The sequence below is a fragment of the Parasteatoda tepidariorum genome, chromosome 5 (assembly GCF_982258835.1).
Source record: "Parasteatoda tepidariorum strain Cologne lab strain chromosome 5, Ptep-v5.0, whole genome shotgun sequence".
Lineage (NCBI taxonomy): Eukaryota > Metazoa > Arthropoda > Arachnida > Araneae > Theridiidae > Parasteatoda > Parasteatoda tepidariorum.
Genome location: NC_141759.1, coordinates 107,804,951 through 107,949,129, shown reverse-complemented (window position 1 = coordinate 107,949,129; position 144,179 = coordinate 107,804,951). Strand labels below are relative to the sequence as shown.

Sequence of the window (144,179 nt, the reverse complement as noted above, 5' to 3'; positions counted from 1 at the left end):
TAACTTTTCCTCATTTTTTAAAAAATATTTTGTTCTAATGTGAAACTTATGCCTTATTTGTTCCTTCCTTACTCACTTTTTTTTTCCTTCTAACTAATATCCACTTTGTTTTGCCTGCAATGCTTTTGTCTGGGCGGTGTACGATGGTGTCCCACCTTGGTAGAGGTACTGTAGCCCAATGATACTTTCAAAGTATCAGGCAGTACAAAACTCTCTTCTGTGTGCTATTATTTAAGATCTAATTTTTCCTTATTTTTTTTTTAAATATTTTTTTCTAATGTGAAACTTATGCCTTATTTGTTCCTTCCTCACTCACCTTTTTATTATTTTTAATTTCAATGTTTTTTTTCTTCTTTCAAGTCCTTTGCTTTCATTGACAAAAAAATGGTATATATTACAGGTTTATATACTTAAAAAAAGAAACTGTTAACTCAAAAATCAGGGAAATGACGCGATTGGGTTGAGTAATTATTCTTCATTTAAATTCATTGTTTTATTCTCATCTTATAGGATAACGATATTATGTAGAGCAGAGCTGAAACACTTAATCCGTAACATATTGATTCTTTTTTATTTGAAATAAACCATATAAAATATCATTTATTCAACAACCATAATTTATATAAACAAAGGTAATTTTTATTCCAATACAAATAATTAACCTCAAATTAAAGTCGAAAAAATATTTTTAATACAAAAGTTTCATAAAAAAATTCTATAAAATTTTATTATCAGTAATAAAAACTACTTTAATTAGAAAAAAAACAACAACATATTTTTAAAATTGGGACAATTTGTTTCCATAACATTTTGAGAAGGGAATAGCGTTGAGCAAAATTTATCCAGTTGTTTTTAATCAAAATCAAATAGGATAATCAAAGTAATTGTGGTAATTAACTTTTTGGAAACTTTTTTTATGCATTATTTTTAAAAATGTTTAAGTTATGTATTTGTGAAAATTTTAATGCTAAAACTTTGAATACTGCTGAGGGAGGAAAAGAATTTATCTGACCATCAAAATTATAATTTGTCAATTAAATAACTTTATTTTCCATTTTAAAATGGCAATGCCGATTTAAAACCAGATAAATTAAACAGGAACAAGAACACATTTCACTTGAGATTGCAATAATTTTATTTAACTTTCACTTTCTACTATTTTCTTCACTTTTTTTTAATAGTTTTGAGATTTATATTTTTTTAATCATGAAGATCTTTATTCTTACCATTGTTTTAGAAGAGGTAGGATTACCAGCTCGCGCATAGAAAGCGGGATCAGATCTTTTTAAACCTACCAAACAAACATTACTCCTAGTTGAAGAACTTCTCCGTTTCTCTCCTCATCTGGGGATGACAAAGAAAGCTCTGACTGCAAATCTTGGTTGAGTTTGCCAAACAGTTAGCGAAAACATCGGTCATCGGCAAATGTGATATGAGCAGATTAAAAATCCATTGATTGCGTTAATTGGGAACAACTAAAATAGATATAGCCCCCATCGTTTAACTACTTCAGAGATTTTAAAGAATTTCCAGAAGATAGATCAGGAAAATATATTTTTTGAGAGAAAAATTGTTTGATGATTAATTAATTTAATTTTTTGAAACAAACCATAAAATGAGGGCATTTTTAAAAAATTGCTTGATCTCTATTTTGTTTTAGAGTGATGTTATGGAATTTACCGGGGCTAAACGTACTAAACATATATCATGCAAAAACAAACATTTATTATTTTAGTTTTTTAGTAAAAGAGAAGTTATTTTTTTATTTTTCCCTTTATTAAATTTTTTCAAAACAAATTCGCAAAGTTACATACTATTTTAGTAGTTCAAAAATTAATCAAACGTAAAATAAAAGTTTATTATAGATTCATTTGGAGAGCTATTGAATTCAATTAATTGAATGTTAAACTTTGAAAGAACTGCATTAAAACTGTTTTTTCATTAAAACCTTTCAAATAAAAATTATGCTTTATTAGTCTTTTGATGCAATATTCTAGAAAACTCTGCCTTTGTCAAATAATTAATTCTAGAAAAGAATCTGTTCATTATGATTTCCAATCTGTAATCTATTATCTCTACTTTTAATAAACTATATTGTCCACAAAATTTTTTTTTATATATAAAAAAGGCAAGTATAAAAAGTTTAGAAAAATATTATAAACTTTATTTAGGAACAGTTTTAAGAACATTAAAAAGAAATCTTACAATAAGAAATCTCAATATCTTTAAATTTGACCAAATATGTTGGATTGCTTTATATTAACAGGAAAAAAAAGTCAATAAGCCCGGGCAAAGTCAATTAAATCAATTTTCATCATAAGAACTCTCTTGCTTCTGGTTCATTAACTCTTTGCCAAATATCACTGACTCCAAAGAGTTGCATAGTTTTACTAACATCAACTTCAATGGAGTCAGTTATTTAGCCATATCTTTTTTGATGACTCAAAGGATGATACTTCACACACTTATTATAAGGAAAAAGTGCTCTAAGACCCAAAACATTTAAAGTAATTTAAAATAATTAAATTTGTGTTTTAACTAAGTCAAAGAGCAAGCTGTAAGATATATTTACGAACTTAAAAATAAATAACCATCAGAGCTAACTAATAATAAAAATCCTTGCTAAAAAATCATTATATGTAGAAATACAATTGTAAGAAGAAATATTTAAAGAGCAAGAAAAGTTTGCAACATTACAAGTTGCAACATTACAAGTTTGCAAGGAGAGAATAATTTAATAATTGGATTCATATTGTAAAGAAACTTTATATTACAAGAAACTTTATTTCTAAGCACTAAATTGGTTTATGTAAAGTTTTCGATGTTACCTTTTCTAATGGAAACGAATATTTAGCATATAATAAATCATTTAGGAATGATAATTCTTTGGAAAAGAGTACTTTCATGCTTTGCTTAGAACATTAAAAATAATCTGGAAAAAAACTTCATTTTTAGCAACTCACATATTATGAAATTGAATTTCAAGATAAACTGTATTATAAAAAAAAATTTTGAACGGAAATTTAAATATAGTTACTTAAATGAATGATTAATAAGAAAAGCAAAGCTGTAAAATTATAACTTATCCAAAAGAAAATAGTTCATGATAATAATCCAACAGCAAGAAAACATTAAAGTCAGAAATCTAACATTTGCAAGTTTTTACAATGTTGTTTTTCTTCTTCAAATCAACAGAAAATAAAAAGTATACCCTTCAAAGTTTTCAATATCAGAACATTCTGGCTTCCTTTTTATTAACTAATGACTAAATATCACCAATTCCAAGGAGTTTCACAGTTCACTAATATCAATTCAACGGAGTTAGTTATTTAGCCATATACATATATGGCTAAATAACTAAATACTTCATACACTTATCCCAAGGAATGATACCACATGAAACATTTAAACTAATCGGAAATAAAAATGTGATTATGCGCATTGACTAAGCCCAAGGGAAAGCTGAAAGATGGAAAAATATATACATATGCGTTAGTATATACACATTTATGAACTTAAAAGTTATATATTTTTATAAACTGAAAAAGTCATAGCTGTGTGAGCAAAAAATAATAAATAAAATGAAATAACAAAAAAAGTACTACTCAGTACTTTTAGGTATAGTATAGTAAAAGTACTAAATGAAGAAATGTTTCTACCCAAAAATTAGAGAAGATATTCCAGGAAAAGAAAACTAAGAATAAAATCAAGAAAATATTAAAACCAAGTCTGTAGGCTAAATTTGAAAAAAGAGATCAAGAACGCTAGATTAAGTTCTTAGTAAAATATCTCATGGATTATAGCATAAATAAAAACAAAGAATAGATACTTAGAGTGAACCACACATGTACCAGTAAATTAAGATAGCTGCAAATCCAAATGCATTATGACAATCTTGTATTACAAACTGAAATACATTAGTTTCAAAATAGCAACTCAACAACTACAGGCTCAAAAGAAAACTTTCAGTAGCAAGGAAAACAGCAGGTTAATCATATTATGATTCCTTGAATTTTTAAGATCATTTTAATTAAATTAAGATTAAGGAATAACTGAATTATGGAAATGTCATCATTAATGAAAGTCAGAAAAATATAAGTACAATTTGCAAATTCTAGCACAAGGCAATATAATTTAAGAAAAAAAAATGTAATAATTCCTTGCAGATGCCAGAATTTTTTTTACAAGAAGCTAGGAAAACTGTAGGTTCAAAGACTATATTGCAATTTCATTTTTATCTCAAGGCCACAAGCTATAAATTGAAATCAACTAACACCTTAACCATAGAATTTATAATAGGTAGAAAAATATGAAATATAAAAGTTCCAGGCAAATGCTAGAAAGAAATTATGAAAGCAAAGAGAACTTCCGATCAACAGATCATACTACAATTTCTTCATCTGTAGATAATACCGGCTGTAAATTAAAATCAATAAATAATTGAAGCAAAAATTTAAGAAAAGCAAAAAATATTAAATATAAAAATTCCAGGCAAATGCCAGGAAAATAATCAAAAAACCACATAGAATTTATTCTTCACCTTCAAAGACCACAAGCTATAAAATTAAAATCAATAAGTACTTCAAACATGAAATTTATGAATGGCAATAATATATACATGTATATATATATATATTAAAGTTCCAGGCAAATTTATAAAAAATTATTCTATATTTACAATATTTTCCCTATGTTAGAAGCACAATGAACATGAAAAGAATAAAATTTATATGTGTGAATAAAATTATGAGTGAATAATTAAGTGTGAGAAAATGTTTAGTTTCGAATAATAAATTAAGAAAAAGATTTAGATAATAAAATAACATAAAAAGATTAAAGCTTTTTATGTTGCAGCCCACTTTCCTGAAACATTTGTATAACCATCTAAAAATGTATAAAAAATTATTCTCTATTTACAATACTTTCCCTATGTTAAAAGCACAATTAACATGAAAAGAATACAATTTATAATCTTAATATACAAGCAATATATAATTTTTTTTTTTATTTCCAATGGCCAAGGTTACAAAAGACCACTCACCACAATGGAGGAACAACAAAATAAACAAACACAAAACAAACGTGGCAAGTAAAGTCCATGACCACAATAAGTCTCTTGCGCGCCAGTAACAGTCACACAAAGGGATATCCCCTAGTGCCGGGCAAAGACGAACGTGGTTTGCATCCATCTCTGCTTGAAGGTCATAAAGCGTACAGAAAGGCTCTTGAACAACATGAATTTGATGGAGATGTTAGAGGAGGTAGTCGCGTCCGGTAGTCAGTCGAAACTCACCAACTGCCCTACGTTTTGGCTACGTAGGAAGATTTCTGAGATTATTCCATCAGATCTTACCAGAATTTTTCTCTGTGTATTGGTTTAAAGTGAGAGCCATCATCTTTTTCTTGGTTAGGCGCTTGGCATTAGTGAGAGGGACAGCTTTCTTTGATGTCTGTACTAGCCAAAGTTATAGATCATTTAGCCACAAAGTGTTACCAGGGTGCACCACTAGGAGGTAGATCTACGCTGCACCCCTATATATAAAAATAAGAATTATATATAAAAATATATAAAATAAGAATTATAAAAAACACACTATTGTAAAAATGACAAAAAAATTAACACACAATTATCTGCAGATAAATCTTTGTACGCTTACTTTTCAATTAAATGAATTTTTTTAAAAAAGATTTTAATAGTTTATATTTATTCTCTGTCAGTTCAAAGTCATTTGTTTATTTTTCATGATAATAGTCTTTTACTAATAAATACCTTTCTTAATCCATACAACTTTCAATTTTTTCACTTAAAATTATAAATTTCCCCCTGGACTTAAAAATGCAAACATTCAAAGACTTGAAATATAAAAATAGAAAGAAAAAAAATCAATCTAAAATTAGAGACTGTAAAAAGAAAAGATTAGATATTATAAAAAAGAGAGAACAGGCTGCATAACTAGTAAGCTGTAGCAACACTACAGTAGTATGTAAAACCAAGGCCAAATATTAAATAATACATTCCCAAAACATTTACAATAAGTTAAAAAGCTTAAGAGCTGAGAATAGATTTTGTGGAAAAATACTTGATAAAGTAAATAAAAAACTAATAAACCCCAGTAAATTTTATTAAAATCTTTTAGATTTAAAACTAATAATAATATAAAACTGCAATAAATCTTAAAAAAATATTTTTATCCTTCGAAATTTTTTTATTGTAAAATATGCCTTTACAATTTAGGAAATTTTCTGCAAAATTCAGGACGTATGAGCATTTTCAGGGAAATGACATAAATATTATTAAAATATCTAAAGCAGAATAGTTATATAAATGTAAAAAGCAAACTGGTATTGTAAATAGGAAATTATAATTAGAGAAGATGAAAAATAAGGTTAAATAAACAACAATAATAATAATAATAAGACCCAGTTTAAAATCAGGAAAATACTGTAGAATGGATTAAATTGAAATTAAACAAACCTTTACATGACAAAAATTTACATTAAATACAATTATATTTACATCAACCAACACTGAGCTGGGTGGTCACTTCAATCCAGTTTTAAATTTCCCTGAATTTTTTCAGGTTTTTTCATGTAAACATATTAAAATTTCCAGGTCGTCATGTTTTTTTCTCATAAAGTGTAGGATAGGTACAAGAAAAGTATCCATATTATGAAATATTTTATTTAAAATGTTATATTTTTAATATATCACCGAGAAAAAATAATCTTAATAAATTAATTCGTAAGTAAGATATTGTTTCCTATAATTTGTAACTTAGTAAGATATTGTTTTTCATTTTTTAATGCTTGGATAAATTTCTAAAAAATTAAGACAGATGTGGAGAAAATATCTTTAACTAGTAGAATACATTGTTTTTATTGAATAAAAAATGTTTTAATATAATACATTAAGTAGGTACCAAATGTGAAATAAAGAGTGACCAAAAAAAAAAAAAAACCTTGAATAAGTATTGTTTAATATATTTTCATTAAGTAAGAGAAAAGGATTCTAAGCAATTATAACTCAAAAATTTTTTATTTTTACAGTGGCTTCCAAAAGTGTTCGCACACTTATGACTTTTATTGAAATATGGCTCTTTTCACTAATTAAAATGAATATTTCAGAATGGGTATTTAATAAAGAGATGTATAATCCATATATGGCAGTACTTTTACTTTCGTTACTTGTACCGCCGGTACAAGTAAAAAGTACGTACTTTTACTTGTACTTCGTTACTTTTTAAATTTAGTACTTTTACTTGTACTTTCGTTACTTTTTCAGGGAAAAAGTACAAGTATTTGTAACGGAAATATCGAATGAAATCGTTACTTTTTTCTAAAACTCGGTAAGCTTTCTAAAAAAAAAAAAAAAAAAAAAAAAAAAAAAAAAAATTACATTAAAAAAAATGCTTATGTTTTTTTAATTTATAAAATTAATGTGCAATATATATGCATTCACAGCTAATTTCCTGTTTAAATATCCTCTGTTTCAACTTATACTGCACATTCAATTATTTTTTACTAGCTCAAAGATCACAAAGTTATCTGAAACCCCGTGTTTGCTTTGTTTATGACTGTGCTTTTTAAAACGCGTTTCTAAAGAGTAAAACAATTTTAAATCAATGGTAATTTAAATAAATAAAAATAAGAAACTAAAAATTAAAATCAATAGATAAAATTTCTTTTTCGTGCAAATCCATAAAAAGTTTGAAAAAATTATATTTGATTTTAAAATTATATTATACGATTATATTATAAAATTATATAATAATATTCTTCCGAATTTAAAAATAAATTAATATCCATAACTTTCAAAATTAAAAATAATTAAATAAATAACAACAATTTCGCAAAAACATTAAAGAACATAAGAATATTATTCAATAAAATTTTAGGTTACTTTGAATTTTCGATTTCCTAGAAATGTACTTTTAAATCGTAACTTATTTTGTTTAGTACTTGTACTTTTACTTGTACTTTTTACTCGTTACTTTTTAAAATAAGAACTTTTTACTTTTTACTCGTTACTTTTTTTAAAAATACTTGTACTTTTACTCGTTACTTTTTAAAAGTAACGTTGCCATATATGGTATAATCTATAAGATTCGATCATTTAAGAAATATTCACATTTTTAAAATTTGTTTGCAAAAATTAAACTATTAAAAAAAAGCTGTTTTAAAAAAATATCTATAATTTTATTATTTTAAAACAAATAAATTTAAAAAAAAAATCTTTTTAATCATTGAATCAATCCCATTTTGATCCCTTAGTTTCTCTCCTTAATATTAACCTATATTTTTTAAACTCGTCCAGATATCATATTATAATATACTATACTACAATACCAAAAGAAATAGTTATAAGCAAACTGGGGGACCCACACTATCTGATAATATGGTTCCGTTTAAAAAAAAAGACCAGGAAAACATAAAAAGCTACATTGAAACGCAAAGAATTTTTTTTTTTACTTAATACTGGTATTTTAATAACATAATATAATCTAATGAAATATTACGAATGCTGAATAAGAAATTAAGAAATTGTTACTCATATATTGTACATATAAATGGTCCCATATCTTCTTCTAATATTAACCAATAATTTTCAAATTCGCGGTCAGACATTATAAGATAATATTTTACCACGCTGTAGTGTATCTACTACTACAAAAATATCGAGACATGTTCGATTCTATGTTGGGTACCTTCTGATAGATGAAAGTTGATATTGTCTGTAACTTCTCACTCGTCATTGGTGACGTGATGTGAACACGCCTACCTTGACAGAAACTCCTACTTTGATTTGAACACGCCAACATTGATGGATGGTCCCCATTGAACAGTTGACTTGTGACTACGACATTATCCACCTCCTCGCACTGTTGCTACGTACAACGCATTCACTCGACTGCTAAACGCAACACAGCAGTGACCACGACCATGAACGTAATACAGCTCTCACAATCAGCATTCCAAAATACGGTGATCTTAATACAGCTCTCCCGGCTTCTCACAAAACAGCAATGAATCAACTAGTGGTAACTGTTCATCTTGTCCATCACAGCTATAATTCTGGTTCACTAGTATATAAGACATGTTAACTCGATTCTAAGGAAAATTTATCTTGTCAATATTTAAAAATAATATTTAGTAAAAAAAAAAAGGGTTTTTGCAATTTTGTAACATAAATAAAATATTTATTTACTTAAAATTATTTTTTTCCCTTTAATAAGTGAGGTAACATAATGAAACTGTTAAAAGTAAGAAATTGTTACTCATATACTGAATATATGCATATGGTTCCATATCTCCTCTTAATATTAATTTACAAGTTTCTAACTCGATCAGATTTTATATTACAATTAGGACTGGACTATAAGTCGATATATCGCGACACATCGATTTAACGCCTGTATCGGCAGGCCGATACAGCGACTTTAGTTCCAGGCGATGCATCAGAAATCTGATTTAAGCCGTCGAGTAAAGAAGACGAACGATATAGCGATATACGATATAGCAATATACGATATAGCGATATACGATATAGCGATATACGATATAGCGATATACGATATAGCAATATACGATATAGAGATATACGATATAGCGATATACGATATAGCGATATACGATATAGCGATACAAGACACGCAAGGATCTCTTACGTTCCGATACCAACTCGCGCTGGGGAAGACGATGTTCGTATCATTATATTGAAACGGCCTTGATTGATGAGCGGTACCATCAGAATCAGTTTTGAGAGCATATATCGTGATCTCGCATGTTCGTTTCCGCACCTCTTAGTTTTTTTTTCTTCTTTGTCGCTACTTGATATCGTTTCTTGTAGATTATTTTCAGTGGGACTGACTTTGTGATCGTCGTTACCTTGTTCTGAACGTAATCTATTATTGAAGAGAATATATAAAGAAGTGCTTTTTAAATAATTAGGTAAATTGTTTTTTTGAAACAAAACTTTCTTTTTTATTTTTAAATGTGAAAATTAATTTTGATATTATATGTTTAAGTATTATTTTACATTATTGAATTTATTACAAACGGAAATCTAATTTAAAGTGCCCATAAAGAATTAAATTAATAAGTAATTAAATTTGTTACGCTATTTTTTACTTTATTTTAATTTATTAAAAACTTTTTGGATAAAATAATAATTTAATGGGTTTTTATTACTGATTTTAAATTTATAAATCTTTAGTTGCTTTCATTTTTATGAATGAAATTATAACAAAACTTATTTTTCCTCTTTTGGATTTGGTCATAAGTCAATCAACTTTGTTTATTCAAAACAATTAGTAATGTTTGCGACTTCTTTTTTTAAAATCATTTAGCCCTTCGTTTTATTAAAGAGTATAATCGTGTTTCTTTAATTTTATTTCAATATTGTCAGTTGAATATATTATCGAATATCATAATTCTTTTGTTTTTATTTTTAAGAAATTAAACCTTACTTTTTTTTTCGTTCAGAATTCGGTAATTATTCAATTTAACTTTATTATTTATGTGAAATAATAACGATAAAAAATAGTGTTGTTCTAAAAGTGTTTTTTTTTGTTTAATTTATTTAGCACTTTGTTTTAAGCATACAAATAATTTTTAACGAACTTATTTTTTAAATTTTCTTTCTATATTGTTAGGTAAATATATTGATAAATTTCAATTTTATTTATTTTTTTATTATTTATTTTTAAACTAAGAAATCTTTCGTTATTTGCGCGATCATTTTTAGAGAATATAACATTAATATCTTTCGTAAGCAAAACATATACATCAAATTCATAAATTGATTTAAATCAATCTGAGTATGAAGTTTTGATAGAAATCCGACTTTCTCCGCCTTATAAGTAAATGAATTTCAAAAATACATCGCAATACATCGCTATATCGCGATGCAAAACTGACGATGCATCACGGTATAAAATTTCTTATATCGCCCAGTCATAATTACAATATACCAGAGTTGGCCGTTGATTACAGTAATCGATTACAACTGTAATTGATTACAGATAATTACAGCTATGTAATCAATTACTTGTAATCACGATTACAAGTAATCAATTACTTGTAATCGTGATTACAACTTTCAAAAAATTTTGATTACAGCTGTAATCATGATTACAATTTTGATTACAGTAATCAATTACTTGTAATCACGATTACAAGTAATCAATTTCTTGTAATCGTGATTACAACTTTCAAAAATTTTTGATTACAGCTGTAATCATGATTACAATTCTGATTACAGTAATCAATTACTTGTAATCATGATTCCAAGTAATTGCGATTACAAGTAATCACAACAAAAACGATTACGAGTAATTATGATTACAAGTAATCAAAATATATGATTACATGTAATCATGATTACATGTAATTTGATTACATGTAATTGTGATTACTTGTAATCAAACTATACGATTACAAGTTATTACGATTGTATACTATAGTCAAATTTATTACGTAAGTATTCATGTGTTTACATATTTTTATGTACATAGAATGTACGCACGCATGAACGTACAATTTGCGATTCCTATACATACAATGTATGCACAAACGTTGTTTGTACGTACAATATTCATAATTATATTGTAATATACTTAATGCAATGTGCATATGCTTAGTACATATAATTATGCATTTATGATACATGTACGCATGTATGTTAATTTGTACAAAAGGGCAATGTTTTGTATCTTTGTATACAAGGACAATGTATGTATGAACGTATATGAAAATAATGTTTATGCGTTTGCATGCTTTTATGTACTTAAGTACATATATTGCATAAATTTACGATAATAGCACGTATATACAATGTACGTATGTATATAAAATTGTACGTATATTTACGTACAATATGTAAGAATGTTATTTAAAGGTGCAATATATGCATATAGTTGCGTAAATAAAATGCGTACATGCATACATGCATATTTATATGTACATCTATATATGTGCACGCAAAGTATGTACTTATGTATAACTTACGTATGTACTTGTATAACTACATACTTTGTTAATACTTATGCGCATGTAATGCATGGATGCACAAAAAAATAGTTATATGCACAATGTGCGCATGTACATACAACGTATACATGTACATAATTGCAAGTAATGTACAAATACATGCGTACATTTAAATATATGTAATTATAATATGCACATACATTGTGCATACATTAAAAAAATTTATATGAGTAAAGTTATTAAAATTTGTTTTAAAATTTATTCTAAGGCATATGAAACTCGACCTCATATTTTTTAGAAAGCAAACGATAATTTTATTTTGAATTTCTAAATATTAATTCCACACATTAAAATTACCGTTTTTCTTACCATTAAAAAAATTTCTATGAATCATGCATTATGTTATAAGAAAAATAAATCTGTATTGTCAAACATTTCATGAAAATACCTGAAAAAAATTTTTTATTCAGAGAATTTCAAAATGATATAGAACAATTAAAGCTGAAAACTAAATTTAAATATCGTTTGATTTTGTCATTTAACTTGCTTGAGTCATTAAAAGTTAACTTACATGCATTTTATTTATTGCATTGTACACATATTTAGACATAAATGTAATGTACATATGTATACGTGTAATGTATCTACGCATGTACAATGTATGTACATACATTCATGTATTGTACGTGCATATATAGTACATATGGATATGCATACATGGAACATACGTGTATTGTACATGAGTGAATACATTCATTGGACATATATACATTGCACCATATGCATAGATAGGATAGCATGCATGTACACATGTAAAATTTGTACGAAAGAATTATGCCCAATATATTTATGCACATATGTACTGTATATGTACACACATATGTACATTATATGAACATTATATGTTCATTTCATCATATGTACATTATATGAATATACATCAGTACGCTATATGTATATACATCTGTACAATATATGCATCTCAAATGTGTGTATGTACGTACGTTATGCATGTCGAATGTATGTATGAATATATATAAAATATAAATACGCCCAATGTACGTACAATCATACACAAATGTATTATGCATATTTGGATACATACATTGAGCATGAACATATTATGTATATGTACATAAATACACTGGACATGCATATCATGTACATGTATACATACATATATTGTACATCCTACAGACATACCTATATTGTACATGCATACATATATTATACTGTTCATAAATAAATTGCACATGCATGCATGGGATATACATTGTACAGACAATGTATGTATGTTCGTACAAACACAAGTACTTGTATATGCATGCGTACATGAACATAGATATACATTTTACATACACAAATATTTGCATAAAATGCATATATTCATTGTGTATAAATGTACATGTCTACATTGTTTACACATACATACGTAATTATTATCTATATACATACGTACATGTATTTTATACCTACAATATAAGTGTATGTACATGTGCGTGAAACTAAAATGTCTGAACATAAGCTCTAGATAAAATCATGTGCACATACATTTTAGTTACATTCATTTGTACGTATACAAATACGAACGAAATGCAGTGCATGCTAATACGTGCAAAATGTATCATTATAAAATACATTCTACTATCTACTGTAAAATATGATCATTTATAAGAATACAATAGTCTTGTAATCGTGTAATTAGATTACATGTAATCATAATTACATGTAATCAAATTACATGTAATCATGATTACATGTAATCATATATTTTGATTACTTGTAATCATAATTACTCGTAATCGTTTTTGTTGTGATTACTTGTAATCGCAATTACTTGGAATCATGATTACAAGTAATTGATTACTGTAATCAAAATTGTAATCATGATTACAGCTGTAATCAAAATTTTTTGAAAGTTGTAATCATGATTACAAGTAATTGATTACTGTAATTAACTATGTAATCATGATTACAGCTGTAATCAAACTTTGTAATCATGATTACAAGTAATTGATTACTGTAATCAATATTGTAATCATGATTACAGCTGTAATCAAAATTTTTGAAAATTGTAATCATGATTACAAGTAATTGATTACTGTAATCAAAAAATGTAATCGATTACTTTTTTGGCCAACTCTGCAATATACTATACTATCATATCATAGGAAATAAGTATAGAAAAATCAAGAGGCCTACAATGTGGCATAATATGTAGGTATGCCTGCATATATTTCATCGCGTGTAAGTATGTATGTACAACTTTTAACGATAATACCGTTAAAAGTTGGAAATTGTTGCTCACTTTACTGTATATATAAATGGCCTCTTATCTCTCTTTAATATTAAGTTATATTTCTCAAAATTGGACAGATAATATATTATACTATACTACCAATAATTATAGACAAACAAGGCAGCCCAGAATTTGTCACAATGTGGAACTATATAGTTCTATTGACAAACCATGGGAAATTACATAAAAAGTTTGTTATAGGTCGAATACTTAGTGTGTCCAAATGGTTAAATTGATAGGAAGCAACAAATTGTTAGTCTTGAGGCTTCAGGGTTCGAACCCCAAACTTAGTCAATATTTAAAAGAAATTTTTTAATATTTATTTTGTAATAATGTTGCGTAAATTAAATATTCCTTTACTTAAACTTATTACTTTTTACTTTTATAAGTACGTAATGAAAGAAAGTGTTAAAGTAATAAACTGACGCTCATGTACTGTATATAAACGGTCCTATATCTCTCCTAAATATTAACCTAACATTTTCAAACTAGGTCAAATATTGTATTATAGCATACTATACTGTCTTTTCAAAGGAAATAATTATACTGCTCACAAATTTATTTAAGAGTCGAACAAAACTTATATGAAAATCCAAGTCGAACAATGTAGTTCAAACAACAACTATTTTATTATTAACAGTGCGGATTTCCTTACTTTCAATTTTCTCGTATTCTTCTAACTTCGCAAATTGTTTGCAAGTAGTAACAAAAGCATGATCGCTTTTTGTTCAAATCTTTCAAGTTACTTGCATCATTGTTCTCTTCAGCTATAGCCAGTCAAAATTTCAATGTAGGCTTATATCGAATTGTTGTATTAATAGTACGGTTTTTCTAACGGAAGTCGTATAAATTATTCTAAATTACAGACGTCAAGTTTTCCCCTCCGAGATCTTATTGAATGAATTAAATACAAAAATTGAAGTTCAGTTATGCAAAGAATACACTTAAGTTACAAAAGTTGAAAACTAACTTTAATTCTCCATATCCTATAGTGCAAAACTTTTTTGGATTGTCAGATGCATTCCTCGAGGAAATAATCATATTATTGAGGCCTATCGATACGCAACAGTCTCTAAACTTTAATCCTGTTCTGCAATGAATCTGGTAAGTCTGGATAAATTTGATTTCGGCACCACTTAAATTCAAGGAAAATGTTTTTCTTTTTATTAAATAGAAACTTAAAATATTCCCATAGTATCCGTAGAGAATAACATATCATAGAATGGCAACTAATTATTGTAATTATTAAGCTAAGTAAGAATAAGCAGTAGGAATTTTTACAATGTATGTCTTGGTCACACAAAATTTACACACAGACACCTTTTACTTAACGAACCAGTGCCTATTTGCACCAGTTGTAGAGAACCACTAACCTTAAAGCACATCTTGAACCAGTGTTCCAATTTTAAAATGAAGAGACAATGATATTCTAACAGTGAATATTCTGAGTTATTGGAGACAATTCACTTAAAAACCTAATTCACTAAAAAACCTCCAAAATTTTTAAACAGATTTTTACTTTTGATCAGATGTTAAACGAGGTATAACCTTCTTTGGCTTTTAGCGCAGAAAATAAATATCTAACAAAATACTAACTATCTAACTAAATAAATAAGTATCTAACTTGTTGAATATCTTAAATACACTGCATTCTTCCAAAACTCTTAAACAGATTTTTACTTTTGATCAGATGTTAAACGAGGTATAACCTTCTTTGGCTTTTGCGCAAAAAATAACTAACTAACAATATATGTCTCTCCATTCAATAATTTTCTCTCTTTCAAATTATTATATTTGAATTATCAAATTTAAAAAAAAAAAAAGAAAATGGCCTTTTTTGATGGAAAATTACAATGACTTGATGTCAGAGAGTTTTATTTCAGAAATTAATTTTTTAAGAGCATTCATCTTCACTCAGTGAGTAACGAAAAAAATTATGATTTAAAAAATTTCCTTTGTTTATTTAAAACAGTAGCCTGCTACTTTTTTTTTTCTTGCTTGATGGTGATATTCAAGTCATATCGGGTCTAAAAATTTTTCACCTTTCAAATAACTGGTAAACGGATGAGACATTAGTTTTCTAAAGTGATTAACTCTTTGCTTGAATTACTTGTTTGTGAGCTATACAATTTGTAATTACAAAATAATAATGATTATAAATAAAAAAAAGTAAACAGTTCTTATTGGTAGAAAATTATATTTGTGAGTATGTGTAATTGGTCTCGTAAATTTTGAAAATTTTTCAATCATATATACTTTTGCATCATGAATACTTTTTAATATTCATTAGGCTTTTGTAGGAAATACATTTAAATATGAATGAATCCATTAAAGTATTAGCAATTGATCCTATTCACGTCTCAGTTTTGGTTTGCCCTTATGGAACGCAGAATCCGAAAAACGTATGGAGGACGAATCCGCAGAAAATAATATATCAAATAATGCGCATAATATTTCGTGCTTTTATTAGATTCTGGAAAATCTAAAGACAAGAAATCGAATAAAACCTCCACAAAAAAATCTAAAAGCCTTAAACACCTTCATCAGCTACAGAACCTGACACGTCTTCCAGCAACTAAAAATAATGTGCAAAAAGATTCAGTGTCTTTATTAAATTTAAATGTTGAACAATCTTCAAATGAAGAACAAAATGAAAACTGTGAATCTTTTATACCTTCATAAATATTTGCCGTTTATGATGCTTTTAGATTAAGCATAACAAAATTTAAATCCCTTTGAGATGAATGTGACTCTAGTATTTGTCTCTTAATATTATTTTTTTTTTAAATTCTCAATTGTAAGAGAGCTGCAGCACTAAACATTTTATATCATAATACGAAGTCTGACAGCGTGACAGTTCACATTGTGAACGGGTGACAATTTTAATTCAATGAAAGAAATAATGTTAAGTAATGTTTTCAAGACAATGAATTTTATAGATTTAAACTCATACAGTTATAAAATCATGTACTGCTTAGATTGGCGATGAGTCTACCTAAAATATTCATGATCTTTCTGAAAGTAGTATAAGATGGTTTGCTTTAAAGTTTATTTGAAAAAAAAGATGGTTTCTTGATGTTTCTATACATTTTAAACCTGATCTTCATACTCGCTTATCATGTGGTTATTCTAGGTTCTCCAATTATAATCTGCTATAGTTATTTTTTCCCGGTATTTACTTCAGGAAATTCATATTTTTGATGGTGGGTTTTAGTTGCCAAAAAATATCCAGCATGTTATTGCTCAACTACATATATGCTTAGAGAACTAGTTGTTTTGTTATGTTTAGAGAATTAGTTAATAAAAATAATCCAGTATTTTAATGAATACATATAATTAGTCTATGATAGAAACTGTTGATCGCGAATATATTGGGTTAAAATCCCCTTCCCGATTTGCTAACCGTAGTATGTTTTCGTGGTTTTCCTCTCCATGTAACGAAAATGCTGCTTAGTTCGATCAAAAAGTTTTTCACGAAGGCTAGTTTCGCCCGATACTTCATATCGTGTCTTCGCAGTTGGGTTCAAAATTATAAGGCTACGGAGTCTATTGTCGTAAACTCAGAATTGGGTCAACGGTTTAAAATAGATAGTCAAAAATATCCATAGTCGTTGATAAGAAAATGTTTTAATTAAAAAAAAGTACGTTTTTGAATATTGTAAGCTAATTGTTAGTATAAGTCAAAATTATGAAATGTTGCTACTGGCCATTTTTTACAATGGTTACTTCTTTTCAACACACGGACATTTTTTAAAAATTTTAAACAATTTAAAAAAGATATTAATAATGAAATGTGAAGTCCATTAGACTGCTTTTTAGACCCACTGGGAACAAGAAAGCGGGGAAGGCCGCGGTTGAAATAGGCTGACTCAGTGGAGTCTGATTTTCTCGAAATTAATGAAAAGAATTGAAGATCAAAGATAAATCGGAAACCGTCATGGAGAAATCTCCTGAGGAAGACATTGGCTCACATTGAACTGTCTGGCCAACTATAATGATTATGATGTCCATTAGCCTACATCACTGTAGTGCATTTTTATACAATCGTCCTTTTTTGGTAGGTAGGTAGTTCATTTACGTCGCACTAGAGCTGCACAATGGATTATCGGCAACAGTGTGGGAAACATACCTGAGGATGATCCGAAGACATGCCGTGCCAATTTTGATCCTATACCGAGAGGATGACTCCCCTGCTTTGGTAGGCCGACGACCTGCGTACGAAGTCGAGCACTTTACGGTAGATCTTCAGTCCCTACGCAGGCTGTCACCCACCCGCTAACTGACCATAACTTGAGTGCGGTGTTCTATTGGAAACCCTGTCATAGCGATCAGTCCACTACGGGACTAGTCTTCTTTGAGAAGGCTTTTTAAAGACAACAGTTGTTTTTTAGAATCTTTTACCGGTTCTTATAAATTAATGATAGTGATATTGATTTGACTTTAAAGACGAATTTAGTTTTATAAAAACCACTTAATTGTTTAGTGTGCTGAACTCGAACAAATCGCTTAAAAAGTTACAACTGTAATTTACCTAGCTATCCTGACTGGGATTTTGTCCACATTGATTATGCTTAGTGCTTAAAAAAGCATAAACACGAAATTATTCTTTCAGTTGTTGAAAAAGCCGTTTTTTTTTTTTTTGTCCATTTTCTTAAACACGTTTTCTTAACTGGATCCTAAATGAAAAGCTCACAGACCTAATGCTTTTAGTCAAAAATCGCATTTTTGACATGAAAAAACCGAAACCATAATTTCAAATTAAGATTGATAATGACTTTTTTTTTTCGCTTCAATAAAACTATCTGAGTCATAAAGCACAATTTTTTTTTAAAACAAGCAAAATATTAGTTCTGAGAATTATTTTAAATATATTTTAACATTTTTACTACGTATAAGAGGCTCACATTTTGTAATAATTGATTATTTTTTTTATTTAGCATTAAAATAGTATTTAAAATTAAATTAAGTTGGAAAAAAACTTACTTTATAACGGTTGTAATTTGGTAAACAGATTCACCTAAATGCAGTTAATAACGTAAGTTTCCAAAACTCTTTCAAAAAAAGAAAAGAGATAAAAAAGTCTGGATGAAAGTTTGGAGTTTTTAAGGTTCCCCTTCTGAAAAAATTGTCACCACAACACTGTTCAAAATCAGTTAAAAGAATGAATTTTTTTAAAAAAATTTTTTAAAAATGTGTCCTTAATCGAGTATCTCAAAAGTTTTGTAAAAATTATTTTTTCTCCTCCTGACTTCGCTAGTATAAATGTACGCTCGTAATTTGTGATTTGGCGTTGTTGTGTTTTGAGATTTGGCGTTTTTCATACTTAATCTGGTAACCCTTGAATTGTTTTCATAATTTACAAAATAGTATTCGGTCAGTTCTATTACGAATTTGTCCAAAGCGATTTATTGAGATATTTAAAAGCGATTTTCTATCAAAGAAAATTAGTCAATTATTAATTTAATTAGTAATTTATTATTGGTGAGTACGTTTGATCTTTAATTTAAGCGTTTTTTCAAAAACGTTTTTAGTATTTATTGTTTGTAAGAAATTTATTCAATAAGGCTTAGTATCGCAATGTTTTTGTTGTTGTTGATGTATTAAGAAATATACAGTCGGGCCTCTATTTAACGAAATCGCTAAATCCCGATAATAAGTTCGCTATATGGAAAATTCGGTAGAAAGAAGATCACCCTTTGAAATACTTAAATAACACAAAACAGGTTTTAAATTCATAAACACTATAGGTATAATTAAAATCGCAATAGATGCACCTTTATTTTGTAGACTATTATCTGCTATTTACTTTATAAATCTTAACCATAAAAGAAATTCGAATGAAAAGCAAGAATAGAGTAAAACATTATCCAGTACATACATTTTCAACTAAAAAAAAAAAAAAGCTAAGTTTAGGTATGAAATTATAGCTGCATTTATATTTCATAAACACTAGACATAATTAAAATAGCAATGAATACGCCTTTATATTGTAAAGTAGTATCTGCTATTTATTTCATAAAAACAAATAGCAAAACATTACTTTATATTGTATCTAAACAGTGTTACACAATCATGCTACATACATTTTCAACTAAAAAAAGCTGCATAAAATTATAGTTGCATTTATTATAAAAGTAACATGCATTACCACATGCATACTAAAGTTTAATTGCTACTGATGAAATTCGTTTATTTAGTCTGAGTTTATTGTTTGAAATGCGAATAAAAAGGGAAAGTGATTTCTTTCAAAGTTAAGTGGCTTTGAAATTCAATTCCAGGTCATTTCTTTCATAAAATGCGTTAACAAGTTTTAAATGTTCTGAAATATTTTGGGAAATGGATCTCGAAGACAAGTTCTTTAAATAGAAAATTCACTTCGCTATTTGGAAGTTATATTACGAAGAAATTTCCAAAATTCGCAAAATAGAGAAGTTCGTTAAATAGAAGTTCGACTGTATTTTCCTTCAGATGCTATAAAATTAAGCTTATTCTGCCTGGAAAAAATTTAAGAATGCACTTTTAAATTTTTTAAATTCAATTTTAATTTGTTTGATAAGTGTTAAAATGCAAAAATAAAAATAAATCAATTTTACTCGGATAGCTAAGTTATTGAGCGACGTATTAAATTTATCCAGCATTTTCCTACATAATAGCAATATATTCTATCTAACCATTGGTTTATTCTTTATATTTTGACGAATATAGTTGTGAAATTAATTCTGTAGTCAAAAGAAATTTGACATTGAAGTTAAAGCTTAAGTTTTAGCCATCCAAGCAGTTGCGAAAATTATGATTTGACTTCTTGTAGCTGTCTGGAAACGATTGAAAAAGTTATGATAAACATTATAAAGCAAGAATAAGCTAATCTATAGTTTTTCTTTTCTTTTTGGGGGAATTATTCAATCGTGGAAACTTTGGATTTGCCAAACAAAACTTGCGTTGTTTAAGAAAGTTATTACTGCTTCTAATAATTGAAATATTCCGGATAGAACGTTATGATACATTTTAATTTATACATTGTTAAAAAATAATAATAGTTAAGTTTAAAATTACTATTATCATTCAATAAATGAGTTTTGGTATAAAAATATCCCTTACTGATTCAAATCCCTTACTGATTCAAATCCCTTACTGATTCAAATCTCTTACTGATTCAAATCTCTTACTGATTCAAATCTCTTACTGATTCAAATCACTTACTGATTCAAATCACTTACTGATTCAAATCACATTTTGATTCTAACAGTTAAATTATAACGAATAATTTAGAATAACAAGTAGAACAAACAAAACTTATAGAATTTCTTAAATTTCAGTTAGTTTTGTTTCACAGTGATGCTATGTCATATACAGTTAAAAATTTCTTGTAAAACCAGACAGATCCTTACGGATTCATTATTAAGGACTTAAGATTTTTCAATTAAAGAATTCGCGGAATTCAGATAAAAAATAATTAAAAATAAATAAAATATTTCTTTTGTAATTTCTTAAAATGTACCATAGTTATATCTTTATAACAATTAGCAACATAAACAATATACGGAAGATATAATAAGTATATTTAGTTACTTCAAAGAATTTATTAATGAGAAACAATTATGTATTTTTTTCGATCGATATTAGTTAAAAGAAAAATAGTGATAGATAAGTAAATTTTTTTCTAGTTTTTTGAAAATCCGAATTTTTTTTTGTAGTATTTGATTCGAATCACGTAATTTGAAACGTGAAGTCCTTTATGTCATGTTATTCGAATCAGTGATCCAAGTTGCTAGATTCAAAATGAGATTTGAATCAGTTCTTGTGATCCAAATCACGTGATTCAAATCGGTGTTTGAATCCCATGATTTTAATCGCAGATCAGAATTACTTGATTCAAATGGTGATCCGAATCGTATAAATCGAATCAGTGATGGGAATCACTTCATAAGAATCAGTCATTCGAATGATTCGTTTTAATCGGTTATTTAATTCACTTGATTCAAATATTGATCGAAATCATATGATTTGAATAGTGATTCAAATTACTGATCGAAGCATGCGATTTGGATCAATGATTCGAATCCAGTGATTATCTTGAAAATGTAAATTGTTTTTAGTAATATTCTAAGTAGCTAAGTAGTAATTATTTTGAAAAATGCTTGAAAAACTTTTAAAATTTCCACGATTATCAAATCCCATTTCTTTCATTAGCTGTCAAAAACGATTCAGTACAAAATTATGAAAAATTCTTTGGTTTTCTGTGCATGTGCACTCTGAAAAGATTGCTTTAAATCAGGGATGGCATGGGCGGATCGTAAATTTGTGGGGTCATGGCTGAAACTACTTAGGGGCCCTAATAGCCATTTTGTCAAAAAACTGTTTTCTATAGTGATGTAGATAAGTATATAGAAAAAAATAGGACAATAAAATAATTTTATTTATTTTTATTTGTGTATATAAACAGAAACTGTACAACATTGTTGCAAAAGAAATTGACAGGTCATGTGTAGTTATGTTATATAAATTATAAAGCAAACCTTCCTGCATTTTTGTGCTGCAAATTCCTTTATTTGCTCATCACCAGTGCCGTCTTTATGCATGGGCACACCCGGGTAGTGCCCGGGTGCCCCAGGTACTCAGGGGATCCTTGAGAATCTAACTTTTCATAAATTGCATTAAAGAAATATTAGAATAAGCAGCATTACCTTATATATTTTTTTTAAATAAATATATTCTATTGCATAAAGTGTGCATATTTTTTTCTACAAATAGTAATTGATTATTATGCAAACACGAATAATTTGAATAGTTTAACACCAAAAAAACTTAAAAAGGGAACTGAAATCTATTTTTCTACGTTCCAATGAAAATTTTAGGTAAATTTATTTAGGTCATTGAAAGATGTTTTAATAACTGCTTAGTTTGACAAGATAATTCATGCCTTTTGAATTTTTTATGCCCTTACGTTTATTTCATTTAATTATTATAATTAACTTCCATGGTTTTGAGAATTATTTTATTATTTGAGTTATTTTATTATTATATATTGAATTATTTTATTATTTTATTAATGCTTATCATCTCAAATGTTTGTTTTTTTAAATTATGCATAGTTTAAAAATGCTTTATTTGAGTTTTTGGGGCTATAAAAATGTGTTTAAATATGTTTAAATAAAAGGCGATAGGAACAAGTGGTCACCGTGTGAAAAAAAATACAAGAACAAACATATATGTGTGGAATAAAGGGGGTGAAGAGAGGGTTTTAAATAAAAGGAGATACGCTAAACTTAAAAAAATATATTTACAAAAATAAGCTACAATTTCTGCTGGCGTCCTACTCGAGCCAGGCATTCCAACTGATTTCATCTACATGGTGCACAAGTAAGAATAATGTAAATGTAGTGTCCTTGCTATCACGTGATAGAGATGGTTGCTTCGTGGATTTGTATTCCACATATATATAATGCATGTGTAGGAAAAAGTCAAATTTAAATTTGGTGTATGCTTATAATGCTTACTTTTTATTAAAAGTACTTTGTATAATACCTCCCCCCCCATCGTACAAAACCGTACAAAATAGCAAATCCACTCCCCCCACCCCTTCGGGATGTACGTACTTTTTGAACGGCCCCATACAATCATTGATACTCAAGGTAGAAATAAAAGAGAATAATAAACTGTAAATACTCATAATTCAATTCTTCTTTTTTAGTATTTTGATAACAATTTTATTCAAGGAAAGTGAATACTTTGTACTCTTTAGTGAAAATATTAATTAATAATTAAAATATATTTATGTGCAATAACTTTAATGGTATAATTATTTCAAATTCGTGACAATTTCTTTTCTTTTTTTCTTTTTTTTTTTAGTTTTAAATAAATAAAGAAACAGTGTTAACCAAAAAACCTTCATTTTTTAACCCGTAGTTTAAAGTTTTCAATTTACAAATAAAAACATTTTCATAATATAATTTTAAATTTAAATAAAATAATTTTTATAGAAACCATCGTCATTAGTAATTTCACCTTCTTTCTTGATTGTTTTGATTTAAAATTTTTAATTATGATTTCCTTTGTTACCATAATTATATCAATAAATCTTTTTTTTTCCAGTTTTTAATTGTACAGTACCATACAATCCAAAATGCTAATTGTTTAGTGCTAACTATTAATTAAGTTACGAAATAGGACACAAAAACGTACTTTCTCTGAATAAACAAATTTTTCCCCCCATAGTTTGTTCAGGAGAGCCATTATAAGTTTGGACCCCTTAATGTTAATTTCACTTTTGCGTTTTTAGTCATATTTTTTAAACTAATTATGCAATTTAAAAAAATTTGCACCCACTCATAAAACTCATTTACCCAAAGATAATTTTATGAAAAAAATAATATTTAATGATCATTTATTATTTTTTTAACAATCACGTATTATTTTTAATTATTTAATTAAAATGAGGATGAAAAAATATTGAATTATAATAAGGTATGAAACTTTTTATACTATGTTAATCTACAAATTTTTCACTTTAAACATCTAAAGTTTCAACTATTTTTATTTAGTAGAAGCTGAGAAAATTAATTATTTTTAAAAAGATGATTTGGCGACAAAGAAGAAATATTTAAATGGGGCGATTAATATTAAAATGTGATTAAAAGGAGTCTCGAATTGGCTTAATTCCTTTAGTGTTTGGTAACCCTTTAAAATGACGTCAAATCCCGCTCAAAACAAACTATTTCAAATTTGAAAGCTATAAAGTAAGTGTTCTTAATGATCCAATTCATTCTATTTAATATTTTATTCTATATACTGTTTAGTTATTTCAATACTTTAGTTAAAAATGAAAGTCAATTAAAAATTGTCATTTTGTATATAATGATTAGAGGAATGTGTATTTAAAATATCCCTGTACTAAATTTACACTATGATGTGTTGTTTACCTGCTGATGCAGGTTTATACCGGAATTTACATATCGTGATATATATTCAGAAAAATATTATGTTTTAACAATATATCATTCTAATCTATAATATTTTTCTAATTTAACTCAATTACATTATTTTGATATTCCATAATAATCGTTGTGCTTAGTTCGTTGTGCTTAGTTATATATATATATATATATATATATATAAGAAGACAAATACACAATAATTAGGAAAAATTCTATTCATAATTCGGAAAATATATAATGTAAAAATTGAAATATTTTAAGCCATGAAATCTTTCATGGTATATGTATATATTGAATTAGAATAAAATTGTAGTTTCAATGGGAAAATGTTATAAAAGTTGAGATTATTTATGAGAGAAACATAATCTATATCCTTTCATTTTGGTATTTTATTTTGAACTAAAAGTCTTGACGAGAAATACTTATGAAACATTAATGCTTATCTAATTCTTAATTTAATCAATATATTTTAATTGACATTTTTTGAAATTTTTCTACTTTTATATAAATAATTGCATGTAAACAATCAAAATATTAAATAAATTATGGATTAAGGGCTGGATATAACTATGGCTGGATAAAAATAATTAACAATATTTCTCGGACCCTTACAGAACACCTTTTAGGTACTACTGGCCTAAGGATCACTTCGCCCAAATGCAGTGGAGTAGCAAAATGTTAGTCAGACGTTATATCTTTAACTCAGAATATTAATGAAACATATTTTTCATACTTTTTATAATTTTGTCTTAATTTTGGTCAAAGTAAGAGAAAAATATATTTAGCGTCAAACACCGGTGTCCATTTCTGTGTTGAAGGTAAAATCTTTCAAACACTGCTCACTTCCAAACTATAACTTTTCAAATTATCCAAACAATAATTTTGCAGTTATTTAAATCTATGAGAAACAATTATTCATAATTGAAATTTCTTTAATTTACAAAATCAGTTATTGATTAAATTTTTTGAATATGAATGAAACAAAACTACTTTTTTGGATATTATACTTTTATTCAAATATAATTCTGATAATCAAACATACTTTTTTAGTAACTATTAGACTATTCGGTTTATTACTTTACTGGGACTCAATCTTAGTGATTTGAGAGTCTTAAAAATGCCAATTAATTCAGGTATATTATATTTTACATTACGAAGCCAATATTTTCTTTCAGTGAACGTACTTTTTATTTACGTATTCAGACTTTTGACCTTTACTATTCTTCTATAATTCAATAAACGGGGAAAGAGTTGGACACAATCTGGAAGGCAGGAAGTGTGATTGGCAGTTTGGGTTTCTTAATGCTGAGTTCACTTTTTTACGTCTTTGGCAAGATAATTTATCCGGAAAAAATTCTTTGTTCTAAACATTTTTTGAACAATTGATTCAGTTATTTTATTCAGTTATGGTAAAAAAATCTTGAACTGTAAATCACATTAAAATTTATACCTTTTTAAACTATGTCAGTAAAAATGATGAAGTTCCAAATTTGAGCATAATGAATCGCATAGATTTCGAAATAAAAATTATGAATGAAGTTTTTTTAAAATTTTTTATCTAAGAACAATTCGATTGATTTCATTCAAATTTGGCAATTTGTGTCTAAATTTTGATTATGCAGGTTTTTTGATTTCACAATTAAAAATACGAACAGCGCAAATTAACTTGCTTGCTTTGCATGCTTGAACTATTAAGATTATGCTCCAGTATTTAAAACTCCGATCATTGAATCAAAAGTTATTCAAAGTGAGATTTTCGTATTCTCGAAATAAGCATGAAATGTGTGAATTTTTGTGTATTACTTACGCTGTAAATAGTTAAATTATTGAAAACAAAAGCAGTACAACTACAAATAAGCAAAAGAAAAGTTTATATACATTATTTAAATTTATTTATTTAAATATTTTTTGAGAATTGCAATTGGCAAACATCTCAATTTTTTAAAAAATATGCATAGTTTAAAATTGCTTTTTTTGATGTAGGAGTTTTTGGAGTGATTTTTAACGTTTATTAAAGTTGTTGTATGTCTTAAAAAATGCTTTATTTAATGTATGTGAAGTTTTATTTTAAAAGACACGTTAGAGGGCCGATAACATTTCCATCACCGAAGTCAAGCATCACTGGCTGTGGTCAGTGTGCGGGTGGGTGACCACTTGGATCAGTCTGCGTAGGGACCAAGGGTGTGCGGTATTGGTCCTCGTTAAACTGTGCTACCGTGAAGTGCTCGACTTCGCGGGCAGGTCGTCGGGCTACCGAAGAGGGGGTGCCATCCCCTCCGCAGAGGATCAAAATTGCGATGGCATGTCTTCGGATCATCCTCCGGGATGTTTCCCTGACCGTCTCCAATAACCCATTGCGCAGTTCTAGTGCGACGTAAATTAACAGCAACAGCTATTAAGACGGTTAAAGTAATTTTAAAAAAATGAAACTTGGATACCTTATACATGCATAAGGTTACCTTATACCTACTTGGAGTTTTGAGGTAAACACCCAAATAACTAAATGATCACTCTTCTGTCATTCTAAGAATTAAGGTTCTGTATATACCTATTTACATGCTGTTGGTATGGTATTCTTAACTGTATGTAAAGCTTTTAATACATTTACAATTTTATTCCTTTCTGCAAACAATCTATCACATTCATACCATTTCAATTAATTCGGGTGTTTTATATTGTATTCATACATTTTATCTGATTTCATTTATACCTTTTATCTGATTCTATTCACCTACTTATGCCATTTTAACACTTATAATTAATTGTACGACAACTAAAGTGTTCTGTGCGAAATATTTTACTGCATTGTTCGACGTAACATGTCCTGTTTTGGATTTTGTGCCATTAAACCCTACATTCAATCAATCAAGAAGAAAGGATAAGTAGAAATATAGGGTCAAACTTTAGGTGCTCTAGTCTCTAAAAGTATATAAAAAAAGTTTTTAGTCTATAGATGTATAACGAAAAAATACGGTAACTAAAATATGAGGGACTAAAAAATGAGAAGAAAAAAACGTTAAAAAAAAGGATGATGGATAGAAAAAATAATCGGTATATAAGAAAAATTTGCGAATTTGAAACATTTGCTTGAAAAAATACAGAAGGAAATTCGATGTTGGGGGGCATTAACGCTAAAGCATGATAATTTAGACACTAAATGCCGAATTGTTTTGGCGAGATGTTAAATGAAATATCTTTTTATTGACGTGGTTAGAAAATTTTGTCGCCTGAACCAGGAAATTTTTTTTTAATCTAGATGATTAATGGAGATGAAAAATGTAATTAATAAAATGGATGTTGAAAGTACAAAAAAATTTCACAGGAAATTCTGGATTTAGAAATAATGCAAAACCTGAAATTTAAAAATTAACGATCATAAACGTGAATAACAACAAAATTATTTCTAGTGAGAGATGAAATTAGAAGAAAAATTAGAATTGCGGTTAAAATATTGCAAAATAAAATTTTTTTGTCGAAAATGGTAAACTTATATGCTAAACGAAGTACCAGATTACGTTAGTAAGAATTTTTATTTCTATATAGTTCTATGATGGTATAAGAGTTTAGTTATTTATTTGTGTATAGATTTAAGAAAAATTTGATTGTGCGTTATGTTATTTTGTATATAGTTATAATTTGCACATATATTATTTTCATGAGATTAGCATGTTACTATGTGTGACGTTATTAATGTCGGCTGGCACTCACTCAAATCATAGTATATATATGATTCTTAACTTTTAAATTACGTAAACGAAGAACTTTTCAAAGGTCGAATTTTTTTCTTTTCTTTCTTATTTTTTTATTTTTTGCTTTTGTGTGACATGTAGAGAGATTGAAGATTTCGTAGGCTATTAGCAAATTTAAGAGATTTTTTTAAGCGAAACATCTTTATTGAAGTGATACTTCTTATGCGACTTCCAACAAGGTTGCGTTAAACGTTTAACACTACATTTTTATTGACCGGGAAATTACGTGGTAGGATCCAGTTTTCCCTCATTCATTTCCATATTGTTTTGGTTCTCACTAGCATAAAAATAACAAAAGTCATAAATGTATTGTTTTTCTATAAATATTTTAGTTTGATTTGATACACAGATAGTTTAATAGGGTAGTATTTTTTATTTTCAAACTTAGTTGATAACAATTGTAAAAAACGAGTGAAAACAATCCTACGTACAATGCGACGGATTTAAGGTTATGCCAAGGTACGTCTCTTGTGAATATCAATTGATTGTTAGGTTTTCTCTTTTCTAATATATCACCAAATGCAGCCATGAGGGATATTAAATTATTTACTGCAAAATCTTTATTGCCACTATCTACTGCAGGTTCACAAGCTCTGGCAGACGTTACTGGTGAAGAAATTGATTATTGTGAGCGGCCTGTGATCCTTGCAGGAGATTTTAATGCGAATTTTTCGTTACCTGAAGCTGAAAAATTCCTTAAAGACAAATTTGGATTGGAAATTATAAATAGTAGGAAGGATTCAACAACCAAAGGGGGAACTACCATTGATGCAGTTTTTGCAAGAAATATTGAAAAAATAGAACTCAAACATTTCGTACCTTACTTTAGTTATCATAATCCCATTGTAAATGTTTTAGATTTGGATATTTCTCCACTCGAAAATGATACTTAAAAGATGCGATCCATTGTGAATTGTAAGCATTGTTAATAAAGTTTGTCTTAAAGAAGCAATATGATTTCACTAAAAATCAATTTCTACCCCTTCCTGTTTTCATTTCCACATTACGTTTCACTTCTTCCGCGCGGAGGGACTCCACGCACTATTTTTTCCCCCCTCTATATATATTTTTTGAAGAAAAAAATTAATCTTCTTCAACCTGCTTTTATTTACGACAACGCGATTTTTTGATGCCGTCAATTACTAAACAGCTGAGGTATTTAAAGAAAAAGCAAATTTTTCTACTTTCCCAAAAGGCAGGGCCGGACTTCTTGAGGCCCTAAGCACTGAAAATATTTTGGTGCCCTCCCCCCTCTAACAATATCTAGTACTAAGTCACGTGTTAATTCAAAATATAAAATCAAATTTTTTTTTGTAAAAAAAAATATTTATTCAAATTAAATCAAATTTTTTTTTTCAAAAAATATTATAATCAATTGAAAACTTTTCAATTAATATTAAACAAATAACTTATGTTTGTGGGTATGTGCAAAAAAGCAAACACTTTGAATAACTTATGATCGAAAGTTTGAACTTTTATTTACTAAGACTCAAAATACTTTAAATTAGAAAAACAGACACGTACTTTTTCTAAAAAAAAAAGCATACCTTTTTTTTCCAATTGATTCGAATTCTTGACTCTCGAAATAAATGATCATATCTCGAGAATTTTTCAAACGAACTGAAAAATTTTAGCACACAATAATAAAATTCATTTACCTAAAAATAGTTCCTTGTCAAAAATAATTTGTAAGAAGTATTAATCATTTTATATTATTTTATTTGTTAAGAAAATAGTCGAAAGAACTTTAAATTGAAAATTTAACAAATGTCATTTTAAATGACAAAATCCAAAATTTAATCTGTACTAAATCAATCCTGCATCTTTCAATTTAAAAAAAAGTTATATATTTAACATTTAATTTCTCAGGAACAGATTTTGTTCAAATTTTGTATTTTACTATTTAAACTAATATTCTTTAAAATTATGCAATAATTTGTATATTTTTGAATTTAAAATTGTTCCGACTATTAATAATAAATAATTTAAAAAAAATATTTTTGACAGGGAATTATTTTTAGGTTAATGAATTTTATTATTAAGTGCAAAAATTTTTCAATTCGTTTCAAAAGTTCTCGAGACATGGTGAAATGCATGAAAACTGCAATTAAATAAAGGAGCCCAAACTTTCAACTTAAAAAAAACTTTTGGGATCTTAATTTCCATATTGTGAATACCATCCATATTTTGAGAGACAAATATCCAAATTCAACAACATATACATATATGTAGGTAGAGGAAGCACGTTTGCCCGATTTCATAACTTAAAAAAATATCTTCTGCACCAACTAATTTGCATATTTTAAGTTTGGCCCTCAAACCAATTAGATTGAGATCTAGTAAGTTAAAATCCGATCATTAAATCAAGAGTTATTCAGGTTTTTTACTTTTTTTTATTTTACGCACTGTATATAATAACACACAACTTTTAGAAATAATAATGCTTTTCACTATTCCTTTTTCCTTATTAAACCTAATATATTAATAATGATAGGAAGAAAAATGAATGGAAAAAATAGTGATGAGTAATTTTATTTTATAAATGCAACAATTATCTTAAATGATCCCATAAAATCTGGATTAAAAATCAGAAATGAACTTATTTCATAATAACAACTCACTCTAGATTGCATCTGTGGAAAACAGAACTAATTATCTAATAGAATTATTACTATTTTGTTTAATATTTTGGACATTCTCGTAGTCAGTTGACCTGTCAAAGTCAAAGGTACGGAAGAGCTGAAGAGCAATAAATAACTATCAATTAAATCTTAATTTGACTAGTAAAAAAATGACCTTTTAGAAAAAATGATAGAAATCACTTAAAACTACTGCATTAAACCTGTACTTAAAACTCTCATAAGTGATAGCAGTAACTTTGGTCTGAAAAAGCTGTCACAGTAAATAAAAACTCTGTCCTCAATAAGTAAATAAATTCATAAACAAAATGCTTTAAATAGCTATAAATTCAATGATCAGATTTTCATTTACAAATTCGGAACATTCGTGTCTTTATATTACAAAACAAAAACATAAGTATAGCAACAATGAATATAATATAAAAACTAAACTTAAATAATAATCAGTAGAAAATAACAAACAATCATTCTTAATTTGTTCACTTTTTTTTGTGTTACGATATTTTTTATTCCTGTATGCATACGCGAACATAATACAACATTAGTTTTATAGAAAATGATTTTAGGTTTGGAAAAATATAATCCTTAGAAACATAAACAGAAGTATTGTATGTAATTTTATTAAACCAACATTTATCTTAAACCTACTAAAATCTATTTTGTCTACTAAAATTTTATGTACTAAATATTTTACATATTCTTTACAACATTTAAAGACAAATTCGTAAAATGAATCGAAGTAAAATTTGTGCATTGTTACCTAAAATTTTTATTTTAAATCGAATAACTATTTTAATTATAACGTCATAGAATGAAATTTATTTCGATAAGATCAATCATTTAAAAAATTTAATTACTTCTTAAAACTTATAATACGGCATCACCCCCTCTTAAAAAATACGTCACATTGTATTTTTAACAAAAACTTGAAATTTGTTTTTATTACTTTTGAGTATTATTGTGTAATAGAATGCTTAAAATGTAAAAAAAAATTATATAATTTTTAATAATTATAATTTTATTTTTACATTTAGGTTTAATTAATTTTTTATTATTAAAGTATAATAATTCTTTAGGAAAATTAAACTCTTCACTTATATTGATTTAGCCACAATCAATATTGATCGATAAATAATAATTATTGATAAAATTATTTGAAGGGTTTAGCTACTACCTGAAGCAACATCAGCTTTACACTATTACAGCATGCTCTTCAAAAGCAATAATTTAGAATAATGTTTTAGTAGAATAAACTTTTTCTGTGCATTCATGTAGGATTCAGTGCACTTACGTTCTGTGCATTCACGTATACACGGAGGTGTGTAAATACGAGAAATTAGTTACTGATAGTAGCATAAATAATGTTATTGGTTAAAAATTATGTTACTTGCACTAAACAAAATTCAATGATTGAAAATTTGATTTTATTGCTACTTATTTCTTACATTTGTTTTCAAAATTAAATTAGTTTTAATGGGTATTCTTCTTAACGTATTTTTCAGCGTCAACGAACATCCGGTTCACATTGAGAATTCACACATCTTTTGTGCTCAACTTTTATAACATTTGTATTTATACAAGACTCTAAGGACTAAGGAACCTATAATCCTTTCCTTATTCAAAAACTAGCTGCTTGCATTCATATTACGTAGTATATATTTTAAATCTTAAAATCTAATTTCGATATTCGATATATATAGATAAAAAAAATCATAAGTGATGCGAAGTGTGTGGTCATATTTTTCGCAAATTTAACCTCTCCTCCACAAAGAAATTTCGAAAAATGATACTTAAACACAGCTCCTTCTTCTTAATTTGGTGAATAAAAAAAATTATTTGACGCAAATTTTTGCAACACAACCTTTACGTAATTTGATGACGAATTCCAGTTGCCATGAGAATATAATTAAAAATATAGTATAAGAAAATATTTTATGTAGTATAAACAAAAACATGCACAAAAACTGCAAACATGCACAACACAGATTTTTTTTTTCGCATCAGAAATCTTATTTTTTACATCATCAAACCATTGCATCAAAATTTTGTAAATCAAATTTTTTTTCCATAAAAATATCAAATTGCCGGAGTATTAACTTGCTACAACTGCGAAAAATATTCTGTAAACATGAATCGTAGCAGTATGTTATGGAATCATTGTAATGGATAAATAAATAGAGCTTTTATCGCATAGAAATTCACTACTTAATTTTAATGTAAGACCGAAAATTTTTGATACAAAACATCTTTCGTTTTTTTTTTTCTTTTATTATGTGAAATTTCGTACTTAGAAATGGTTGTTATCTACTCTTAAAAAGGAAGCTCAAAATAATAAATTTATTATCAATGTTTCAAAAAAAAATATATGTACTGCGAACATTTAGTTAGGCTTTGTGGTGCCCCTCAATCTTCTGGTGTCCTAAGCACGTGCTTAGTGTGCTTAATGGTTAATCCGGCCTTGCCAAAAGGTCTAATTTGAAGAATTTCTTTTTTTTCCATGTTGCTAAAAAGCTTCGCTGACGGATTTTCTTAATGAACCTTTTTCTTTTAAATACATATATAACTTTCGTTTTCACTCGATAACTCATTCGAATTTTAAAATCTTTGTGTTCAATTTATTCTTGAAATTTTTTATTTTAATTTTGCTAATAAGGAAGATTTATGGTTTTATCGTTTTTGTTCAATTCTCTACGCTTAATTTTATCGCTAAACGAAACTGAGTTCTTAAGATTAGCTTTTATTCCGTTTGAATTACGAATCTTACTTTCACAATTTACGATTCGCGATGCACGATTAATATTTACGTGATTAATGACAGGCTTTTCGAATCTTAATTTTTGTAATTCATTTTGACACGATTTATTTATCGTGCTTCGTAATTTAATTTCAATATGCTAGTCACAGTTGCGATCCAAAGTCGTCGAATTAATAGCATTACACCTGCACATTATTACATTGCGTTTTAACACATTCGTAATCAAAAATCGTCCTTATGGGATTTACGAAGTAAACATCGCGATTTAAATTAAAGTGATTTACGATTAATATTTAAGTGATTTATGTTTCATTACTTCTCTTGTTTCACGAACCTTATTATTTTTTATTTTTGCTATTCATTTTGTCTCCATTTGGAAATTATTAACCGAAATTTAATCTCGTTTAGCTAGTCGCACATCCTAACCCGAGTCATCGTATCAAACGCATTTCATATATAAATAATATGCAGTTTAGGCACGCGATTTATAAATCCCACATCGCTATTCTATTCACATTCACGCGGTGGTTTAAAAACCAAATATAACGATTTCCTGTATTAGTGAGTTAAAAATAAAGCATGATTCAAGTGTTTTAAATTGCACTTCTCAATTTATATTCATGCCCTTTAGATGCTAAACATCGTGAATCACCTTCACCCAAGTTAGTAAGCCATGAAAAATCATTCGCATTCATGCAATTTTAAAAATCAAACATCGCGTTTCCCGTTAATTGAAAGCTATTTATTAATTTTTTTCATCGAAATTCATATTCACGCATTCTCATTTTATTTTCAGTACGTATTTATATATGACTTTGGCAACTCCTATTCACTGGTAACTTTCGTATTTAGTTTATTCATAATTTAAAACAGTCTTGTATCAATTAGTTTTTCATGGTCACACAAATAATAAACAAGATATTTGCAAAAAATGACAAATTTGTATAATTTTTCTGCAGCTATCTTCATTTTTCTTTTCAATTGCTCACTGATAGTTCAAATCTCAAGAATAGAAATCGGCATTAATAAGGACCCGAATGTCAATCACTTCAGAAATGCAAATAAATAATTGATCAACAGGAAATGTTGACCAGATATTATCTGTAATCACCATTTCATAATGGGAAAAATTTATTTTAACACTTATTAAATGCTAAAAGTTTCGTGTATACTAAAATAATTTTTGATAATTTTAGATTATTAAGATGAAGCGAAATTCACCAACCAGTGATGATGCACCAGGACCTTCGAGTTCTGGAGCTGCCGGCCCTTCTGGATCTTCTTCCCAGGAGGGTCCTCAAAAAAAAAAACAGTAAGTACAGTATAAGCTTTTTATTTTTTATTTAATAACTGTCGTTGAACAGACGATAAAAATTTTGTGTATTCGGCTACTAATGTTAAATTATGTAGCTTTAATATTTTGAACACAAGCTTGAAGACAAGGGAACTCTTGTTCCTAGTATTGGTAGAAATTTGCTTTCGTGAAGGCCTTTCTGCGGGAACTAACCCGTATTTGAGTTACATGGAGAGCTTCAAATTCATAAACACTAGACATAAATAAAATAGCAATGAATACATATTGTAAAGTAGTATCTTACTTCATAAAAAGCAAAACATTACTTTGTATCTAAACAGTGTTACACAATCATGCTACATACATTTTCAACTAAAAAAAGCTGCATAAAATTATAGTTGCATTTATTATAAAAGTAACATGCATTACCACATGCATACTAAAGTTTAATTGCTATTGATAAAATTCGTTAATTTAGTCTGAGTTTATTGTTTGAAATGTGAACAAAAAGTGATTTTACTGCTTTCTTTCAAAGTTAAGTGGCTTTGAAATTCAATTCAAGGTCATTTCCCCCATAACATGCGTTAACAAGTTTTAAATGTTCTGAAATATTTTGGGAAATGGATCTCGAAGACAAGTTTTTTAAATAGAAAATTCACTTCGCTATTTGGAAGTTATTTTACGAAGAAATTTTCAAAATTTTCTTAGTTCCTCGAAAAAATTCGCAAAATAGAGAAATTCGCAAAATGGAAGTTCGTTATATAGAAGTCCGTCTGTAATTATTTTTAAAATCATTTAAATTCTTCAAATCGGTTATTCATTATTTTAGTTTATTGCACAAAAGTGAATACTTTTTAAGTATTTATTTTTTAAATATTGACGAATTAATTTTTGTCATGAAATTTGGTTTAAATAAAAATCTCTTTGGAACAAGTGTTCTTTTTCAATGCGGAAATACTAAATTATTAAGTCTCGTGTCTATATGAAGATTAAGAGGAACAAACGTTCCATTTTTTTTAAAGAAGAAATTATCTGATTGCCCCCATTTGTTTTATTTTATAACCGTCGGTGGACAGCCCACCCAATTTTGAGTTTAGGGTCACGAACTTGTAATTTTGTACCTAATCCAGAAGAAGAGGGAACTCCTGGATCAAGTATTGGGACTTCCTCGACATGAAGAGAAAGGCAGCAAGGGGATTCTAAAACATGATCTGTCTACCATTTCTTACTTTCGCACTGTGGTCAGTGCGAAGCGGGTGCGGTTTTCGTATCAAACAAGCATCGCTAGGATTCGAACCTGGTTCAACTTATTGTGAGGTAAACGCTCTATCCCCGAAGCAACCTCGAATCGATTACCGCTTTTGTTGCATTTTTGAGGAATTACTAAGTTTTAATAAATCCATGTGGTTCCTCCTGACGGTTATTGCTCAGTGAAGAAGAGCAAAAAATTAGTTTTAATCGACTTCCATGAATCTGAAATTTCCTTTTGAGAATTTCAATTGGATATTTGAGAAGGATCTTCCCTGCCGCAATAGTTGAAAAGAAACTAGTTTTTAAAAGAAACTTCTATAGTTATGAAAATATGTTTGTCCATTCAATATATTTAATTTAATTATTTTATCAAATAGTAACAGATTTTCTGAGTAGTGAATGTGTTTGGATCCTCCTATTTAAGAATCTGAACATTATTGAAAAATGGTTCTTTATAAGAAGAAACTGAATCCCAAAGTTGAAACAGCGGACTAAAGATTACCTGAAAAGTTAGCTCTCGCAAAAAATCACTTATTATTACATATCATTTCTAAACTAGATTAATTTTGATTAAGTATAGAATTTCTTTGCGATCGTTTTCCTTTCTTTCCTAAATAATTTCAGTTAATGCTTGTACAACGGAAAATTTGTAAGAGACAAATGTTTTAAAAATAACTCAAATAATTATTTAACTGTTAATTTAATTTTTTTCAGTGTATTTATAAAAACTTAAATTTCTTTTCCGCTGGCATTATTTTAAAAAATGTAGTTTGTATAGTAAAGTATATATGTTTGGTCAAATATTTTTTTATGAAAAAATTTAATAAAAATTATCTAATATTGTATTTTTTGTTACGCATTATTCGAATTAGTTTTCACTCATATTTATTAAACTCTAAAATTTATAAGTTTATGCTCTGAAAGATAATGCAAAAATTAAAGAATGGAAACTACATTACTTTATACTAAACCCCGAGTTTGGTAGTGTTTTTTTTTTCCTTAAAGATTATTTTTAGGCATTCAATGTCAACATCTTTTCAACACGTTTGTTTTGTTGAATTGAAAATGTTAGCTTCGTTTTTGCTGCTTTTATTGTAGAATAGAATTTTAACTGATCATTTCTAATAGACTTTATTCCCTTATTATCACTTTTTTTTCTGTTCGGTAAGACATGTAATGGTAATTTTCAAAATTTAATCTATATTTTAAGAGCTAAAGATAATCATTTTCTGTTTCTCTTTTGTATTTTTTTAATTCTTTACTTTTCTTCTTATCAGCGCATTTATTATAACGAAATAATTTTTAAAGAGTTTCTAATGAACGATATTTTTTTTTATTTGCCCATTTTTTCTAAAAAATATGACATTTTATTAAAACTGTATAGGGGTGTTCTGTTTATACCACCCTTAATGGGTATTTTTAGAATCTTTATCAAAAATGTGAAAAAAAAGGATATATTTATAGGTGGTCGCAAATTAATGTTTAAGTGAAGAAAAACTCGATCGATATATGTATAAATTAGAGTTGTGAAAAATGTATGTAATAAAAATCAAAGTTTGATGGTGAAACTCTATAATAATCGTGTATCTACATTTCTGTTTTCGCAATATTTTGTTTTTTTTCCTCTCACTCAAGTACTTATTTGTGATTTCCAATGTGTATAATTTTGGTTTTCTTTTTTTATACGTATTCTAAAGATCGCCGCAGAAAAAAAAATGCTCCATTTTATTTTGAAACCCAAGCTTAGGAACCAAAAGAAGAATTACTTATTTAAACACGAAGCATAACTATTACTGGACATATTAGCCCCAGACTTTGGGGTCGTACTGTAACTTTTTAAGCGATTCAAAACTCTAAACTAAAAATATTTAGTTTTAAAACTCAAAATTCAAATGACGTAAATTTACAACCACTATTATAAATGTATGTCATCTATGCCAACCTTGTATAAACAACTATTGATTTTTAGTCTTTTCTTTTTCCTTAAAAAGAAGATGAAAAAAACTCTAATTTAATACAACATACCAAGTAATTTATGCTAATGAACGATATCATATTAAAAAAAATCTTTGTCTTTAATTCTTAGAAAAGACAATATTTATAAAAGAAGTTGAAAATACAGAATGAAATGCTGTGTCCATTTTCGTAGTTTGAAATGCGTGTCTAAACATTTCCAGCTGTGTTCATTAACATGCGTTTTGAGCTGTGTCAAGTTTTAAAAAGTCTTTTCACGATATCTTAGCAGCGAAAAACAAAATAGATTATTTGTAAACTCCTTCATCTAAATATGGTATATTGCTTGATTTAAATATGTATAACTGAATAATTGAGTATGACTAGCTAAATCATTAGCTGAATTCTGGGAATTATTTATTTTGAATTCTACAACCAAATGTTTTGTAATTGACTTTAAATCAAAGAAATAGATATAGGCTTGATAAAATTTTGTTATAATGATCCAAATTTTACTGAAGTGCCAGATATGGTAATAAGTCTTCACTAATTTACAAAATAAAACAGACGTTCTCTAAATACCGTTTTTCTCATTGATTTTGAACATAAAAATAAGAGCGCTTTCTGAAAAATAGGGTACAAATGATTTAATCAGAAGAGCTGTCAAAAATTTGGGTCCCACTTTTTAAAACATCATTTTAATAATTTAAGCAAACCAAAGAATTTTTTCAGAATTATAAAACTTTTTTCCTAAATATAATAAGTACCATGCCAAAATTCATTTTAATAACCATTTTTAATTTAAAAAAGGTTGAAAAAATATAGAATTGTAAGGTCTGCAAATTTCTACGTTATTTGTATCTAGGAAAATTTATATAAGAAAATACAGCGTTGGAATCAATTCATAGTTTTTGATTGATGCAATTTTAAAGTAATGTTATTAAATTTTAGTTTTTCAAGAGCTATGGGACCCATTTCAGGCAAATTTTGTATTGTGTCATTCGAAATTGCACCCTCCTTTAAAATGAAGTCAAAATTTGCATATCTCACATTAAATATAATTCTTATTAAATATGTACGAGTGTATATGACGAGTGTATGCAGGCCAACGTTGTGTGTGATCGAGACTGAGCAGCAACAGCGCGAGGAGGTGGATAATGTCACGGTCACAAGTAGCAAGTCAACAGTTCAATGTGCACCATCCATCGAAGTAGGCCTGTTTTAATCGTAGTGGGCGTTTCCGCCAAGGTAGGTGTGTCCATATTACGTCCGGGTCACCAATGTGGTAGGGTAACTATCGACAATGTCAACATTTATCTATGAAAAGGTGCTCCAACATAGAATCTAGTTAATCTGCCTTATATACTAGTGATTTGGAATTGTATTTTTGCAGTGATAGACACACTGAAATAAAGTTACACAAAATCCTTGTTATTAAATGATAGAAATTATAATGTTTGACTCTAAGAATTCTCTTCTAGGCGGACACAAGGGGTGGAGACACCAGAAGATGTGAGTATATAATTTTCATTAAACAGTACTTTTAAATAGTTAAATTAAATAAGTAAAAATGAATATCCAGAAATTAATTAAGATGTAAGAAAACTTTTTAAAATTAAACGAAAAGTCTTTATTTAATTGTTCTATCAAACTTAGGATTTTGTTTAAGCAGGGCTTGCAATAACCAAGTATGTTCAACAAATCCAAACTTAAAATTTATAATAATAATTAATTTAAAACAAAAATTGGCTTTAAATCCACTTGGATAATATGACGAAGGGCTTGTTTATTTTTTGATATGTTTGAATACTGTTGAATCTAAATGTGATTGATGTGTAATCATAATATTGGAATACATTTTAGGTCCGTAAGCAGCGGCGGGAGAAAGAGATGGCCGAAAAGAGACGGAGGACGACGGTGGAATTCGCAAAGGAGGAACGAAGGCGTGCCCGCGAGTTCCAGAGACAAAAAGAGGAACAGGACAGGCGAAAGAGAAACCAACAACGAAATCGAATGATAGACGAAGCCAGTCTAATAGCCACATCCCTGGCCAATGAGACAATGGTGATGCTGGCATCTAGATTCATCGACAGAGTGTCTCAAGGTCTATCATTCGAAGAAGCCCGGAGCAGATTAGATGCAGATATAGAAGAGAGCAGCTCCGGGCTCAGAAGATCCATCCAGGACAGCTTGAACAACAGCTTTCCTATCGAAGCTGAAGTAATACCACCTACTTCTCCAACGATGGATCTGTCACCTGTCTTGCAGCCTTCACCACCGGCGATCCTCCAGCCTTCCCCACCCACACCATCACCTATTTCTCCTCCGTTGGCATCTGTAAGTTCTCCACCACCATCATCTCCGCCACCACCCCCACTAGCATCATCTCCATTAGCATCACCTCCACAAGTATCACCTCCACAAGCATCACCTCCACATGTATCACCTCCACATGTATCACCTCCACATGTATCACCTCCACATGTCTCACCTCCACATGTCTCACCTCCACATGTCTCACCTCCACATGTCTCACCTCCACATGTATCACCTCCACATGTATCACCTCCACAAGCATCACCTCCATCATCATCACCCCAACCAGCATCGCCAACAGTGCAAGTACCTCCAGTGCAAGCCCCCCAAGTGCCAACACCACCACTTGTTCCTCAGCAGCCTCAGGCTCGGAGGCGAAGAGGAAACCCTGGGAGGCGAAGCACGAGGCTTGCACTTTTGATCGAATCCAGCAAGAACTTTTTAAAGACCGACCCTCCATTCACCCTTCCCCAAAGACCGAGGTACTCCAAAAAGTACCCGGCTTAAATTTTAACCAAGATCCTTCTGTCGGCAACAACCCTAAGAGACATAAGTAAGTTATTATTTTGGAATCTAGAACATTATTCATCCTTAAGTGTCAGCGTTCAATTATTTGCCGTTAAAACTTATTATACTTTCCCTTTAACTGGAAATCCAACGAAGTATAGTTACGTAGACTTAAATATTTGAAAAGAACTGAATAAAATATTATGATAATAATATTTATTTTTCTGAATTCTGTGAAACTTATTCGTTCATAGTTTTTGTTTTTTAACATATTAGAATACTTGCATCTATCTATAGGTACTTGTTTTCTATTAAATTTAGGTGATTGAGATTGATTTATTAAATAAAATTTATTTAGCACATTACTTAAAATTGCGAAGCGTGAAAGGTTATTTCTATTTTATTTTCTTTGGTTATTTCTATTTTATTATTATTTTATTTTCTTTGCGTGTTAGGTTTTATTTTGTAACAAAAAAGTATTTTTTCACTGTAAATTGTAGCCTAGCAAGTGTGTCAACTCCTTAGCTAGCTTTCTCATCAGATCACCGAAGTCAAGCATCACTGGCTGTTGTCAGTGTGCGGGTGTGACCACTTTGATCAGTCTGCGTAGGGACCGAGGGTGTGCGGTATGGATTCTCGTTTAACTGTTCTGCCGTAAAGTGCTCGACTTTGCGTGCAGGTCGTCGGGCTACCGAAGCGGGGGTGCCGTCCCCTCTGCAGAGGATCAAAATTGTGATGGCATGATCTTCGGATCATCCTCCAGGGATGTTTCCCAGACCGTGGCCAATAGCCCATTGTGCAGCTCTAGTGCGACGTTTTATATTTTAAGAAAAAATATTTTTTTTTGTAAATGTTATTTATATTACGGGCCTGTGTTCTTTTCAGTCTCTTAAAATTTTGCAATCGAATATTGTAAGTAAAAGGGGGGACATATGGCTTGCGCCTAATTTTGGCCAATTACCTTCGCACATTGAAATTTTCTGCTGCAAGCGCTCTTTCGTGATTGGCTAGAGATCTTCTTTCTCTAGTTTCGAATATAGTTTTAATTCTTTTCACTGTCACTGTGGCAAAAGCATTGTTTTTGTTTAAAGCATTGTTTTTGTTTACTATTAAATGCTCTTGGATATGGTGGGTAAATGAATTTGGATTTTACTTTTCATTTGCTATAGTTTATTTTTATGATCTATCTTTTCATTTGTTTTTAAAATATCTTTCATTTTAATAAAACCTTATTTTTTTACTTTTTTCTAAGAAGTAAATTAAAAAAAAAAATTATATTGTGTTTTCAACTGTTTATTAAACTGAAAGTATAGTAAATAATTTAAATAATGGTTTAGGATAAATATTTCTCTAAATCCTAACCTTTGATACAGTGGCTAGAAAAATTCTCATTTTAATTTTCACTTAATATTAATTTCTTTTTATGATTCATTATTTAGTTTACTTTAATGGTCTTCAAACATTTTCATTCTTTTTAATTATTATTACCCCTTATCTAATTTAGGATAAAAGCTTTTAGTTTTAGAAAAAATATACTTAAAAGTAACACATCACCGTTTTAGTTTTCAACCTTTAAATAAAATAAAGATAAAGTAATTAATTCTAATTAAATTAATTTAAGGAGAGGTCCAAGTTAAATAAAATTATAATATCTTTTATTAAATATATTCATTGCTGCATTTTAGTTTTCTACCTCATATGAAATGAAAAATTCCATGTTTAGTTCGCATTAAAAAGTGGTTCAAAATAAATAAAAATTATTTTTCTTCATCAATTTTGTTATAATATTAAGTCATAACTAGGGAGTTTAGCTCCCTGTTCGCTGCCGCTCTGCAACTCCGATGATTGCTTTGTAATAATTGTTTCTATGCAGAATTTTTTTTTCTACTAAAGTTAAAATTATTCACTTAACATCTTTGTACTAAGGTAAAGATTTGCCTCGACCCGCCCTATTAAAGGGAGGAGTAATATCAACCTACAAAAGGTTATTCGTAGATTATTTTTTTCATTTTTGTTATTTTTTTCTTTGTTAGTGATGATCTCTTCTGTTTGGAGAAAAGTCCTGGAAAAAACTTTAGTTATTGGATCTTCATATGTTGCTCTGGAATGTGCTGAATTTATAGCAAGAATTGGGTTGGATGTCACGGTTCGTTCTAACTAGCTTCGAGGTTTCGATCAAGACATGGCTGAAAGAATTGGTAACTACATGCAGGAAGAAGGCATAAAATTTCTCAGACCTTGTGTTCCTACAAAGGTATATATACATTTAGATTTCAAAATGGCTTTTAAGCTTCTACCCGCCCTATTAAAGGGAGGAGTAATATCAACCTACAAAAGGTTATTCGTATATTATTTTTTTAATTTTTGTTATTTTTTTCTTTGTTAGTGATGATCTCTTCTGTTTGGAGAAAAGTCCTGGAAAACTTTAGTTATTGGATCTTCATATGTTGCTCTGGAATGTGCTGAATTTATAGCAGGAATTGGGTTGGATGTCACGGTTCGTTCTATCTTGCTTCGAGGTTTTGATCAAGACATGGCTGAAAGAATTGGCAACTACATGCAGGGGGAAGGCATAAAATTTCTCAGACCTTGTGCTCCTACAAAGGTATATATACATTTAGATTTCAAAATGGCTTTTAAGCTTCTACCCGCCCTATTAAAGGGAGGAGTAATATCAACCTACAAAAGGTTATTCGTATATTATTTTTTTAATTTTTGTTATTTTTTTCTTTGTTAGTGATGATCTCTTCTGTTTGGAGAAAAGTCCTGGAAAACTTTAGTTATTGGATCTTCATATGTTGCTCTGGAATGTGCTGAATTTATAGCAGGAATTGGGTTGGATGTCACGGTTCGTTCTATCTTGCTTCGAGGTTTTGATCAAGACATGGCTGAAAGAATTGGCAACTACATGCAGGGGGAAGGCATAAAATTTCTCAGACCTTGTGCTCCTACAAAGGTATATATACATTTAGATTTCAAAATGGCTTTTAAGCTTCTACCCGCCCTATTAAAGGGAGGAGTAATATCAACCTACAAAAGGTTATTCGTATATTATTTTTTTAATTTTTGTTATTTTTTTCTTTGTTAGTGATGATCTCTTCTGTTTGGAGAAAAGTCCTGGAAAACTTTAGTTATTGGATCTTCATATGTTGCTCTGGAATGTGCTGAATTTATAGCAGGAATTGGGTTGGATGTCACGGTTCGTTCTATCTTGCTTCGAGGTTTTGATCAAGACATGGCTGAAAGAATTGGCAACTACATGCAGGGGGAAGGCATAAAATTTCTCAGACCTTGTGCTCCTACAAAGGTATATATACATTTAGATTTCAAAATGGCTTTTAAGCTTCTACCCGCCCTATTAAAGGGAGGAGTAATATCAACCTACAAAAGGTTATTCGTATATTATTTTTTTCATTTTTGTTATTTTTTTCTTTGTTAGTGATGATCTCTTCTGTTTGGAGAAAAGTACTGTAAAAACTTTAGTTATTGGATCTTCATATGTTGCTCTGGAATGTGCTGAATTTATAGCAAGAATTGGGTTGGATGTCACGGTTCATTCTATCTTGCTTCGAGGTTTCGATCAAGACATGGCTGAAAGATTTGGCAACTACATGCAGGGGGAAGGCATAAAATTTCTCAGACCTTGTGTTCCTACAAAGGTACATATACATTATACATTTAGATTTCAAAATGGCTTTTAAGCTTCTACCTGCCCTATTAAAGGGAGGAGTAATATCAACCTACAAAAGGTTATTCCTATATTATTTTTTTCATTTTTTTTATTTTTTTCTTTGTTAGTGATGATCTCTTCTGTTTGGAGAAAATTCCTGGAAAAACTTTAGTTATTGGAGCTTCATATGTTACTCTGGAATGTGCTGAATTTATAGCAAGAATTGGGTTGGATGTCACGGTTCGTTCTATCTTGCTTCGAGGTTTCGATCAAGACATGGCTAAAAGAATTGGCAACTACATGCAGGGGGAAGGCATAAAATTTCTCAGACCTTGTGTTCCCACAAAGGTATATATACATTTAGATTTTAAAATGGCTTTTAAGCTTCAACATTATTTAAAATTGTTAAGTTTATTGTTAGTTGTTAGTATAATTGTTGAACAAAATTCCAAGTTCGAAGCTTGGCCTGCCAAATTCATAACTTTAGGAAATATAGAGCAAATAAAAACCCAATTTTATTGAGGCTCACCTAGAATTGTCAATGTTTCTCAATCCAATTTTCCAATGTTGCTTAGTAGGTTTACTATGCAACATGAAATAAATGTTTTCATTAACAATGTACATACATGGCGAAGTATTATAAGTAATTTTGAATGGTGGTCAATAAATGGCACTAAAGAGTCCAATCATCTTTAACAATTATGTGACAACAAAAGGGGCTGAAAAACAACTATTTATAACATGTTAATACAGGGGCCGATTGGTTATGTATCTACCACGAACAATTCACTCATGCCTTGGCAGCCCCAGATTTCACTCTAAGTAATTTTTTCCTGTGAGGGTTAGTAAAGAATCTCCAAGTAATAAAATCATAATTGATTTTTAAGCCAGTATCAGCGGCAATTTCCAGCATCGATACAGACATGGTACCTAAAGTTCGGTAAGGAGGATATTTCAGCCTTGATTTATATTGTATAACAAAATTTTTGCACATTGAACATTTATGAGGAATAAATTCATAACTTGATTATACTTTTGAAATAAATAAATTTTTTTTGTACACTTTGTATTGTTTTCCTATGAAATAGTTTTTTTTTTTTATTTGATCTACATTTTATGGAAATATTATTCTTTTGTGTATTATAAATTGTTTTTAAATTCTTTTTTATTAGTTCAATGTACTTGCTCTTAAAAATAAGGACCATTTGTATGTGTACAAAATATGTTGTTTCTTACAATGTTTGTAATTGTTTTATTTTATAGATTGAGAAAAATGAATCTACTGAACACATGTTAAGAGTAATTAGAATAATGGAATCAGGTGAAGAAATTGCTGATGAATATGATATAGTAAGTAATCGTGCTTGATGTCTTGATACAATTATGCTTCATTTTGTTATGCTATTTTGTAAAATTTTTTACCAACAAATTTTTCAGGTATTATTTGCTATTGGTGGTGATTTCTGTACTACTGGCAATGGATTAGAAACTGTTGGTGTAAAAGTTATACCCAAGTATGTAATTTTTATTTATTTATTTTCTTTTTCATGACTGCATTTTTTTTAAGTCATAACAATTTTTTTTAAAGTTCTTACATCATGTAAAATATTGCTTTTTATTGAAGACTATACTATTTTCGCAAATGTTTTGCAATCTGAAAAATTTGTAAGCATTATAAAATTTTTAGAATTTAAACTCAAAATTTATAGAGTTCATTAAACTGCCAAATATTAACATGATTATTCTAACTGAAGCTTTTTAATAACAAAAAATTTTAAAACTTTGAAAATTTTAGAATTTAAATTGATTAAAATTTAAATAATTTATTTATATCAGTATGTAAATTTTTCAATTAATTATTTTTTAAGCAATGGATATAAATTGCTGATTTTTTTTTTTTAAATAAGCTAATTTAAATCATGATTTCAATTATGAATTAAATTAGAATGTTAAATTAAGCAATGCATTACATAAAATACTAAAAATGAATTTTAGTTCTAATGCTGTAATAATCAATAAAAAATAAAATACTTTTTTCATTTATTTCAATATAATGGGGCTTAACATTTTACAGTATGCTTATTAATGTAATGCTGCATTAACTAAAATAGTATATAATGAAAATGCTCAAAGGGACTATAAAGTACTAGTATAAAAGTATTCGGTATAGCACTTCATTCCTATTTATTATTTTGGTTGTGGCAGTCATAATGTATCTTTATCTCGATAAAAAAATGGAAAAAAAAAATTCTTTCACTCTTTGTCTTAACCCATTCAATAACTACATTATTTAGATTATTTTTAAAACTATCCGAACATAAGTTTGGTGACACTCTATTTTTTTAAAAGAAGTTTTAGACATCTTCTGTTTATACTGAGATTATTTCAATTAAATAAATAATGAAAAATTAAATTTTTGAAAATGTTTTTAAAAAAATCAAACTTTGTTTCTTAAAAAATTAAAACTTATTTAGTTTAAATCAGCCAACCTTGCCAGATTATAATGATTTGTATGAATTTTTTCAGAAATTGTTTACATTTATAACTTTCTATTTTAGAAATGGTAAAATTCGTGTTGTGAATGAACAAACTAATATTCCATACACATATGCAGTTGGTGATATTTCGGTGGGAAAGCGAGAATTAACTCCTGTTGCAATAGAGGCAGGGTTGCTACTTACTCGTCGATTGTATGGAAATAGTTCTACCCAGGTATATTATTTTTCTCAATTGTCATTATTTTATCAAGATTTTGTGAGGTAATATATGTGTGATATGTTTAACTAAACATTATTTTATTAAATTGTGACTATCTAATTTGTATATTTATTAAACAGATTGGTACTGGTAGTAAATAGAGTGCATGTCCTGTATTAAACTGAACAAGTGTCCCCTGCAATTTCCATCAATACCAAATGAGTGCTCCTTCCCATTACCCTCTCTTATAAGAATATATTTTCTTATCATATATAGCAAATATTTTTTATTTTATTATTCCCAGTTAGTAAAGTATGCAAACCAGAAAGATGATGGGCTTAATAAGAGTATAGACATTATTTTTCATAATGATTCTGTTTTTCTTTCGATAATTTAAAGATTGAGGAAATTTTTGTATTTTTGCTTGTTTCGTAAGAAATTTCTCTCATTTTTATTCCATTCTTTTTTTATTTTGTTTGTCTACTGTTTATTGATTACATATGTTGCTATAGTGCTGACATTTTTCATAAAAGCAAACATATAACAAATGCAGGCATTATAAGTTATCTAATGTATATTCCAGAAATTTATTTCTTATAATTATATTTCTAAAATCTATTTAATTAAATTATTTGGTTTTATACAATGTTTCTATAAATATGATTATTAATAACTTTAACAAATGTCATGGCAAACATGTTGATTTTGTAACTTTACAGATTGTAATCTCTATACAGTTTAATCGCTCCTTACTAAAATACTTTCTTTAAAATTTCAGGATTACTTTATAAGTATTTTATGGTATTTGATTTTTGTTGAGAATGATTAAATCCATGATTAAAAAAGTACCAATTTATAAAGGAGAAGTTGAATATTACAGTTAATTTTTTATTCATAAATAAGTTAATATGCTTCTTATACTGTTCTTGCAACGCACAAATGAAATGTTAATTATAAAGAGGAACAATTGCCTGATTTTCAAAAAAAAAAAAAAAAAGAAAGAAAAGAAATCACTTATTTGGCAACCTTGATAAAGCTTTAGTTTTATTTCTGGTCTGTTGTATTATTGTGTACATAGCATAGCTAGTTAATTTTTATCTCTAACATATTGTTTTAGCAAGCAAATGCTTGTTTGAATAAGCCTTTTGCTGTCTCAAACAATTATTAACAGTCAACAAAAAATACTTGCTAGCCAAATGGCAAGAGAATGGACCAGATACAGCAACTCGCAACTTATGCTGATTGAAAGAGTATCCAGTTTCTGCTGTAGTAATCGCACTCCATATATTCGAAATTATATTTGATTATTTTTGGACTAGGAATTTGAGATATAAGTTTTATCTATTTATTTTTTAAACAAAAAAGTGTTACATTTCTAAGTAACAGAAATATAAAAATTTAGTATTTTTCAGACTGTTTAGCATTTTTAAAAGGTGTATAAAGGTGCTTATTTTCGTTTTTAGAAGCCTTAAATGTGCTTTTTTGTTGTTTGTATTGGATGCTTATTTTTTTCTTTTTAAAATAGGATTATTTTTTGCCCTGTCAATTGTCTCTATGAATTGGACAAGAAGCTTAATTTCTGTAATGTTCTGTTCACAAGTTTTCGCATTACATTTCAGTGTAATGTTGCATTTGTCTGTGCCATATGAAAAGTCAATCCTTTTACATATTAGATGAATTATGAGAGGCTTGAGCAGTGAACAATCACGGAGCTTCACCACCTCAAAATTTTCATCCTCCTTTTATCAGTTTTGTTTCAAAAAAGAGAACTAATTAAGGTCTTTTAATTGTGAGAGTTTTTAACATTTTCACTTTCCAGACAAAATTCAGGGACCATGCACTAGTTTACATTTGTAAAATGAATTTATTAAAGGTTTTCTCAGTTTGTTTAATTCTGAACACATCTTTATCAATTCGGTATGATCAATAATAATAATTAAATATTTTTGTTGAGTGTTTATTTTTAAATAATTTTCACTTATTTCATTTATAATAATTTTCACAATTTTAAATTAAAATAATTTTTTGTTAAAGCGAATAAAGTAATTATTAATTAAAAAATAGAAGTCGCAACGGAATATTGAATTTATTTAAAATTGTGCATAAAATGTTTCATGATGGCTAATATAATCAAAAATAGAGCTGTTTGAAACTTTTTGTTATTTATCTCTTATTGATACGCATACATTATTTTTGATATTTTTTTTCAGTACTTAAAAATATTTTTGAGTTCTTAAAAGGTATTTTTTTTTATGAAAAATTTTGCTGTATACCCTGTTTTAATAATGAAAAGGGGATAGATTCAAAACAGTACACATCCTCCTGCTGGAAAATTATGAAAAGAAAAACGTAAATTTAGGCACTATGAAATATTAAATCAAGAATGGATGAGGGATCTGTGATTTTGCTAGTGATAGCTTTTGATTCTTATCAAGGCTCTCTCTCTTTTTTAAATTTTTTTTTAAAGTTTTAGAATAAAAGATGTGTAGGTGGTAGTGATTTAATAATGACTATTTTATAAAATCATAACATTGCAGCAAACCTTTTATCCTTAAATTTCAATGTATAAATTTTTATGTAAATCTATAAAGGAGTTGTAGAAAGATGTGAAAGAATAAATTTGCTCTAATATATTTAAACTGAGAAAAATTTCATGGGTTGTATTTGTTAACAAGATGGTTAAATGTAATATTAATTAAATTTATAATTATAAAAAATACTTTATGATTATTTTTGCATGACAATCGTGCCTGACTTATAACTATATTAAAATATTTTCTTTACAGATGGTTCTATGGTTTTTCAATTTATTTTGGATCTAGTTTCTTGAAATTATATAGAAATAGTTATAGCTGAGTTAGGCCAAATATTTACTCCTTTAGAGTGTGGATGTATTGGATTTTCTGAAGAAAGAGCAATAGACACTTATGGAGAGGAAAATATTGAGGTATATGCTTTACCATTAGCTATTTTATTAACCAGCATTTGCAGGGATGATTTTTTTTTTATGTTTTATTCTCTACAACTTTATTTATTTATTGGCAGGATTGCTCCTTTTCTGTCCACAAGATAGTTTTCTATTGTAGTTCCAACTTCACGATTACCAAATATTTATTTATTTTACACAGGTCTACCATTCTAACCTCTCGAGTGGACTGTAGAGAAGGAAGTGTTTGTTATGCAAAACTATGCCTTAAAACTGATAATGTAAGTCTTTATTTCATTTTTTTAAAATTTTATTATTATTATAGTTGCTAACTCCACTAACATTGCCTTTTTATATCAATTTTCTATGAAAAGTACTTTCTAGGCTTTTACAATTTATTTTAATGCCACTAAAATAAATTTTTACAAAATTTATTTTAGTGGTAGCTAAGTTTAAGCTTTAATATATTATTTTTTATTCACTTAAACTTATTTTACACAACACTACTTATAAATAATTTAAAAGTTCATCTGCTATGCCACTTTGTTGCAGCTCTTTCATGGTGAGGCTTTTAAAATGTTCGTGAAATTACTAAAAATTCTGAAAGCTTTGGATTTAAATGTCTACTACTCCATTAAATAATTTGAAAATTAAGAATAAGAAAAGTTAAGATAATTTATTCAAGAGTATTCCAAAATGTACTACACAATGAAAACTTTTAAAGCATACTATACAGCTATTAATTTAAAGGCTATACCAGAAATTTACTATCTTGTAATAAAAAAATAGGATGTTTACTTATACACCAAACTATCAAGTTCTCACAGGCACAAACATTTCAAGTTTTTTTTGTGAATGTCCGTGTTATTTTGTGAATATTCATAAACGATTATCAATAGTGCCAAAATCATAGCAGTTGGCAGTCTTCTTCTCTGAGATAATTTAAATGAGTATTATGCACTATAATGAAAGATCTTTATGGTGCAAACCTTGGACCTTGTATTATATATACCATTTCTTTTTAAATTAATAACCTTTTTAAACTTACCTAGTTAATATAGCCCAATATCTATAGAACAGATGAATATTAATGTTTTAATACAAATTAATGCATACACATAAATAAAAAATTAGTGACACACTCTCTGCCTCTAAACGGGAAATGATTAAAAGTTCCTAAGGATGAGGAAAAAATAATCTTTAACGTAACAATAAGCAACTAGCTTTTAGCTCATTCACATATCTGGCAGATTTGTTACCATATGTTAGCATTCGTGATATCGCACCATTTTTTAAAGTCATTTTTGATAAACTTTTTCTTAATTTAATTTTTTATTTGAAGGTGTTGACTGTTATTTCCCCCCTTCTTTTATTATGTCGTTGGGAATTAAAGAAATATGCCTCATAAACTTTCAAATCGGGGGATTACACTACTTTTTTCCGCCCTCCATTTCCCCTTAACAAAATTTAGTATGTATTGCATCAGAAACTGTCTTGAGTTTTTTAAAAATGTTGTTTTGACTTTTATTTTGAATCGTTGTGTTGACTTTTATTTTAAATAACAAAAAATTCAGACAGATAGTTAATAAGATACTTTTAAACTTTTTATAATTAGTTTGAAACCTTTCTATAATTTTAGACCATTTTTGTTTTAAAATTAATTCAAGAATATTTACATTTTGTTTTGTGGGTTTCTAACCTATTTATTATTCAAGAATATGTTTAACAAGTATCAAAATTGAGTTTAATGTATTCTACAACTTGAAATTGTGAATGTAAGAATGCAGTAAACATGGCGTGGAACTTCTACTTACTGGGTACAATGTTGCATATAAGGCAATAATACTGCGTGTTGTCATATTTACAGTTAAATTTATTGCATTATTTTTATAATTATACCTGGTGGGAAGTAAACCTGAAACACTTCCAGACCCTAAAGCGTTAAATTTCTAGTAGTTAGTGTAATACAATTTTGTATTTTATGCTTAATATTTGCTTTGTTAAAAGAGTGGAAACTCTGTTAAACGAAAAAAGTACATAAAAATTAGTTATATTCAACGTCTATACAGCTGTGCACATATCAAGCCATGACAATTTTCAGAATATATAAGCCTTTAAAAATTTTATAAATACAATAATAATGGAAATAAGATTACAGAACAACTGAAGTCAATGTCATTGCATAAATCATAAGGTCAAAGAACCCTTATAAATTCAAAATAAATAAAACCACTAAAGATATAGCGCAATGATTAGAACTTAGCTTGTTACTTATTAGCACAATGATTACAAAAACACTGCTTGCATTTTTCTGATTCTTTTAAGATTCTTCTCACATGCATATTAACAGAGATGCAAAAAATTCTTTGAGCGTAATATGTACCCCAAACACAGTGTTTTTAGTTTAAAATTTCCCCTACAGTTTTATTTAAAATAATGTTTTACAAAACATTTCCTATTTACTCTGATAACTATCGTTTAATGGGCTGTCTGATTTTTGAGAATTTGTTTTTCAGTCAAAATTGTGTTTTAATTTGGTAGAATAAAATTCTCTCAAATACAAACTTTGCCACTATGCCTCATGTCTGTTGTAAAATATTGAAATTTTAAATTTTTTTTCTTTACTCTGCATAATTTTTCCATGCCCCAGTGCGAAGTCGCGACCCAAACTTTGAGAAACCCTGGTTTAAATGATTTATTATAAATACCTTTTACTAAAATAATTCACATTCAAATAAAATATCTTTTATGTATATTTTCTTATATTTTAGAATTCGGGAAGAACAAATTTCTTCTAATTATCATGAAAAAAATAGTTATAGAGCTTCGAGTAATTGATAAAAATTTTGTGTTAAAACTGAAATTTTCTCTGGAGTGACTAAAATACTTCTAAATACTAGTTTATCTAAATGACTAAGTTACGAAAATGCTAATTTATCAAAACTTCAAGTTACAGCCTTTCGAATAATTAAAGTTTCACTGTATATATATAAATTGTGGGTAGTTTTAAATTCATTGTTTGGGATTTTTAAAAATGAAAGTATTTTTTTCCATAAAGGCAAATCATCATGGTGCGTAGCGTTTTTAAAAAGTACTTAAAGGTGCTTTTTTCATTGGTTGTTTTCAAAAAGTGCTTAATTTTCCATTTTCGAAAATGAGATTTTTTTTCATTCTCATGTCGATTTTCGCCACGTATTATGCTGTGGCGTAACTACCACTCTAAATATTGAATACCAATTCACTAGTATATAAGACACTTGATTCTATCTTGAGATACCTTTTAATAAATGAAGGTTGATGTAGTCGATAAATAAATCCCCTCAATGCAAAAGCGTGCATTTCACATTATTCTATTCAACGTTTTCGCAATCTATTTCGATGTGCAGTTGGTCCATAGCGTATGAAAGCGCCATCATTTTACATGTTTGATTAAATATTTGCGAGTTCGCATGTGCGTCTACTGAGCTGCGTTCGGTGAGATTATTGCCTTTTCATGTGCAACTCTGTTGCATTTTGCAAGACATTCTCAATTTCAGATTTTCACCCTCTGATATCGAACCGAAAACTCTCTTGCTCATTTTATAATGCTAATAATAATCAAGAAAAGAGTTCTTTGTCAGAAACTAGTTATTTTCTCATGATCATCTAAAGTCTTTAAAAATTATTTTACATTTTGTTAATGTATATAGTGCTTAAAAATATTTTTTGAGTGCTTAAAAAGTACTTAAAAGGTGTTTATTTTTTGTTGAAAGATTTGGCTATGCACTCTGTATAACCAATTGTATATCTTAGAATCCTTGTTGGTATTAGAAATTACTTCCATTAGAGAATCAGCATTCATAAATTTCCCATAATTTTTATATTTTGGATTTCCAGCCCTGTAAATAATAAATCCTAAATAATCCTTTTGTAATTTGTTTACATTTTGATGCTTTGAAATTTTTTTCTCCAGCTTTTGAAACTTTATGGTTTATTCTAAGTTCACATGAACACTATTTTTCTATACAAAATTTTAAATAATTCCTGTAAAGAGTTACTTATGAAGGATTTCTCCCGAAGTACTATGTTCTCTAAAATTTAATTGTATCTGATTGCAAACACGTAAAACTACTGCCAACTGTACAATAACCAAATGTAAACTTATTCTTTCCGTAATTGTAATTTTTTACTGGAGTTTTAACAACTCCTTTCTTAAAATTTTTTTAGTTAGTAAATATAGCTAATTTCATTTGTATTTTAACAGAAACTGTTTATGATGGATTCAAATGTAATACCTATTACATAAAGTTAGCATTAAGTGCTGATGATCAATGCTTAGCTTGTGGTTCCAGCAGCAATAAAGCTTATGTTTGGAAAGTAAGTTTTATTTCATTTTAACTTATCTGCGACATTTCTTTAAGTTTAAGCAAAACGTCAAGACAGGTGGAAAAAAATAACTTAGTTCTGGGTGTTCAAAGGGAAAACCTAGAGTTTTCAGGGAAATTCACAATCAGCTATGAATGTCCATGGAGTTTTTGCAATTAATAATGATCACTCATTTTAACACAAATCTTTTTCAATCCATTATATGGCATTACGAAAACTTAATTCATTGATGCTATTATTTTTTTTTCCTTATCAGCAATGTAATTTTATGAAATAGTTCTTATTAATAAGCATTATTTCCACTTTTTTTATTCATTTATTTATTTAAATTTATGATATGCTTCTTAAAACATTAGATTGATAACTACGAACTCTACTGGTTTTTCCAGTAGACTACTGGATTTTGTCAGTTTCTCCTGGTCAACTGGTTTCATAAAAATCCTGATTTTTGTATATTTTAGAAAATTCCCTAAAATTGGGTAAATTTTCTTAAAAAATCCCACCTGAAATAAAAATTTTATGCAGATAATTGCTTGCTTGAATATTTAAATAAGTGTTACTAATCCATAATGAAGCAAGCCTCATTTATAAATATTAGTTTAAAAAATTTTTTTGTTCTAAAATATTATGTTTATTTTCATTCCGAGTTTGCTTTTAAAATTAATTAAATAATCTTTTAACTATCTTTGATGAATTAAATGCCTATTTACTATTCAAAATTATGAGTTAACATTATACATATCATTTCAAGTTCATTTAATTTTAATCATAACTGGAAAATATGGCAGTTTTTCTATTTTGATCCCTAAAATTCCCTATGCGTAAAATATTTAGTACACTTTGCGACAATTATCATGAAATTTATATTATTTCGTAAAATCTACTGGATTTTTTCCTATCCATGTTGGCAGCTATGTAAATTATTTAAACACGTTTTGAAATTAGTTTTTTTTTTTTGACTTAATGATAATGTATTTAATCAACAAAAAATATAGTCTTTATTTATTTATTTTATTTTTATATAATGAAACTCTTTAGTTACATAATATTGAATAAATTTATGTAGAATGTATTAAAATTTTTGCTTTTAAAAATATGCTGCATTTATTTTTAATTTTTTATGCATATAAAAGTTAACTCCAATAAAATTAACTCTGCAAAATATATAAACAATAATTTGATAAAATTAATTTTTATTCCAAGACTAAAAATGCTTCACTTTCAGAGGTGTTAGATTTTATTATTAGAGGTAATTTGTTTTTAATACATGCAGTTGGATTTCAATCATGGGCTTAAAAATTGAAATTTCATCTAAACGTTCAGAATGTGATGTTAAGCAATTTGGAAAATTTAGTTTTCATTTATTTTTATTCCTATTACGTATTACTGATTAACCGCGTTATGTTAGTGTATGTATGTGAATAATATGTTCTTAAACATTATTACCCTTATTTTATTGTCTTGAGATGCTTATGTGCAAACATGTGAATACATGACCTAGCTCTTTCTTAATAATTGTGTTGCACTCTATTAACACTTGATATTTCTTTAAATATACTTTAAATGTTATGTTGTGAAATAAAATATGTAATTATTTTAATACTATGGGGAGATTTAAATGGAGTTATAAGTTCAGAAAAACAAATCTTATTGGTTGCTTCTTCCAGGACTGTAAGTAACTGGATGAAATGGAAAAAAAAAACTAATAGAATTGTTCTGCAATAAGTATCATAGATATATTTCAAGCTTAAATTTAATATTCCAGGAATTAACTGTAGTAGAACAGAATTAATTAAATAGTAATATAATTTATTTAATACAATATAATATAGTATCAGAAAACTAACAATTTTTTCATAAATACTTAAATAAGAAACAATTTATTTATTTCTGTTTTATATAGAGATTTAAAATCAACATATATTAAAGAGTAGTTTTTGAGTATTCATACTTAACAGTATTTGATTATTAAAAATTGTTATTTGTAGTTTTAATTTTTTAAGAAATTGGTTAGGTTTAATTTTAATAAGTTTAATTCAATTTAAATTTTCACTTATTTAAAAGAAGATCTATTAAAGAGAATGAAAATTACTAGTATTATTTAAGTTAAATTGCAATTAAAAACTGATTAGGAATTTCTTTAAAAAAGTTTTTTTTCCTTCCATTTATTCTATTTGAGTTAGAAGATACCTGTTTCTTATGGCACAGTTTTTTTCCACTATGGAAGAAACTTGTCCCCCCCCCTTGGTTTAAGGCCTAATGTTTGTAGCCGTAGTTGAACCAAGGTATTGATTTAAATTTTTCTCTATTTGTCTTTATCAATAGTAGAGCTATAAGTTAGAAATTATCACTGATGTTATTATTAAAATATACACAAAAACTGAATCGTAAAATTCAAAACAATGAGTAATGCTTGATCCATCAGAAATATCCATTTCGTTTTTTGCACATCCCTATTTAATAAATGAATTAATATTTGAAAAAAAAAAACTATTAACATCAAGTGTCGTTATCCACTACAAGTTTAAAATAAATGTATTTGAGTGAATGAATGAAAAGTATTTTGTTAACGATTGAAATTTAGAACAAGATGAAGGGAGAACTAATAAGTAGGAATTGAATAAAACAAGAAATCTTCTCCTAATATAATTGTTTTAAAAAAAGGCTATAAAGTAAAAAAAGTTATATACATATATTTAAGAAAAGTTGCAATTTGTGTTTTCAATTTTAGCAGAATTCTTACCTTTTTAATTAATTTTCTTAATCGTGCATAATTTCCTCTTAATCATATTTTCTTAATCATATATGATCAATAATAGAGGTATTTATTGTTATTTAATAGGTTAATCTGCCTGGTTATCCAAAATGGGAATTTCCGGGACATTCTTCTGAAGTTACTACAGTAACTTGGGGATGGCGTGATGTTACAAAAGTATGTTATTTTCTATGTGTATTAATATATGTCTTTCTTTCTCATGTTCCAGCAAATTACGTTAAGGGTGGTAACTGCTGAGTAAGCCGGTGTATTTCTTTTCAATTATTATTTTTTTAAAGAGATGTAAGCAATGAGCAAATTTTATGTGCTTAACCCTTTCCACCCGATTTTTGCAGCATTGAAATTTAAGTATTAGAATCAGTTTATGCTAATGCTGACATATTAAAATAAGTGTACTATGAGTTGAAAGTTTTCCCGGAAATCTCCTGCGGCAATATTATCTCAATTGTCTTGAATATTGTAAAAATACCTATATTGTATGGGAATGAAAATAATATAACTGCATCGAATTATTACCAGAAGTTGTCTTACCTGATGTTGTAGAAATGAGAAGTTGCTGTTATGAAATAATCAAAACAAAACCTAAAATTTTGTCTTATGTTTGTATCACAAATGGGATATATTGCCCCAATGGTAATTATGATTGGCACACTATCTCCTGCAAAACAAAATGTGTCAAAATTTCTCCATCTGATACTAAATAGGCACAATTATTACAGTTTGTCTGCAATTAGAACTTCCCCGCCACAAAGTCTGAGGCTGTCTGCTGTTATCGGAGCAAGAATAGCTCATTTCAGGAAGGTTAGCTTCTCTTCACTCAAGGGCTAACACAGTTGACCGAAAAAAAGATTACCTTTCTCTCCCCCCTCCATCTTTCTATCTCCCTTCCAAAATCTGTCCTAAACCAGGGGTCTGTCCAGGCCAAATTTAGTACCCTTTTAACGGTACCTTCACAAATTCAACTTTAGGAAAAACGGTAGTTTCACAAAATACTTTTTCTTAAAATTTTATTTTATTCCGTAAGAAATGATAAATCCATATTTTTCTGTTGATTTTTTAATATAATTTTTCATTTTTCACAAATTATGTCTAAATTTTCACAAAATAGGTACCTCTCAGAAAAACCCAGACAGACCCCTGTAAACAATGACCCCATACATGAAATAGTTATACCTCGTTACCATGGTCACCCCCACGGGTCCAGATGAATTTGCTAGGGGATTTCTTACTTTAGACAAACTATATTTAATATGAAGAAACAATTTTTTCCCCCAAAATATGACAAAAATATAGTTGTATTCAAAATTCAAAAAAGTTGTTACCTCAAAACTTGGAAAATACACATATTAAAGCAAAATTGACTGACATGCTCGCAAACAGAAGTTCGCCATTATGAAAATTAGAGTGTTACCAAATTCCTTTAGTCATATTGTTATTCGCTAAAGTCTAAAGAAACCTGAAAACATAAAAACCCATGCAAAATTGGGATCTGTTTATCCATTAGAGAATAAATTTTGATCTTTGAGACATTTATATTCCTTTTGGGTTGAAAGGGTTAAAAACTTGGTTGAAATTTTAGAGGTAAAATATTTCTTAAATATTCAGCATTGCTCATTTACAAGTCTTTACTGTAAACTTAGGTGATGGAGACATTGCAGACATTGACCAACTCAGTATTTGCAAGAACCAGTTTTACATTCTAATTTTTTCCTGTCAAAGAACCAGTTTTTCCCAATCAAAAAATTTAGTTGAACAAACATTTCTGAACATCATCATCAATGGCTGGATTGCCCTGGGTTTGCCTTGGCCTTCTCAAGAAGTTTTTTGCAGGCTAACCTTTTTCTTGCTAGTGATTTCAAGTTTAAATTTTTGAGACCAAAGTGTCTTCAAAGAATAAAATGAAAAGGCCACTCTATCAGAATGGACGAAGACTGTGTCACAAAAAGAGTTTTCAATGCCAGACCAGTTGGCACAAGAAAAAGAGGCAGGCTGAATTTGAGACAGATAGATTGTCTTGAAAACTGAAAACTGGAAAACACTAGCAGGAAAAAGGTTAGCTTGGAAAAATACTTCGTGAGGAGACCAAGGCCCACCCTGGGCTGTAGAGCCATTGATGATGATGACTACCCTATAAAAGCTTTTACAAGTAATAGTAGTTGGTAGTCCTGTATATGTAGGTTTTTAAGAACCGAATTTTGAATTTTACGTTTTATTTTGTGTTTTTGCAAAGTAAAATATAATAAATTAACTGGTGAAATCAAAAGCATTTTTAATTTAAGAGATTGATAATGGAGTATAATTTTCCTTTTAAATAGTTTATGCTTCATAAAATTTTTTATTCCTTTTTATGTGAACTTCCATCCTTAAAATTCAATATCATTCCTTAAAATGAACTCATACAAACCAAATAGTGAATATTAAGTGTGATTTTACTTGTTTTATTTCCCTTTTTTTTCAGAAAAATATTTATTAGACTTAAATAGTGCAATCAAAACTTCTTGTTGGTACATTACATATCTCTTATTTATGATTTCATGCCAAATCTACTAGTAAACATTTGCATTTTTGAATATTGATGTTAATCCTACTAATAAAATTAGTTTTGCATTTTTGGATATTTTTGTTAGTCCTACTAATAATTCCTACTAATTAACTAGATATTTTAAATTTAAATAGACAAGATTAATAATGCTCTTTCTAAGTATTTCAATTGAATTTATTTCAAAATTTGCCAACACCTTGGGAAACTATGTGTTGATATAGGATCCAAAAGTTTTGCCAAGAAAAGTCCCAAGAATTGCATACTTATGAAATGATTTGCTTTGTCTTTTTGTTATTATTCATTATATATTTACTTTTATTATATATTATTATTATTTTTATTATATATTTATTATTTTTTTATTGTCAAAAATAAGGTTATTCAATTAGTACTTTATATTTTGAACTTGTTTATTTCTATGCAAGAATCACTTTAATAAATTCCTGACTGCCATAAGTTCTTTATCAGGGTTAGCACTCCACATAGAGGATGGAGAACACCTGGAAATTACAGGGAATTAAAAAATCATATTAAATAACAGGGAAAATGCAGGGAACTTATAATTTTTTCTTGTAAACTGGGAAAATACGGGGGATTTCTTCTTTTACAAAATGTTGACCTCTCAAAGTACAAATTATTGATTATTTAGAGATAATTCAGCTATACTATACTATTTCATTTGCTGTATTATTTTTTTATGTATGTTGAACTGTTCTGTGTTTCTCTCCAGCAATTAAAACTGGTATTAGTTATCCTAATGTAGCTCACACATTTGCATTTTATGTTTCCTCTTAATATATTGTTTATACTATAGACAGGGAACCTTTTTTTCCAGATTTGAGTGGCAACCCTGTTTATAAAATTTCAGGGTGCATAGCATTTTTAAAAAGTTCTTAAAGGTGCTTGTTTTTGATTTATGTTTTTTAAAATCCCTTAAAGGGGCCTTTCTTTTTATTTGGGATTTGTAAAACGAGCTTAATTTTCTATCTTTTATATCTAAATCGATTTTTTCTTTTCAGTGTGGATTGTTGTTTCAAATTACAAACAATGCATGATATTCTCAATTTTCTCTGAAATATTTCTTAGAAACTGGTTATTTTTTTATGATTGTGCAAAGTTTTTGAAAATCTATTTGAATTTTATTGATTTTATGTTTATAAATTAAGAACTTGAACAAGAACTATTTTTTATTGCTGCGCAAATCCTAATTATGATTTTTTTTATTGGAAAGTGATGAACAATATTTTTTGAGTGCTTAAAAAGTACTTAAGGTGCTATTTTTTGTTGGAAAAATCTGGCTACGCACCCTGACTCTGTGTAATTGTCTTGATAATAACTCGAGTGCTAATTTCCTTTTTTGTAATTTGTTTTTGCAGTTTGTCACTTGTGGAGATGACAACAGGGTCCTCATTTGGAGAACAATCAATCATGAAAATATTGAACAGTTAAATAAATCTCTTCTTAAGCATCTAAATACAAATTCGGTAAGTTACAACATGAATTCAATTGTAACTTTATTTCATGTTATGATTTTTACAGTGCCGAGTTATCTACATTACATAGTTAGATAATATAGATGCACACACGCAAGCCATATATGTATGTATTAATATATTCACACACACACACACATATATATATATATATATCAGGGGTCTGTCTAGGTGTTTTTTAAGCGGTACCTATTTTGTGAAAATTAAAAATTATGTTAAAAATCAACACAAAAATATAGTGAAGTGAGAATATATTTTCAAAAATTGTCACTACAAATGAAAATAATTTATAATTGGTAAATTTCTATATATTTGTCCCCATATATTCAAAAACAATTTTGCTATTGTAAAATTTTGAGCTTAAAATTGTATCCAAAATTAAAAATCATTGTCCATAGTAAAATATCAACTAGAATTTAATAAAAACATGCATTTAACGCTACTAGCACTGAAAGTTATTTTCATTATGTGAACGTTTTCAACTGGGTGATACAGACAAAAGTTTCACAGAGAAAAAAATATTTCTTAAAAAAATACAGGTGGCTGACACTCCTTTTCTCCCATGGTGTTTCGGGATCCCGGCATGCTCTCAGACATGGGGTGGAAAAGCACTCTTCTTATAAACTGGATGGGCAGCGAATTCTTCTATTACGTCTTAATAATAATCCATGGAAGATGCTAAATGGTAGTTTAGAAGAAACTTGGGTCCGTTAACGGACCCTTCACAAAATTGTTTATCTTCACTATTGTTTTATTAATTGAATAAACCCTTCCGAGGGGCGAAAACAAGAAAATTATGTAAACAAATAAAGTTTTGTCATCGGCAGACGCTTCTTCTTTTATTCATCCGAAATGAATATTTTGCGTTCAGCAGTATAAGCTAAATATCAAATATTTGTATGTTGCATCTCTAATTTTAAAGCAGCAATTGCTGTTTATTTTTGAAAATTTAATTTTTTTTATTATAATTTTACAATGCTGAGCATAGTCTTGTATCTATTTAAAATTTAAAAACTCCTTGAAAAAGTTTATTGCAGTAACCAAACCCTATTTGCAGAAATTCATGAAAGCAGGACCTTGATTGAAAGAATGTGAGTTAACGCTTATTTTATAGTCACAAATTACGAGTAATTTTTTCACAATTTTACAAAAACCGGGGCTTTCACAAAATGTCTGGACAGACCCCTGGTAGTAAATTTGCCCTGCAAAGACCTTTGTTTATATATATATATATTTTGTCGCAAATAAATAGAAATATTAAATAGTTAACTAATTTAATAAAATTATTCTATTATCGAAAATATGGTGAACTTGCAGGCACTTTTAGATTGTGTGTGCAGTTACTTTGTTTTTATCTTATTATGCTATGTAATATTTAAGGTTCAAAAGAAATTAAATTATATCACTATGAGATATTTTTCCTCCACAATTCAAATAGAAATTAAAAACAAATAAAAGTTGTTTGTAATCAGCAATTACATGTAATTTCATTACTATTCTATTCATGTTTGATTACTATAATACAATCAATAGCTTTGACCAATTAATTGTGAATGACGTAGGGTAATAGAATAATTTACATTTTATCCATTTTTCTTCCTGCAATAGATTGAGTAAGTTAAAAGTTAACCTCTACAGAAAATTTGAATTGGGTTAGAAATTAAACAATCATAATTTTCCCTGGATGGATGGCTATATATTTTTTTTATTTTTTTCAAGTACTTAATTTACATACAATGTAGAATAGTCTAGAGTTATTTAATGTAGAGCTTGTCTAGGCACCTGGATAATTATAGTTGGTATGAATAGGTACTGTTGTGGAATAATGCTCCTTTGTATTTTTTCTTGTATACAGATGTTTTTGTTTCTTATGAAAAATTTCAGATGTGACTGTATTCAATCAATCTGTGCCAATATTAAGGTTTTTATGAATTATTTGCAAACGTACTCTAATTAAGCATCATAGTTGATAGTTTTGTTTCTTGTCTCATTACCTGCAAACGCAATGTATCCATTTCTTATAAATATGGTATTGTTTAATTGGTTGAGTGCATTTAAACCTAATGATTTTTAAAACCTAAAACTATAGATTAGTTTATTAAAAATAAAAACATTATTTCTTTTCTTTATATTTAAAACTATATTTTTTTCTTTGCATTTAATTTTTCAACTCCTCAGTGCAGTAGGGTGAATAAAATTTTAAGGATTAATCTTTTTCTTAAAGAAAAATTCACTTGGCAAGAAGTGAAACTGAACTTATGTAAAAATACTGTAAGAATTTTTTGTTTAATTCTCTTTTACTCTTATAACACATAATCGATGTAAAATATAATATATATTGATTTTTAATTTTGACTTCTTAAAATAATAAAAGAGCTGTTATATATTTATGAAAGAAAGAAATTTTTTAAAATTTGTTGCTTGTATTTATATCTTTAGATCAGTTTTTTTTGTGAATATTTTATAGGTTCAGTTCCACCATGACTATATCAAATCAACTTGTAGTCCCTACTGTATTATGGGGTAATAAAGCCCCAACACACTGTGTATCTGCTATTCATTTAACTCATGATCAAAGAACTTTAGTTACTGGCTGTAATGATGGTCGTATTTATGTTTGGAATGTATCAACATCAGATAAAGGTTTGCAGGTATGCATAATTTTACAATATTTCAGGCTATCGGTTTGCATTTATTATTCCATATTAACATAAAAAATATTATTCAATTTTAGAATTTACTTTTTGCATTTACTTTAATTGTCTACAAATTAAAGCAGTATTAATTTAATTTGCGGATTCTTTTTTTCTTACATTTTCCTTTTTTGCATTATTGTTTTAGATGCAATTAAATATAATTTTTTTTGTAGTGTTTATTTTTATTTAATGTGTTTTCCTTTTGTAAAAGTATAAACAGTTATGTAATTTATTTTTTAATATTTTTGTGATTGAGTAAAATTTGCTCATGTTTAAATTATGTGATATCTTTTCAGTTTTGAACAATTATATCAGTTTTGTTTATTTTTATGTTTAAACTTATTGTATATTTATGAAAAATAAATTTATTTTCTTATATGATCATTATCTTGTTTATGAGAAACAAATTTAAGTTTTTTGGGGTATTTAAAATCTTACTTTTAATAGATTATTTGTTATTCTACTACTACAATTTTAGTAAAACAATAATTACAATGGCAGTACTGATTTTAGTTTATAATGTAGGTACTAAACAAAGAGAAAGGTTTTTATATTGTTCTCTATATAAAATCAGTTATGGAGTTACAAAGAAAAACTGTTATTGTTTAGTTTCTCAGACTATCGCATGTACTATTTTTGGCATATAAAAATTTATTTGTATCAATACAAAATTTTTTGTTGTTTTAGAGATAATTAAAAGTAATGACTTAAATTTAAAATGTATTCAGTTTAATAGTAAAGTGATTCTTTATGATGATTTCTTATGATTATGATATGAGAGATTCTTTATCTTAAGTAAATGATGCAATAAGTCTTTTGAAGCAATTGTATTGTATACATTACCTAACTGCCATATATTTTTCTTCCTCTCATCTAGTTCTCCTTCAAATTAATAAGATCAGTAATTAGTGCATTCTGCTGATTACAGTTTATTAATTAATGATTCTTTTAAAGTTTTTTGATCATTGTACAGTGTAATCTCATGTTACAAACACTCCTACGAAATAGACGTGTCTCATTACAAATTTTTTTTTTTTAAAAATTCCCAGTAAATCTTCTAGAAATAAACAAAGTGGGCGCTCCTGTCATGTCAAAGTGGACACTCCTGTAACTAAACACAGACAGTCATTTATGCTCCAGAACCTTATTTTCAATCTCTTGCACCAGATACCACTTTTTTCTGAGTTTCAAAAATGACAACTAATTATTAAATTTAAAAAAAAAAATATATATATATATATCTTTTTCTCATTTTTAAAAGCATGAAAATATTTTGCCTTGTGGACAACTAAAAATATTGGTAAGCTATTTCCCTGCTAAACAATCATTTTCTATCAACTTCCTTTATTTTTGAAAAAGAAAGATGAGAAAATGACAGTGCTCCTATGAAATATTTCAGGCAGAAATATCTTTTGATCTTTTAATCTGAACAATATAGGTTATCAGGGCTCACAAGTTGAATTCTCCATTTCACTTCATTGAAAATTCCTTTCTTTTAATCAATTCATTCCTGTCTTGTACACAGCTGTATTAAAAGGAAAAGAAAAGAGCAGAATTATAACCATGGAGATGGCCATATAAATCAGACATTTATTCAGACTCTTGACTCCTTAGGAATATCAAGTCCATAGTGCCTGGTGCCTTACAAGTAGGTCTTGTCTTTCACAGGAGTTTTACCTTCAAAGAGTCATTTCCACATTTCCTATCATGGGATAGCAAGGTGTAAGGAAGTATTAAATGTAAAAATTTATGTCTTACAAGCTTCTATCTGAACAATTGCCGCCTGGAAAAAATTTTTTCTCAATCATTTTAAACTGCTTCACTAAGGCAGGTTTCAAAAATTATACATCAGGTATCACTCTCCTAGAAGATGCCATAGATCACACAAATTCTGATGATCTCACTTCTGAATTAATAAATTTGATTCATTTGACTGTACTATAAATGATAACGAAACATTTACAGGAATATTGAATGTTAAAAGAATGGTTTGAATATGGACAAAATAGTTGAAATGGTCGCAAATCTTGACGTAATGAGTGATAATAAAGAAACTGATACTCAATTGATGCTTACAAAAAAGGAAACAAAATTGAAAACTTGACTTGTGCTCAAACTTATCTTGAGGAGCTGAGACATTTTTATCAATCTAAAGATTGTGAAATAGGTCTAAAAATGTTAATTGATTTAAAAATATATCATAATGATATGGTGCATCATAGCTGCTTAAAATAATTTTCTATCACATATTTCTTTTCAATTGTATAAATTTAAAAGAAAGGCATCTATCAAATTTCATCTATTACTTTTGTATCTTAAAAATTATGATTTTATTGAGTTTAAATGAATATCAGTAAGTATATTACTATATTTCTGTATGAATGTATATCCTTCTATAAGAATACATGTATATAGTTGCAAAATCAATAGCAATCATTTACAACTTTCATTTATAAATGCAATTATGTAAAATTAATATATTGTCCACTATATGCCATAAATTAAAGAAAACAGTAGGTTTTTGACGGTTTTTACCATTTTCATGTCAAAAACCCAACCCTGTAAGTATTACTTACAGATAAATTTATTATTTCTACATTATCACAATTATTTTTAAAAAAGTATATGGTGTTAGTCTTCATTTTCAGTGTGCCCTTCTTGTAAAAATGCTATTTTTTCTGTCCCAAGAGTGAACCGAATTTTCACTGTATATTGTATTTGTTATGATTTTTCTTGTCTTTGTAATGTTAGTTTTTCTCTATAGATTACTCCCCGTTGCTTGTTATCTGGCCATTAGGCTGCTGTTCTTTGTCTCACTCATGGTCTTCAGATAGTACACTGTTAGTTAGCTCTTCTGAAGCTTGGTAAGATAAAAATTATTTAATTTAATTTGAGCATGAAAATTTTAATTTTTTCCTATACTTTTTGCAAAAAATATATTCACGAAAAACCTCTTCATCTTTTTATAATGGCTAATATAATAACAAGAAACAGTTCTTTGTCAGAAAGTGATTATTTTAGCATAATCATGTAGTCTTTGAAAATTATTTTGCATTTTGTTAAAGTATATAGTGCTTAAAAATATTTTTGAGTGCTTAAAAAGTACTTAAAAGGTGTTAATTTTTGTTGAAAGATTTGGCTACACACCCTGTGTATAGAGTAGTTATTAATTGGAAAATGTTTCGTTTTCCTTTCACTACTTTATAATTTTTAATATATTTCACGAAGACTCACTTATTATTTATTAAAACATAAGGAGGAATCTTTATAAAGTTAGTGCCGTTTGACTTAAATGTGCTTACATGTCAGATTACTTCTTGTGATTAAAAAGTACCATAACCTCCTATTTCTTTTTTAAAAACATTATCACCTTATGAATTCAAGCAATTTTTTAAAATCTTCATCAGCAATAAATCTTTTCAGCATGACTGAGGCTTTTAAGTGATTAAGATATCTTTCTGGCTGACAAATAAAACTCTTCTTGGATTTTTTAGCAAAATAGTATAATCCATTTACATGAGGCCATCAACTGTTGTATAAATCATGAAGTCATAGTGATTTAGAAAACTTTTTCAACTTGTCAAATTTTTGTCATTTAAGAAGGTAATGGCCTTTGTGTTTTGGGATGTTAAAGCAATCAAGTCTGTCAAATTCATGAAGACAATATAAGACAATAATTACTTTTATAGTTTTCTAGTAGACCAGTTTATACAGAAGGGTTTGTGAAGTGTCATGTTGTTTCAAATTGTGATGTTTAGATGATATTGTTGAAAATTAGTGATTGATGCATGAATTATATTTACAGTGTAATAAAACTTTTTTTTAATATTTATTCGGTGTTAAAATTTTGTGCTTCATGTTTCAATGCAAAAGTTATTAAAAAAAGTTTTTTTAAGCATTTACTGATAAGATTTTAATACAAACTATTGTTACCAAAATGAAATTTTTATTTAGGAAGCTGTATCTTAATTTTAAAGGGATATTTAACAATTTAGCTTGCATGATTAACCCATCGATTTACTAATATTTCCCCCATAGTCAACCTTATATTACCATTGAATTTTAAGAAAATAAACATACTTTCTCTATAGTCTTTTCTCCAAATTATAATTTTCTTTTTAATACACTAAGAAAAAGTTACAGCTGCTCAGTTCTTCTCACGCTGGCAATGTTATAACGGATTTGAAAGCTGCGACCCACTATGAGCCAACTACATGAGCCTATGGGTTAAAGTTATTACTATAAGTTTGCTGTGTTTGCAATCAGGGTAAAATAAGAATTGCAAACACATAGCTTTTCTCAACACAAGAAATGTTAGATGAGGATTAACTATATTAGCAACTGTCACCATATACAGTAGACAGATTTATTACTTGAGGTTTATGTTATTTGAAAAATAGTTGTTGTTAAATATTGTGGACCATTAGTTTTAGGTACATTTAGTTTCCAGTTGTTATTTCTATAAATAGTTTTAAATTGCTAGCGACTAATAATATGCATTTTTTTTCGACACAGACTGGGCCTTTTGCATCCAAAAGGGTTTAAGAAAGTCAATTTCTACACATGCCATATAATTACATATACTACTGTAAAAATTTATATATATCTTGTTAAAATTATTATATTTTGCTCTTGTAAAAATATCCTAAGTGTTTTATTATGGTCATTCATTGTATCGCATAGGAAACAAAATATGATATATTGTTAGTACCATACTAAAAATACGAACCTGTTTCTTGCCAAAGTTCATGGTTTTGGCGTGAGGAAGGTTAAGCATTCTTATTGTAACTTTGATATATATATATTTTTGCTCATTCATTGTACTATTGCAAATATTTTTCAAAATATCTCGATATTTTTTAATCAAACATGCTTTAAATTGAATTTTTTAGTATTTTTGTTTCGACATTATATATGGATTTTAATTACAAAGATTATTAGAATTTATTTATCTTCAACTCATGTTTTTAAATTTCAATTCAAGGATAGAAAAAAAATTATTTATAATTCCATACATTTGATTTTGTAATATATATTTATACATTTTACTTAATTTAATATCTCTATTCTGACTATTTAGAGAGATGTCTTTATGGGATGTAACTGGTGGTGTTTGTCTTGAGAGTTGCAGTATATTCACACAGCCATTCATGTATGACTTTTCATTATTTTGAAATTTTTCTCACATTTTAAAATGTATTTTTAGTAAGATATTGTTTTCAAATCATGTCTGATATTAAATGAAACTAAAAGGTTGGGAAACTCTTCATTGGGAGTATAAGCTAATTTTAACGCAATTTTTGATTGTGGGTCTATTTAAATTTGATGAATCCACAATATCTAAGTAGTATGCTATTATTAATATTTTAGTTATTTCTTTCTTTAAAGTTTAAGCTTTAAGCAAAAGTTAATTTTTTTTATGAAGCAGTATCTACAAAGACAAAATATCATTCATTATAAATTTTTTTTTTTTGGTAATCTATTGCTTACTGTCTGATATACATATAGTAAAATGCATTAGCTTTCCATTTAAATTGTTGGCATCAGTTAGGAAAATTAGTATGGATCTGGTGTTAGTGATAAAGAATGTTTCTAAACTATCTTCTTTCCCCCCCCCCCCACTGAGCAAATTTATGTGGAATTGGAGTTTTGCTCTACTAGGAAAGGTTAACCCCTTCTCTGTCGGCATCTCATGCGTTCGGCGTTTCTGTGCCCGTATGGTCGGTGTTGCATGCCTTGCGACAAAGAGAAATCATATAATTGAATTCTTTGTTACTTTGTTTTCACCTCTTTAAATTTTGTGATTATTTTTGTATTTCCGAATATTGCTAAGAAATGGTGTCCCACTATGTATGAATGCCACTTTCCCCAGAATTTTCTAACTTTAACTAGTGGGAAATTTAACTAATTTTTTTAAATAAATGAGATAACATTTAATATAGATCTGAAGTCAATAAAATACATTTTTTGTGTTAAAAAACGGCTGTAATACAAGTGAACTTCAAGTTTAATAAGGTTGCAATATTTGATTAAGATTACTGCATATGATTTAAGCATTCATAAAAAGGCGGCTAAAGTGGTTGATGATAAAAAACATTGGGTGCAGATGGGCAACAAATCAGTCATTTTTATAAAAATTAATTTTATTCAAACTGATTTTAAAGTCCTTTATTATACTATGTTAACTAATTATAATTTTTGTGTTTCAGTCTTATCATGTGTCTAAATCGAATGATGTGCGGCTGTTTTGCAATGGTTATTTTGCAGAGATTCTTGTAATGGATATTCTCACGTTAGATATTCTATTCACTTTATCCTCACGTGTTAACCCTGATTGTATGAGTGCAATGCGCGTCCTGTGAAAAGTCATGGTAAATATGCCACTTGAACTTAACAGAGAAGATAAAAGCTTAATTGTTGTCCAGTTTTAATTTCTTTTCCTTATTCTAGATGACATCGTTGTTGGTTTGTCTGCTTCAGATTATATCAAAGTATGGACAATATGAAGCTAAAGTAATTATATCTTTTTTTTCATAAATAAAATAGTTCTCTGTGTCTAATTTGTGTGGGTATTTTCTGATTTTAATTGTTTTGTTAAATAATCTTGCACAGTTTGTCAAATATGTTGAAGTATAGAAAAAAAATTGCAAAATGCTGGATGCATTAAAAAAGTACTCAAATACTTTTTGTTAGCATGCTGAATTGTAAAGCTTTTTTTGGAAGTTGTGAAACTTTTTTAGCAAAATATATCTCTATCCAAAGAAGTCTTTTAAATTTTTTCTATTGCTTTGCAAGGACTATTTTCAAATATTATTTTTAAAATATGTTAATTTTCACTTCAAGACATCCGACTGGGTTTGATACTTTTTTTTGAAATAGTATTAATTAAAATTTTATTTTTATAAACAAGGGTCCTGAAGTTTTAAGTTTAAATTAAACTTTGAAAGTTCATAAAATATTTTTTCAAAATAATTTTCAAATTTAAGCTTAAAAACTACCAATTTTTCATGTCAGGCAAACAGCTCTAAAACAAATTGCAGTGCATAAATATCAAAATTAATTTTTTTCTTGATCAATAATATTGTTACTCATGTTTTGACTTAAAATTTTGAAAAACTTTCAACTATACAATGAAATGGAACTAAATATATTGTTTAATATTGACTTGCTAATTCAGCAAGCCTGCTTGGTTGAACCAAGCATATTTAGGGCATATTGTGCATTACTTGTTTTTCAGCTGAGCCATCTGTGGCCAAAAATACGACATCAGTCACACACACGTCACAACCCAATTATAAATAATCAGCTCTAACACATGTAATGTTATTAACTTAAACATTTTTCATACCTTAAATAATAATTTATTTTGTTGTTGAATGCCATAAAATATTTGCTTCCAGTTCATCAATGTATGTAAAAGAGATGAAGTGAAATTCAAAAGCAATTTGTCAAATGTTTTGCCATAGTGAAAAAAATAATATATGCATACATTACATGTATACATTATATGTATATATCTGCGAATAATGAAATAGTGTAATATGCAAAGTCTTTAAATGATTCTAATAAGATCAGGATACAAAGGATATCTAGAAATCAAGTCACCCACAGCACATTAAAAGAGACAAATTTTATCGCCTGAAAAGATATATTGCAAAATATATATCAATATTTCAGTTACTTCTCAACTTAAATATCACTAGAATTGTAACATTTAATAGGAATGGTAGGTAACTTTTTGTAGTCCAGTGTGATCGAAGTGTGCTAGCTGGAAATGGAGTCAGCGCATCACAGATTTTTTCTGGAATTCATTATATGTGAGTGAGTGATTTCATAGAGCTAGAGTAGGACAATACCAGCAGTAAGCATACCATGCTTCTGATTCTGAATTGCTTCTCATAAGTTTTCTAGGGTTGCTCTATAACTTTCAGCATTCATCACAGCACCCCCAACAAGAAGTCAACAAACAGAATGCCTTTCCTGTCCTAGGTGACCTTAATTTTAGTGTGGACACTGTTTACCTGAATTTCATTTGGCATAGAGGTCCTTTATGTTACCAATGCATCAAGTATTTGCTTGATTTCAGGGATGGCACTTCAGTTCTAGTTCCTGACTACAAATTTTCTATGATACTGGAATACAAAAACATATCGTACAGTATGACCAGTGTTCCTTTGTTAGAAGTAGCTCAAATATTGCTGTATAGATCTTTCCAAGTAATTATTATGACCACATATTCTGGTGTGTAAGTCGATCTGTTATTTTTGATTAGGAAATAGCTAATATTTGGTATGCTGGGCGTATAAGTGGACCACTCAAAAAACCAAAACTAAACATTTTTAAAATTAAAGAAGGAAAAAACATACAAAACTTAATAAGACTGCAAAATTTTGCAAATTAAAAATATTTCACATTGATGTTTCTGGATATGATACAATTGTCCTCAAATAAATGCTATGAGGCATCATTAACCCCAGATAACTGAACTTAAATCAGTGTTAATCTGTAACCAATCATTCGAGCATGGTGCTTCCAGTCTTTACTTTCCTTGACTTGGCCAAGGATGGTATGTGTTAAAATTTAGATGTTTGATAAAATTGCTCTTCCTATTATTTCTCCGTGGTTCAGAATTCACTCTAATACATTATTCCTTAGTATTTAAAGGTAGGAAGTTTGAAATGAAGACTGGGTGATTATTACCCCCATCTGCTCTGCTATGTAAAACATATGCCAGTGTTGTCTTTTGATCTCTGAGGATAAATTCCGAACCATTTCAAGTAGCCATTGTAGCTGCGAGTCAAAAATAGTTTATTTTAGTATAAAAAGAGAAAATAGTTAATGTAAAATAATATTTTGTTTAAATACTTTTATTTTAATTTATGTTTATGAAGCAGTCTTAAGTCTTTTAGGTCAAAAAAAAACAGCATTAGAAAAATGACCTTTTTTTATAATTTTTAATTTTTTACTCTTACATAACAGTTTTATATTTACTTTCATGTATAATTTTTTCTTTTACATAATTTAATTAATAATTATTTCTTCCTCCTAGTTTTTTAACTCTATTTAATTTTTTTTAAATAATACTACAGTCTAATTCTTGGATAAAGAAATCAAAGTACTTAAATATTTTATCTTTAAAAGAAAGTCATTCTGATTAACTCTGCTATTTTTGAAAAGAAACACAATGGACAAGTATCACAAGTGAAATATGAAAAACTGGCAACTTACTATACATGCTATCCTGCTAAGTTTGTATATCCTTAGACATATAATATAAAACATCTAACAAAACATATATATTGCTGAATTTGATTTGTGTCTTCTTCATATCATTGCACAGGGTTCTTCTTTTTTTTAAATTTTTTTATTTTAATTTTTATTTTTTAATAGTGGGGATTAAAAGTGGCCAATGGTGTTGCACTTTTATTCTTAGATAAATGCCCCCCTGAGAAGTTTCGCTTGAAATAACCACATATGAAAATGTTCTTGCTATACTATGCGTAATATGTCCAATAATATATGGGATGTTAAATCTGACTGAAAAAAATAGTAAGACTCCACTTTCTAAAAAATTATTGATATGAAATTATTTGGGATTCCTTGTTTGCATAATTTTTTATTTTAAATATTTCATAGTGTCTATATTTTATAAAACTGTTCGTATAACTTCCGAAAATTTTCTGAAAAATGTAAAATAATATATTTAATAGGTGAGGATCTGGAATTGAGTTCAGTTGATCTAGATTGCCTGAAATCACGGGTATTTGAATCCTCCTATCAGCCCATCACTTTAAAGTCTGTGGCAAATATAAAGAACTGCCATTTGTTTGCTGTTCAAGAAAATGCTGTAACAAAGGACCCTTCATTTGTTGTGCTACATCTCAAACTGAAATTATTTGTCAGTATGATGTGGTGATGAAATTATTTTGCAGTAAAAAGGTAAATAATTATTTTATTTCAAACACAGTAAAATCTCTCTTTTGCAGTATATCCTTCTTAGATAGTTTTTAACATTTCACAAACAAAATGTACTACTAGCTAAAAGGAGTTTTGATAAATAAGACACATAATTTTTTTACCGCTGAAAAACAGAAACATTGTAATATGACTTTGAAAAGTTAGAATTATTACTTTAATATCAGTATTATAAAATTGTGTTGAGGAATACCTTCTTGCAAGTTTTGTTTTTTAAAATACAGTCGAACCTCTATTTAACAAAGTCGCTAAATCATGATAAATAGTTCCTTATATAGAAAATTCGTTAAATAGAAAATCTCCATCTGAAATACTTGAACAACATAACACAAATTTTAAATTCATAAATACTAGGCATAATTAATTTAGAAATTGATACAACTTTATCTTGTAAATTATTATCTACTATTGAATTGTTTAAAATAATTTTAACATTTCATCATATGAAAGATTAGTGATTTCTTCATCATGTCTGTCTTCATCTTCGTCGTCTTCCTCACAATTTATTGCTGTTTTGTTTTTATTTTTCACACTGTCAAAAACATCCAATTCAGTTAATGTTTCTGTGGTTCTCTAAAAGTTAAGTGGCAGATGCAGCACTTTGATTACTTAGTTGCTACAATGTAAGTTTTTTACAGAAGCATTTAAATATTCACCCAAACATTCTGCAGAGATATGTGGCAGTGTGTCTGCAAAAGAACTATGAAGTGATAAATTTGCGTTCAAAAAAACTCTGAAGAAATTCTTGTATGAGGATTGCATAAAAATTGAAAAGTAATAAAATACTCTGCGTTATACTTATATGGAATGATATGCATATTTTAGCTGTTTGGTGTAGCCTTTTTTTATGTTTTAACTATGCAACTTGAAGCGACTACTCCCTTTCTTTTCAACTGTTCATGACATACAGATTTATTCTATCTTTTTTAAGTATAATTTCATGCTTCAAATTAAATTTAAACATACATTACATTTCTTGTTTTTAAATTAAATTTACCTTAAATTCACAAATTTAATCGATAATTTAAGTTTTGCTGTACATTCTGGATAAGTCCTATTTTTATAATGGTCTCTACTTGATTACATTTGGATTGTAGACAAATTTTGATTTATGCAAATGGTGCTGTAGATAGACTCAGTAAATTAGTCGTGTATATATATATATATATATATATATATATATATATATATATATATATATATATATATATATATATATATATATATATATATATATATATATATATATATATATATAAAATATACATATAAATTAGTTTTTAGAAAATAGGTTTTTTATGAAGAATTTAAAGAAATGTTTTATCTTCAGACTAAGTAATTCTTAAGCAAGCATTTTATATTATTGTAATTTTTATTTTACTATCACCTATTACTCTGTGTACCTATTATTTTGTTAGATTTTCTCTCAGAAAAATAATTATTTTAAAAAATTGTTGACATATTCTTAAATATAGCCATTGTAAGTTCATTTCGTTTCTCGATCGCCTTTTCAATGGTTATATTTCAATGACTACGAAATTCAACATGCTTTTTTTAAAAAAAAAAATTTGAAACTATATTACGATGCGTGAATTTCGAATTTGACTGATCATTATATATGTATATATGTATGTATATATATATGAATATATATATATGTGTGTGTGCGTGTGTATATTTATTTCCTAGATCAATTATTGATAAAATTGAAAATAGTGCTGGAGCATAACGTTTATATAAAAATTATCATATTTGCTGCCAACTCAACTGAATGGATCATGGTATATGACAATTAAGTCATTAACAAAATTTTAGTCATATTTCTGATGAATTTTTCTTCTTATTTAGGCAACTATTTTCATAATTTTTGGCTACTATTTTCATGCTTTAGCTACTAAAAGCAACTATTGTGTTCATTTTTTTCTGTGGCAACCCTATAATGTAACTATAGGCGTATCAACAAATTGCGACTATTTAATAATAATATGTTCCATTGTAAATGTGGCTATGTAAAAACATTGCTACAAGTTAGCATGCATGATAACAATGATGAAAAATTTTTTTAGGTGTTTTGCTTGAATAATATTAAGCAAACTGTCTAGTAGCTAGGCAGATTAAAAAATCTAAAATAAAGTTAAATTCTCAATATAGTCACTTCTAATATTGGCTTAATCTATTTCTGTAAAATAATAAATTAAAAAAAAGTTAAATTACAAGTTTAATAGAAGTCATGGCTGGGATAGTTTTGTTAGAAGGGAGCAGGACTCACATTCACGAGAACAGAAGTTTGAATCCAGCCGACCAAAGACTCCTCGTGCAGTAAATGATAATTGGTGCGCGAGTCACGAAGTCCTCCATGTTCTCATAACAAATTATGCTTCTGGGGGGGAGGGCTCGATTGGAGATTGATCGTTCTCTGGTTCTTTACAAAATTACGATCTGTGGATGAATGAATGGACGTATGAACGGGTGTGACGTATGGATGTGGCAGAAGTCGAATTCTTGGCTATAGATTGCGCCACTGGTAAGCAAGAACAATTGCACCCCTCTGCCTTAATGGCCTACAACAGCAACAATATCATACTTGAAAGAAAGTAAAACAAAAGAGAAATAACACAGACCGGTGTAATTCATGTTAAAGAAATTTGAAATATATGTTTTTATTTTTGTTCTGATGTTAAAATGTAAGAGATAATACTGCTTTTAAAAAAAAATTATATTTCTTTAAATATTTCTAGATACCATATGGCTACCTTTCTAATAACTGGCCTATCAGAGTAAGTAAACTTATTGATTTTATTGACATCACATTTCCTTTTCTTTCCTTTAATGATTGAATAGTAATTCTTTACATTTATGTAAACTTTTAGTATAGGGGTTGTCAAACTTTTTTGATCATCGACCCCTACATAATTTTTCGAAATCTCCATCGACCCCCATAAAAGTAATTTTCTCTTAATTAAAATAAAACTCTATTAGATACTGTGTTTGTATATTTATTTTATGATTTTGAACATTTATTAAAGTAATAGTACATAGTGTAACAATAGTTTTATGAAAAATATATTAATGTTGAAATATAAATACCTTAATATTTATGAAATAATAAGTAATTATAAGTAAGCAGAAATAATAAGTAACAACGAATTTATTGCTTCTTAATTAATGACATGGGTGTGCCTGGTGTTTTTTTCTGCAAGCTTCGTTGTATTGGGTTCAAAATTGGTCAATTTTAATCTTAAATCCCCTCGAAACTCCACATTTAATTTATTTCTGTTCTTAGTTAAGATTGAATTTACGTGACTGAAACCGGCTTCAACCATAAAGGAACTTGGAAATGCTATCATAAATGGCTGAGCTATTTCGTAAAGTCTTACATATTTTTGCATTATATTTATATTTGTCCACAATTTGCTTATCGTTAAATTTTTAAAAAGCGTCTTTGCTTCAAATCCCCACAATAATTCATCAAGCTCATCTTGCAGGTTGATGTCCACGTTTTCAATTTGAGCAGAAAATGGCACAATAATCCAATCAGGGATGTCAATGTTTTCCAAATCAACAAGACGCAGTTTAAAATCGTCGCTCAATTTTTGAAGATTACCTGTATACATTTCCAAGTCTTCTTCTTTTATTTCTTATTGTCACATATCTGAAAAATACTGATAATCCTTCGACCAATCAACCCTTCCAGTTCGGATCGACCCCCATTCGACTTCCTGGCTCAGATCAACCCCCGCTTATGTTAAATAGACCCCTGGGGGTCTATATAGACCACTTTGGCGACCTCTGCTTTGGTATAAATATTTTAATTGTGTTTGCAATTACAAAATTTATTCTCATTTTTGCATTAATGATGTTTTTTTCACTTATTATTTTAGTACACAGCTATAGATTCACAAGGTCAGAGTATGGCTGTTGCTGGTAGAAGTGGCTTAGCACATTATTCACTAATACAACGAAGGTGGAAATTGTTTGGAAATGAAACACAGGTAATTAAGGAGTTTACTTTTAGATTACATATGTTTAACAGACATTATTCAAGGAGTACTCTGCTTATAACATGAGTTAATGCTAAAATTTACATTGTTCAATTCTTTAGGAAAGAGATTTTGTCACTATGGGCGGATTACTATGGTGGGAAGATCAAATTATACTTGGCTGCTATAATCTACGTGATTTGAGAGATGAGGTGAATATAATTTTTTCTTATACCACAGTTTATATACCTTACTATTTAAATATATAATTGAAAGTTACTGAGAAAAGTTAGATTAGTTTGTGATATTTGTTGTGAAATATTCATGCATTGATGATTATTAAAGGAATACAAAACAATTACTTATTTATATATATATTTTTTAGAAACACTTACTTAATTTCAAGTAATTCTATAATTTTTTTGTAAGATTTAAACCATTTAAAGTAAAATAAAATCTTTATGTTAAGATATAATTTTTCTCAAAAAAAAAAAAAACTATTATATTCAAGTAATCTATTTTAATAAAATATAAATATGAAAGAAAGCATTTTAAACTTAAAAACATTTCTGGTAGTTCTAAAAGAGAAAAAATGTCCTTTTTAAGTGGTACTTTTTGAAAAATTAAAGAAGTTTATGATTGTACTGTACTAAATAGTTTTTTGTTCTTTTGAAGAAATGACAATCAAACATCTCAATTAATATGTGCTTTTGTCAAATCAATTAATGTGTTTATCCAATGTTTGCTTTATTTGTGTACTTTTAAAAAATGTGTAAGTGATAAATTTGTACATTTATTAGATCCGTGTTTATCCTCAAGAAAATAAACTTGACAATCAATTTTTACGTGTGGTTAAGATGGACTCTCAAGTTCTTCAACTTTCTGCACTTGGTGATCGACTTCTAAGTTTTTGTGCTGATTCACATTTGAATTTATTTTTGTTGCAAAGAAAAACATCACCAGCGAGTAAGATTTAGTTCTTTTATTGATTTGTAATATTTTTGAAAACATTGCAATTTAAAATATTTATAAAGTTATAATTGAACTTAAATATGAAATCCTAGCATTCTTATTTATAAGTATAAACTTACATTTTATCACTTTTATTAAAAGGATTTTTTTTAATTACTGACAGTATTTTAAATCATTAACTGATACTACTGATGTTTATTTATTCTTGTTATACCATTTCCGTTATTAAATGATTTTTTTCCCACACAAATTAAGATTGAGGTCCTTGGGGCAATACATTGATTCATCGTATTTTTAAATTTCCCCAAAATTTGTTTCTTCAAACTGATTAACGTATAGTCCATTGTGCTTTTATTTAGCCAAAATTCCAATCTCCAGGACTTATAAAAGTACTTATCTGAAAACAATATGAATGGATAGTTTTACGTAACAAATGTAACCTCTAAGAAAGTATGAGCTGTCTCTGAAATTGAACTCTAGCTGTAAATAGCTGGTAAAACTTTTAAATGATTTGTAAAACTTTTTGTACTGCGTTTTATATTTGTAATTGAATAATCATACTAAATTAAATTTACTGTTCTAGAAAAATGAAAAAAAGAGAATAAAAAGGAAATACAAAAAGTTTTAAAATCTTCCAAATTGTCATTAAATAAGTTTTAATTTTTGTGTTTTATTTTTTTAACTTGTTTTAATCTAAAACAGAAAACAGGAAAAATATTTTAGTTCCATTATTTAGTCATTTGCTTCATAAAAGTATTGTTTCCTTTTACATTTTGTCTTAAAATTTAGAATGAAGGTTTAAAAAGTAATTTCTCAATCACCAAATAGGAGTGCAATTTTTCCTAAGTAGGAAATGTTTGTTTCTGATTTCTTTACATTTTATTTACTAAATGAATATTTTAATCTTTGTTTATAGGTTTACTTTGTTATGATCACAGAAAAATTATATTTTGAATAAGTGAGATATTTGTTTAAAAAAGTGATTAATGTTTAATTTTAGGTAGTGTGCTACAAGTCACTAGGCTCTTAGAACTTGATGTTTCAAATTTAGTGTTCCATCCCGCTTGTGTGATTTCTGCTATTTTAACTTCTTTATGTACAGAAACAGGTATTAATTGTATTCAGAAAAATTCCTTAATATATTGCTTAGAAGTTTATAGCTGCTAAGTTCCAATGAATGTCCATTATGTGGGCCTTGCATGTAATTGATTCTCAAATTTTAAAGCTTATTTTTTTAAAAAAATATTTTTTATCTTTATTTTAAGTGAGATGGCCACGAAAAGGAGATGAAAGTATACTGTTATACATATGTGGTCGATTGCTTTTACTACAGCAAGATCCTGTTGTTAAGACATCGGATATTACCAACAATAATACTCAGGTATGTTTATAACATTAAGTAAAAACATTTTCACAATTATCTATGTGTTGATAAGAGTATAAAATAAGAAAAAAAATGTAAATTTGGTGTATGATTCGAATACATACTTTAAATTGTTTTTTTTATAGTTTTGAATGGTGTTGATATTTTTCCATATAGTTATTGTAATGATGTTTTATTGATTTCTAATTACTTTTTGCATTAGCATTAATAGCACCATGCATTAATAGATCTACTTATTTTATTAAATATTTTATAGTCTTTGCGGACAAAATTATGGTGTTACCATAAGCGTATAAGTGGTGTTATGCGCAGTTCTTAGAGTATTATTGATTTTCTTAATTAACTGGTCACATTTATCAGAACATCAAGAATGAAAATTGTAGATGCTTCATGACTTGTTTTATATAAGCAAGGAAGAAAAAAAACTTATAGATAATATCCAAATTTAGTTTAATTTAGAAATGTGTGTATATCTTATTAGTGTCATCAAAACTTAAAAATTAGAAATTTTATATTTTTTTTTGTCTAATTTTCAGTTTAATCAATAATTATTATTATTTATTGCACAAACATTTTGAACTATCAGGATATCGCTTTTATTTGTTAAACTCTGATTACTTGATCAAAAGTTATTTAGGTGATTTTATTTTGGTTAATTCAGCACCTTTTATTAGTTTATTTTTAACATTTTTAAATGTTATCAGTTGTGTTGTTTCTTATTTATTTTATTTTTATTTTAATCTTTTATGAGATGCATCAAACAACACTATAAATTTAGAACTTTAAAGAAATATAATCTAGCTTCAAACTTTTTATTCCTTTGGTTTACCATTGAAACTTTATTTTTCTGTCTGTATAAACTTAAGTGTTGTTGGTACTTTTTAATTACGCCGACACAGGCATTAAATCCATGTTTGCTAAAGTTACAAGGCACAAGTATACTTAACTGTCTTTTTTTTTCTTTTTAAATTTGTTTGAATTTACGATTTTCTCTCTTAGTTCTTTTGAAGCAGTTTTTTTTCCAGACAAATAAAACAGAATTTAATTGTGTGTACAAAAAGAGAAAGTACCATGCTGTTTACCAATAAATAATTATTTTTTTCTTTTTTTAAAAATTGAATAAAAGTTTTGCCTTAATTTTTTGACAGTTTTTATTTTCTTTTTGCATTATTTTCCATTTTAATGATTCATATTGAAAAAGTTCATTCAAAAATTTTCTTAATATTTAAATAATTTGGAAATTTAGTAATATTTTTTCATTACTGTAAGTAAAAGGTAATTGATATTTAAGTATTTAATAAAATCCATTAATCATTTAACGTTCAAGTAAGATGTAATTTTAAAAACTAGTGTATTATAATGCAATGTGATTAAAATATGAAGTAACCTTAAATGAAAAAAAATTATTAGGAAATATTTTATAATTTTTTATACTCTGAAATATATGTTAGAGATACAGATAGAAATAAGTTGAAAACAAAAAATCTGTGGACCGTGACTTAAAACTTACAAAATTTTTCTACAACTGAAACATGTTAAACAGAAATATGAAATAAATAATAAATATATATTATTTTAAAACTAAGCACTGAAAATGGTCAAATAATACTCTTTTCACACAAAAAACCTTGAAATCTAATTTAATTAAATTTTTTTAATGAAAATAAAATTTTGTAAACTTCTGCTTTTAATTGCAAAATATTATACACATTATTTTCTCTATTAATTAAGACTAGTTGATAACGTCTTTAAGCACTGAGGCGTCTCTAAGCATTTAGTCATTATTTATTGATAAAGCTGAATTCATTTTTGCTAAAAGTAGGACATCTCTGACTTAATTATTAAAATTATATAATTAAAATTAAATTACATAATGCAGAAAAATTACATAATACAGAATTGAAATTACATAAATTTACATGGTTGTGTTAACTTATGTAATAATGATTCTGTTCAATTAGTTGTTTCATATATAAGACAATATGAAAATTATAAACTATGTAAGTAAATGCATTAAATTTTGAACATATCTAAGGTGTAGGGGCTTACTAAGATTAATTATGTTATTTTAAAATTAAATAGAATAAAAGTTAAGTAGTTGCATTTTACTTTTTCAGAAAGTTCCATCATATGGATTACCAACTGTTTTGGCTTCATGTGTTGAAAATGTTTGGGTATGCTCTCACAGCTCAAAAGATACATCTCATCTTACAGAAGCCTTGTGGATCGCTTGCGGTGCACATGGTATGCGTGTAGGTACACCTGATCTCAAATACTTTCTTATAACTTTTGTGGAGAGAGAAAGCAACGTGTAGTATTGGATTGTGTGTTTATTAAAGAAATTAAAATTTTCAAATATTTAATAAAAATAAAATTTGTTTTTTCTAAATTCGGAACCATTGAGACAATTTTGTCTATAAATGAACACTGGTTCTTCCATCGTAGATTTGAATAAGTAATACTTGATAAATTATTATACTAATTTGACCACTCAGTTATTTCTGCAAAATATCACCATATTACAGCCCATCTTTAAATTTTAAAGTATTCAGAAAACTGCCTCCTTAATACAAGCTTTATTAAAAGCAATCAAAGTTACCATTTCTAAAATAAAAAATAATTTTACTCAGTTGTATTATTTAGTATCAGTTGTATTGTAATTTAACTTTTGATTTGTTCAAACATTTCCTTTTGCCAGTTATAGGCTATATGCCGTGTGCTCATATTTAGCTTAAATCCATATTCTCCTTTGCAATCCGACAATTGCCTTACTTTGACATCCTTTATAATAGGGTCTGTAAATGCCACTTATAATGGGCTGCCATATGCCTCAAACTGTTGTACCTAAACAATGTAATACTTTGAGTTAATGAATCTTGTTAATTGTATATAACATGACCCAGTTGATTCCATTTGTAGTGAATTATATGCTTCTCAGTTATTTCTGTATTTGAGAGCTTTTAACTTATTATTTGAAATTTGCACCTTGATTAATATTTGCTATATTCAGCTGATATTATCACTCTTTTTTCCCTTTAGAACAATTATAGTGCTCACTTAATTCCATCTTACTTTTTAATTTCTTAGCCTTGACTTAATTCACAGAATTTGGTGTTCCTCAACTTTGGAGTCAAGTTAAAGTAGCATATATATAATGTATATGGGGTTGGCAAAATAATGGAAACACTACAATGCTAATAAATTTTTTCATATTTCTTGAAAAATTCTTCGAGAATCATTTTGTAAATCTAGAGATGTTTAGTATATGTGATTTCTCATACATATCAATGATGTGGAAAGCTATTAGAGGTTTGAGAGATCAATAATAAATTGCAAATGGAAAATTTTGTTTTTGTGTACTGTAACTTGTAATATGCCAAAAAATGTAGTAAGAAATTTGCAACTTGCAACAGTTACTTTGGTTATTATATGCTATAATTGTACAAAGTTTCGTAAGCCTAGCTTAAATATTTATGGAGATATGAACGTTTTTATAAAAAACTGACCATTATTCTCTGACCCATTAGCTTCTGTTACCTTTTCTAAAATTTCACCCTGTTCTTATTAATATTTCTAATGTATTCTGAGAATTTTTAGTAAATATTTGAAAGCTAAAGTTAGGGGGTTGGCTTGTAATTGTTTCCCTGACTTTGAAAAATTTCAGGAGGACATGGCTGAAAGAAATACTTCTCCTTTTGTCAAGCATCACCGATAATCAGTAAATATCTCAAAAGGTACAAACAAAGCATAAAAATACATAAAATAATAGTTAAAAACAGAGTACTTAATCATAAAAAATTAAAAAGAAAAGCATAAAAAGGACAATTAGATAGGTATATAATTTTTTAATCTTCTAATTATTAATTCTGGAAATCCACCACACACAATGTGCTTTTAACATATGTGCAACCATTACTAGATCTACCATTACTACAAGAGAAAGATTAAATTTTTATTTTCAAGCATAGCATGACTTATTTTTTTTACGTTAGCTTACATTCGAGTTTTAAATTTTGGGAGAATCTTCAAATAAAAAGCAGACTCTTCAGCTTATACATGGAAGGGCTTGTATTCAGAAATATACTGTAATGTTTCTAAACAGTTTCATGCAGTTGTTTCACAAAGTATTAATTTCGTTTTTTTTATTTATTAATAGGGTTACTGGATCAAAAGGGTTGAATAACTATGATTTACTTATACAGTAAAACCATTTTCCATGAGGCCATTCATTGTGAATGATAAATACAGGAAAATGATTAATGTGGGTGAGTATCAAATAATAACTAAAATTTATGAAAAGTAATAAAGAAGTAATAGACTTCATAATTGAAAAAAATTATGTTAATTTTCTGTTAGTTTGAGTGAATACAGAAAGTTCCTTATTGTTTCAAAGGCGTTGAGACTTTTCACAAATGTTGGGGCTGGTTGTGGTTCTGTTTTATCATCTTCCACGTCACATACTTTGTTCAACTTCTGCAACCATTTTTTAAGCAGACAACACCAGGAGTCTCAACATTTTCTTCAACTGATGCATAATATTTTTTGATATTTATTGATGCATAATATTTTATTAATATTTCAGCCTAATTGTAACAAATCATTATCATCATGAGATAGTTTTTTTTTTCTAAAGCTTTTCTGAAAGCTTTTTCACACTCATTCAAAGAAATCTGTGAATTATTTTTTCTCAGCAAATCAACCAATCACACATTTTTTTACAATCACACATTTTCAGCAATGTTTGTCGACAAATCGTTACAATTGTTGCATTAATGCTAATTTTTTCTATTTCATTTTAACCTTTTATAACATATTTTAATTTAAAAAAAAGTTTTTTTTTAACTACCAACTATATATTAATATTTAATTTTACTCTTTTGTTGGTCAATATATGACTTTTGATTCAAACTTTTGTACCAGAACATTAAAAAATAAATAAAAAATCTTGCCAAATTGTCAAAATAAATTATTTTTTTCAAGATGATATGTTAAAAAGATAGGCATCTTTCTTGTACACATCCTACACTTAATAAGAAGAAAGAAACAAAAACCTGGAAATTTTAAGATTTTTATCTGGAAAACCTGGAGAAATCAGCGAAATTTGAAATCTGATTTGAGTGGCCACCTTGTTATTGCCATATTTTAAGTTACAAAATAAGACACAAAAAATTTTCTCTAAATAAACGTGCCTTTTTCCCCCCACCTTGAATTCTTGACCCTCAAAATATGAAATGGGGGTAGCCACAATCTTAAAAGTTAGATCCAAGGAGTTTGGTTAAAAGAGGGTTCGAAATTTTAGCCATAACGTCATTCCAGAGAAAAAAACTTTTCGTCCTAAATTCTTTCCTTTCCATTACTAATTTAAAAGATAGAAAGAATGTGCTCTGGGAAATCGATCTGCTCTGGGATCTCTGAAAAAAAGTTGAAAATATCAAAATGCAAACTAATTTTTGGAAGAGAATTTCTCTATTGTGTAATTCTAAGTTTATCTTCTCCTTTACTTTCATTCTGATATTTTAAGAATTTTTTTTCAGTATTCGAAACTTCATTGCTTACTCCAGGTTAGACTGAACTTACTTTTTCTGTACTTTAAAGTTTAAATTAGTCATGGATGTCAAAGAAAATTTATGATGATAAATTTCTCCCTTGCTATGGCGTTCTCTTAATGCCAATTATACTTTCTTCATATTTCGCAATATCTCGAGAACTTATAGCAATTGAAAATTTTTTTTTCCCAATCATTAAATTAATTTCTCCAATGATAATTCCATGCAAAAGATAAATTTTCATGAATATTTATTTTTATTGTTTTATTTAAAAATTCTCAAAAGTCAACAAAATGCTAATTTTCACATTTTAATGAATGTAATAGCTAAATACGAAACTGGAATGAAATTGGTCGAATGATTCTTAAGAATTACTCTAAACTATGTCATGAATGAGTATTACTCTAAACTCATTCTAGAAATCAGGGTTGGGGATACTTTTTTTGGTAATAAAATATAATCTAGTTATTCTATTTAAATCCATACTTTTTATTTAAATTAATTTTTTTTTAAAAATTGAAAACTTTCATTTTATTAGTAGTTAAATTTTAAAAGAAGTAATTATAGATAAAATGTTATAAATAAATCATAATTCTATATTGAAACTAATACTGCGTTAAAAAACTGATTTAATTCATTGTAAATGCGAACGTGTAAAAATCATTAAATATGGATTGAAAATGTATTATTAACAACTGAAAAAGAGGCTGAATTTGAAATTTATTTCACATTTTTTAATATTTTTTTAACTAACATTAAAGTTATGACAATTATATCCAATTTGCAGAGTTATAAATATTTCAATGTGGAATAACTTGCTCACTTAAAGGCATGCAATAAGATAAAAACAATGTGAAACACCTACTTTGTCATAATAGGATTATTTCTTTTTAAAAATTCATTTTAATATATTTGCAATAAATTGTGAAGATGGTCTTTTAGAACTAGGAATAAATTGTATGTTCCTTACTATCAAGTTTATTGAAAAAAATAGTCCATATTAAATAACTATTCTTTACAGATGATGTATGTGTAAAGACATTAAATTTCCACTTTCTTTATTTGTATTCTGAAAAATCCAAATGAATTATAAGATTTTTAAAATGACATGCTTACTGATTAAAATTTATTAACACAGCAATAAACTTATAATAAAATACATTTAAAAAATAATAATCAATTTAAAAAACATTGTAGCGATTACGTGTGTCATTATTTTTGAAAGTGGTATAAAGTTTTTAAGTATTAAAGTTTGAATAACTTTAAAAGTATTGGAAAGATTAATCAATTTGGGTAATTTTTTTAACACTATAATTTGATGAAACGTCAGATAACAACAACGATAATTATAATCGGAAAAATTCAAGTAAGCTTTTTATTAGCTTGAAATAGACTTATACGGTTCACATATTGAAATGCTTTGCAAATTTTTGAAATATGTGATTTTTCTTTTAAAAAGTCATTAAATTTTAAAAAAGAAATCAATTTGTTTAATACAATTCTGTCTGAAATGTTTTTCTTTTTAAACTGCAACTGATTACAATTGAAAGATTAATATTAGACTTAAAGTAATGGAAACCTTGTTGCATCTCGCTCTATGGCACGCAGAATATGTCACTCTTTTTATGTGAATCCAGGTATTAAACATTAAATTATTTCAATTCTGAAACAGAGAAAAAGCTCTTCTCATTGAAGAAATATATAAAAAGAAAGTCCTTAGTTATAAAATTTCCTGAAGGAAAAAAAAAGTAATGATCTAAATCAACTTAAAAAAATATATTAGTTTTTATGAAAGTTTTCTGTAAGTTTGCTTTTTTAAAAACCAGAATGGTAGTTTTTAAAAACTAAAAATCGCAATACAAAGGACGTTCTTATAGTAAAACATTAAAATGTTAATCGGTACAAAAAATTAGAAAGTTTAAAGTTGACCACTGGTTAAGAATTGTAGGGAGTGTCCTTTTGTTTCAGTTTTTTTTTGTCATTTTACGATCCTGTGGATTTGGTCTAGCTCAAATGCTAAGCAGTTAGGATAAGCATTGAAAAACATTTAGTATGTCACAGAGAAAAAAATTTCTCTTTATATTCTTTTATTTTTTTATTTGAGAGCTCTTATTTTCTCAAGAAATGCTTGAATAAATTAAATTAAATGAAAAGTCTGGAACAATTATTTGCTACAAAAAGATAATTTATAATCTTTAATTACTTTAATTTTTAAAGTAATTAAAATTTTTTTAATTAACTTTAAAATTTATTTCTCGGGCTTCTTTTACTATAACTAAAAATATTTTATTTTTTTCAGTGGTTTTCCAAGTTTTTTGATGCAGCCTGAACGAGTTTGTTTCTTTTTGTCCATTTTTTTTTGTAATTTTTGATACCAATTATGTGTTCTTGAACTTGAAAAAAATATTAAACTAGCAAATAAGTAAATTAATTGTAAAACAGTTTGTAATAACTATTTACAACATTACTTCTAAACAAGTCTTAGTGATAGAGAGGAAAGCAAGCAGTCACATGTTTATGCAGTCTCATTGAACAGTCTGAAATATTTATGTTCAAGGGGTGGGTGGCATAAAGCACAGAATGAGATGTGGAAGTGTAAGGCTTAGTCTTATAGTGCTTTAACTTGCAGAGCTTATCCTCCACAGTTTTGGTAATATTCAGTGTTGAGAGAGACAACAGGGAAATGCAACCAAACCCCTAAACTGACTTATTGTTTGGGTGGAAACAAGAAATTCCATGCTTATAGAGTATTTCTGAACAGGTAGAAATATATATGTTCTGGGGATGGGAGATTTAAAACACTGAATTAGAAGTAAAATTCATATTATACAACACTATTGTAGCATGCGTTAGGAAGTTTTAAGGAAACTCTAACTTTTAACAATGTATAAATTATTTCGCAAAATTCCCTGATGGAAAAAAATGATCTGTTTTCTATGTTTTAAAATGTTTTACATTAATAAATAAAAAATCATCTTTAAACTATGCCCAAAATTTATTAAATTTATTTATCAAATCGCTCTTGTCAAAAACCTGAAGTCTTATGTCACAAAAGCTTATTTCAAAATAAATTCGCATTAAGATTAGGATGACATCATCTGTTGGATGACATCATCTGTTGGATGACATCATCTGTGGTTTGGAAACCATGCATCGAACAGGTGAAATGCGCTTAATGGTGATAGTATGGAATAACTATTGCATTCTTATTTTAATGAGCATCGATTAGGGGAGCTGAATGAAGGTAGTAACAACAATGAGTGAAATGAGATTTAATTTGTATTGTGGGTATTCCTAAAGATTTAACTTTAATGACTTTTGACCCACTTAAATACAGAACAAGTAAAATATTCACTGAAGAGCCTGAAAGTTGGTACAAGTATGCTTATGCATATGACAGAGGTGTGTCACATGATCAGCATTGCCTATATAAAATGATAAAGTAGATAAGGATTTAAAGCCAAGCACTGCAAAGCATTTCCCCTTCATCCTCCTAGTACAACTACATTTAAAATTGAACCTAGCCAGAAAAAGGTGAATATCTATTTATGAAACTTCCTTCTGAGCGAGTACTATAAGATTATTGTTTGATCAACCAAATCCATTCATGTCCAGTATCTATTCCCAGACATGTAGACAATTATGCCATAGAATGAAATATCACACGTTAAAGAAGCTACTACAAGTTGGTTCTAGGAAAAGGAGAAGTCTGGACTTAACAGCATAAGTTTGTTGAAATTGATCTCTCATTGATCACAACTACCCAATGTTTCGACAACGAAGGTAACTGGATGTTCTACTGCAACCATGAGCCAACTCATGCGAAAAATGTTTCCGAAACGGATCTGGGACACCTGAATTCTGTTCAAATTCTCAGTAGATTAAATGGACTCAGTCATTATTAGGTGTGTGAAATGGAGGGATATTTAGACTAGATTGCTGAAAAAAGCAGGCGACTAGTGAATTCTACCTAAATAAGCTATCTTCTACTTAATTAATCTGTGCATTAAAAAACAATTGCTTGGAGGTGGGAAATCAATCCATCAAAAATTTGTCAAACAGTACAACTGTAAGGAATTAGCTCCCATTGCCCCTGAATCTGATTGTACTGTCTATGAAAGTGCCATTTCTGGAAGTATTAAAAAACTTTCTAGCTCAGAGAAAAAAAACTGAAATTACCAAATCAACTACTGCAAAAAAAAAGATAAAGAAAAATGTTTACCAGTTACTACGGGAATCTAAATCACTCCAAATTCTCAGCCATCTCTTTTGCTCTGCCAATAAATTCTCCAATGAGTGACAACTCAACATGAAATCCCCTCTGATTCCCCAACATTAGCTGCTACAAAATCAACTGACTCCCAACAACTCTCATTAGTGAAAGTCACTCAGAAGCAGACAGCTCAAAAGCCTACAAGAAAACTACCTCCATTTCTCCACAAATTTAAACATTTCAAAAAACGAATCAGCAAACCTTATGATCAACCAACTTACATGAACCTTCCAATTTTCATAATCATCTTAGAAAATACGACTCATTAAAGAATAATTTATGAATTCTAATAAATCAATAATGACGACACCCCAGTCGAAAGATACCAGTTCGGACATATGCAGGCTACTTGCAATGACCAATCACGTTGCCTGAAAAGTTCTATGCCTTAGCTCTTTTTCCAATGTGATAAGGAAAAATAAACGCTACCCAAATGCTGAATACTCCTGAGGAGAGGAAATGAACATTAGGGTGATCCTCGGCTCGGGAGTAAACCATGCCTAGATAACACCTTGATGTTCCAAGCCGTCATTCTCACCAACACTTCCTAACGTCAAGTCTCAGTCTCCTAAGGGCAGAATTACTAGATGAAGAACTCGGATGCCCGCATCCGTGAGCAATACACCATATCAAGCAAAATCAAATGCTGCTACAATTGTGCATCCCTCATTAAATGAATTTCACGAGATATGAATGTAACTAAAAGATTTAAAAGCACTCGGGATTTAGTTTTGCTTAGAAAACATCGCCTCATCTTTTCTAAATGCTTTCTTTTGGACAAAAATGTGGACATTTGAACAGCGCTCTTTCCTTCATCAGTGCTGAGTAACATTTTTGTGAAATCTCAGGATGGCAAACTAGCCTGGTAACACTTTGTTTCCCACTTCAAGAATTATCTTCAGAGTTGAGACTTACTTCTGCTGTCTAAATGTCCAAGTAATATTCTATCTATCGGCGATGTGTTGCTTAGAAAACATCGCCTCATCTTTTCTAAATGCTTTCTTTTGGACAATAATGTGGACATTTGAACAGCGCTCTTTCCTTCATCAGCGCTGAGTAACATTTTTGTGGACAATAATGTGGACATTTGAAGAAAGCTCTTTCATTCATCAGAGCCGAGCAATATTTTTGAGAAATATCATTCTTCATTTAAGAGGATGGCACAATAGTCTGGTAACACTGTTTCCCACTTCAAGAATTATCTTCAGAGTTGAGACTTACTTCTGCTGTCTAAATGTCCAAGTAATATTCCATCTATCAGCGATGTGTTGGTTAGAAAACATCGCCTCATCTTTTCTAAATGCTTTCTTTTGGACAAAAATGTGGACATTTGAACAGCGCTCTTTCCTTTATCAGTGCTGAGTAACATTTTTGTGAAATCTCAGGATGGCAAAATAGCCTGGTAACACTTTGTTTCCCACTTCAAGAATTATCTTCAGAGTTGAGACTTACTTCTGCTGTCTAAATGTCCAAGTAATATTCTATCTATCGGCGATGTGTTGCTTAGAAAACATCGCCTCATCTTTTCTAAATGCTTTCTTTTGGACAATAATGTGGACATTTGAACAGCGCTCTTTCCTTCATCAGTGCTGAGTAACATTTTTGTGAAATCTCAGGATGGCAAAATAGCCTGGTAACACTTTGTTTCCCACTTCAAGAATTATCTTCAGAGTTGAGACTTACTTCTGCTGTCTAAATGTCCAAGTAATATTCCATCTATGGGCGATGTGTTGCTTAGAAAACATCGCCTCATCTTTTCTAAATGCTTTCTTTTGGACAATAATGTGGACATTTGAAGAGAGCTCTTTCCTTCATCAGAATCGAGCAATATTTTTGAGAAATCTCATTCTTCATTTAAGAGGATGGCACAATATTCTGGTAACACTGTTTCCCACTTCAAGAATTATCTTCAGAGTTGAGACTTACTTCTGCTGTCTAGATGTCCAAGTAATATTAGATCTATCAGCGATGTGTTGGTTAGAAAACATCGCCTCATCTTGCTAAACATCGCATCATCGCATCTAAATGCTTTCTTTTGGACAAAAATGTGGACATTTGAAGAGAGCTCTTTCCTTTATCAGTGCTGAGTAACATTTTTGTGAAATCTCAGGATGGCAAAATAGCCTGGTAACACTTTATTTCCCACTTCAAGAATTATCTTCAGAGTTGAGACTTACTTCTGCTGTCTAAATGTCCAAGTAATATTCCATCTATGGGCGATGTGTTGCTTAGAAAACATCGCCTCATCTTTTCTAAATGCTTTCTTTTGGACAATAATGTGGACATTTGAAGAGAGCTCTTTCCTTCATCAGAATCGAGCAATATTTTTGAGAAATCTCATTCTTCATTTAAGAGGATGGCACAATATTCTGGTAACACTGTTTCCCACTTCAAGAATTATCTTCAGAGTTGAGACTTACTTCTGCTGTCTAAATGTCCAAGTAATATTAGATCTACCAGCGATGTGTTGGTTAGAAAACATCGCCTCATCTTTTCTAAATGCTTTCTTTTGGACAAAAATGTGGACATTTGAACAGCGCTCTTTCCTTCATCAGTGCTGAGTAACATTTTTGTGAAATCTCAGGATGGCAAAATAGCCTGGTAACACTTTGTTTCCCACTTCAAGAATTATCTTCAGAGTTGAGACTTACTTCTGCTGTCTAAATGTCCAAGTAATATTCCATCTATGGGCGATGTGTTGCTTAGAAAACATCGCCTCATCTTTTCTAAATGCTTTCTTTTGGACAATAATGTGGACATTTGAAGAGAGCTCTTTCCTTCATCAGAATCGAGCAATATTTTTGAGAAATCTCATTCTTCATTTAAGAGGATGGCACAATATTCTGGTAACACTGTTTCCCACTTCAAGAATTATCTTCAGAGTTGAGACTTACTTCTGCTGTCTAAATGTCCAAGTAATATTCCATCTATCAGCGATGTGTTGGTTAGAAAACATCGGCTCATCTTTTCTAAATGCTTTCTTTTGGACAAAAATGTGGACATTTGAACAGCGCTCTTTCCTTTATCAGTGCTGAGTAACATTTTTGTGAAATCTCAGGATGGCAAACTAGCCTGGTAACACTTTCTTTCCCACTTCAAGAATTATCTTCAGAGTTGAGACTTACTTCTGCTGTCTAAATGTCCAAGTAATATTCTATCTATCGGCGATGTGTTGCTTAGAAAACATCGCCTCATCTTTTCTAAATGCTTTCTTTTGGACAATAATGTGGACATTTGAACAGCGCTCTTTCCTTCATCAGTGCTGAGTAACATTTTTGTGAAATCTCAGGATGGCAAAATAGCCTGGTAACACTTTGTTTCCCACTTCAAGAATTATCTTCAGAGTTGAGACTTACTTCTGCTGTCTAAATGTCCAAGTAATATTCCATCTATGGGTGATGTGTTGCTTAGAAAACATCGCCTCATCTTTTCTAAATGCTTTCTTTTGGACAATAATGTGGACATTTGAAGAGAGCTCTTTCCTTCATCAGAATCGAGCAATATTTTTGAGAAATCTCATTCTTCATTTAAGAGGATGGCACAATATTCTGGTAACACTGTTTCTCACTTCAAGAATTATCTTCAGAGTTGAGACTTACTTCTGCTGTCTAAATGTTCAAGTAATATTAGATCTATCGGCGATGTGTTGCTTAGAAAACATCGCCTCATCTTTTCTAAATGCTTTCTTTTGGACAATAATGTGGACATTTGAACAGCGCTCTTTCCTTCATCAGAGCCGAGCAATATTTTTGAGAAATCTCATTCTTCATTTAAGAGGATGGCACAGTAGTCTGGTAACACTGTTTCCTACTTCAAGAATTATCTTCAGAGTTAAGGCACTTACTTCGGCTGTCTAAATGTCGAAGTAATATTTAACACATTGGCTATGTTTTGTTTTGAAAAATGCATACCTGCCACTGAGTACTCCCGTGGTGGGAAATATGGTAAATTCATTAAGTGAATAATCTGCCTTCAGACGCTTGTGAAGTAATTGGATACGTCATGTAACATCTGCATTATCAAGGTTAAACAAAATTAGTGAACCAATTTTTCTGGCTCTTCAGTGTTATATGTAAATGACGAAAATTGATAGGGAAGAAAGCTAAAAATTGAAAATATGTAAGAAATCCACGTGAATAAGAATATAATTTTTTCGTAAAAAAATGGGAATATTGAAATGACCCTTCTTTTTCAACTCTAAAATTCTGAAGAAAAAAAATGGAGAAAGGACGAAAAAAACCTTTCTTCAGCATTTAAAAATTTTTAATCGAAAGAAAGGAAACAGAAAATTTTAATATTTTATTTTAAAAAAAATCTGATGAAAAGGTATATCTTATTTTTTTCATAAAAATTTAAATTTTGGGGGAGAAAAAAAATTGAAATATTGAAGTTTTGAATTGTGTTTATTCAAATAATCATCTAGGGTTCCGTCTTCATTATCCATCAAATAAACACTTTTTCAAATGAGGACACACCAATAACTGATTATAAATAGCAAAATTTAGATATCTGAGCTTTAATGTGTGTTTTTGTAAACTTTTAATTGTGTCACAAAAAAGGCTATAACATGCCTCTTAATAATCCCAATTTTAACAGTATAGACGTTTTTTGGGGGGATCACTATAAATAGTTTAAGAAACTGTGATCAAAAAAGTGTATCGCATATCTATCTTATGATTAATATTATACTAAGCCTTAACTTTATCAAACTAATGTGTAATAAATATCACACAGGCTTTTATAGGGTAAAGAAATTACCATACTTATATTATTAAACTTATCATTTACAAACTTTTTTTATTTCCTTGATTGACGGGAGAAAAGGAAACCTAATCTAACCAGAGAGGATATGTAACGAGGCTGATATTTTTCTTTCTGAAAAATTGTGCAGGACAGAACAATATTTACTAGTCACTCAGTCTAGTACATACTTAAATTATATCCCTAAGGATAATGCTATTCCCCTCAATCTAAGACTATAAAATTTTAACCAAATTTTTCCTGATATATTTCATACATGTTTTTTCATTCATACCTTATTTGGAATTTGTAATGATTGCTTGTGCTGAATTATTATAATACGATGAATTATGAGATTCAAAAATTTGATCAAAAATAAGAGTTAGACTTTCTTGAATTGCCCGAAAAAATTTTGAGAACACACTACTCTCCAAAAAAAGGGTTCCCAAAGTTTTCCCTGTTAATGCATTTTAGAATATAAAATAAGCAACAAACACTGTGTTTTTATCCTAAAGAATCGATAGATACCAGGTACTACAAAGCATGAAGTTTAAGAAACCCGGCTATGTTATAAATTAGGTTAAGAATTTAAATTAATAAAAGTCGACATTATGAGAGTTTGAATACTTGCTGAAAATTTAAAAATTTGCTTTTCAAGAGTGCTGTCGATATTGAGCTAGCATAGTCTTTAGCTGTTGGTCTTCGAAATGAATAAATATTTTCCAACGAGAAAAAGTTCTAGAGAAATTATAGTAGAATTTTTCTATTGAATAATTTTTGTTATAAGGAAAAATAATTTCAGTAAAATAAAAAAATAAATCCAAGTTAAAGGTTTGTAAAGCATGAAAGTAAATTAAAAGGAATTGGATCAATAAGTAAAATGTGAAAATTTGTTGAATTAATTTTATTCCGCATTGTAAATGAATCCAACGTAAAGTTTGTAAAAAGTGTAAATATATAATTATATATATATATCTGATAATCTTTAATATTTTTCTGGTAAACCTTTTTTTTTTTAATTCAAAAAGAACAATAATTGGTATCAGATAATACAAATGATTTTGTGACAAATTAACAAGTTCAAATTCGATGTCAGCTAGAGATTGAACAAGGACAGCGCAAATCATAAAAATGTATATCTAGGGAGAGGATGCTTCTGAGAAATGCTAAAAGGATAGAAATTTCCAGGAGATGAAATGAAACTAAAACATCGAAAACCGTGAGTATTTGTGTTTTATAGTTTTTTAGTTTACGTATTATGTATATTTTTTATATCTTCTAATTTAATAAAAAATATTAATTATAGGATGGAATTGAAAAATACAACTTTTTCATCATTTTATGAATCAGAATAGACTCAGTGGATGGTTAACTGTATAAAGAAATAAATATAAAAAGTGAGCTTGTAACTATACTATCGCTGCCTAGATAAAGCTGATTTTCTATCAAACATAAGAACATTTTTTTTTCTTGCTGAAATTTAGTTTTATGTTACTTTCATACTGTTCAACAGTGTTGAAAATCTAAACCATGCAACTTAATTGCTAAATATTAATTTTCCTATTTGATAAATGAAGACCAATGGGGAAGAACGGTTTATGTCCATTTTTCACAAAAGAGACCATCGCCAACTGTTGCATTTTGAGGTTTTGACAAATCTATAGCGTAGAAAATCTGTTCTTCCCTAGAGTTATTACAGGGTGAGGATAGCCATGCTGGCAAAAAGCGGTTTCTATCCTAGGGTAGAAAAGACAACGAAACTTTTAGTGAAGGAAACGCTAGTGAGGAAGTATTGGTTCGAGAGTTTTAAGGAAAAAACTGTCTTGTCCACCCCATTTTAATATTTTTTTTAACATCAGAAATTTCAAATTTTGTTTTTAAATTTTTAAGAGTTAACATTCGTATTTATATTTATTTTTACTATTTCAATCGAATACTTGCTCCTGAAAATTCTAAAACTTTATAATTCGTTTTTCTTAGAATCAGCTTTTTTGGATGTAAATTTGATGCTTTAAAAATGAATTTGGTTTCTTTTCAAGACTTTGTTATTTAAAAATATGAAAATACCAACTATTGTATATTTTTTTCTTCTTTGAAACACGATTGACCAAAATAAAATAGTGTCATTATTTTGTTTACTATTGTCAACAAATCGCAGTTGACAAAATAATTTGGTTGCCGTATAAAACCTGTCATTAAGATATTAATGTTAAATGGTATTGTTTATTTTTTGTGTCATGTAGCTTAACAAGAATTTAGCACGCAGTTGTAAAACTTGCATAGTTTCTTCGTAGATGAGGAAACAACATCCATTTGTAGACGGGAATTCGTTAATTAACTGCCGATGGGATATCAAAAGGGTTTGAGTGAATGCCGAATCTTAATCTGAATGGCGAAATAAAATTTTACATTCTCACAAATGTTACATCCTAATAGCTCAAATGTAATGTATTAATTAATCATTATGCACACTCCAACGTTTAGTCTAGTTTTTTTTGTTTAAATTGTAGTTTTTTTTTTTTTTTTTTTTTTTTTTTTTTTTTGGAAATTTTTTATAATTTTAAAATTTCTGCGCTTTGTGTTTTATTAATTATAATTTTTTATTTATTATTTTTTGAGTTTTTTGAACATATTTGATTTTATTAACACTAGATTGCCTAAGGAAGTCATTTTGACTGCTTTTAATTTCAATTAGAAAAACAATGATGTATATAATGACACAATTTCTTAGAATTTTGTGACTTTTTGTACCACATAATTTTTTTTTGTTAATATTTACTAATAACTTGTTATATAACTGTAAATAATGTAAAAAATGTTAAAAATTAATTTAAACAAATTTATTTACGCATTCGCAATCCAGTCATTTTGACTGCTTTTGGGCAATGTAGGTATATACTAATTTTCCGTCTTTCTAGTGTTAATGTCTTTTTCTAATTTTAAGAATACAGAAAAACGTGACTTTTTGTTGAAAGTGAAGTTAGCTTTTTTGAGTTCGAATATTTTACGAATTATTGATTTAAAATTTAGTCTTATATACTTTATTTAAATTTTTTGGGCAAAATTTTCATGCCTGAAATTGGCGGAATTTCCTACAACACTAATGAAGCATGAAGTGTAATATTTAATTAAAAGTCACTATTGTTTTTTGATTTAACTTTTGAATTATAACTACAAAATCGTTCTTATTCCTTATTAAATGTCTTAAAACATAATTTTAAAAGAATTTAAATAATTTAACAATCGATGCTAATGGCAATGTTTATTGTTTTGAGATTTTGTAGTTGATCAAGTATATGCGTAATTTATAGTTTTTATTCTGGAATGATTATTAGAAGCTTTGAACTTACCCATCAAATTAAAAATTTAAAATGCTTAATTTAACAAAGACAAATTTAATTTAAGACAAAGACAAATTTTTAACGAATTTTATTTATTTATTTATTTATTTATTTTTTAAATTTAGAAAATTGTTATTAGGATGGTAAAAAGTGACAGTTGGATCAATTGACATTTTTAAATTGTTTATTGTCTTGCAGTTAAACTACCAACTACATTTAATTTAAAAAAAATTATTTTTGTTCAGATTTTAATATGAAATTTTTAACTAATGAATGAATAGATCTGTCCAAGGCCTTATGCATCAATGTATTCCTAGAGTTAATTAAACTAAAAAACTGTGTATTTTTTACTATATGTTTTCAATAGTCAACTTTAATAACTCAGTTTCCAATCTGAATTATTAAGGTTTTGAATGCATATAGTTAAGTATTTCTGTAAATTTGGCGGGCTTTGTTAAATTGTCATAAAAATACCAAAAAAATTACATTATGCACTATATTCTATTTTGATTTAATAATTTTTAGAATTCTAAGAAATTGCAATCCATAAATGAATTTAAATTTATAATTTTTTTTTTAGGATTTAGAGTTCCATGGGGCTATGAGGTTTTATTTCCAAGATGCTGGTCAAAAGGTAGCTTCCAAATGCATAAGGGTTGCCAGCACAGCAACTACATCAGCCGTAATCGAAACATTAATAGAAAAATTCCGTCCAGATATTCGAATGCTTTCTATTTCTGAATATGCACTTTATGAAATTCATAAAAATGGAGGTATGTATGGAAATGAAGGAAAAATAATTCTTTTATTATTTTTTTTAATAAAAAGACTAATGTTTTTTTCATTGTTATTTTCAATGTTTTTCAATGTTTTTTTCCATTATGTTTGCAGAGGAGAGGAAGTTAAAAGGAGATGAGATTTTCCTTCTTGTGCAGCTAGACTGGCATAGAGATGACCGAGAAGGGAGATTTCTTCTTCGACGCACGGATGAAAAGTCCTACGTACGTTCTACTTAGTTACTAAAATATATACCTATCAAAAAAAAAATTTAAAAAAAACATTTATCTGTATTTTTAAATAATTATGGATTTCTCATTTTTTAAATGTTATAGATCCTACTTAACTGGATTTAATTAAGAATTTAAAAATTTTTGCGAAAAGTACAAATTTTTAAGGATTTTATAAATATTAAATATGAAAGGTGTCAATTTAGTGCCGTCATCTTTCTAGCGTTAAAATCTTTAGTTTTGGAATCAGTGTTATTTGCAATATTAGAAATAGAAGAATTATAGAAATTGAGGATTTAATTTAACTGCTTGACACAGTATTTTTTTTTATTGTATGCTAAGTTAATTTAAGTCTGATTTACCTGTTTACTAGATGAGCTTCTGCAGTTCTGAGCTCAAGATTCATAGAATTTCAATTCATTCTCACCTGAGATTTAACAATAAAGGCAGTTTTTTAAAAATATATAAGGCCGAAATTTGAGACTCTGTATTTTTAGACTATAATATTTAAGATATACCTTTAACTTGTTTATCAAATTTTTTTTTAATGCTTTTTAACTCAACCTTATGTATCTGTTTAGTTTGAAGGAAGGTGAAATATTTTTAAACTTTATTTCAAGCAGGAAAACTACTTACAGCTTGCAAACTCATGTCTCGTCACCAGGGCTCTTGGTGAGGGGGGGGGGACTGAACTCTTTTCACGTCTATTGTCAATATACAAGTAAATCAAATTTAACAATACTTTGGTTTCATTAACTAATTTGTTAAATATTATTAAATTTACATAAATACAAAACAAACAAATGACAACAATTATTTGTTAATAAATTAATTTTTAACTTTTATTTTTGATTTAAATTTTTAATCTTGAAATTAGGATTAATAAAATTATGAAATTATCACTAAATCTAATGCTCTTCATATATTTTACTGATTAAGTATCTCTAAATAATGTGATTAATTTTGATTATCTTCCACATTTTTCTGTAGAAAGTTAAAAAAATAAATAAATTCTGTTAGATGAATACTAAATATTTATATTTCTTACTTTCATTGTTTCTCTAGCAATGAGTTTCTCATGTAAATTTCACATTTATACATACCTTATATTTGATTCAAGAAGTATAATTCATTTTTAAAAAAATTTACTTGTTTTGATAAACTGTTACTGGTTAAAATTTTCTTTTTCTTTTTAACTTTATTTGAAAATTTTATGCAAAATAAAATTTCTACAGCAAATAGATTTTTCTTCTTCAAAATATCCTGGTTTTAATTTCATATTTGTATTTCAGATCTCTAGTATAGATGCTTGTGATAATGAAAATTTCAAAAAAAAAATTATCTAAACGTGAAAAGAAAGAGAAGAAGAGGAAAGAAAAGCGAGAGAGACTGAAGGTTTTTATTTTTCTCTTTTATATTTACTTTCATATCTGTTAGTATATAACTTTTCTCAAATTTTGTAACTTTTTATTTTGCAGTTGTTATTTTATGTATTACAATTCTCCTAACTTGTACAAAAACAAATTATATTGTAAAAATAAAAAAGAGATACAATTTGTCCCACCTTTTGTTAACTCAAATTAGATCAAATTGTATGCATAAAAAAGAATTAGGTAGGTTTTATATTAAGAGTTAGTGTACAATGACTAAATATAATTTATAATTCTGTTAATTAAAATTCTGTTAAATAAATAAACATTTAATCTAGTCTAAATAATCCCTTCCCTCTTTGCTGATCCTGAGCTATTTGCTTTTTATCTTTTTATTTTAAAATTTTATTTTTAAACTGCTCTGTGACCACCTTGATTCTACTAAGAGTTTTGTTCAGCGCAATTAGTGTTTATTTATCAACAACTTCTTTAAAATCTGTAAAGAATTAAGTTGAGTTGTAATCTTTAATCAAGAACATTTCACATAATGTCATGTTTTGAATTTATTTGTTTGTTTTCTCAAATTTATTAGTAGCTTGTTAGAGTAATAATCACTTTATGGCTTCTTTTCATTGTCTAGAGGTCCATCAGATCAATAAGCAGACTTAGGTAAAATTAATTACTTACTGTGATCACAAAATTTCAATTAAAAACTTTTTTCAAGCAATTATAATAAACTCTTAGATATTGTAATACTAATTAACTATTGAAACTTTGAAAAATCTGATTTTTTCCTTTCAAAAATGTCTATAATTTTTTGAAAAACTTTACGTTGATTAAATTTAAGGCACACTGGTATTCATAATAAATAGAATGTCATAATCACGGAAAAAGGCGACTGTGCAAAGCACGGAAGGAAGTTCTGATGTAATCTCTGCAAGATAGACCTGCGGGAAGACAAGATAGACATGTCTTGATCTTCAGTATAAGTTGATAGTTATCTATTGCAAAAAAACTTTCTTGTGTACATTTTGAAATGTTGGCAGCTTTAATTTTACAGTATTATTAGGTAGACTATATATATTTGGATGATTGTCTATATTATGCAAATGAAAGTATCCTTTGTATGTTTACTTCAAAAGTGCTATCCTATTAATTTTTATATTGCAATTGCAGGCTGCTGAAGATAGTAAGAAAGATGGTATAGCTGAGCGACTATACTCTGAACTTCCAGAAACAAGCTTTACTCGATCAATTTACAATCCAGAAGCAGTTATGCGAAGAAGGTGGCAGCAAATATTAGAGAAAAAACTTCAACAGTTTTATCAAGAGGGTGGCACTGATGCAGGTAATTAAAAATTTAAAAAAAAACTGATCTTCAATTAATTTATTTTCTATGCTTAATTTTAATCTGTATTTTCATAGATGCACTTCCTTTTATAAGAGATAAAAAATTTCAATTAATCAAGCAGGGGTCTGTTTAAAAGAAATTTGGGTCCGTTAACGGACCCTGCACAAAATATCTTTTCATAAAAACGGACCCTTCACAAAATATTTTAAACTTTAAAACGGACCCTTCACAAAATGATTTTTCTTTTAATCGGACCCTTCACAAATTTGTTTATCTTCATTATTATTTTGTTAATCGAATAAACCCTTTCCAGGGCAGAAAACGAGAAAGACAGATGTAAACGAATTAAGTTTTGTCTTTGGCAGACGATTCTTCCATTATTCATCCGAAATGAATATTCTGCGTTCAGCAGTATAGGCTGAATACCAAATATTTGCATGTTGCATCTCTAATTTAGAACAGCAATTGCTGTTTATTTTTGAAAATTTAAGTTTTTTAATTATAATTTTACATTGAGCATAATCTTGAATGTCTTTACAATTTAAAAACTCCTGGAAAAAGTTTTTTTTGCAATAACGGACCCTATGTGCACAACTTCATAAAAGCGGACCCTGGTTGAAAGAATGTGAGCATTTTTTTCACAATTTCACGAAAAACGGACCTTTCACAAAATGTCTGGACAGACCCCTGTCAAGTAAATTTATCATAAACTGCTTTCACCAAATATTTTTCTTTGGAAAAACGAAGTTTTGGGAGTCATTGGAAATATTTACGTTGATATAACAACCATGCTGATTATGATAATCTTTTACTCTAATCAAGTAAATTTATCATCAACTGCTATCACTAAATATTTTTCTTTGGAAGAAAGTAGTTTTGGGGGTTATTGGAAATATTTACGTCAATATAAGAACCGCGCTAATTATGATAATCTTTTACTCTAATCAAGTAAATTTATCATCAACTGCTTTTACCAAATATTTTTCTTTGGAAGAAAGAAGTTTTGGGGGTTATTGGAAATATTTATGTAAAAATAAGAACCGTGCTGATTATGGTAATTTTTTTACTCTAGCGAAAATTTAAATTTTGTACACTTTTGAAATAGTGTACTAAAATACTTGTATAAATGTATGTAACTATTAAATAGTTTTATGTTTTTTTATTTCTGAATTAAGTATGTAATAGTTTTTAAGATGCTAACAAAGATTTTAATTTAAATTTTAAAACTTACAGTTTTCAGTATCAGAAATTTTTAATGTTACAAGATTTTTAGTATCTTACATTGAGTTTGTGATTGTGAGGTTTAACCACATATTTATTCCAGGGTTGGCTTTTTGCCAGCAGAAACTGGGTTTTGTTATGCCAGTGGCAGAAACTGGTTTTAACCGGTAAAAACCGGCAGAAACTAAAAAGGCTTCTATGTTAGTTCTAGTAATTGCTTAATGACATTTTGTTTAAGTAAACTGAAAAATGTAATTTCATGCAACTGTAACAAACTTTTTAGTTCATTACTTGTAAATATATATTATTTTGTTTATATTAAATATAAAGAGTGCAGTATATCAAATTGAGAAAAGAAATTGTTTAGGTTCAGAAACCGCATCAAAACTTGTCTTTGGGTATAGATTACTGCAAAGTGCAAACAATGTAATATTTGATCTTGAATGGTGATAATTTTATTAAAAAATTTAACTTTGTTTAACATTTAATTGTTTTTTTTTATGAATTATCCGTTGTATGTCAATCTCAGCATTTACTTTTATGTCATTTTCTGAATTTCTGCCACAAATGTGGCAGAAAAGGGTTTCTGCCATGCCAGTTTTAACCAGTTTCTACCAGTGGTTTTAACCACCTCGGCAGAAGCTTGCCAACCTTGATTTATTCCAATATTAATGCATTACAAAAACATGTATTATAAATTTTTTAAAAACATTTTATATGGTATTTTTAGGTGGTACCTTGAGAATATTTGGAGAAGCTTTAAATAAAGATGTGCCTTACAAAACACTTTCTACAAAATATACTGCATCCTATGTGGTAAAAGATATATTGAATAAATATGGATACGATAAAGAGGATCCTTTTATGTATTGTCTTGTACAAACTATAGTATCACACCATACAAATGATGGTCCTGATCTTCAAAATGGTGGTATCAGAGAACATATATTGGATGATGATGATTGTCCTCTGATGATTCAGCAGCAGCATAATCGGAATAAAGGTAAAAACAAACTGTTAATGAATTTCTGGTTGATTCAAAATTCTGGTTTGACACTTACGTTTTGACATAAAAAAAAGTAGGAAAAAAAAGCTCATTGATATGCTAAGAACAATTGACATCATTTCTTTGCAGACATTTTTATAAATTATAGAATATCGAGCAACTGCATGTAAAGAGTCCAAATAAAGCAGTCAATTGAGACTGACAATCATTTGAGTATTGTAACCAGGGCTCGAAAAAACTTGTTACCCGTCCCCGAGGACGGCTTGTCCAACAATGTACCCGTCCTCCTTTGAAACTAACCCGTAGCTTCTAAATAAATAAAAATATAATTTTCTCTTATTTATTACAAACATTTATATAAATTGCACAATGAATTACTAGTTACTAGGATTACATTATACAGTAATAAAAGAAATACTAGGTTACTAATAATAACCTAGTATTTCTTTTATGAAATAATTTATTTCTTTTACGAAATAATTTATTCGGGGGTATTGCGTTTTTTAAATGAATCAAATATGACGTTTGCCAGTTCCACAATCAAGTCAATGATTTACTAAGGTTTCTGCACAGAAATCTGAAAGGGGTTTTCCATTTAGATAAATGTTCATAATTGCGTTTAACGCTTCTTGTTTAAGACCAGTACGTAATGTGTTTTTTTGGAAGTTCATTGCTGAAAAACCCCTTTCAAATGATGCAGTACTCCCAGACAGAGAAAATATCAATTTCATTTCAGGGTCATTTTAGAAGTGAGGAGCTAGACTCGTGTAAGATAACAAAAACTGAAAATGTATCACGAACATTAACGGGAAAATGGCCGTCTGCACGGACGTTGGATTCGAGAAATTCGTTGTCCGAGGGGAATTTTTGACCGCCGAGGATGGGCGGACGGGCTGTTTTTCGAGCCCTGATTGTAGCAAGTACCATGATCAAAATTAAAATATTGATAGTATTTTCTTCATTGATAATGGTGTTTGTTTAAAATACTAAAAACATCGCTTTTCATACTTATTTGATCTTTTCTTTTACTTTTGTTTACTTTTTTTGAAATTGTTTTACTTAAAAAAATATATATATATTGGCATTATTTATTTTATCTGTAAGAAGACTTTTTTGTTGCTTGTTCTTTTTATTTTTATAAGTATGTATAGATGTCTGTTTAAAATTTTTATTCAGTATACTGTAAAAAGTGGATGATTGAAAGAAAGACTGTTTTATCTAAACTAATGTTAATCAAAATATGCTATTAATTCAAAACTACCACAAATGTTATTATGAATTGCTTGTTGTAATCAATCGAGAGTAAGGTTTGCTGCAATTGGTAGAAAATAAAGCATATTGATTGTAATCAATAGAAAGACTTGGCAACAGTTATGAAATTATTAGTTTTTTGCAATCAAAGGTCTTGGCATGATTTAGTTATGAAAATCTTAATTCTCAGTTGTGTTTTAATTATTATTTTTGTTGTCATTTATTTATCTTTTTGTAAGAATCAATAGTATATCTTTTATTTAAAATTATTTATGAGTGGCAAGTTTAAACATAACAAATAATTAATATAAATTTGGATAATCTTTTTTTCATTTATTCCATACAAAAATAATTATAAATGATGTTTTTAAAACTAGTATTAAGTTATGAAAAATTTTTGTGGTTCATATAAAAATGAATGGTTTTGTGTCTGAAAGATTTTATGGAAATGATAGTTCATAAATTTATTTATTTTGTTTTCTAACTGTTATTTTCCTTTCTGCCTGGAAGGTTTAAAACATAACTAATGACAAACGTTTTGTATAATATGTTTTTTCCTACTCTAAATAGCTGTAAAAAATTTTTAAGTTACAAAATTTTTGCAGTTTAATAAAGTATGGTATACATCGTGAATACTTCTTGGCATAATTTAATTTGACAAAAAAAAAAAAACATTTTTATTTGCTTTTCTAACTACTAAGTATGGTTTTTGTTTAATTTTTTTTATTTTGAACGAACATAATGAATAATATACTTTATTTATATTTAATTTAAATATAAAATTTTTTGAAGCTTGTAGAAAATTGTTAGCCATATGCGAAAAGGAAACTTTACGTCCTGTTGTTAACTCAACCATTAAATGCTTTTATTTTTGTAGGTGCCTTATCATTTCATGTTCGAAGACAACCTGCTGATTACCAGCCTAGAAAAAGGAAAAAAAAAAGTCTAAGCCAACTAAAAAGGATGAAGAACTACCCTACCTCCTTGAATTGAATTCTGGTACTTATATCAAAAAATAATATCCTAATTTAAGGTTGTTTTTTTTTCTAATGAAGGAAATTGATATAGATCCTTATTCCTAACATTATAATTGTCTTTTGTGAAAATATTAACTAAATAAATACAAATACTAACATTTCTGTTTTTTTGTTAAAACTCTAAGCTTTTTTTAAATTAATTTGTCGACATGATTACAGATGGCAGTGATGGACGTGGGCCTCCCAAGAAACACAGACTTTACCGTAATGTTACTGAAGTTGGTAGTGAAAGAAGTGGCTCTATCGGGGGACAATACTTGCAGGTAAAAGAAAAATTAACGATGAATTTGTGCATTTTTAAATATTAATTAAATTTTGTACAAGAGTAGACAAAATAGTTTGGAAATGTATAATTTCATTTAATTGTATAATTTATTGATTTCTACTATGGATAATTTGTGTATATAACATGAATTATTTATAAATTTCTCAGTTGACATTGCTATTTTACTCACATTATTTAATAATTTTTTTTATTCTTCATAATAATTCATAACTCTTAACTGTTTTTAGGACTTAAATGTTATAACACTCATATATTATTCTCAACAAATGCAGTAACAAATTTAGTAGAGTTGAATTTTGTAGTTTCATAATTATTGATTTATGTCTTTCATGTAATTTTAAATCAGCAATCAATTCCAATCAGCTTTGCAGTAATTATATCGTAGAATTTATAAAAATTGAGACATCATCTACTAAATTTTACTTATAAAAAATATTAACTGGCATATTTACTGTGCTTTTGTTTCGTGATTATTAAAATCCTTCATAAAATTATTTTGATTATCGAAGTTTTAAACTCAATTACAAATTTTAATTTAATATTGGTATGAGCGAATATTACTAGGATGAGATTTTTCCGCTTTTAAGCGGATTTTTGGCTTTTGCCTCTCGAGTTTCCGACTTTTTTGTAATTTTTTTTTATGGAAAACTCAGATTTTTCTCTAAATGTTTCACTTTTTTTAATAAATATTCCACTTTTTTTGAAAATTCAGCTGTTGAAATAACAATCATATTTATTTTCCGATTTTCAAAGATGAACAGAAATTCAAACTACTTTAAGACACTAAAATAGCAATTTTTGTATGTTAAGAAGTTATTAAATGTTTCTACTTCACAATTATTGATGGGTTTCACAGAGCTTTATCTAAATTAGATAATAATATGAACATAATGATTCCAATTTTCTTTTCTAAATAATTAAAAAAAATTATGTTACTGATATTTTTTCTATAAATCACATATTAGTATTTATTAAAAGAACTTGAAGGTTTTCAGTAGTGCTGAACTATAGGCAGAATTCTCAAGTAATAATTGTCTCCTTTGTGTGAACTGAAGAAACTTCTAACTTTATTTTTTCAATGGGTTATTTTACTGAGTGTCAATGTAATTCATATATTAAGAAATTATTATGCAATTAATTATGTTATTTATTATCTTAAATTGTCTAAAATTTATAATTAAACGATTGCAGGCGTGTATGATTTACTCGCGTGAAAATTCAGCTTTTTTCTCTTTAAGCCAACCTCATCCCTGATATTAGCTAATTGACTCCAGTTATTTATTTAAGGCAACATTACTATAAATATTTTCTACACATATTGATCTCAAACTATTGTGAATTGCTCAGTGCACCATTAATAAATTTGTAAAAATAAATAAATGTATAACTGTTAAAAAGTTCTGTTTACAAAGTAATTCTGAAATTAAAAGTAGTATATTTTGCTATTCTTTTGGATTGAAATTTGCTTTTATAATACCTTTTTTTATTTGTCCTTTGCCTTTTTCTAAAACAGTATATGTCTACTGCTCAAAAAAATGTCTTGATCTTATCCTGATTTATTTGAACATTTTGTCCTTTTCTGTAACCCATTATGATGCCTGAGTATTCCTGTTTCCTTTTTATAAAACCCTCAATAATCTATACATATTAATATCATTTAAAACTTAAATCTATTTTGTATTTTATTTTTAAAATTTTCTTTTCTTTTACTGTTATACTGTTTAATAAATTATTAAGACTTTTATAAATTATTAAGACATTTATTATCCAGGAGTTTAAATTTCTATTTATTGAAACATTCAGGCTATCAAGTAATATTTATGATTTTATGAAAAACACCATACTGTAAACAGCTTAATGCTTTACTTTTTTATATTTTAAAATTTTCTATTTATAAACTATATTTTCTACTTACATTTTAAATTTTTTATAATCAAGTTGTTCTATTTATTGTTCTAATATTTTAATTCCTATATTTTGAAAAATGTTGATTTTGTGATATTATGCTGATATCACTTTTTATAAACACATGTTTTCTAAACAATTAACTATCTTTTTTAATTGAATTGTGCTTATTCTGATCTAGGATTTTCTATTTATTTACTTAAATCTTCGATTATTTATTATACTTACAGCTGTTTGGTCCAAATGTCCAACCTCGCCACTGTGTGATTGCTCATACACAGAGAATAGTTACAGTTACTCCTAGCAGTAGAGATGCAGAAACTTATGTGAATGGTATGTGTGAAACAACTATATTACGGAATGGAATGGTTGTACGGTTTGGAAAACTTTTCGATTTGTTGACCCACTTCATGACCAGGTAATTAAGGATATTTTCAACAAAGTTTCGATCAAAATAAGTCATTTTCAGATCATTTTTCTTCACTACATTCAGTTGCATATGTTTATTGGTAACATATTTATTTCTCTTTTCTAGAAACATGTTACCGGAACCTTGACAGCATCTTGAATTTATAGAAAGGTAATATTATTCTTAAATGTATTTTAACTTTAGTTAAGTAAGATATTTATTGGGTTGGTTTTATAGATATTTAAGAAAATTATATGGATTGTATATTTATTTAAGCTTCCAAGTGTTGAAGCGTTATACTTCTCCACTATGCCTCTTTTACCTCCTAAAAAACATTTTTTTTGTTGGAGAGCCTTTCGCTTAAAGTACAGAGTAAGGACTAGATTGTTAATTTATTAACTTTTTTTAATTCATTTCACTTTATACAATATGAATTTAACATTACTTATTTCAGCAAATATATTCTTTTTTTGTGTAGTATTACAGTGCAAGTCCATTATAACTACAATTTAAACAGCAAGTGCAATTGTCGTTATAGTAATCTTGCAGTTATAAGCAAATACACATATTTAATATTAAAACAACGATAAAGGAGCTTAAAAAAATGAAATAAACATATTCACCTCTCACATATTTCAAACCACTACATATTTTGATTTAAAATATATAAATAGACTGCTTTTGTCTACCGATAACAAACTGAATTGAGAGTGTTTTCAATATGGCAAGTCATTTTCAGATTGTTATAAGCTGACAATTTTTGAATTGTTAGTGTCAGCATTTCACTGTGACTGGGAAACTAGGTTGTAATTACAGACCTTTTGTAATAGATTGTATTTATTATTTCGATATTGCTGTATAATTTATCCTTAACCTTATGATTATTTGCACTTTATTATTATTACATTTGTTATTGTTCATTTGTATTGTATTATTTCTTTTGATGATATACCATTCCATCTGAAATAATTCAAATTGTTAATTTTGCGTAAATTTTAAAAACTACTAAAGCTGTAACAAATATTACCTACTAGTATCATGGTTTAGGAATTAAACATTATTTTATGTTGTAACTTAATTCAAATACTGGGAGAATTAGAACTTAGGGATCATATCAATTAAATCAAAATCAGCACCAACTAATTAGTCAATTTATTTAATTTAATTTTAATGAATACATAAATAAAGCAGTCCAAGATCTCGTGCCAAAAAAGAAAAGACAAATAAATCAAGTAATTTTATCTTCAAAGGAAATTTTAAAACATAACTGTACTAGATAAGTAATTCTAAAGATTTTAAAATTTTTATTTTTCTTCTCCCTGTCCTTCAAAGTCAGTGAACTAAAATCTTGTGCGCATTCATAAATCTGTGTTTTATTAGTTTTCTATTGGTAAGGAAGAATAGCCTTGAAATTTTAAAACCAATAAATAGTGAATTTGTTGAAATTTTAAAACCCAGGCACGCAAAACTTGTTTAAGTTGACCACTTGTGGTGCATTGTTTTAGTGGTCAACTTAAACAAGTGGGCAACTTATAGAGGGAGTAGGTCATTGTTTAATTTTTCGTTTCCTACATCATGTTGCTATATATTTAAAAAAAATTTGTACTTGACTTTAAAATTTTATTTAGCAAATAGTCAAATGAATATCCTAAGAAATGCGTTTAAACCTGAATGAACTTCAATTTGTTACACAAACATAATTCTAATATTTAACTAACTTTTAAAAAAAATATTATTTCGTTAGTTATGCATGTGAAGTGTTTAATAAAAATAATTTCTTAAAATATCAGAACACGAAAACATGTAATTTGAAAATTGCAACTGGAAGAGCAACTTTTCAACTAACACACCCGCTTTCAATGAATGAATGAGAGAAATGGTCAAAAGCTGACCCCCTACAGTTTCCCCAGGTGGTCAACTCACAAAAGGGTTAAGATTGGCTTTTTACACCATTTCACCGAACAAGTGAAATTTTAACATACATTGCATAATGACAGAAAATTTTCTCCATTTTTTTTCCTGGTCAACTTATGAGGGTTTTAGAATAGAATTTCATAATACTCCTAGACAAAATTGACTTATTTCAGTGGTCAACATACAAGATAGACAGGTGGTCAAGTTATAAAGATTTTGCTTCTTTATATTATATAGGAAAAATTCTGTTCTTGATAATTGAGGTCAGTTTATGGAGGTGTCCAACTTACAAGGGTGGTCAACTTGGCAGGTTTCACTGTAATTCCTTTAATCAATAATTTTTATTTTTCACAGAAGTTGAAGGGAAGACCAGGTGTCCCTTCATCATCATGGTATCTATGAAACTACATTTGATGCAGATGGCAATGTAGAAACAGTATCCATACATTCCAGAGAGGAGCGTCTTTCCAAAAAGTCTGACGATGCTCTTTCTCATAGGTCATTAGGTCGTGAAAGTACACATGGACGCAGTAGTGAGAGATATGACCAGAAGAGGGGCAATGATCCTATTCTTCCAGCTGTTTTAGAATTCTGGGAAGATGGTATGGTTTTATAAAAAATATTTCCTTTTTTATTTTCCTAAAAATTTTAGAAAAGTTTATTTCCTTTTTAAATTAAAAAAAGTACTTTTATGCATATTTGAATGTTAATTGCATATACTTTCTCTGTGTAGTAAAAGCTCTATTACTTGTTAGTTAAAAAAGTAAGTATTAAAGTTGAAAACTGTTTCTAGGGAATCTGTTTCAATTTTGTTGTTGATTGAGAAAGTATTTTAGTTAAAGCTGGTGTGTTTCATGTAAAGATGATTTGCTAAAAGATACTAAAACTGGATTGTTTATATTGATTTATTGACTCTGTATCTTGAAAATTAGTCAAAAGTTAATTGTTTATAATTAAAGCTTTTTCAATGACAAGGAATGCAGGAAGTAAATTTAACTTAGTGTTTTGTATAAATAATTAATAAATCATGTTACATATTAGAAAGAGTGATGCAATATCTCAAAAATGCTCACATCTCTGTTTTAATCGATTAAATTGTAAAGCTGCTTAAAGTGTAACTAAATATTAAGTTGCAGTAGTATATGTTGCAAATATATGTAAGTATATGTTGCAGTAGTTTATTCCTAAATTATTTGAGTATAGATTTTTTAATGTAAGCTATATTTTTGTCACATTGTAAAATGAAGTTTATTTGTTTTGTATGTCTGCGAGTTCCCTCTGTAAAATATTTAAATAATATACTATATAATATGAACAGAACTATACAGATACAAATACTATACAATAGGAATTTTTGCATCAAGTTGATTTAATGCACAAAAACTCTATCTACACCCTAAATTAAATGTTTTTGATAAAATTTAGTCATATTTTCTATTAATTTTATATTTTTCGGAACATGCATTGTCTGTGTTAGAGAGGAAAGTAATAGGTAGTTTTGATTAAGTTTGTATCTTTGTTTAATTATTTGTGGTCTGTTGAAAGAGGATCCCAGTTTTTTAAATACAATTCTAGGTAGCAAAAAATATAGTTGCTAACTGCTATAAAAAAAGGTTTTTAAATTATGAATTAAATCAGTTAACACAAAAGTAGAAAACTAGATCAAAAAAAATCAGAAATAATGTATATATATTTTCTTATATTTAAAATTCAAGTTATCCCAACTCTGCTAATATGTAGTTTAGTAGTAAGATTATGCTCATTTCTTAATAGCGAAGTTACTCATACTTTTACTAATTCACCATGTAAAAATTTGATTCACTATGTTATCTGATCTCGTTAATTTTGGATCACTTAAAAAAGTTAGTTGGCAGTATTTTTTGGATGTCTGTAGTTGTCGTGTTACTTGTTGACAAAATCGGATGAGATTTTTCACTATTCCAGGGGTGATTGTGCTCCGGAAAAAGTCCGGATTTCTGGAATTTTCACTAACTGTGATCCGGAAGTTTCCGGAAATCGAAGGTCCATGAAAATTCTTGTTTGTTTTATTTAGAAGTATGAATTTTATTACACAACGTTCTATTTTGTAAATATTTTTTCCCAGTAGCTACTTTGGAATTCCATTTTCAAAGATGGAACTTAAAAACACAGTTTATTTTATTTGTTTGTAAGGGAGAGCCAGATAATTTATAAGCTTATATTCAATATTAATATTAATTTTTTATCAGTAAATAGTTAGATTGTAATCAATAGATAATAAACTAAATAGTTATCAGTAAATAGTAAACTAAGAAATATTGAGAAAAAGGAAAAAAAACCTTCTTTAATTTTTTTTTCAATTGAAACTGTTTTTTTTTTTTTTTTTTTTTTTTTTTTTTCTTTTTTTTTACTTCAACAATATATATATATATATATATTTTACCTCAAAATTTTTTTTCCGGATTTTTCCGGAAATTTTCCGGAATTTTGACTTGGGCTCACAATCACCCCTGCTATTCAACAATGTATATAATAATTGAAAGAAAATTGTTTTTTTTAAAGAAAATTTAATCTTAAACTACTTAAATATTTCAATTAATGTTTTTCTTTTAAAATTTTTAGGTGAAGAAGCTTTTCTAGCTGCATCAATTACTCAGCTAGATCCTAGTCAAGTGCTGTCACCAACATATGCTCTGTCTATGGCTGCTCGATATCGTGCCTCTACACATTTTAGGCCCGAAACTACCCCCAAATGATCGTGCTCATAGGCTGACAGCTTTGATGAACAATGTAGTAGCTGTAATGCATCAAGTTATACAGGTAATAGATTTTATTAGTTTATTGAATATTTAAGTCAAATGTTTGTAAATAAGTGATTGGCGGACATAATATACAAGAGCATGCAAACGCTGTTGACGAAAAATGTATGATTGGAATACGATAAAAAGTTTGGTAATTCAATAACTAGTTTTATAACTTAAAACTGCTAAAGAAAGATGTGTTGGTACATATACTAATCGATGTAAATTTTTATAAAAATTAAAACATGTAAATTTTGAACAAATTTTGTCAGAATTAGGTTAGGATGAAAGATAGTTACAAGGATCAATAGATTGCTTGCAGATAGTTTATTTATGAGATTTTGTGTTTACAGATTTCATTTTACCTAAGCCTAGTGATTAGATTCAGCTTTTATATTTAGATAAATTTTTATAATGTGAAAATTTTCTAGAATTTTTTGAATAGTTTAAAAATTTTCTCACACAGTTATGCCCATTAATTATTAACTTTTTGGTTCTTAAAATTTAGTTTTCCTTCAATCATCAATAAGTTATGTATTTCAGTTGAAATTTTATTTGTCATTGTCAATTAGCATTTTTTTTAGATTTATGTATCTGAATCTGTGTAAACTGAAAAAAAGAAAGAGAATTTTAATATTTCTTTAATAACGCTACTACTTATTTAATGTTAATTAGTTGAAAACAATACCGTATACTACTAATTTTAGGTATGCAAAGCTGAAAATTTTTGTGGATTTTTTTCAAGTTTTTAGTTGAATGCTTTGAAATTTTAGAAATTACTGAGGTATTGTAATTAATTGTACAAAAATTTCACGAAATTAAATTTAAAATTTTTAAAACAAATTTTCTAAAATTTCATTATATTCTATGTGAATAAAAAAGTTACATTTGTTTAGCTTCTTAGCAGTTTTTACAGCTAGTAAAGTATAAAATTTTGTATATATTATAATTTTTATCCTCTTGTGTTGCCTTTAATATTAAAATAAATTCATAATTTTTCTTTTTAATTATGCATAAAATATATGCACGAACATTTTTACCAGTTTTTGTATGGTTTGAACTATATCCTTTTTTTATATTATTTTTCAATCATTATTTAGAGGATAATTAGTTTTCATTAATCTCTTTTTATTAGGATCGATATCGAGATGCAACTGCCCTGGTTTTTTGGCTTGCTAATACTTCGGAATTGCTTCATTTTCTGAGACAAGATCGCCATTTAAGTGCATATACTCTTGATGCCCAAGATTTACTAGCAGAAAGTGTTCAGCTTGCTTTTCGAAGTCTTGTAACGTGTCAACAAGTAGAACTTCAAGATGCAATGCCAGCTTTCCTTGAAGATCGTGATGATGTCAATGAAGAAGAGGGTACAACTGGTAAGCTTTTTTCTTTTACACTGCTTGACATTTGGCCGTTGGGCATACCATAGGAAAACTCTATAATTAGTGTGATCAACTGTTTTTCTGTGTTATATGAGCATTTCAAAATAAGGAAGCGAATGATTTTACACCAACTTAGCCTCTAAATAAATTTATTCAGATATTTAATTTTACAAAAGTTAGTGTCTTTAGTAATTTATAAATGCTGATCAGAGTGGTAACCTTCTTCCGATTACTTAATGGGTTTGACAATTTTAGCACTCGTTTAAAGGGCCCTTCTTAACATTAGATATATTATTTGTATACCCTCTTTTTTGATATTTGAAGCATTATACTTGCATTTAATTTAATAAAATATGCACAAATAGGGTGTCCGAAAAATATAAAAGTGATCAATGTCACAAGTCTAAAAAGAAGTATCAAATATTTTAGAAAAAATGTATTCAATGATACTATTTTGCGGTGGAGCCAGGGAATGCAATTCTTTAATAGAAACCATTTTTTATTGCAGATTCGGATTCACCAGAAAAAAATGCCTCAATTTCATCTACTGGTTTTCTCATTTTGGTTCATAGATGGTGTTGTAATTTTGAATTAAAATGAGTTTCAAATTATTTAAAAACATTTTTAAGAAATGCATATCAGATCAAATAAATATAGACATTTTTTAGTGTAAATTATATTAGTATTTTCTTAATACCGAATTCTATTCTCTCCCTACTTTCTGAATCTAGGCCACTCCCATGGAGTGAGATCAAATTTAATTTCCAATTTCTGATAAGATGCCTTTTTCTAGAGTTATTACACTGTTTCTATGCTTTTTAGACTTCCTGTTTATTTTATTACTAAATTTTGTTACCACTTTTTCAGTAATGAAATAAAATAAAGAATTTTTTTTTTACCCAGCAATCAACCTTAGTTTAAATTTCTAAATTAATTCATGGAATTAGCTTTAAACTTTCTTATTGAATTTTTTCTAACTTTGTGCGTTATAATTATTGTATTACATCTGATTGAAATGCAATTTTATTTATAGCTGAGTTTTATATGAGGTGTCTGTTCTCAGCTGATGTTATAGCTGTGTCTGTAACTTTTGAGGCGATGCCGTTTCAATGCAGTCATCCAGATGTTTTCACTTCATCAACTGTTCAATAAAGTTGTATGTGAAACCAGAAGGAACGAGACTTTGGGGTGCAAGACTAAAGAGAAGGTTGGGACGTGTGGAAGCATAGGCTGAGAAAAAAGGATTGCTGCTGATTGTCTTCTCAGTCGTATTGTGCAGGTAATTTTGTATTTTTTGTAATTGCACTTTTATAAATAAAAATAGCACTATTTTTTATCCTGCAGTGATTCTACTATATCAGGGGTGGCCAAGCTCTTTGATAGTCGAGCCATTTTTCAAAATTTGAAATTTTTCGCGAGCCACAATTAAAAACGTATTTAAAAGGTATGCAAAAAAAGGTGTTAAATTTTTTTTTACATAAATTATATTGATTGAAAACATATAAGTAAAAGTGCTAAATGTGTGTATTTAATTTTCTTCTCTTAATAATTCTTTAAAATTTGGTTAATAATTGGTGATAGCACTTCTCAGTAATTCCTTGAGATGCTGGTTATTTAATACTGATCGGTGTTTGGATTTCACGAATTTTAAAGTAGAATAAAATGATTCACATAAGTACGTTGTTCCGAATATTGAAATAATTCGACAAGCAGACTTTTTTATTCATGATACTTCCATTCTGGTACAAATTTCCAAAATTCAGATATCGACTGATATTTTAAATGTAGAGCTTGATCTTCTTGCATCTCTATTAATTCTAATTCTCCAGATGCTTTTTGTGTCATAATTATATTGGAAATGGAAAACTCACCTTGAATTGAACAATGTTGCACTTAGTTTTTTTATATTTGTTCTCGGTAATTTAAAAGACATTTTGAAACACATACGGAACGATAATAATTTTTTAAAATATAATAGCACAAAAATGAAAAGAGAACTCGGGTACATCTATCGAGAGCCACAAATAATCCTTCAAAAAGCCGCATGTGGCTTGGAGCCGCAGGTACTATATGATAACTAACTGTACTATATGATAACTAAAATTTAACTAAGAAGTTATACTAAAATTTTAAAAATCTTTAAAACATTTTCTACGTATTTAAACATTTTGAACTAATTTATATGGAAAGGATTTCTATCTTGTTTTATTTTCCCACTACTGGCTTGTAAATTAATTGCATGCAATAATTTTTGAAATTTTTTTAAAGATTTTATATGGGATCTTTTTGGAAATAAGGAAAATTTTTAATTTTTCATCACTTCCATTAAAATCCACTTTCAGACAAAGTATCCCAGTTAATAGTCTATATCTATCTTTAGAATTTTGTGTTGAAGATAAGATGTTCCTTTTATGGTGTAAAAAATATTTTAAGATTAATTTTATATTAATAAAATCTTAATAATGCTGAGAAGTTATGTGAGAAAGAATTTAATTTTTCTTTACATTTTCTTATAAAATGTATGGTTTGCATTTAAAACCTTGAAACTTTTTAAAATTTAAATGTAAACTTATAGCTCAAAATAAAATAAAGCTCAAATTTATAGTTGAGTAAATTGACAATTAGAGTAAATTGTTTTTTTCCTAAAGATATTTTTTAATAAAAATTTAGAATATATAAACTAATGCTTGTTTTTTGTACCCAACATATTTTATGTTGATTATAATAATGCTTAAATTTAAATATGTTTTAGGCTGCTCATTTATTGCAAGCTCCAAAAAGTAATTCTGAAGACCTGGCTTCCATTTGTTCTCTTTCTTTTAAACTGAACTCACTGCAGTTACAAACACTCTTAGAGCGCTATCTACCTTCAGATGATGAACCTCATATACCTCAGGAATTTATTGAAAGTGTTGTAAAGGTATGCGTTATGTATTTGTAGTAACCTGACAGTTCTTTCAATGAATAGTTAAGTGTTATTAGATCCATGACTAACTTTATATTGTAAACTACTGTACCCAAAATTTCTTATAAATATAATGAATAAACTTTCAAAGCAAAAAAGGAAGGGGGAAAAAGTGAATAATTTTCAACTGAAAGTTCTGAAATGGACATACTACAGTTTCAGTTCAAGAACCTTCCTCGGTGTCTGGATACCAAAATGATGGTAGCAAAGTAAAGAGACAAACACATGCTAAGTGGTTTAGCCAATAGAGACAGAGGAACAAGTTTGAATAATATAATAAAAAATAAGAGATGAAAAAAGGCGTGAGGGGATCTGAGGAGAGCTGCAGGGGACAACAGATTAAATTAGAGTACACTTCCAAATAATGAAAAACAGTGGGATACTAGAAAGGTCATTAAGTAAATTATTATAATTTTTCAAAGTATGGAAGGACAACCAAAAATTGAATTCGGTAGATGAAGAGCACAGTGTTAAATGACTTTAGCAGAATAAAACTCAAACCTGTGATTAAAATTCCAACTATGTAGAGCAATGAAAGATCGATTAATGTCCTGACTTTGGTCATAGCTTTCTTTCTTTTTTAAATTGAAGTTTAAAGGTATGTTTAGTTTATCCAATATATGCAAGACTACAGTGACACCAAATTTGATAAATACACCAGCTTTTAATATCAGCTATGGGTTCTTTAAGGTTGGTGAAATTTAATTTATTTACTGGGGAAAAAACTATTTTAAAACTGAAATTTATTCAAAATCATAGCAATTTGGGAACTGATTTTCAGATAATAAGGTAAAACAATCAAATTGTCAAAATCTGATTCGAAATTTTGGTAGATATCAAATTTAATTTTTTATGGATGGAATCAATAATATTAAAAGGAAATCACTATCTACAGCTATAGCTAAAGAGCTTTTTAGATAATAGTTTTTTTTATTTTAGGTTGCTGAAAATACTGCTGATGAACAAGCTAGAAGTGAAGGCAGAGATATTAAACTCGATTCTGATTCACAATTGCCTTTCTTGTTGCCTGAGGATGGTTATTCTTGTGATATTGTCCGAGGAGCTCCAGCTGGATTGCAAGAATTTTTGCAACCACTTATTCTAGCAGGTAAAACAGTTGCTTTATAATTGATGTACAAATATTTTTAATTTGCTATTTTATATTTATTTAAAATTGCTATACAAGTGAATATTGAAAATTAAATTTAAATATTTAAATGAAAACTGTTTTCTTTTGTGACTTAAAACTAAATTTTCAATAACATAATTAAAATCATTATTTATAACTATAATATTTCCTTGGTAGATGAGTTTCTGATTTTTAAATAAAATTGAAAAAAAATTAAAAGATGTTTCAATTTGCCATCAAAATCTTTTTCACTTTTATATTGATTTTGAAAATTATGATTTAATAGTTGAAAATAATAACTTATGCAACTAATCCAACCTCAATTTTTTTTTATCAATATAAAGAATATTATGTGTGTAAGTAAATTAAAAAAGAAAAAAAAATTAATGTGTTAAAATTGAGAACTGCTAAAATTTAATAATTCAGAATTAAGCATAGATTTTAATGTTATTTATTGTTTTATTACCTTTTTCAATATTCTGTTATGATCAGTTTAAAAAAATTCGATCACATTTTGATGGAAATGTAGAGTAATTTTTGGTAGAATAGTTTTGAATAATTATCCATTATAAATTGAAACTAATAATTTTTACCTTAAGAAACATATTGCTGTCATGAAAGTGTTCTCACAGTTAGAATTCTTTGGAAGTCCTCATTTACCTAAAAACACAACTACAAATATTTCATATTTTTAAAGCCTCAGTTAAACATTACACACTCAGCTTACTTTGATATATATGATTGTTAAGTAAAAACTATAATTCAGTTAATTGGAAATGGGTTTCACTTTAAGTTTTAACAACTTTTAAAAAAACATGACTAACATTTATTTACTAATTATGTGATTTAATTTAATGTTGAATATTTTCTGATGTCATGTGTTACATTGTTGTCAGCATACTAAATATCATTGTAGCTATAGTTTTTTTTCTTCTTGTTTTTTATTGTAATTATTAGAGCCACATCCTTCTCCCTTTTTAAAGTGAAGTTTAAAAAGGTGTTTATTCTGACTTTTTTTAATGTATGATTAAAATTAAAGTATTTTTGAATTCATTAATGTAGTAGCTTTTATTATTAATAACTTATTTTACTTAAATATATTACCAGGAGTGTTGTATATAACATGTTTAATATTTTGTTAAAGGTCTTTGTCGTCTTACAATTCAGCCTACATCTTCTGGGTATTGGACTATTTACATGTCTGATCAAGATATTGGCAGGTTGCCTTCTGGGGTAATTAAAATTTATGTATTACATTCAAATAGTTAATTTTATTTTGATATTGTTTCTTTCAATTGTTCTGAGAAATTGCTTGAAAATTAATCTATGTATTAAACACTTTAAGTAAATGTGTGTGAGACTTTTTATATATTTATTATGTCATTCATAAATATACTAGTGAGTTAAAATATGTGAGTTTTATACTTAAAGTCTAGCTTTAAAAAACTGAAAAAGAAATAACTGTTTTATTTTGATAAACTATTAGCATTTGTAAAAAAATTCTGACTTCACTATGTTTTTAATATTTTAAGTGAAATCAACATATTCATTAAAATTTATTTTTGAACACTCTTTAAATTGATATTCTATATGCTAAAATACTAATTATTTGATGAAATTTCCATTGATATTAAAGGACATATGACACTAAATTTGCTTACTGTGAGAGATGTATATCAATAATTTTGTCACTAATGTTTCAAAATAGTATGTTAATTCTTCTACCAGGATGAAAAAAAAGTTCACATAAATTTGAAAAGAGTTTTTTACAATAAATACTAACTATTGGAAGATTTTGAGTTATAACTTACTTTCTGTTAGGTTGAATGGAAAGTTTTGTTCACGAAAGTGCATGCCTTATTTTATATTAATGTTAAGGTTATTTTATGAAGGAAAGTGGTAGGGTATTTGTCCTATAACTCAATTGTTATGTTCTAGCTTACAGAGACACAGGTATATGGCAGAAAAAAGGAATGTGCATACATATTCTCACTTGTATCGAAAGTATCCAGCAGAGCTAAGTGATAACCCTAATGTATACATTTAAAGATAAATACCCTACCATTTCTTAAGGCACAGTTTGCATCTTTGTTTAATGAGGTGTGTTCTTTCGCCGACAGAATTTTCCGGTGTACCTAATATAATTTATCGTCAATCCAGGATTCATTACCAGATTCAATTCTTTTGGAATTTTGTGAAAACAATATTAAATTTGTAAATGATTTTGTTAAAAACTAAGATTGTAATCTCAAGTGATGCATATTTTTGCAAACACCACAATTATATATGACTACAGGAGCATTTAAATACTAAGAAATAAAAACTAATTTGTCCACTATTTGGTTGTTAGAAAAATTGCATCACCAATTTATTTAAAAGTTTTCCAGGAGGATTTTAATTTTTATTTGTCAATTGTCCATATAAAAATGCTCATGTTTTTAAAAGATAAGTTTGATGAACAGTTAAGTTTTTGAAAAGTCTTGTCTTTTTTTTCAGTATTGTGATTTTTGTGAAAGGTTCTATAATAAAATGGTCCTTAAATGGACCTAATTTTTTTCTAGGTCATCCCCAATTATTGATTCATGTGGTCATGTGTGAAAACTTTTCTGTATTTGTTCTGTTGTGTTTTAAGAGGCATTTTCTTTACCGTCTTAATTTATTTATTATTCTTATTTATTCTGTGAATACGTAAGATTACTTTTTAAAGTACTTTTTAGAAAGTGTGCGACTTTTAAAAAGTAACGACTTTGTCTTTGAAAAATCTAATAACAAGTAGTTAAGAAATGTTAGAATTAAATTGTAATTTAATTTCTAGGCTCGTAGTCCAAGTTTACACAGTTATGTTGATGATAGCATCAGCTGGTAAAACCAAGAAGCAGAAGTAGTTACAATCCGCTTACAGAAAAGTAATAATGGCATCGGTCTGAGCATTATTGCTGCTGGGGTAAACATTTAATTTCTTTCCTTGTTATAAAAAATTGTTTAATTGCAAAATACAAAAAAAGAATTCTCAGTTTTGAAATATCTTTGCGTTTTTTAAATTCAATCATTCATTTAAAATTTATATTAAAAATATTATTTTTAACTAAAATGTAAATTTTTAATTGTAGTCTTAATAATATTGTAATTTTTAAAGTATTCCTAACATTTTCCCTAGGAGCAGAATTATGTTGAACATTTTACGTCAAGACTCGAGAATCACACTAATAAAATTATTACTACTCTTTTTTAGTGACAAATAATATTGTTTTGCAAACTAAATTTGTAGGCCTTAATTAGAAATACCAAATTATGTATAATTGTTTACGTAACAGAATAAAACTTGATAACAGCATATAAAATTTTCTTCACTTTTAGAGTTGCTTATTCTGAGTGGTTAGTAACAGTTCTGCTCCATTAATTAGTTGTTCTGTTGGGATTTCCACATACGTTGCAGTTCTGAGCATTAAGCATTTCTTATTATTCTCTTAGAATTTACAATTTTTGTAATTGTTTAGTTTTAATTATTTATTAATATTTTTTAAAAGCTTAAAAAGTTGATTAAAATGCATCCTGCAAATATATTTTAAAATATATTTAGGTGACATTTACACAATAAATGTTTAATATAATAAAATTTTATATTTTATAATTAATATAACAAATATAATAAAATATAATTATTTTATAATAAATGTAATTATAATTTTAGAATTTATTAAAATATTTTCTCTAATTAACATTGTATCCGAAGCATTATTGTTTTAAGATATGCCGTAATAATTCGAGTTAAATACCAAGAAATACAGCATTCTAGCCTTGTTAAATTTATATGTTTTTAAAATTTACATATGTTGAAGCATACACATACTAAGAAATGATGTATGGTACTTATTCTTATAGGCTCCCTCTGAGAATGACAAGCTCGGAATCTTCATAAAATCTGCTGTAAAAGACGGTGCTGCTGACCTAGTAAGTGGTTATAATTGAAGTAATTGTGCTGAAACTAAGAATGGCTTAGAAATAATTGAATTGTAAATGATGACTTAAACCTCCCCCCTTACTTAAACATTAGATTTTTTTACTATAGAAAAATTTGTTTCTCAGATATGTATAGTGGGTTATTGAAAAGCATATTTTGTATGAAAGATATAAATCAGGATTCATCATTTTCCTGATCAAAAGTATTTTTTCATTTCTCCTGCTTTTAAGATTTTGTTGTTATTGATTTTTTTTTTTTGTATCTGCAGAATATACCATTTCTGTAATGCGTATATTAAAATAATTTATTTTAAGAATCGAAAGATTTGGATTTTTTTTTTATCTTGATTGGTAATTCTAGATCACAAAATTTGATCGATCAAACTTGGCGACTGTCTACTAATTATAAGCATGATTTAGATAAACAACCTTACTCCCAAGATTCATTGTTTCAAAATTTTTGAGAATTCAGTCATTTTATGTGAAAGGAAACTTAAATATTTTACAAAATCAAATTTTATAGTGATGAGTTCAAGGGAGATATGTTTACTTATTATTTACTGAAATGCACACTTCCATGGTGGAATTTTGTGCTTTTATAATTATTGATTCATCTGATTTTAAAAATGCTTACTTATTATTTACGGAAATGCACACTTCCATGGTGGAATTTTGTGCTTTCATAATTATTGATTCATCTGATTTTAAAAATGACAAATTCCAATCGACCTTTTAGTAATTATATAACTAAATTATATTTTTACAAATGATAAAGTAGCATATTTACTGTGTTTTCGTTTTAAGGCTATTAACACATTAAAATTTCACAAATCAAATTATTTTAAAGTAAACTCTATTACAAATTTTGAAAAGGGGGAATTCATTTTACCGCTTCTTTCCTGACTACTTTTTTAATACAATAATACTATCATAATTTTTTATGTATCTTAAACTATTATAAATTTTGTTCAGTGATCCTCCAATAATTCATCTGATTTTTACTGGAAACTATATAAACTTTCTGTTCTAAACAAATTTATTCTGAAATTCAAAATTGTTTTTATTATTCTTTTGGTATAAAATTTGCTTTTATTAAACTTAACTAAAGCAGAATATGCTTTCTTTTTTTATAGTAATCTGGTATGTGCCTCCAAAAATGTTCTGATATTGAAAAATATTGTAAATTGATAAATATTGTAATTACAATATTGTAATTAAAGTCGATATAAATACGGATTATTTTTTATCATCAGAAACTTTCGCCATTGGACTAAAGAACTAGAAACTGAAAGATCCATACACATTTTCACTATATATATTTATATAAGATTTATTTCTTATATAAACATATATAGTGAAATAGATATTATTATTATTATAGATATTATTATTATTAAGTGGTTTTAAACCAATGGTCCTCTGTATCAAGCCCTGCATTTTCCTCATTTTTTATTCAATTGATAATTAAATAAATTAAATCTGAATTTTAAAAGAAGCTCAAATTTTTTTTCCTTCATATTTTAGAATGGCAGATTGCAAGCTGGTGATGAATTATTGAAAGTAGATGGGCATTCTTTGGTTGGCGTTAACCAAGAAAAGTAAATAAAACTTAATTAGTTTTATTTCTCTATAACCGTTCCTTCCTTTATTGTTATTTAAAAAATATCTCATTATTTGTCCTGTTTTTTTTTTAGGGCGACTGAATTAATGACACGAACTGGTCCTGTTGTTACCTTAGAAGTTGCTAAACAAGGTGCATTTTTTAATGGTCTGACTGATTTGCTAACTAAACCTTCACCTACAATTCAAAGAGGTATTTATATTCTAAAAATTTCTTATAATATAAAACTTTGATTGTTAGATTCTTTGTTCTGTTTTAAACCTATTTTTTTTTACTGCTCTTGATAAAGCGAAAAAATATTGGGTTTGTATTAGTTGCTCGGCTTGGTTGAGTTGTTGATATTGAATCATGTTGGATTCAATTTCAATTTATTCATTGCTCTTAATAGATTGCACAACATTAATGTCCAGTAAATCAATTGGAATTGGTAAACATGTAAGGCTTGAGATTGAAGATTTAAACGATAACAAATCATGTAATTTAATTAATAAAAAAATATTATTTAGAAATGTTTCTATTGAAATAATATTTTTACAGTCGGACTTCTATTTAACGAAATTCCATTTTCCGAATTTCTTCATTTTGCGAATTTTTTCGAGGAACCAAGAACATTTTGGAAATTCTTAAAAAAAACTTCCGTAAAAATAACTCGTAAATAATTCGTAAAATAACTTCCAAATAGCGAAGTGAATTTTCTATTTAACGAACTTTTCTTTGAGGTCCACTTTCCCTATTTCCCAAAATATTTCAAACTTGTTAACGCATATTATGAGGGAAATAAACTTTGAATTGATTTTCGAAGACTTTTAGAGAAAGCAGTGAAATCCCTTTCCCCTTTTGTTTGCATTTCAAAGGAAAAACTCGACAAAATTAAAGAATTTTATCAGTAGCAATTAAACTTATGAACGCGTGCTGTAATGTATGTTTTAAATTACTACTATAATAAATGTAGCTATAATTTTAAACATAAATTTAGCTTTTTTTAGTTGAAAATTTATGCAGCATGATAGTGTAACACTGGATAATGTTTTACTCTATTCTTGCTTTTCATGCAGATTTCTTTAATGGTTAAGATTTATGAGAAAATAAATGGTAGATACTAGTTTACTAGATAAAGGTGTATCAATTACCATTTTAATCATGTCTAGTGTTTATGAATTTAAAACCTGTTTTGCGTCGTTTAAGTATTTCAAAAGGTGATTTTCTATTTAACGAATTTTCTATATAACGAACTTATTATCGGGATTTAGCGACTTCGTCAAATAGAGGTCCGACTGTATTTAAAAATTAACACAAAATTGTTTTGATGACCTTAGTTCATAATTTATTTAAATACTTTGATTTAGCATTTTTAAGCATTTCTTACATTCTGCTAATAAATAATTCCTTTATAAAACTAAAAATCTCATTTTCCTGTGCTTTTTAAAGAAATTTTATTAAAATAAATTTAACTGAAATAAATGCTATAAAAAAGTGGCTAGAATAAATGCTCTGAGCAAATTTAAACAATTGTAACTCAGCAGTTTTTCATTTTTTTCGTTTCAAAAATTAAACTTACTACTATCAGGTTTCAAATTTTTTATTGCACTCACATTTCATGAGTAACACCACATCTCACAAAATGTTTTAATAAAAATAATTATGTCAAATAAGAGATAACATTTTGCTCAACTTGTATATTTATGTATGGAAACTAATATTTGTTCCTAAATTTAAAAAAAAAAAATTTCCACTTTTAATCTTGAATTCTGGTGAATTCACTAATAAGTTAAAATTTACCAATCTCTCTATTCTACTTTTTTGTCATTTGATGTTTTATTTACATTTTCTTTTTTTCAAAACTCTCAAAAAGAAAAGTATTTCATAGTTCCAATAACTTTTTTATTTTATTCGCAAAAATATCAAATTTTTTAATTATTTTCTGTATCTAGTGTTCTTGAATTTTCAAAATTTTTTTTAACTTTCTTGTTCTTGACTAAATTTTGGTTATTTTATATTGTAACTACTCTTTTTGAACCTAATCATCTGCTGTCTTGTTTCTAACCTTTCATTCAACACATTACTCATATGAAACGAGCATTCAGAGCCCCTCCAAGTGGATGCGAGAACCAAAACTTTGGAAATTTAAATAACTATCTTGTTCCTCCTAAAATAACACGAAGTTGTTATTTTGACTATAATAAAAACACATCTTCCACAAACAATGAACTATTACCCACCTTAGAACGAACAGATCAAGTCTTAAAAGAATATCCATTCAAGAATGCAAGGCTTCGTCCACCAGGCTTACCGTCCAAATTTTCAGTGTGGCCTTATAAACGAGCTTTGTTTAAACCTAAAAGTGAAGATTCTCTACTCAATTTCTGCCATAATTGTCCATGTCCATATTGCCAATCCCACTTGGATCGAGGGCATGTGCCATCAAAAATGTCTAGAACAGGGTTTCTTAACCTGTGGTTCATGAACCCTTAAGGGGTCCATGAGTTATATTTTGGGGGTCCACTGACTACTCTTAAATTTTAAACCGTTTGGAAGCCTACCCATTGCTTGTAAAGCGAGCTATGGCAGCTATAATTCCGTTTGCTACAGTGTATCTTTGCGAAATGGGATTTTCCACACTTGTGACAATAAAAGCATAACATCGAAATCGATTGAATGTTGAACATGATATGCACCTTGCTTTGTCGAAAACCATCCCCCAATTCAATTTATTAATTGAGGAAAAGCAGCAGCAACCTTCACATTAAAAATTTTAATTTTAAAAATTTCTTATACTATTAAAATAATAAAATTAAATGTTTTCTAATAATTGACGTTTTTTTTTCAATTTTTTTTCACAGGGGGGTGGTCCGTGACTTCTTAAAAAATTTTAAAAGGGGTCCATTATATCAAAAAGGTTAAGAAACACTGGTCTAGAAGCATATTATATCAAATCGAGGATTATGAAACTGATTGTCCTATATGTATATTTAAAAGGCAACAGCATATGCCTAAAGAAAATGTAACTCTTAACTATTTTTGTATTGTATGCAAATCAAAAGCAACTTCCATTTGTCTGTCTTTAGAAAATCTATCATCACAACAGTTTTGCCACAAAGACGTTGATAAGAATGGCAATTACACATATGATAGTTTTACCAATCATTCAAAAAATATGTATTTTTGTAACAGTCATGAATATTTTAAACATATTAATAAAAAAGTGGCTAAAGAGATTTTTTCATTGTTGCCATATTATCGTTCATCTAAATGCAGTAGTACTGAGACTCTGTACAGCTTGTCTTAAACCATGCCCTCAAACTTGTCACAGTTATATAAAATTTTCTTCTCTTTTTAGTCCTTTGATGATGTTTTTCAGTCCTTATGGTTTGTTTTTATAGGTTTTATTTTTTCAGTTTTCATTTGTTTCCTTTCTAAAATGCATTTTTATTTAGTTTGCGTTTTAAACTCATTTTGCATGACTTTGTCAAGTTTCATTTTTATCAATTCACAACCTGTTTGATTTTGGTAGTAAGCAATATTTTAGTCTCTCTATCAATTGTTTTATGTCCTTCCAGAATGTATTGTGCTCAATTTTAATTTAGTTCGCCTTTTTAGCATATTATGCATGATTTTGTGAATTTTCATTATTATCATTTCCCAATTGTTTGTTTCATATTATGTTTATCCACTTATAGTTTTCGTTCGAATGTAAACATTTTAGCCTTGCTGTCAATTTTTTTATGTTCTTTTGACGCATGTTTTCATATTTTTAAAGTTTATATCCATTAAAACCTAATTGGTGTTTTTAAATTGTTCTTAATGTTACATTTGTATAATTTCTGCTACCGTAAGCATGAGATTAGGGCTAATTTGAAGAGTATCCATTCAGTTACATGATCGGTTTGAATTAAGTTAAATAATAAAAAAAAATGGTATCTAAATTTAGATCTTAACGAATGCTTATTTAATATTATTTCTTAGCACAACAAGGAAAAGAATAAGCTCGTACACTATTAAATGAAATGATCAATTAATTTTTATCATGTTCAAAAAAATTAAACTTAGAACTAATTATCTTCCTTAAAAAAAAATTTTTTTTTTCAAAAAAAGAATTTTCTCTTAATAGAGAATTAAGAATCTGTACTTTTGCATTAAAACTTTTTATAAAACTCTCTCAATTATTGGTTGTGTTGTAGATTTTTTTAAATATATATATAATTAAATTAAATATAATTTCAATGTTAAAATCTGCTAGTTTTAGATACAATCACTGTAATATTAAAAAGTTAAGAAGGAATCAAAGATAGTAGGAGTTTAAATAGTGGTTGAATTAAATTTACTTTGCTATGGTTAATTCGAAATTTACTTGCTTACAGGGCCTCGCAGAATGAGTGAGCGACATATTCCATCGAGGGTTATGAATGAAAATGGTCATGATGGGAGAATAACTGCAGGATCTAACCACCTGTTACCTCCTCGAATGCAGAGCAGTAAAAGTGTTCCTTCCTTAAATAGTAAGGATTCTGTCATTTTATTATCAATGTAATCCCTCTCAATGCATATTGCTTAGCATTAAAATGTAATTTTATTATTTAATTGTGGGAAAGACTTAAAGTGCCAATTTCTTAAAAAAATATTAGGATTTCTATAATAATTGTGTAGACATTTAATAATGAAAACTCATACCTTTTGTCAAGATACTGAGTATTTTTTTAGTTTTAAATTTAAAACACAATTCTAAACTTCTTTCCTTTTCCTGATGTTAATTTTTAGTATGTAAGCAGGGTGCGTAGCATTTTTAAAAAATGCTTAAATGTGCTTATACAGTACAGAACCCGTTATCCGGATATCAGAAAACCGGAAAACCAAAAAACCGGAACGAAATTCGATACATTTTCGCGCCATTTAAAAAAAAAAATTTTTTTTTTCCTCATAAGATTTTCGCATTTTTGTTTTTCTTTTTTGAAAGACGTTTACCTTACCATCATTTTGGAAATAATCATTAGTGTATTCCTTCATCGGTTTTTCTTCTTTTTACGATTATTTCCAAAAAAAAATTTTTTTTGTTGGGTTTAGCAATAAACAAACGGCTTTTTGTAGCGATTCAGAAAACCGGAAAAATCAGTTATCCGGAATAGCGATGATCCCGATCGTTCCGGATAATCGGTTCCCTACTGTATTTGATTTGCATTTTTTAAAAGCCCTTAAAGGTGCTTATTTTATTCGGGGTTTGTAAAAAGTGCCTAATTTTCTGTCTTTTAATAAGAGATTTTCCCTTTACCGTGTCGATTGTTCTAAATTACAAAAATGCAATATTTATCAGAAACTAGTTAATTCATCACGATTATGTGAAGTTTGTGAAAATATTTTTGAATTTTATTCATTCTATGTTCATAAATTAAGAACTTTAAACGATAGAAATTTTTTTTTATTACTGCACAGATCCTAATTATGAATTTTTTTTTTGGAAAGTGCTTTAAAAAGAGTACTTAAAAGGTGCTTATTTTTTGTTGAAAAATCTGACTACGCACCCTTTGAGTATTATATGATAACTAGGGAAAAGTGCGCTTTATCTTTTTCTCTCTCATTAATCTGAAGTTGAGTATCAAATTTTAATTCATATATTCATAACAAAGATTCATCAACTATCAAAGAACCCAAAAGAAAGTTGCTTCCCTAATAAAGAAACTGAAGAAGAACGAATAATTTGGATCTTATTCCAAGTAGCTGCAATGTACTATTTTTAAGAACGAAAAGTTCATGCAAATGACAAGTTGATGATAAAAAAAATTTCAGTCTTGTCCAGAGTAAAGTTTAGTGGGGGTATGCTGGTTTGTCAGCATAATATCTAAAAATTCAATTTAAAATTGTTTGCAGATTAAAAAATACGTAAAATAGTTATTGATTATTTTAAATATGTGCTCTGAAGCAAAAATTTTAAAACCACAATTTTTTTCTCCCTAGGCAACCATGAACCAGCCCCCCAGGTATTCAACAGAATGGAAGCATCCGATCACAGGAGGTTTACAATCCTGCATAGAGCCGAAAGGTTTCAGCTGCTTCGATGCCAAAAGTGAATGAATTCCCGGATCACCACACTCGTTCAAAATCTGCAAATAACTTGTGACACGACATGCCTAATGATCCAGGGCTGCATTATCCTCAAGATGATCAAAACCCACCTCCGTATCCCGGTGGTTCGAATAATCGCGCTGTTTCCCATCCAAATATCCAACAATCGCAGGCTCCAATGCATGCACCCTATCAACTGTCATCGTTACCGCCACCTGCAAGTTTTCGCAAAACGAGTGACATGGTGCATTATCCAAAAAAAAAGAATCACTTTTCTGCCTTGATTTGTAATTTTATTGTCAAAACTAATCAACCAATCTTTAAATATTTCCATGGTCATCCATGCCTTCTTATTATGATGATATTTTACTCCCATTTGTGATAAATCTTTACCTTTAAAACAACGAGGTTTCTTGGAGTGCCAAATGAAGATGGGCTTTTCCTTTTCATCAGCAGCATTAGCACAAAAACACACAGTGAGCCTCTGTTTAGCTTGTTTTCCTCCCTTGGCCTCTTCTGCTTTCTCAACTAACTTTTGGTAGGTAAGGCACGGAAAAAAAGTCCTGTCTCATCTAAGTTATAAACATCACGATCTTCATAGCCTGCCAGAATGATTGGAAGCCTTGATTTCCAGTCTTGACACAAATCTTTATCAACATTAGCTGATTCACCGCGTAATGTTTTAGAAACAATATTCTTTCTATTACAAAACTTATTTAACCATCCGTTGCTTGCACGGAAGTCTTCTACACAAAGTGATTCTGCAATCTGAATGGCTTTTTCTTTCACTGAAATACCACTTAATGGGACGTTTTTAGTCCTAACACATCTGAACCACTGAATTACAGCTTCATTTATATCACAAAACTTTTCATTTCTCTTTATCCCACGATTTTTAAAATCTTCACATTCTTTCAGTAAGCTCTCTTTGTTTTTAACAACATTTTTTATTTGATTCTTGTTGCAATTAAACTGTGAAGCCAAGTTTCTTGTAGATGTTCCTTGATCATGATAATTAAGAACTTTGATTTTGTCACTCAAATCCAAATGTAATCTTTTGCTTGGTTTAGGTGCCATGATTTTTAATTTTACTTGTGCCTGAGCATAAAATTTCTAGTGTTAAAAACTATGCTTCTATATGCCTTCACACAGAGGACTCTAGTTTCAGTTTCTAGTTTCTGAGTTAATGAGGACTCTAGTTTCTTACTATGAAAAGAGTACAAAGGCTCAAACCTGTTATCATTTGTGCACCCACAACAAAAGGTCAAGTTCCTCCCCCAATGCTCAAAATTTTTCAGCATAAAAGGGAAGTTGAAAGGTCAAACAGAGTGTGATGAACACCTGTTTTCTCACTTATGGAAAAGCTTCTGAGTCTTCATTGTGTTAAATCCTCCCCTACCCCCCCTTCTTTCTTGAAAGTGCAGCTGTTTGGAATTCCTGAACTCTTATCTCTTAGTTAAAGAATTGGACACACCTGTTTAGATTTATGGCCTTTATGAGAAGAAAAATGTAAAAAAATGGCTTTTTTGAGAAATTTTTTTTTAAAAAAAAAAATGGCCTTTATTGGAGGTAGTCAGGAAAATGTGGCCCTCTAATGGGAGGAAAATTAACATTATGGCTGGGGAAAATTTTCGTTCCTCAAAATATTGGCCCTTAATAGAAGTGACCTTTAGGAGAAGTTTCACTGTATTTAGCCAGAAATCGTTCACGGGGAATTAATCTTCTCTGATTTTACATTTGACTTACTAAGCATCTTATATGCGAACTCTTGAAAGCCGGTTACAACAACGAAAAAAGTACGAAAATGAGCAAATCTATACAGATTCATATTTTCTGATTCAAAAACACGTGTATAAACTATAGTCAGTCCCTTTAACTTTTAACATTATGACTTAGACTTAGAGGTAGGGCAGCTCTGACGAGCAGGGCACATCGACCAGAGGTCTATTGTACCCAAACCCTAAAATCATGATTAGCATGAAAGCCCTATGGCTGAAATAAAATTCAGCAAGCACCTTACAGGAACATCTTGCAGTTCCCAGGCATTGACAATGTGCTGCCCTAAATGCTCAAATCTTTGAGCATCCGGCAGTTGCATGCACTTTCATGCTTGCATCCAATAGAGAGGAACAAACATACCTAGAGGAAAGCAAATTCGCTATCCATCTGGTAATTATTGAGTTTATGCCTCTGTTCCTAAGTGCATTGATGATAGTCTCAACAGGGACTTTATCAAACGCACCTTCAATATCAATGAAAACCGCGAGAGCCATCTCCTTATCTGTGATAGATTTCTCAAGCAGGTAGGAGAGCTCATACAGAGCGGTGTCTGTAGACTTGCCTGGTTGATAGGCATGCTGTGAGGAGGACAGTGGCCTTTCTATGAGCACAGTGTCTCTGAGGTGTCTGTCAATTAGCTTTTCTTTCGCTTTCAACAGACAGGAAGTGAGGCTGATTGGTCTGAATGATTTAGCCTCAAAATAATTCTCCTTACCTGGTTTTGGTATGAAAATCACCCTGGTATTCCTCCAAGAGAGAGGTATATACCCAAATGCTATGCAGGATCGAAAAATCCTACATAGAATAGGGGCCAGTGTATTCACCCCCTGGATAAGCATCATTGGTATGATGTTGTCCATGCCTGGTGACTTGTAGGGCTTAAACGACTTTATGGCCCATACAACCTTCTCATAGGAGACCACCATTTTGGCGGCCTCCCAGTCATTCCTACTACAAGTAGTTGTGGTAGTAATATGTAGATTTTCATTCTCCACAGGATGAGATCCAGGGAAGTGTGCTTCTAGTAATTCTCCAAGAGCCTCTTCTCCTGATTCACTGTATCTTCCGTCTGCAAGACGGATAGCATTTAAACTGCAATTAAAGTCTTTAGTAAGAATTTTTGCAATCTTTGCGGTGGCAAAATTAGTATTAATGCCATCGCAGAAAGTCTGCCATGAGCGACGTTTAGATGCTCTGATCGCCTTGTTATAAGCAGTTAGAGCGTTTCTGTAGGACTGCCATTCACCAGATTTCTTAGCTCTGTTAAATAACTTCCTACATTTCTTACGTAATTTACTAAGCTCAGAAGACCACCAAGGAACTCTCCTTGGGGAGCTAGTAGACGTAACCTGACAAGAAATATGATATGAATCGAGTATGATCTGTTGTACTTGGTCAACAGTCCACTCCACATCATTAACATTATTGTACTTACCAGAGAAGCTCCCCATCTTCCTCTCCAGAGCTGCTCTAAAGGAACCCCAATCAGCTGTTCTGGGGTTCCTCCTTACGACCTTCAGTCCTGAGAGGCCTTTAATAGAGAAAGTAATTAGTTGGTGATCTGAGGCAGTGACGACCCCAGATACCTTTCAATCATTAACGTAATCTACTGTTTTAGAGTTACATAAAGTAAGGTCAATGACTTCCCTTCTGTTACACGTAACAAAGGTAGGTTCATTGCCTTTATTAAGGACATACAAATTAAAATTTAAAATATGTTCCATGAGTACATCCCCCCGCTGGTTACAATCACTGCTACCCCACACTGTGTGGTGAGCATTTGCATCACAGCCAAAGACGAATCTACAGCTTGAACTACAGTGGGCAATTAGGGCCCTAGTAATGTCAGCTAATGGATCCTTCTCCTCATAGGGGAGATAGGCTGAGACTATGACAAAATCAGAGATTGACTTATTATCATAGAATTTAAGCTTTACTGCAACTAAATCCCTGTTAAGAAATTTAACAAGATTAAGGGCATTTAGATTAGACCTAGCTATTATGCAGGTCCTGGGAAGATCGCAATGGGTTTCATAAAGGATATTAAAACCTTTAACATTGAGACCCATTATTTTGCCCTTGCGGGTCCAAGGCTCTTGTATAAGAGCAATATCTAGTTCTCCATCATTCAACCTTTTGGCCATAAGGCTTGAGGCAGCTATGCTATGATGGAGATTGATTTGACCAACCTTGATTATAGCCATTGGTTAGCAGTATGAAAGAAACCAGAATGGCTCCTATCCTGGTTATTTTTTGGAAGAAAGATCTTCCTTTATCAGCTCCATTGCTTCATCAATACCAAGCATGGAAACTGGTGAGTCAGGTTGTAATGTTACGTCTGACCCAGAGTCCAACCCAAGCTCTGAAAAATCAAGAGCCCCAATTGAACTTACCTTGGAATCAGGGGAATTTGCCGGCCAAGGTTCCTCCTCCTGTTCCATGTCCTCTTGGACATCAGGTTCTACAGGGAGGTCCGATGTTGTTGGAGCCTCCACTGCTTTTTTCCTGTTAGGATCGTGGATAATTTTAAATACTCCACGATCCACTCCAGTCAGTGCGCAAAAGTTTGCCCTTGCAATTGCTTCAGCGTCTTCAGGCTCCACCTCAAAGATCCATCTAGAGGTGCCAGGTCCCACAGCACTTTGCAGAACCCTCCACCCCATCGACTTCAACCCTGGGTTTAGTCTCTGAAGACGCCATAAAAAGGTGCTCTGCTCAGAGAATTGCTCCTTAGTTTTAAAGGCAACCTTCACGGGCTTGGGAAGCTCGTTTGCCCCTATGACCTTGAGTTTAATGTTACCCAAGGCTTTGTTGTTAAAGTGGTCTTTAATCCACTCAACAGTAAAATCATCACATTGAATTACCAGCGCTCCTCTTTGGAGGTGGTTATTATAAATCTCGGGCATTCTTTCGCCACCAGGAATGGCGTCAGTCCGCTCCAAGATTTCCTTCAAGATGTTATTTGAGTTTTCCAGAGAAAGCTTGTCCGGAGGAAAATCCTCCAGGACTATAGCAATCTTGGTAGACCCAGTTGCACAGGCAAAAGAGGCCCCCAGTTGGATCCCCCGCTCCAGCTCGGCTATCCCCACTAGGGGGAACCACTCCGCTGGATTGGGCTTTCCTCCCAGGAACAACATCCTCCCTGGGCTTCTTTCCGGTTTGGGTTGGCGCATTGGGAGAGGGTGTTGCATCAGAAGACCTAGGTCTCTTAGCTCCTCCACTCGCCGCAATGGCCCTTATTTTTCTTAACTTCTTCTGGCTCTTGGACAGTCCAATGGTACCAGACACACTGTCCCCCGAGTGCCTCTGGAGACCAGAGACTTCTACAGAGGAAGGGCCTGAACCTTTGGACGCCTCACCAGCATCCGAAGCAGACTGCAAAGCAGCGGTATTAGCACTGGGCTCACCCGAGGGCTTACCATATGCTACTGGAGACTGTATTACACTTTTCGAACAGGAACCTCTGCCTAATTCCTGAACGCATCCCTTGTTAACCGGCGCGACGGATGATGCCGTATTCAAGGTGTTTCTTTCGCTCATCATGAAGTTTGGCTGCCATTTAGTTACCCAGTGAGGGGTATCCAGGGGGCACCACGTGGAGGCGGCAGGCATTACCCCCCTTTAACATTATACATCGAACTGCAACCTGAATAGATGTCTGTAACCTGGGTGGGTACCTGTCACAAACCTGTGGCGGGTGTATTTTAAATCCTTCAATTCAATTTGTTTTAAACAAAAAAATCTTTTTTATGAACATAAAAATATTTTTTTACTAACCTGAACAAATGTCTGAATCAAAAGTAAATATTTTTTGAGGGGTAAAATGTGTTTTCCTTTCTAAAAAATGCTTATCCCACGCTTCTGCCAATCTGATTTCATAAGAAACTGAAAAAAACCATATTATGTGTCGCAAACAAAATTTTCTTAAACCATGATTGAACAATGAATGTAGACAAGCACATTAAACCCTCAAAGTAAAGCATAGAATTCCGTCGTCGAAAACTCAATAGATTTTAAGAAAAGCACGAGCTGTTGCTTGAAAAGTACGATGGCAGATCCAAAGAAACTTCTGAATTCAGAGTGTTAACAAAATACCTTAAAAAAACTATTTACAGAAATTAGGAGAAAAATCCGAATATTATATGGCCATTATTAGCACTCATTCTTTTCCAAATCTTAAAACCATACTTAATAATTTTTATATGTACTTCTCAACAGGATAGCTAATACTGAAATAAACTCGAGTAGGCTCTAGTATGGGCATATCTTATCGCATTTTCTGCCGAACCATCTGCGTACACATTATGTAATTACTGTCCCCCTAAGACTATCAATTCATGCCGAAATTTGCTTGGCATAGCTCGAAGGGGTAGTAGTTAATTATTGAATTATAAATATGCAATTTTTATTTATTTATGAAAATAGAAAGAAATCAAAAAGCTCATCTGTCTTTGATATGAATTTGTTAATATACTGATATGCTTTTAATTATAATTTGCTTTCAATTATAATCTTTTTAAATATTAGATAAGTAAAAAAAAAATCATTTTTAGGTATTTGAAATTCAGAAGCACGAAACTTTTAGTTTCAGAGAATTTTAATTCAATAATTATTAAAAGTAATTAAAATCAGATTTTAAAATTCAAATCTATAAAACTCAGATTCCTTTATGGAGAGCTCCATAATTATCCTTATTATAGAGTATTAATCCGCTTACATTTTTTTAAAAAAAATAAACTGCAACCATTATTTTAATTACTATTCACTGCTGCCACCATCCTTTTCGTAGTAATGTATTTAAAACGATGAAATAAGCAATTATACTCTAATTTCTTGGTATAAAATGCTTTAACATTTCAAAGCTCATTAGATGATATGAATACAGAGAACGAACTAGTGATGTTCTCCGGGACGTCTCGTTGGTCGAAGTATTTATTTCTGTGATCGGTCAGAAGTAGTTAATTTTGACCTAAATAATTCCTCATGGGGGTTTACTTGTGAGTAAACACGGGTGTCACAATCCCGAGGTACCCCAGTGATTGTTGTTTTATTTAGATTAAGATTTACTTACTAGGAGTTTAAAATAATTATAAACATATATATAATAATATATATAATAGGTATATAAACATATATATAAAAATATACATAATAGGTATATTTAGAAAAAACTGCTTCAGATGATTGTTTGCAATTCAATTAATTCAAGCTGTAAATACGACCTCATTGTTTCTCAATTTACGTTAAAAGCCATGATAAAAATATCTATTTCTGCTTGATTAGCTCTGAAATCTCAAAATCTGCATTCAAACTCAAAATGGAGTTTTTTCAAGCCATCTTCATAGTATTAATAATATTACCTAATTTACTGAGGGTATTGAATTTAACTTCGAGCTTCCCATCTAACAGATTAAGCTTCTGTTTAAAAGCTGTTTTGTAAAGCAAACATAAAGAAAGTAAAAGGTCATCAGTAATTAGTTTAAAAAAATAACAAAAATAGCTTTGAACAAAGTAGACAAGAAAATGGATGTATATTTATACTCGCCACGGATAGGCAAGTTAAAATTCTATCTGTGGGCCGGATAGAGCCTTCTGGTGGGCCACAGTTGGCCGCGAGGCGTAATTTGCCCTTCCCTGAAGTAATTGATGCTCATTTTCTTATTGCAACATAAAAATACAAATTTCTATATATTAATCTCAAATTATTAAGAGTTGTTTCCTAGATTTCCATTAATGAAAACATACTGGAAACTGTAACTAAACGGGTTTTTAAATTATACATAAGTAGAACAAATTATACTTTTCTTAGTTTGTTGTTAGCCCTTTTAAAAAAAATCTGGTATGCGTTTACTGTTTAAAAAAATTTCCTGGTTTTTTTCCTCAGGAGCACTACGTGACTAGTATTTTAAACTTATTACTTTTTACTTTGTAATTTTTTTAAGTAAAATGATTTTGTTGGTTACCGTTATGCATTTTAAATTTCTTTAACTAATTATCAGGCAGAACTAGCTAATTATTAGCTAAATATTTCCTCAGGGGGTTTACTTGTGAGTAAACACGGGTGTCACAATCCCGAGGTACCCCAGTGACATTCTAGCCCTTTTTCATATTTATCTGAATTTGGGTCATATTGAATTGCTGCAGCTTTTGAAAGTTCATTTTCTAACTCAGCTGAATCGATAGTGGCCTCTAAAGCTGTATTGCTTAGCTCGCATTTTTTAAAGCAATTTACAATTGTCTGTCCTTTTACATTTTCCCAGGCTTGTCTAATCCACCAAATGGCATCTAATACTGTTATAGATTGATTGATTTGTGATGAATTTTTATCGCAATCTATAAGAGAAAGGAGTCTTCGCAAAACAAAACGTCGGTATTCTAATTTAAAGCAGCGTATAACTCCTTGATTTAGAGGTAGAATTTCAGACGCAGTATTTGGAGGCAAGAATTGAAGCTTTTCACTTTTCAAGTTTTCGCAAAACGAGTGACATGGTGCATTATCCTAAAAAAGAATCACTTTTCTGCCTTGATTTGTAATTTTATTGTCAAAACTAATCAACCAATCTTTAAATATTTCCATGGTCATCCATGCCTTCTTATTATGATGATATTTTACTCCCATTTGTGATAAATCTTTACCTTTAAAACAACGAGGTTTTCTGGAGTGCCAAATGAAGATGGACTTTTCCTTTTCATCAGCAGCATTAGCACAAAAACACACAGTGAGCCTCTGTTTAGCTTGTTTTCCTCCCTTAGCCTCTTCTGCTTTCTCAACTAACTTTCGGTAGGTAAGGCACGGAAAAAAAGTCCTGTCTCATCTAAGTTATAAACATCACGATCTTCATAGCCTGCCAGAATGATTGGAAGCCTTGATTTCCAGTCTTGACACAAATCTTTATCAACATTAGCTGATTCACCGCGTAATGTTTTAGAAACAATATTCTTTCTATTACAAAACTTATTTAACCATCCGTTGCTTGCACGGAAGTCTTCTACACAAAGTGATTCTGCAATCTGAATGGCTTTTTCTTTCACTGAAATACCACTTAATGGGACGTTTTTAGTCCTAGCACATCTGAACCACTGAATTACAGCTTCATTTATATCACAGAACTTTTCATTTCTCTTTATCCCACGATTTTTAAAATCTTCACATTCTTTCAGTAAGCTCTCTTTGTTTTTAACAACATTTTTTATTTGATTCTTGTTGCAATTAAACTGTGAAGCCAAGTTTCTTGTAGATGTTCCTTGATCATGATAATTAAGAACTTTGATTTTGTCACTCAAATCCAAATGTAATCTTTTGCTTGGTTTAGGTGCCATGATTTTTAATTTTACTTGTGCCTGAGCATAAAATTTCTAGTGTAAAAAACTATGCTTCAATATGCCTTCACACTTATAGTAAATGAGGACTCTAGTTTCTTACTATCAAAAGATTACAAAGGCTTAAACCTGTTATCCTTTGTGCACCCACAACAAAAGGTCAAGTTCCTCCCCCAATGCTCAAAATTTTTCAGCATAAAAGGGAAGTTAAAAGGTCAAACAGAGTGTGATGAACACCTGTTTTCTCACTTATGGAAAAGCTTCTGAGTCTTCATTGTGTTAAATCCTCCCCTACCCCCCCCCCTTCTTTCTTGAAAGTGCAGCTGTTTGGAAATCCTGAACTCTTATCTCTTAGTTAAAGAATTGGACACACCTGTTTAGATTTATGGCCTTTATGAGAAGAAAAATGTAAAAAAATGGCTTTTTTGAGAAATTTTTTTTAAAAAAAAAATGGCCTTTATTGGAGGTAGTCAGGAAAATGTGGCCCTCTAATGGGAGGAAAATTAACATTATGTCTGGGGAAAATTTTCGTTCTTCAAAATATTGGCCCTTAATAGAAGTGGCCTTTAGGAGAATTTTCACTGTATTTAACCAGAAATCGTTCACGGGGAATTAATCTTCTCTGATTTTAAATTTGACTCACTAAGCATCTTATATGCGATCTCTTGGACGCCGGTTACAACAACGAAAAAAGTACGAAAATGAGCAAATCTATACAGATTCATATTTTCTGATTCAAGAACACGTGTATAAACTATAGTCAGTCCCTTTAACTTATAAGCTTATACATCGAACTGCAACCTGAATAGATTTCTGTAACATGGGCGGGTTGCCTGTCACAAACATGGGCGGGTTGCCTGTCACAAACCTGGGCGGGTACCTGTCACAAGCCTGTGGCGGGTACCTGTCACAAGCCTGTGGCGGGTGCCTGTCACAAACCTGTGGCGGGTGCCTGTCACAATCCTGTGGCGGGTGTATTTTAAATCCTTCAATCCAATTTTTTAAACTGAAAAATATTTTTTATGAACTTAAAAATATTTTTTTACTAACTTGAACAAATGTCTGTATCAAAAGTAACTATTTTTTGAGGGGTAAAATGTGTCTTCCTTTCTAAAAAATGCTTATCCCACGCTTCTGCCAATCTGATTTTATAAGAAACTGAAAAAACCATATTATGTGTCTCAAGCAAAATTTTCTTAAACCTTGGTTGAACAATGAATGTAGACAAGCACATTAAACCCTCAAAGTAAAGCATAGAATTCCGTCGTCGAAAACTCAATAGATTGTGGGAAACTACAAAATTTATTGATCAGGCTCACTCGTCTTTTGCTTTGACGTAATTAAGAAAGTAACAGACACTTCAACAATTGGCAGATGGAATGGAACACAAAGATCTACAACAAATTTGAAATCTGTCCATAAGTCACCCCTTTTCAAAGAAATAGTTCCAGGAAGGTTGTTAGTATTTCAAACAGATTACGAATTGGTCATACATGATTGATAATCATTCATATGCAACAATCATAGACACCTTTTACTAAGCGAACTAGCAGCTGTTTGCTCTAGTTGCAGAGAACCATTAAGCATAAAACACATCTTAATACTGTGTTCTAATTTAAAAATTAAGAGACGTCGTTTGTTTAATAATGATTTCTTTTTCCTTATTTTCTTTACTCGGTACAACTTCGCATCGAAACCTTATTGACATTCATAAAGATAAAGGATACTTCCTTTTACTTTAAATCATGCTTATTTAAAGACTAAGTGCTCGGTGCAATGTATCCTGATTTGGCTCTTACGCAAAAAAATAACCATATCCTTGATTATGTATCAGACAATATATTGGACCACCAATAGATATAAACAAATAATGCACTTACATAAATAATCGATTTTCATATGATATGTTGATATTCGGGCAAAGTACATAGAATATTATTTTACATGTAATAATAATTCAGTTCCCTACTACTTAAAAAATACCTTCAGCGAGGGTGAGGTAGAAAACTATCTAACTTACCACCTCTGCATATAAAAAATTATCGCTGATATATAAATGTTTGATTATCATATAAAGATGCATTTAAATTCCGGCAAAATATAAAACGAAAAATATTTTAGCATGCAATAATAATTTGGTTTTCATTTCCATACTACCGTGAAAATTCTTCCTAGGAAACAGTAAAAATGAGCAAATATTATACACGATTTCTTTTCTCCAACTACCTCAATACCCAAGGACTGATGTATTACTAGTTTTCTCAGTTAATAAATGTTTGGGGATTTGAAACAATTTTTTCGCAAATAGCGAAATAGATGCTATCGTTATAAGATTTTTTTAAATATCGGTTGCTAGTCAAAGAACCTATATCTTCCTTTAGTACAGAATTGAATCACAGCATATCCAGTATCTATTGGTTTTGTAAGTAGGCATTCCTTTTTTCTCTAAAAAAGCAAACATAAATGACAATTTCATAGTAGATCCCAGCTGTATTATAAATCCATACTTAACACGTTGACTTCTGTTCTACCAACATTGAAATTACGTCAGTTTCATGTGAACATACCTTCTCTATTAGAATGGTAGTCAAAAGACTCATACCATGCTATGTGTAGTACCTGCATAGGAATGAATATCTTGACATTTGCCACTGCATTATAGACAATCAAGAAGGTGTGTAATCTATAAGTTTCTTATCGGAATGAATATTGAAGGTTTCCCATTGCCAACTAGTTTATTATTTTAGAGCTGGACCATTGCAAGCTTTTTAATGTAGTCAATAATTGTTAGAGAATTCGCATTAAATATTTTTTAAATGGTTTAATAAGTTGGTATAATAAGATTTCTATTACCAAGCAATCATGGATGCTAATTTAAGAATAGATCCTGGCTCAACACTACCCTAGTTACCCATAGCAGCAGAGTTATGAGATCCATGATATATATTTTCCAGAATTTGTGTTATATATATATTATAAATTGCTCTAAGGTATTTAGTAGAAACTTTCATTTGAATAATGAAGTCATTATTCTGATTTCTTTTTATCTAGAACGGCTAAGAAACTGCTTTTCACAACTTATGTTTCTTTCATAAAATCCTTTAAATTCATCTTGATAAGAAATCTGCCATTAAAGTTCATTTGTCTTTTAAGTAATGTATCCTGTATGCACTATTAAATAGCTTCCTTTTTTGTCACTGCAATTCACTTCTTGTATTACGGATTATTATATTTATAAAAATAAGATAATGCTCAACTAAGGGGGGTGATCAACGTTTTTTTTTCAATTATTATTATTAATCAGCAATATTATCAAAAGCTTCCGTATAAAAAGCACTGAAGTAGCACTGTCATAGGCTTGAGAATTACAT

At 28.7% G+C, this 144,179-nt stretch overlaps 4 protein-coding genes and 1 pseudogene across 7 annotated transcripts; 4 read left to right on the top strand and 1 right to left on the bottom strand.

The window, feature by feature from the left end:
- The first annotated feature begins 40,331 nt into the window (after positions 1-40,331).
- On the top strand, positions 40,332-41,725 carry LOC122272200 (uncharacterized). Its single transcript, XM_087162980.1, has 2 exons — positions 40,332-40,374; positions 40,726-41,725. Exon 2 carries the CDS (start codon positions 40,753-40,755, stop codon positions 41,683-41,685), a length of 933 nt encoding a protein of 310 aa, XP_087019106.1. The 5' UTR covers positions 40,332-40,374; positions 40,726-40,752; the 3' UTR covers positions 41,686-41,725.
- Positions 41,726-43,718: 1,993 nt separating this feature from the next.
- LOC147809965 (thioredoxin reductase 1, cytoplasmic-like) lies at positions 43,719-64,757 on the top strand. Of its 2 annotated transcripts, XM_087164720.1 has the most exons (14): positions 43,719-43,939; positions 44,072-44,290; positions 44,423-44,641; positions 44,774-45,344; positions 45,484-45,703; positions 46,619-46,705; positions 46,793-46,869; positions 47,914-48,067; positions 50,839-50,999; positions 51,181-51,259; positions 55,222-55,334; positions 58,186-58,275; positions 62,038-62,145; positions 64,622-64,757. In XM_087164720.1, exons 5-9 carry the CDS (start codon positions 45,632-45,634, stop codon positions 50,872-50,874), a joined length of 426 nt encoding a protein of 141 aa, XP_087020846.1. In that variant the 5' UTR covers positions 43,719-43,939; positions 44,072-44,290; positions 44,423-44,641; positions 44,774-45,344; positions 45,484-45,631; the 3' UTR covers positions 50,875-50,999; positions 51,181-51,259; positions 55,222-55,334; positions 58,186-58,275; positions 62,038-62,145; positions 64,622-64,757. The 2 variants fall into 2 exon arrangements, with proteins under 2 accessions (XP_087020846.1, XP_087020847.1); XM_087164721.1 differs by lacking the exons at positions 43,719-43,939; positions 44,072-44,290 and having other exon boundaries at positions 44,774-44,992; positions 45,125-45,344.
- LOC147809964 (guanine nucleotide exchange factor subunit RIC1-like) lies at positions 64,665-90,876 on the top strand. Of its 2 annotated transcripts, XM_087164718.1 has the most exons (14): positions 64,665-64,805; positions 67,615-67,714; positions 69,931-70,002; positions 71,060-71,221; positions 71,301-71,363; positions 74,561-74,789; positions 77,564-77,602; positions 78,707-78,817; positions 78,928-79,017; positions 79,606-79,771; positions 80,778-80,885; positions 81,043-81,158; positions 83,279-83,413; positions 89,007-90,876. In XM_087164718.1, the coding sequence occupies exons 6-14, from the start codon at positions 74,766-74,768 to the stop codon at positions 89,034-89,036; spliced, it is 819 nt and encodes a 272-aa protein (XP_087020844.1). In that variant the 5' UTR covers positions 64,665-64,805; positions 67,615-67,714; positions 69,931-70,002; positions 71,060-71,221; positions 71,301-71,363; positions 74,561-74,765; the 3' UTR covers positions 89,037-90,876. The 2 variants fall into 2 exon arrangements, with proteins under 2 accessions (XP_087020844.1, XP_087020845.1); XM_087164719.1 differs by lacking the exons at positions 64,665-64,805; positions 67,615-67,714; positions 69,931-70,002 and having other exon boundaries at positions 71,080-71,221; positions 83,279-83,417.
- A 3,559-nt stretch (positions 90,877-94,435) lies between these two features.
- LOC147809963 (afadin-like) lies at positions 94,436-133,132 on the top strand (annotated as a pseudogene). The gene is made up of 23 exons (XR_015433547.1): positions 94,436-94,774; positions 99,642-99,834; positions 99,953-100,062; positions 101,361-101,463; positions 102,615-102,786; positions 104,741-105,013; positions 107,145-107,266; positions 107,464-107,567; positions 109,726-109,913; positions 110,026-110,075; positions 112,173-112,420; positions 114,420-114,617; positions 115,734-115,974; positions 117,044-117,259; positions 118,733-118,900; positions 119,885-120,053; positions 121,219-121,307; positions 122,890-123,018; positions 123,957-124,025; positions 125,559-125,632; positions 125,729-125,847; positions 130,014-130,151; positions 131,602-133,132. The product of XR_015433547.1 is annotated as an afadin-like (transcript).
- Positions 133,133-135,077: 1,945 nt separating this feature from the next.
- On the bottom strand, positions 135,078-135,692 carry LOC147809962 (uncharacterized). The gene has a single exon (XM_087162954.1). The coding sequence runs from the start codon at positions 135,690-135,692 to the stop codon at positions 135,078-135,080; it is 615 nt and encodes a 204-aa protein (XP_087019080.1).
- Between the last annotated feature and the right edge of the window lie 8,487 nt (positions 135,693-144,179).

Coding starts and splice junctions, on each gene's coding strand:
- LOC122272200 (XM_087162980.1), top strand. CDS start 40,753: ATGGCCGAAAAGAGACGGAGGACGACGGTGGAATTCGCAAAGGAGGAA.
- LOC147809965 (XM_087164720.1), top strand. CDS start 45,632: ATGGCTAAAAGAATTGGCAACTACATGCAGGGGGAAGGCATAAAATTT. Junction 46,870..47,913: donor GGTGTAAAAGTTATACCCAA/GTATGTAATTTT, acceptor TTTCTATTTTAG/AAATGGTAAAATTCGTGTTG. Junction 48,068..50,838: donor ATGGAAATAGTTCTACCCAG/GTATATTATTTT, acceptor TTTTCTTTACAG/ATGGTTCTATGGTTTTTCAA.
- LOC147809964 (XM_087164718.1), top strand. CDS start 74,766: ATGAAATTATTTTGCAGTAAAAAG. Junction 74,790..77,563: donor AATTATTTTGCAGTAAAAAG/GTAAATAATTAT, acceptor AAATATTTCTAG/ATACCATATGGCTACCTTTC. Junction 81,159..83,278: donor TTACCAACAATAATACTCAG/GTATGTTTATAA, acceptor TTACTTTTTCAG/AAAGTTCCATCATATGGATT.
- LOC147809962 (XM_087162954.1), bottom strand. CDS start 135,692: ATGGCTATAATCAAGGTTGGTCAAATCAATCTCCATCATAGCATAGCT.